The sequence below is a fragment of the Microcaecilia unicolor genome, chromosome 3 (assembly GCF_901765095.1).
Source record: "Microcaecilia unicolor chromosome 3, aMicUni1.1, whole genome shotgun sequence".
NCBI lineage: Eukaryota > Metazoa > Chordata > Amphibia > Gymnophiona > Siphonopidae > Microcaecilia > Microcaecilia unicolor.
The window spans coordinates 367917028-368036423 of record NC_044033.1 but is presented as its reverse complement, the minus strand read 5'-3'; the positions used below and the strand labels follow the sequence as shown (position 1 = coordinate 368036423).

The 119396-nt window shown below is 45.2% G+C and overlaps 1 protein-coding gene across 3 annotated transcripts; it reads right to left on the bottom strand.

The window, feature by feature from the left end:
* Positions 1-21025: 21025 nt before the first annotated feature.
* Positions 21026-86319, bottom strand: HSF2 (heat shock transcription factor 2). Of its 3 annotated transcripts, none has more exons than XM_030198565.1 (12): positions 86090-86319; positions 65674-65782; positions 62268-62395; positions 58931-59055; positions 47970-48045; positions 46766-46827; positions 46591-46675; positions 45283-45452; positions 37697-37960; positions 28080-28185; positions 24417-24501; positions 21026-22030 (listed from the first exon to the last, which is right to left on the bottom strand). In XM_030198565.1, the coding sequence occupies exons 1-12, from the start codon at positions 86180-86182 to the stop codon at positions 21726-21728; spliced, it is 1608 nt and encodes a 535-aa protein (XP_030054425.1). In that variant the 5' UTR covers positions 86183-86319; the 3' UTR covers positions 21026-21725. The 3 variants fall into 3 exon arrangements, 2 of the variants coding, with proteins under 2 accessions (XP_030054425.1, XP_030054427.1); XM_030198567.1 differs by having other exon boundaries at positions 28086-28185; XR_003941625.1 differs by having other exon boundaries at positions 21943-22030; positions 24417-24497.
* Between the last annotated feature and the right edge of the window lie 33077 nt (positions 86320-119396).

Here is a 119396-nt window from a genome sequence, read left to right as displayed (position 1 = left end):
CCTCAAAAAAACATCACTTGACCCTACCTGTCCCTCCAATTACCGCCCCATCTCCCTCCTACCCTTCCTCTCCAAAATACTTGAGCGTGCCGTTCACAGTCGCTGCCTTGATTTTCTCTCCTCTCATACCATCCTTGATCCACTTCAATCCGGTTTCCGCCCTCTTCACTCGACAGAAACAGCACTCTCTAAAGTCTGTAATGACCTATTCCTTGCCAAATCCAGAGGCCACTACTCCATCCTCATCCTCCTTGATCTATCCACCGCTTTTGACACTGTGAATCATGACTTACTTCTTGCCGCACTGTCCTCATTTGGGTTCCAGGGCTCTGTCCTCTCCTGGTTCTCCTCCTATCTCTCCCACCGCACCTTCAGAGTTCACTCTCATGGATCTTCCTCCACCCCTATCCCCCTATCTGTTGGTGTTCCCCAGGGATCGGTCCTTGGACCCCTTCTCTTCTCAATCTACACCTCTTTCCTGGGCGCCCTGATATCATCTCATGGTTTTCAGTATCATCTCTATGCTGATGATACCCAGCTATAGCCGTCCACACCAGACAACACTGCAGAGACCCAGGCAACGGTATCAGCCTGCCTATCCGACATTGCTGCCTGGATGTCCAACCGCCACCTGAAACTGAACATGTCCAGGACCGAGCTCATCGTCTTTCCACCAAAACCTATGTCTCCTCTTCCTACACTTTCTATCTCAGTTGATAACACCCTCATCCTCCCCGTCTCATCTGCCCGCAACCTTGGAGTCATCTTTGACTCCTCCCTCTCCTCTGCGCATATCCAGCAGACTGCCAAGACCTGCCGCTTCTTCCTCTTTACCATCAGCAAAATTCGCCCTTTCCTCTCTGAACACACCACCCGAACTCTCGTCCATGCTCTCATTACCTCTCGCCTTGACTACTGCAACTTACTCCTCACTGGCCTCCCACTTAGCCATCTATCCCCCCTTCAATCTGTTCAGAACTCTGCGGCACATCTCATATTCCGCCAAAACCGATTTACTCATATCACCCCTCTCCTCAGGTCACTTCACTGGCTTCCAATCAGATACCGCATTCAATTCAAGCTTCTCCTTACCTACAAATGCATTCAGTCTGCTGCCCCTCACTACCTCTCCTCCCTCATCTCCCCCTATGTTCCCGCCCGGAACCTCCGTTCACAGGACAAATCCCTCCTCTCTGTACCCTTCTCCAACACCGCCAACTCCAGGCTCTGCCCATTCTGCCTCACCCTATGCTTGGAACAACCTTCCTGAGCCCTTACGCCAAGCCCTCCCTGCCCATCTTCAAGTCTTTGCTTAAAACCCACCTCTTCAATGCTGCATTCGGCACCTAACTCTTACCATTCACTAAATCCAGACTGCCCCAATTTGACCGCCCCTATCGGACTGTCCGTTCACTTGTCTCTTAGATTGTAAGCTCCTTGAGCAGGGACCGGTCCTCTATGTTAAATTGTACAGCGCTGCGTAACCCTAATAGCGCTTTAGAAATGTTAAGTAGTAGTAGTAGTAGTAGAATTAGAAAAAGAAAAAGTGCTCAAGAGCAATAAAATAGCACAGAGCTGCCTGCTCCTTAGCAGTCTGTGGATTGTCTCTCTCTTTTTTTTTTTTTTTTTTTCAAACAGCTTACTCGTTAAAATGCTGCGGAAAGAAAAATACTTGTAGTTGTAACTTTCTATAGTGGCTGCCTCTCCCAAAGACATACACCTTTCTAAACAAAGGGTAGCCCTTCCCAGCTAAGTATGGGAGATGGGGAGGAAGGGGGGGGGAGAGGGACTTGGGACACCCCAGAGGCTGTAAAAGAAAGAACAGAAAAGAAAACCCTATCTGTCCAGCATCTAACAGAGAATTCCTAGGCACAGAATAAGAAGTAGCATTATTGTGATTATTAACCTCAGAAAGAGATAGAGAGAGAGACTAATGGGCTTACCTCCTGCCTGCTGGAGACTGAGAAAATACTGAGGCTAGGGTCACATGACCAGGGCTCTTATTGGCTCTCGAGTCACAGTTTTTTTTCTCAGTCTCCACCTGCTGGAAGGCGAGCACAACCTGTTCTATCCTCCGACAGCCTCGCACTAGTTTATAATGTGATCCTAAAATGTGTGTAATGCCTTTACTGTTATTCTCAGTCCCAAGGACAATCATTGCTGCAGTTTCCCCACTGGAAAAATACATGAGCAATGCACTGTGGGTAATGTAGTTCACAGGCAGTGCAACCACACTTGTTTGGCTGTGTAAGAACTGCTATCACTGGTTGTGAGGCTGCTCAGACCTTCTCTCTCTCCCTCTCTCTCTGCCAAGCTTGGCTCTTTTGTCTTCCTGCTCAGTCTTACTATTCTGTCCACAGAGGTCAGCCAGGTATGACCTTTCCCTCCTATCTCTAGGACTACCCCTTGCTATCCGATAGCAGGCTCTGTCCCCATTGGTCTCTATCTGCTCCTCCCTGTGTGAAGCCCCACCACTTCCTTGTCCTTTCAGCCACGAGGGGCTTCTTCCTCCATTACAGCCAGGGACATGGAGTTAACACCATCTCGCTCCAGACAGCTCTGTCCGGCTCAAACTCCCTGTAACGAACCTGGATTTTTTACCCTGTAAATATCTTCTTCCAAATGAGATATTGCACATCGCAGTCACCCAGCTTTGGACTATTTCTACCTGTTCAACTACTTTCCCCTCCCCCTGCAATACAACTACCTCTCTTCAGATCTCCACCTCCCACAGCCTCCAGATTAAGAAGTCTCTGTATCCTGAACATCTATCTGTGAGTAAATTATCTGTGATTTATTCAATAAAAGAGACTTTATAAAATAATAGAGACTTCAGGTGATTGCTGCGCCAGGGTTATGCTCCATGATATTGGGGCTTCTTATTACCAAGCCCCAAGAGTCATGACACAACCCATCAGTCCAATCCTGGTCCAGTTCGGAGGGACTAAAGGAAAGCAAATTAGCAGGTAAGATATAATTTCTCCATATCTTACTTGAGATGTGGCAACCAGAATTGAATACAATACTCAAGGTGCGGTCGCACCATGGAGAGATACAACGGCATTATAACATCCTCACACCTGTTTTTCATACCTTTCCTAATAATACCCAACATTCTATTCGCTTTCCTAGCTGCAGCAGCAGCAGCAGCAGCACACTGAGCAGAAGGTTTCAGTGTATTATCGACGACGACACCCAGATCCCTTTCTTGGTCCATAACTCCTAACGTGGAACCTTGCATGACGTAGCTATAATTCGGGTTCTTTTTTTCAAACATGCATCACCTTGAGGAGATATAGAGCTGGAAGATCGAGTGCTACTCGGTACAGTAGATTTCCTTTCAGAGGTCAGACCTTTCAAGGTAGCCATAGAAGAGGCTGAATTTTCTTCTCGGGGACATGTGTACTGCTAAGAGTTCACAGTGAAGGTTTGTCTGTCTGCTTTCTGGTGCCTTCAGTAGGAGGTTGATTAGTCATTTTACCAGAAGTGATCTCCTCCCATGATTTTCCGTATCCTCTTTATGCTTATGACTCCCAGGTCTACCTCTGAAACCAGAGATTTCAGCAGCAGTCCAGGCCCAAGTCCCAGCCTGCAAGTCTGACATTGCTGCCTGGATGTCTCACCACCATCTGAAATTGAACAGGGCCAAGACTGAGCTTCTTATCTTTCCCCCTAAAGCTACCTCTCCCCTCCCCCCCCCCCCCCCCCCCCATTATCTATTTCTGTGGATAACTCGCTCTCATCTTCCCTGTCTCGTCAGCTGTTTACATAACATTTTGGCTTATATCCCGCTTTTCAGTTTTAAGCGGGTTACAGACATCAAGAAAACCAGACAAATCTTCTGGGAAGCTATAAACCATAGACAAAGAGAAGCCAGCTAGATTACGAACTTTTTAAATAAGTAGGTTGGTATTCGTCCCAGAGTACTGACAGAACTGAAAAATGAATTGGCGGAACTATTGTTATAGTAATATGTAATTTATCTTTAAAATCGAGTGTGGTACCAGAAGATTGGAGGGTAGCCCATGTAACGCCGATATTATTAAAAGGTTCTAGAGGGAATCCGGGAAATTATACACCTGTGAGCCTGATGTTGGTGCCGGACAAAATGGTAGAGACTATTATAAAAAACAAAATTACAGAGCATATTCAAAAGCATAGATTAAAGAGACAAAGCCAACATGGATTTAGTGAAGGGAAATCTTGCCTCACCAATCTATTACATTTCTTTGAAGGGGTGAACAAACACGTGGATAAAGGCAAGCCAGTTGATATTGTGTATTTGGATTTTCAAAAGGTGTTTGACAAAGTACCTCATGAAAGACTCCAGAAGAAACTGAAGAGTCATGGGATAGGAGGTAGTGTCCTATTGTGGATTGTAGGGTTAAATGGTCAGTATTCTCAATGGAGAAGGGTAGATAGTGGGGTTCTCCAGAGGTCTGTGCTGGGACCGCTACTTTTTAACATATTTATAAATGATCTAGAGATGGGAGTAACTAGTGAGGTAATTACATATGCTGATGACACAAAGTTATTCAAATTTGTTAAATTGTGAGAGGATTGTGAAAAATTACAGGAGGACCTTATGAGACTGGGAGACAGGGTGTCTAAATGGCAGATGACGTTTAATGTGAGCAGTTGCAAAGTGATGCATGTGGGAAAGAGGAACCCGAATTATAGCTACGTAATGCAAGGTTCCATGTTAGGAGTCACCAACTAAGAAAGGGATCTAGGAGTCGTCGTTGATGATACATTGAAACCTTCTGCTCAGTGTGCTGCGATGATTAAGAAAGCAAATAGAATGTTAGGTATTATTAGGAAAGGAATGGAAAACAAAAATGAGGACGTTATAATGCCTTTGTATCGCTCCATTGTGCGATTGCACCTAAAATATTTTGTTCAATTCTGGTCGCCGCATCTCAAAAAAGATATAGTGGAATTAGAAAAGGTGCAGAGAAGGGTGACGAAAATGATAAAGGGGATGAGACGACTTCCCTATGAGGAAAGGCTGAAGCGGCTATCTCTCATCAGCTTGGAGAAAAGACGGCTGAGGGGAGATATGATAGCGGTCTATAACATAATGAGTGGAGTGGAACGGGTAGACGTGAAGCGTCTGTTTACTCTTTCCAAAAACACTAGGACTAGGGGGCATGCGATGAAGCTACAAAGTAGTACATTTAAAACGAATCTGAGAAAATTTTTCTTCACTCAACTTGTAATTAAACTCTGGAATTCGTTGCCAGAGAATGTGGTAAAGTCGGTTTGCTTAGCAGTGTTTAAAAAAGGTTTGGCCGGCTTCCTAAAGGAAAAGTCCATAGACCATTATTAAAATGGACTTGGGGAAAATCCACTGCTTAATTCTGGGATAAGCAGCATAAAATGTTTTGTACTTTTTTGGGATCTTGCCAGGTATTTGTGACCTGGATTGGCCACTGTTGGAAACAGAATGCTGGGCTTGATGGACCCTTGGTCTGTCCCAGTATGGCAATACTTTTGTACTTATGGCCTTCCTAAATGAAACACAAGATTGTGAGATGGAAAACAGTCTAGCAACATCTTTCCATAATCATGTTCCTTGAACAGCCAAAGATTTATCAAAGAATGCTAATCTTTTTTTTCCCCTTAGCTAATGGAAATGCAAAACAAATGTTGGCATCACATCTTCCTCCATGAAAAGCCACAAAACAAAAGTGAGCAAGCCTATAACTAGGAATCTAGCCTTGTAGTTCACTCCATCCGTCTATTCCACCCGCTGCCACTCAGAGTTGCAGTCATTTATCGCCCCCCTGATAAGTCCCTCCCTTCCTTCCTTACCGACTTTGATGCCTGGCTCTCCGTTTTTCTTGAACCCTCATTCTTGGTGACTTTAATATACACGCTGACGACCCATCCGACTCATACACTTCTCAGTTCCTCACTCTGACCTCCTTCAACCTCCAGCTGAGCTCCACCACCCCTACTCACCAAACTGGCCATTGTCTTGACCTCGTCCTCTCCTCTTCCTGCTCACCCTCCAATTTCTGTGCCTCAGCTCTTCCTCTCTCAGATCACCTACCTGATCACCTTCACACTTCACCACCCTCCCCCTCAGTCCCGCCCACACTAACCACTACTTTCAGGAATCTCCAGGCTGTCGACCCTCCCACCTTATCCTCTAGTATCTCTAATCTCCTCCCTTCCCTCCGAGTCTGTCGACAAGGCTGTCTCTACTTACAATGCCACTCTCTCCTCTGCTCTGGACACCCTTGCATCATCCATCTCCCATCCCACAAGGCGTACTAATCCCCAGCCCTGGCTGACCCCCTGCATCCGATACCTTCACTCCTGCACCCGATCTGCTGAATGTCTCTGGAGGAAATCTCGCATCCATACCGACTTCATTCATTACAAATTCATGCTATTCTCCTTCCAGTCCTCCCTATTCCTTGCTAAACAGGACTATTACACCCAATTGACTAATTCTCTCAGCTCCAACCCTCATCGTCTCTTCACCACCCTTAACTCCCTCCTCAAAGTGTCCTCCACTCCCACCCCCCTCACTCTCTCCTCAATCACTGGCAGACTACTTCTGCGACAAGGTGCAGAAGATCAACCTCAAATTCACTACCAAGCCACCTCCTCCTCTTCACCCTTTAACCCACTCCCTCAACCAACCAACCCAGGCCTCCTTCTCCTTTCCTGATATCACCGAAGAGGAAACCACCCACCTTCTCTCCTCCTCGAAATGCACCACCTGTTCCTCTGATCCCATCCCCACCAACTTACTAAACACCATCTCTCCTGCTGTCACCCCCCCCCCATCTGTCATATCCTCAACCTCTCTCTCCACTGCAACTGTCCATGACACCTTCAAGCATCCTGTAGTCACACCACTCCTCAAAAAACCATCACTAGACCCTACCTGCCCTTCCAACTACCGCCCCATCTCCCTCCTACCCTTCCTCTCCAAGATACTTGAACGCACCGTTCACAGCCACTGCCTTGATTTTCTCTCCTCTCATGCCATCCTCGATCCACTTCAATCTGGTTTTCGCCCTCTACACTCGACAGAAACGGCACTCACTAAAGTCTGTAATGATCTGTTCCTTGCCAAATCCAAAGGTCACTACTCCATCCTCATCCTCCTCGACCTATCCGCCGCTTTTGACACCGTCAATCATAATTTACTTCTACCTACACTATCCTCATTTGGGTTCCAGGACCCTGTCCTCTCCTGGTTCTCCTCTTATCTCTCCCACCGTACCTTCAGAGTACATTCTCATGGATCTTCCTCCACCCCCATCCCGCTCTCTGTTGGACTTCTTCAGGGATCTGTCGTTGGACCCCTTCTTTTTTCAATCTACACCTCTTCCCTGGGCTCGCTGATCTCATCTCATGGTTTCCAATATCATCTTTATGCTGATGACACCCAGCTTTATCTCTCCACACCAGACATCACTGCGGAAACCCAGGCCAAAGTATCGGCCTGCTTATCCGACAGTGCTGCCTGGATATCCAACCGCCACCTGAAACTGAAATGTCCAAGACTGAGCTCATTGTCTTTCCACCCAAACCCACTTTTTCTCTTCCTCCACTCTCTATCTCAGTCGATAACACCCTCATCCTCCCCGTCTCATCTGCCCGCAACCTCGGAGTCATCTTTGACTCCTCCCTCTCCTCTGCACATATCCAGCAGACAGCCAAGACCTGTCGCTTCTTTCTCTACAACATCAGCAAAATTCGCCCTGTCCTCTCTGAGCACACCACCCGAACTCTCATCCACACTCTCATTACCTCTCACCTTGACTACTGCAACCTAATCCTCACTGGTCTCCCACTTAACCATCTATCCCCCCTTCAGTCCGTTCAGAACTCTGCTGTGCGTCTTATCTTCCACCTGGACCGATATACTCATATCACCCCTCTCTTCAAGTCACTTCACTGGCTTCCGATCAAGTACCGCATACAGTTCAAGCTTCTCCTACTAACCTACAAATGCACTCAATCTGCAGCCCCTCATTACCTCTCTACCCTCATCTCCCCTTACGCTCCTACCCAAAACCTCCGCTCACAGGACAAATCCCTCCTATCAGTACCCTTCACCACCGCCAACTCCAGGCTCCGCCCTTTCTGCCTCGCCTCACCCTATGCCTGGAATAAACTTCTTGAGCCCATACGCCAAGCCCCCCTCCCTGCCCATCTTCAAATCCTTGCTCATAGCCCACCTCTTTAATGTCGCTTTCGGCACCTAACCATTATACCTCTATTCAGGAAATCTTGACTGCCCCAATTTCATTGACTGCATATTTTGTCCTTTAGATTGTAAGCTCCTTTGAGCAGGGACTGTCCTTCTTTGTTAAATTGTACAGCGCTGCGTAACCCTAGTAGTGCTTTAGAAATGTTAAGTAGTAGTAGTAGTTGTAGCACTTTAAAGAGAAAACAATCTAACAAAAAGAACTCGAGGTTCAGTGGGCAACCAATGAAGTTCAATGTAAAAAGAAGAGACTATCAAACCTTGGTAAAGCAAAAATCAATCTTATAGCTGTATTCTGTACTGTTTGAAGTTTTTTCAATGACCCCTTTGAATAGCTCAAATAAATCAAATTACAGTGTGATGATATCAATGAATGTACCAATCACTCATGTTAAGTTCAAAGAATTTTCGGTTAATATGAAGCTTCTTCATCGAAAAGAAGCACTTTTTTTTATTATATAATTAACGTTTAGTTCCTATGAAATAGCACTATCAAGTTGACCCCCCCCCCCCCCCAAAAAAAAAAAGAAATCTTAATAATTGAAGTAAGAAATCAGCCTCGTTAAAAGTAATCAGCTGTGGAATTCGTTCAGGTCTTGAATGAAAATGTAGAAATTTAGTTTTCTCTGTGTTGTGTCAACTTGTGATCATACATCTATTCTTCTAATAACTCTGTACAAAGTTGAACTCTCCTAACATCAGTATTAAAGATAGATTGAATGGGAATTAATATTGAGATGTCATCTGCATAAATGTAATGGAGAAAGCCATTCTTTTCAAATTTTAGAGACCACAGAAAAACATTAAACAGTACCGGAGAAAGAGGCAAACTTTGCATGACTCCACACGGATTGCTCCAAATGAAAGAGAAATCTATAAGTAACTTAACCCGATATGGCCTGCTTGTCGTGGGTGCTACATAAACTGTGGATGCAATGTGGCCCAAGAACCTCAACATCTACTGAGCCATGACCTGCTGAGAGGCTCGAACCTGATAAGCCAGTGCAACTAGATTGTCTGTTCTCGGCTCCAAGAAAAAGGCTTGAACCTTCTGCATATTGTACAAGGCTCCAATGAATTCTGATTGCTGGGCAGGGCGAAGATGGGACTTGGGGTAGTTTAAAACAAACCCTAGTTGCTTGATTACCGAAATAGTCCTCCATATGGCCTCCCAAGCACTGTCCTTCAACGTTTTCTTCACCAGCAAATCATCGAGATATGGGAACACATGGACTTTGTCTGCATAGCGATGCTGCAACTACCGCTAGACATTTGGTATACGGTGATGACATTCAACTACTTCCCTTAATAGATTATTTGAACCCAGCAGTTTTCTCTAACCTCAATGATAATTTACTTAAGGTAACAAATTGGCTCCAAGAATATCACCTAGTCCTGAAGTTCTACTCTTTACTAACCATATTTTCAAAATTACAGTTTGCCTATTTGCCTTTGTAAAACACTTATTCCACAGCACTCGGTCACTCGTATTTTAGGAGTACTTATCAATAATAAACTTAATTTCCAAACACAAGTAGGACAAGTAGTAAAGTGTGCCGTTTTAAGATTAAGGCATATTCATGCCATTCAATCTCTCCTACATCCCTCAGTTCTCACTATTCTGGTCCACTCACTCATTATATCCCAACAACTCTGTCCATCTTGTTCCAGCTTGCTCCTGTCCATCTACCCCAGCTTGTTCCTGACCACTTGTTCCAGCTGCTACCCGCCTGCCTGTTAACACATCGAGTAACCCTCCTACCGGCTCGCGAGCCTCTCAGCCATTGACTTACCAACGTGCCTGCTAGCTTCTCAGCCATTGACTTACCTACTCGCCAGTCTAAAATCCAGCTCTATCTATCCACTTAACCCTCAGTCACTCCATAGCCACCTGTTAACACCTGTTAACGACCTATCACCCCAGTCACGACATAGTCACCTGTCACACCTCAGACACTACTTATGGCCCCTGTCCACGTTCTCTTCTTTGCCCTGTCCCTTCCTAATCTTCTTTCCCCCCCACTCCCACTGTCTACCACTAGAACTCGCTGCCCTCCCGCCCTACCCACCACGGCAATACCCTATTCACCCTCATCCCCCACCATACCTCCTGTCCCCCACCTCCTTCCTAGCTTTTAACCTTCAACACTTCCTTCCTGCCATTAACCCATCCCCATTCCTCCTTAGTGCGCCTCGTCTTCGTCGCCTTCACCGCCCGACCTCCCCCACCCTCCTCCGCATTCTCCTGCTCCTCCTCCTGCTATCCGCGGGAGACATTAACCCTAATCCCGGTCCCCCTTGCTTGTCCCCGTCCTATCCATGCAAACGATTCCGAGATGTCTCCAATCTCGTCTCTATTCCCCTCCTCCCCCCCCTCTTCCCTCCCCTTCTCATGCGCCCTGTGGAATGCCCACTCAGTCTGTAACAAACTGCCCTTCACCCACGATCTCTTCATCTCTCGCTCCCTTCAACTGCTCGCCCTTACCGAAACCTGGATCTCCCCGGAAGACTCGGCCTCAGTCGCGACCCTCTGCCATGGAGGTTATCTCTTCTCCCACACTCCCCGCCCAATTGGCCGCGGTGGAGGCATTGGGCTACTACTCTCGCCCTCCAGTAGTTTCCAACCCCTCCCCCTACCGCAGTCCCACTGCTTCTCATCCTTTGAAGCCCACTCCATCCGCCTATTCTACCCGCTCCCACTCAGAGTCGCAGTCATCTACCGCCCCCCTGAAAAATCCTTCTCTTCCTTCCTCACCGACTTTGATGCGTGGCTCTCTGTCTTTCTTGAACCCTCATCTCCGTCCCTCATTCTCAGAGACTTTAACATTCACGTTGATGACCCTTCCGACTCTAACGCTTCTAAGTTCCTCACCCTAACATCCTCCTTCAACCTCCAGCTGTGCTCCACCACCCCCACTCACCGTGACGGCCATTGTCTTGACCTAGTCCTCTCCTCCTCCGGCTCACCCTCCAATTTCCACGCCTCTGCTCTCCCTCTCTCCGATCATCACCTGATCACATTCACACTTCTTCACCCCCCCCCTCCGCCCCGTCCAACTTTAACCACCACCTCCAGGAATCTCCAGGTTATTGACCCCCCCCCCCACTCTATCCTCTAGTATCTCTAATCTCCTTCCCTCCATCATGTCCTCTGAGACTGTAGACAAAGCGGTCTCTGCTTACAATGCCGCTCTCTCCTCTGCTTTGGACACCCTCGCTCCATCCACCTCCCGTCCCACTAGGCGTACTAGTTCCCAGCCTTGGCTGACCCCTTGCATCCGCTACCTTCGCTCCTGCACCTGATCCGCGGAACGCCTCTGGAGGAAATCTCGTACCCATTCAGACTTCCTTCACTACAAATTCATGCTATCCTCCTTCCATTCCTCCCTATTCCTTGCCAAACAGGTCTACTACACCCAATTGACCAATTCTCTCAGCTCCAACCCTCGTCGTCTCTTCACCACCCTTAACTCCCTCCTCAAAGTGCCCCCCGCCCCCACTCCCCCTTCACTCTCTCCTCAATCACTGGCTGACTACTTCCGCGACAAGGTACAAAAGATCAACCTTGAGTTCACTACCAAACTACCTCCTCCTCAGCCTGTAGCCCTATCCAACAACCAACCAACCATGGCCTCTTTCTCCTCCTTTCCTGAGATCACCGAGGATGAAACCTCCCGCCTTCTTTCCTCCTCAAAATGCACCACCTGTTCCTCCGATCCCATCCCCACCAACCTACTTAACACCATTTCCCATACTGTCACCCCCTCCATCTGTCGCATCATTAACCTTTCTCTCTCCACTGCAACGGTCCCTGACACCTTCAAGCATGCAGTAGTCACACCTCTCCTAAAAAAATCATCAATTGACCCTACCTGCCCCTCCAACTACCGCCCCATCTCCCTCCTACCCTTCCTCTCCAAAATACTTGAACGCGCCGTTCACAGTCGCTGCCTTGATTTTCTCTCCTCTCATGCCATCCTAGATCCACTTCAATCCGGCTTTCGTCCTCTACACTCGACAGAAACAGCACTCTCTAAAGTCTGCAACGACCTCCTCCTCGCCAAATCCAGAGGCCACTATTCCATCCTCATCCTGCTCGATCTATCCGCTGCGTTTAACACTGTCAATCATGATTTACTTCTTACCACATTGTCCTCTTTTGGGTTCCAAGGCTCTGTCCTCTCCTGGTTCTCCTCTTATCTCTCCCACTGCACCTTCAGAGTACACTCTCATGGATCTTCCTCCACTCCCATCCCACTATCTGTTGGAGTTCCCCAGGGATCTGTCCTTGGACCCCTTCTCTTCTCAATCTACACCTCATCCTTAGGCTCACTGATCTCATCTCATGGTTTTCAGTATCATCTTTATGCTGATGACACCCAGCTATACCTCTCCACACCAGACATCACCGCGGAGACCCAGGCCAAGGTATCGGCCTGCTTATCCAACATTGCTGCCTGGATGTCCAACCGCCACCTGAAGCTGAACATGTCCAAAACCGAGCTCCTCGTCTTTCCACCTGAACCCACCTCTCCTCTTCCTCCACTCTCCATCTCAGTTGACAACACCCTCATCCTCCCCGTCCCATCTGCCCGCAACCTCGGAGTCATCTTCGACTCCTCCCTCTCCTTCTCTGCACATATCCAACAGACTGCCAAGACCTGTCGCTTCTTCCTCTTCAACATCAGCAAAATTCGCCCTTTCCTATCTGAGCAAACCACACAAACTCTCGTCCATGCTCTCATTACCTCTCGCCTTGACTACTGCAACCTACTCCTCACCGGCCTCCCACGTAGCCATCTATCCCCCCTGCCGCACGTCTTATATTCCGCCAGAACCGATATACTCATATCACTCCTCTCCTCAAGTCACTTCACTGGCTTCCGATCAGATACCGCATACAATTCAAGCTTCTCCTCCTTACCTACAAATGCACCCGGTCTGCGGCTCCTCACTACCTCTCTACCCTCATCTCCCCCTATGTCCCCGCCCGTAACCTCCGCTCACAGGACAAATCTCTCCTGTCAGTTCCCTTCTCCACCACTGCCAACTCCAGGCTCCGCTCATTCTGCCTTGCCTCACCCTTTGCCTGGAACAATCTTCCTCAACCCCTACGCCAAGCTCCCTCCCTACCCATTTTCAAATCTCTGCTTAAAACTCACCTCTTCAATGCCGCGTTCGGCACCTAACCTCTTGTGAAATATAGTATTACCTACCAGACGGACTCTACACTTGTCTTTAGATTGTACACCTGTCTTTTAGATTGTAAGCTCCTTGAGCAGGGACTGTCCTTCCATGTTAAATTGTACAGCGCTGCGTAACCCTAGTAGCGCTTTAGAAATGTTAAGTAGTAACTCGACTCCTTTAATTCACTCTATAAAGGCATAAGTACATAAGCACTGCCATGCTGGGAAAAGACCAAAGAACCATCAAGCCCAGCACTCTGTCTCCGACAGCGGCCAATCCAAGCCCCAAGAACCTGGCAAAAACCCAAAATTTAATAATGATCAATGGACTTAGGCAATTTTTACAACTTGTACAGAATACTGCTATTCGGTTAATACATAATGCCTGATTTGACCATATTAAGCCACTGCTGAAGAACTATTGGCTCCCAGTCAGTCATTGAATTATATACAAACTTCTTTTTTAGTCTTTAAAACTTTGGGATCAAAGGAACCACTTATATTTATCGTCTACTACTTCCATATGCCTCTCCCGTTCTCTCTGCTCCCCAAACCACAACTTGCTTATTATTCCAATTTATAAACAACTTATTCATAAGCATATTCATGCCTCCATTTTCTCTATGGTCCCCAGTTTTGGAACCTTCTACCAATCACCTTACGACATCAAACCTCCTTACTGGCTTGCAAATCTGAACTCAAGACATTCTTATTCCAAGATGCATTTCCTTTAACTTCTTTTCTTATGGACCACCCACTTATGGAATTACTAAGAGGATCCCTTGTATTTATTTCTTCCCCTCTTACCTGAGTGCACACACTATTTCTTTTTCTTATAAATTTGCATACACTGTAAACCACCTAGATAGCACTCCCAGCTGGTGTTAATTGTAATAAACTTGAAACTTGTAAATACCCTGGGAGCTGAAGTGAGGCCAAAGGACAACACATGGTACTGGAAGTGATGTGTTCCCAGCTGAAATCGTAAAATACTTCGTCGGCTGGAAGTATTGGGATGTGTGTATATGCATCCTTAAAATCCAGAGAGCATAGCCAATCATGTTCCTGAATCATGGGAAGAAGGGTGCCCAGGGACACCATCCTGAACTTTTCTTTGACCAGGAATTTACTCAGGGCCCTTAGGTCCAGGATGGGATGCAGGCTGCCTGTCTTCCACCTGAGGAAGTAGTAACTGGAATTGAATCCCCACCCTTCTTCCCTTGGTGGAAAGGGCTCGACCACATGTGCCTTCAGAAGGGCTAGCAGTTCCTCTGAAAGTACCTAATTGTGCTGAGAGCTGAAGTAATGAGCACTCAGTGGGCAATTTGGAGGTTTCTGATACCACTTTAGTTGGAGATTAAAAGGGGCCACCTTTTGTGGAGAAACTTCAAGCTCCCCCCACCCAGAAGGTCATCTGGGATGGACACTTTGGACAGCAGCTATGCTCTGCTGGAGCCAGTCAAAAGCTCATCCCTTGCTTTGACTGGGAAGCAGCAGGGGCCTTTGGTGTACACTGCTGAAGGGATCAAACGAACTGGGGCTGAGCCTGAGCAGGCTGGTGAGAGGTGGCATACAAACTTCTGAGAGTAGTAGGCACCCCTTCTCAACTTAAAAGACCTAGATGAGGAGGCTGATGCATAAGTGGCCCAGTGGGAGAAGAGATAGTATCAGTATGTTCAGTGACCTCCTCAAACTTCTCTCCAAAAAGGTTATCACCCCAACATAGGGCATCTGCCAACCTCTCCTGAACCACCGGTATCAAGTCAGAAACATGCAGCCATGAGAGTCTGCACATTGTTATACTTTGGGCAGAGATCCGGATGCAACATCAAAAGTATCATATATGCCCCCTGGCCAAGAACTTACAACATGCCTTCTGCTGCTTGGCAAATTGGCAAAGCAACTCAGCCTGCTCCAGCATCTTGCACAATAAGTCCTGCAAGTAGACGTTTGTGAAGAGCTGGTATGACTGAATGCATGACATGAGCATAGTGGCCTGGAACATCTTCCATCCAAAAGAGTCCAAGGTTCTAGCTTCTCTGCCTGGGGGCACCAAAGCATACTCTCTAGCACTCCTGGCTTGGTTGAGAGCAGATTCCACCACCATGGAAGGATGAGGCAACAGGGTTTATCAAAACCAGGTGTGCTGTGGATGTGACACATAATATCCAACTTTTTGGGCAGTACCAGGACAGAGGTGACACCCAATTCTGGATGAGAACCTCCTACAGTACCTTGTGGAGAGGGACAGGCTCTAGGAGGAGACTCATAGTACAGGACCTTGCGCATCTTGGCACTGGGCTCGTCCTTCACCTCTAAAGGACATGGAATGGCAACTGCTATTTCCTTCACAAAAGAAGGGGGGGGGGGGGTAAAGGCTCTCTGAGGAATATTTTCACCTTTAATGTGGAGGGGAGGGTTCAGAGTGGAGGCCACAGGACTCATCCTCCAAAAAGTATCATGGATCCTCCTCTGACTCCCATGAGTACTCCTTTTCCGTGTCCATCAAAACCTCCTTATGGGAGGGCTGAGACTGTGCCTTCTTTGACTTAGAGGAACCACACCTTCGAGAAGAGCATGAAAGAGTTGGGTCCCACCTCAACTCCAGGTAAGCTTGCTCCACTGATGTCAAGAGGGAACCGGCTTGGGTGGCAGTCAACACTGGAGCTACACCGGCATTGGAGGGCACACCACAGGCTGAGGGCCAAGTGGGGCTGCAACCTGAGGCAGGGTAGGTGCAAGTACACCCAATGCTGATGCACATTGCAATAAGCCATACATCAGCTTAGGATGCAAGGCCCGGATGTACTTGAGGGCTGACAGTGGGCAAGGTTGGGGTGCCGGCTTAGAGATAGGCTGCAGAACTGCTGGGGTCGAGATGGGAGCTTGGTCCTGGCTGGAGACCGATGCAGCAGCAGCTCCTGAATGGAAGGGGGACTGGTCCTCCCAGCGCTGATGCTTCTCATATGCCGAATCCCTCAACGTCCTGGAGCTTCTGGCACCGTGTGTCACAGGCTATCGATGCTTAGACACTGCCACATCCAGCCTGTAATACCTAGAAAAGGTATAAACAGAAGACTAAGTGGCTGATCTGCCAATCTCATCCAAGGAAACTAAATGGCACACGGTGAAAGAAGTTGCCTGTACTCTGGTAGAAAGCACGCACCTGCAATGGAGATTTTCCCATAGAGAAGGAAGACAAAGAAATTGCCATCCTCCACAGCTTTTGAAGCTAGATTCCTTCTTGTGCTCAGCAGAGAGGGGAAAAAAAAAAGATGATCGGACCTCCAGGTAATGGCCACCCATCCAAACACTATAGGTCCCAGAATGTGGTCAGATAGTATTCCAGCCAAAATGCCATGAGAAAGAGAGGCTAAATCAAGAGGACATGTGAAGCCACCTTAGGCAGGAAGGACAGGTCCGTCCTAATGCAGCCATATGGCGCTGTAAAGCAGAGAAAGGGATCGCTTCAGGATGAAGTTGTAGCTCTGCCACATGCCCGGCAAAGGCTATGACTACCACAAAGACAGTCTTCAATGTGAGATCTTTCAAGGACAACAGTCCAGAGCTCAAAAGGAGGCCGCTGAAGCACATGTAGGACCAGAATAAAATTCCAAGCTGGACCAAAGGGCAGCTGAGGCAGTCAAAAATGATTCACTCCCCGGAGAAAGCATATGATGTCTGGATGAGACGCCAGAGAGGAACCCTGAAAGCAGCCCCAAAAACAGGCCAAAGCGACCACATGAACAATCAGAGAGCTCAGGGAGAAAGAATTATCAAGGCTGTCCTGCAAGAAGGCCAGAATGGCCGACACCATAGCCGAAGGTCACTGAAAGGCCCTCCATCAAGCACCAGGACTCAAAGGTCCACCAGACTCATCCATAAGCCATCGAAGTGAAACACCTCCGAGGCTGTAGCAGCATGGTGATCACCCTAACCAGGTAACCCTTCCTCATCAAGTGCGTCCTGACAATAGCCAAGCCAATAGGCCAAAAAGAGGCCTCTGCTTCAGGAGCTCACATTGAGAATAGTCTCAGAGGGTGTTGACCAGCCCATGGATAATATCCGCATACCCCGGTGGCCTCCAGAGCCACTAGGATCACTGACTCCAGATGCCATGCAATGCGCCCCACCATTAGGGAACACACAGAATGGACTAAAGCCAGTGCTAAAGAAGCGAATCGATCTCTTCTCAGCCAAACTCTTTGCCCCACTGAAGAAGCAGGGCACCTTTGTGTTGGCCCCATGGGCCATAAGATCGAGCACTGGAACTCCCCAATGCTCGGTGATCTGCACAAACACCTGCACCACGAGTTCTGATTCCCCCTGGTCCTGTTGGGGTTGACAGACAACTCTGCCTGCACACTGCACATTCAAGGACCCTGCAGTGTGTACTGCCAACGACAGGTGGTTCTCTGCCCATAGGCAGAGGTGAGATGCCTCTCTTGCCTGTTGCCATACGCCACTGCTGTCACACTTTCAGAAAGGACACGGACCAGCCAACCTCTAATAAAAAGAACAAGCTCTGAAGGGCCGACCAGTTGCTTTGTGCTATCTGCCCAAGGCACGACGCCCAGCTGGCGTCGGTGGCAACCACCACCCACGCCAGGGGCATGCCCTGCTGCACATTCTCCGGTTGCAACCACCATAGCCTGGCAAACCAAGCGCAAGGCGACCACAAGAGTCGGACAAGATAATCCTCTGAAATGACCGACTAAGCAGGGACAACTTGAAGGGGTTGCATGTGGCTCCCTGTCCAGGTAACCACACCCACCGTGGCCACCCTGCAGGCCAGAGCTTGCATGCAATCCCAAGCCCTGGGAGGAGGGGCTGGTGCCCACAGGAGGCTCCTTTAAATGTCTCAGGAGTTTGTCTGCGAGCCAGCGGGAGCAATGTACTCCCTTTCCCAAGTGTTGAAATCACCCCAAGGTACTCCAGAGAGTGCGAGGGAGACAGGTTCCACTTGGGCACATGGAGTATCTATCTGAGGGAACACATGAACACGCTCTCAGTTGCCCACAAGCTGATCTTGTAGAACATCCAAATCAGCCAGTCATCCAGGGAGGGATGAACCTGTATTCCCCTGCTTCCGGAGAATCCACTACGACCACCAAGATCCTGGAGAAAGGCCTCGGTACTGTTGCGAGGATGAAGGATATGGCCTAGAACTGAAAGTGCTGACCCAACACCACAAAGCGAAAGAAAGGCTGATGTGGAGGTCAAATGGGAATGTGTATATAGGCCTCAAGATCCAAGGAGGTCAGGAACTCTCCCGGATGGACCGCCACAATACCCTGCACGGGCTCCAGACAAATATGGCACACCTGAAGCACCCTATTCACGTACTTGAGGGCAAGTACAGGTCAAAAAAACCCTGTATCTTAGGCAAATCAGACTCGAAAGGGAGCGCTGGCACCTCAGCCACATGGCGCAGTGGGAAAAAATGGCGCCAGCAGGCGAAGATGCTGAGGAAAACCCCACTGCACCACAAAAATGGACTGTGAAGAATCACTATGCTCCCCAGTGTCAGGCTGCACAGCAGTGCAGCATGGTAACAGGAGCAACAGATGCCCAATGCTGCTCTACAGTTCCCACACCGGGAGGAGCATTTAATAGAGTCCACCAGTGCTGCCATTAACTACTCACCACTCTCAGGAGTCTGCTACTGCAGGCGATGCTGGTCTCGTGCCACAGCCAGCACTGCAAACCGGCATGAGCTTGCCACGTTAGTCTGACCCAGCTTTGGAGGTGCTCAAACGGCAGGGGTATTTTTCTTTAACAGGCAGGAGAGGAAACCGGAGCAGTAGAACATCTCAGCCCCACAGGTAAGGCAACTTAGGGCAGCTTAGGAGGAGACTGATGGGGGAAGAAGGGAAGGACCTGGCACCACCAAGACCCTAAGCCTGTGTTGCCTCAATCCCAAAAGCTCTACCAGACCTGGGAGACCAGGCCAGGAACTAATCAATCCAGAGCTACATGGTTATAACCATCCACCTGCTAGATAGAGAGACTAGGTTAAAGTGGCTACACATGGCAACATATAGCAAACTCCAGAAGTTCTCTCTATTTCCACCTGCTCGTAGAGGGACATAACCCACAAGTCTCTATGTTGATCTGTGGGACACTATAGAATTGGGTTTCTGCCAGGTACTAAATGGACCATTGGTCTGACACAGTCTGGCTGTTCAAATGACTGGTAGTAGCAGCTGCTGGATAGAGAAATACTGAACAGCTGAAGACTTATACAAGAATAGTAGAATATATACCAGGCTCTCCAAAGAGAGTGGCAAGGCCTAGTGGTTAGAGCACTAGTCTTGACATCTAGAGGTGCCCGGTTCAAATCCCACTGCTGTTCCTTGTGATCTTGGGGCAAGTCACTTAACCCTCCCCTCCATTGTGAGCCCTCCTGAAAAGGTGTGAGCAAAATCCAAATAAATATATAAATAAAGCAGAGACCTCAAATTCTTAACACCACCACAAATTTTACTGAAGACTTGACACAAACTTGTGTATCAGACTAAGTCCTGCTTCAGGAGGTCTTTTTATGCAATTTGTAGAATCAAAACATACACAATGCAATAATGTGGTCTTAAGACCTTTAGTAAATGCAAGCAGAAATAATCATGCTCTCAAAGTAAAAGGCACCTTTCCCTAGAACAATTAATTCTGCTTACGTTTTTACTGAAGGTCTTTGTGAAGACCGCTTGATTGCATTGCCAACTGGCATATTCACTACCAGATGGTTTGATTCCACAAACTACACAAAAACACCTGAGGCAGGGCTTAGGCTGAGACATAGTATTATGTTGAGCCTTCACTAAAATGTTTTATTCAGAATTTGACATCACCATTTGTCTTTGGAGATCCTGTTCCACTTGCCACTGTTGTTGTATCATTGTGTTTGTCATGGGATTCCTGTGTTCCTCCATCACAGTAGACCTTTTTCATTTCCAGCTGAAGACTATACCAGACCCCAAAGAGGAATGAAGTCAGCTTTCAGCTATCTTCCTCAGACTAGCTGCTGGCAGGGATACAACACAATTACCAGGACTGGTTTGGCACCAACAATGAGGAATCTTTTCGCAAGAGGACTATAGATGTGGCATAGCACAGAAATAACAGTAAACTTTTTTTTTTTTTTAAACCTCACAAGCAGATTTGCCATTCCTCACCCAGAAGTGCATTACTACAGTAGGCAGCTCTTAACCTTTTCAATTATGGTAGATTTCACTGAAAAGATAGCTCACACCAATTAGAAGACAGTCATACCTTTTACCAACATCAAGTTGGCAGTCTTTTCTCCCTCTTTATTCTCCTCCCCCACCCCCCTCCATCTCTGACTTTAGATTCATTTGCTCCTGTCAGGATGTTTTCCACTATAACTTCAAAAACCCTGCAGAAAAAAAGTTACTAAGACTGATGAGTAGACAGACCCCAATAGCAGTAGTGGGCAAAATTACTGCAAGGTCATCTGGGTAAAGGGTAGCTCTGACTTGCTAATGAACAGAGTCATAGAAATGTTATGTATCATGTTTGCACTTTGTACAAGAAAGTTTAACAACCTCTTTTCACAAACTACTCTTTGGAGCACCGAAAAACAAAAACAAACAAAAAAAAAACTCCATTTTATTATGGCTATGGAGCAACAGTCAACAAGAAAGTGCGACTCTTAGCCCATTGTTTTTCTTCAGCAGAAGAGTGCAAGGAGTCCAAGTATGTCATTCCACACATACACAGAGAAAACCCTGTCTCTTCTCTAACAGGAGAGGAAGATCAAAAACAGAACAGCTTAAACAATTACAGGCACTTTGTTCCCAGCTTCAAAATGTCATGTTCTTTTCAGCTTCATTTTGGTATCTACCCCACTAAACCATACATTTTAATCAAATACAAATATGCTCAAGAACAGGAACAGAAACCAAAGAAAGTCACTGTCCTAAGTATTTATAGCTACAGTACTTGAGTGCTCAACACAGCCAACTATAGTATGACAGTGTTAATTGTTGCCCATTAATGCTGAACAACCACTTTGAAGCACCTGGGATGATAGCTACAATTATTTATTTCAAGCAATCCATCATTACAAAAGACAAGAGTAGTTGGTGTAACTGGAACTGCTAAACATGGTGCTTTGTAAGTCTATTCCATCTAGTAGCAACATCTTTGGGGAGGGCATTTAGTAAAGGTGCTTTGAATTCCATAGTATCTGTACAAAAGGCAAAAATAATATAAAGACTTCAAAATAAAAGTTCATCATTTTGATGAAGAGTATACTCAGATGTATGCCACCTTTCTCATTCACCATTTTAGTTCTCCAAGAGCGGTGTGTCACCATCTAGTGTGGCCGGAGCCAGCTCACACAAGTAAAACAGTGTGGCTTCACTGGCCTCAGCTTCAGTCAGTGGCTCAAGGCGCACCAGTTTGCTTTGTGTGGGTTCAGTGTCCAGGCTGGATTCCAGAAATTCATCTAACTGAGGCTTATCCAAGGTAGATGTGGTCTCAGACGAGGAGGAGGAAGCAGCAGCAGAAGCATTTCCTCCCACCTCAACAGTGGAGCTCCCATCAAGGAAGGCCAATAGTGGGAAGGTTGTGTACTGAATGAGCTGTTTATCTATGGAGGCAAACATAAAAGGAAAAGATAGGCAGAAAAAGATATTAAAGTGGAAATTTAGAAACAGAAGTCTATATAGAGTCACTGCTGGCACTTTTACATACCCCTGCCTCTGTTTATCTAGCTACTTTAAGATCAAAAACCTTTCTGGAAGGGCCAAACCTGGAACAAGGGAGATGGAAGTTGAGATTCTCTGTCTACTGTGTCTGGAACTGTTTTAGAGATACTGCATTCACGGCTACAGCACAGACAAAATAGCTGCCATTCTGGTGGTTGCTCCTTTAAGCAGAGGATGTACCTCAGCAATAGTTCTCCCATAACTGCTAGGGTGGTGGTTGAAATTTATCTTCTAGAATATCCAGGTAAAATGTCTTTCACCATGTGTTATCCCTTAACAGTTTGAGTCTCATTAACCCAACTTACTCATGATCGTGGTGCCATTTTTCGACGGGTAGACTAAGGAAACTCCTTCCTCCCCCACTGTGTTCAAGAACCACCTCAATGAATATTTTCACCAAGAGAGGCTACACTGCTGTGAGTCACCAAGGGAGGGAGGGAGGCCTGATTGGCTGAGGCGACGGCGCACGTGCCCTCTCTGGCATGCATGCCATAGGTTCGCCATCACTGCTCTATAACATCAGCAAAATCCGTCCCTTCCTCTCTGAGTACTCTACCAGAACCCTTATCCACACTCATCACCTCTCGCCTTACCCCTTAGTTCTGTCTGTCTGTCCTATTTAGATTGTGAGCTCTTTGAGCAGGGACTGTCTTTTCATGTATGGTGTACAGTGCTGCATATGCCTTGTAGCGCTATAGAAGTGGTAAGTAGTAATAGTAGTAGTAGATTACCTGCTAATGTTTAATGATGCCTGCTGGTAACCGTGGGAGCAAGCAGTACCTAAGTTTAATAAATGGAAAAAAAAATGCTGACGAACCCCCCGCCCCGCCCCAATTCAAATACAAACTGGCCTTAGGGAAACTTGTAAATCTCAGAAATAGATTCTCCAAAACAGAACATTCCATAAAAACCTTATAGTACATGATTTTTATCTACTCATACAAAATCTGTGGTTAAGGCTCTAAGCATACCTGACCCAATCAAGCTAGATTGAAACAAAAAACAGGGAAAGCATGCAGAGGCATAGCTTCAAAAATGCTTTCCAACAGACTTGAAGATGTGTATGTAGGTGTGTGTGTGTTTTGGTTGGGGGAAATGGGGAGGTCATGGATATTTGTAGTGGGGAGTGAGTACTAGAGAGCTGAATGGGGATGAGGATTGTGAGAATCCCACAGAACTGGTTTATGGAAGAAGTTGCCATGGGATTCCCGTGACAGTGTAGTCAAAATCTTTGGTGACTGCAGACTGAAGCTTGGAAAGCCCAGCGAGACAGCTGGAGCACCAGACTGAGGCTTGGAATGCCCAGCGAGACAGCTGGAGCACCAGACTGAGGCTTGGAATGCCCAGCGAGACAGCTGGAGCACCAGACTGAGGCTTGGAATGCCCAGCGAGACAGCTGGAGCACCAGACTGAGGCTTGGAATGCCCAGCGAGACAGCTGGAGCACCAGACTGAGGCTTGGAATGCCCAGCGAGACAGCTGGAGCACCAGACTGAGGCTTGGAATGCCCAGCGAGACAGCTGGAGCACCAGACTGAGGCTTGGAATGCCCAGCGAGACAGCTGGAGCACCAGACTAAGGCTTGGAACACTCATTGGTTGAAAAGTGAATACCATTTAAAAAAAACACAGGAAGCTGTTGAGGCTGGGAGGAAACAGAGGGCTGTGAGCAAGTAAATAACAGCATCAAATCTTGTGGGTACAGGTTAGATTCCATCAGGGATGGGTGAAATTTCTGTCCTCTTGCAATTCTAGCGAGTACATCTGCGTGTGCACACACACACACACACACACACACACACACACACACACGCAGCAGTATGGGTAGTAGGAAAGACAGGCAGTTATATGTATGCATGTGTATAGGTGTATGAAGTTAGGCTGTGTATGGTCTATAGGAATGTGTGACTTTGGAAATGTTAAGTCTGAACAACTAGTGCTATTTTTCCATGATTGAGTGTTGCTGAATCAAACTGCTTGGAAAACAAAGATCACAATTCTACAGATCTAAAAGTTCCCCCAGGGAAAACGGGATTCTTACAGTAAGTCAGTTCTCTGAAAAGGCAACCCAATGTTTATGGCTTTCAAACTCATTCCTGATAGTCACTTTTACTTCTCACAAGCCAAATATGAATTTCTATCCATTTCATAGATTGTTACTGTGCCTACATATGGACAACAATCCCTTTTAATACTCTGTTGAAAAGTAAACACAAAGCACAGAATTTTTTTTTTGAGGGGGGGAGGCAGTGGGGAGACACATATACCTACCAGACTTATGGCTGGCACTCTTGATCTCTTCTGGCCCAGTATGAATTCTGCCATTCTTCATGGGATCTACCCCTCTGGCATCTTGCTGGAAAAGAAACACAAATTTCAAGGGATGCTAAATTTTTAAACTATTATTAATTGTATAGTACCCTTGCCCTCTACTCAGCTTTTTGTGCCAGAAATGGGTCTTCACTTCTGGCTTTCAATAAACTTACTACAGAAGGCAATTTCTAGGATAACTGACAATTCAAAATATTAAAAAAAAAATTGCTATTATCAAACAAAACATTTCCCATTTGCTTTTGAAAACTATGCTCATCAGATAGTGCAAAAGGGAACTTAGCTCTGAAACTAGTCCAAAATGTACTGCCACACCAATTATCAACTGCTAAATATTTGACAATTTTGGTTATCTATATTCACAATAGGACCAACAGGGGCATCTTCAATAATGCAGTACTCAAACTAAAAACCTTCCAAAATGTATTTCTTAGCACAGGAGCAGAACCACAGCAAACCTCCCTGCACTCAGTGTTCAACTATATATCCCTGGGGCCCCAAACCTCAACCAGCATTTATGTCTAAACAATTTTATTGAGAAACAAAACATATCAATATGGTAATCATCATTTTTGTGTTAACTGTACAATCCTTAACGCCATCCCAATACAAAAATACAACTCCACCCTCCCATGATCCCCCCCACTCATTTACCCCACTTTACTCCATTCCAGTTAGTGCAATCAAATTAAGCATCAGAAGGCCTGTACGCATGACCCTCCGAGCTGAAATCAAGAGATCAGATAAACCTCCCTAATCCCCCTCCCACCCAACAACAAAAACAGGACTTAACGAACAGGCGGAAAACTGGATGAAGCATGTGCTGATAGGCTATTAAGAATCAAACCTCAACCCTGCGGATGTAGGGTTTGCAAGTAAGGTTCCCAAATCAGTAAAAATTGCTTTTTACGCTTGGGCCTTTTGCATCCCTAGCATCCCAGGTCACTAACATATGTAACTGGTTTCTCCAGTGCCAGTAATTCAGAGGCTCTGAGGATTTCCAGTATTGTAGAATGCCTTTATGTGCCACTAAGCATATCCTATGAAATAGATGGTATTGCCTTTATGCAGACCTCTGTACGCCCCCAGCTTATCTAATAAAAACTGTTCCTCTGTACCCAACATGGTTGGAGCTAGCATGCAGTAGTTTGGTTAGTATCAGTGTGCAAAATGAGACAGAAGCGCTAACATTTAGTACAGGAGTGTAGTGATAACTGTTCCAGTCATGCAATGAACTGCTTGGCAAAGCAAGCAGTAAGAGAATGAAATAAAATATGCCCCATTGGAAACAGCCAAGGCTACGGCTTCTAATATGATGGATAAACCAGCCTTGAACATGTGACCTACAGGTTAAAAGACAGCCACCTTCCAGAATAAAACTATTTAATATAAATACTGCACCCGGAAAAAATGCCACCATGTTAGCACAGAGGGTGAGGGATTACCATGGATACCAAGAGAAACCTGGGAGGAATGCACTAGCCTCAGGGGTAGACAGCTTTAGAGCTGAGTTTTATAAGCTTATGGGAGAGGTGCTGGTTCCTCCTTTAACTAAAATGTTTAACAAAATTGTAGACGAGGAAGCCTTGCCCAAATCCCTGGATTTAGCTCAAATTATAGTGTTACCTAAGCCAGGAAGAGATCCAACCTGCTCGGCATCCTATCGCCCTACTGAATTTTGAAGTCAAGGTGTTGGCAAAGATAATGGTGAATCGAGTAGCTCAGGTCTTACCGGGTATTCTTCATGAGTCTCAGGTGGGATTTGTGGGGACGTTCGGTGGCAAAGAATCTGCGTACAATACTGGCCACGTTGGAATATAGGGAGCGAAGGGGGTTCCAATCTATACTTATTAGTTTTGATGCATAGAAGGCCTTTGACCGAGTAAAGTGGGATTTTTTATTTGCCACCCTAAAGGCATATGGGTTTGGGGTTCGCTTTGTCTCGGTCGTCAGGGCGCTATACTCGGCACCCTGCGCTAAAGTGGTCAATGGGAGGGAGTCTCGGCCCTTCCCAGTGCTTCGGGGGACTAGACAGGGATGCCCTTTGTCGCCTCTTCTTTTTGTGTTAACATTGGATCCCCTTATAAGGGAGATTATGGCAAATCCTGACATTAAAGGTATTCAGATTGGTCCTCACTGTTTCAAGGTGGCGGCTTTCACTGACGACTTGTTAGTCCATCTTGGTATCATTGCTTGGGAGAATAAACCTTGTACAAATGGTCCAATTTCCTCGTTGGCTGTATGTCCTTCAGAGCCTGCCCTTGCGCATGCTGCAAAAAGATTTAATTTTTTTACACAGCATGTTGAGCAGATTTTGTTGGGCGGGTAAAAAGCCCAAGATTAGACTGGTTAATATGTTGGGGTCATGGAAGCAGGGAGGGACAGGGTTGCCCGATCTAAAACTATACAATCAAGTGTGTTTAATGCGTCATTTGAGTGACTGGTTTGGGCAATTTTACACGCCGGTGACGTTAGAAAGTGCGTTCTATGAACCCTTTCATTATTATTCCCTGCTGCATTGTAGGAAGAGTCAAACACCTGACCATTTGAAGGAGAGTATTTTGTTGGGACCTCTGAGGGAAGCGTGGAAGGTGTTGGTGAGCAAATTGGGGGGCAACGTATCAATCTCAGACCAGCTATCGATTAGGGGAAATGGGGCTTTTGAGCCAGGTTTAGATGGCCCTATCTTTAGGCCTTGGGAACGAAAGGGAATAGTCCTTCTAGAACACATGCTCACAGAAGAAGGGAAGCTGCTGCCATTTGAAACTTTACAAAATTGGGTAGGCCCCACATGGGGCAATAGATTTGCATATGCACAAATCAAACATTACATGTCCAGCCTCTATGGGTCCTCCCTGGGGAACCGGTTGGGTTCCCGTATACATGAGTTTTTCTAACAGATGTGGGAAGTGGAAGTGTCAGTGTTGGGGTTGAATAAGGCTCTGATTAAAGGGTATAATATACAAGGTGTGGGGGTTCTGCCCTATTCCTATCATAACTTCAAATTGTAATGGACATCTAAGTAAAGATCTCCAATGCAGAGAATTGTATTTGCACATTCCATACTTTGATATTTTGCACAATTTTTTTGAACAGCTGGAGAAGCGCTAAGACACACTAAGAAAGAGCTGCAGGGTGGAACCTTGTGAAAACAAGAAACTTTTCTATGCTGGTCCATTACACTTCCCTGGAGAAAAACACACTGGCACAGACTGCTGGAGGAACAGAAATATAATTCAAACTATTCATTCTCAATTATTTTTAAATGTACTCTGTATTGTTTCATATATTTTTGTTTATACACACTGCTAGTGAAAAAGTGAAGATATACATTCATTATAAACAGACGCCACACACACACCCTTGCTTAAGAATTCCTGCTGCAGCCTAGCCACCTGTTAGTTTAGACAGCAAACAAGGTTTAAAGACACAAAAGGCTTTGACATGCTCTCAGATCAACTTTAAAGAAATTTAACTCTATACTCCCTAAATGCATGCACAAAAAGAAAGAAACAAAAAAAAAACCCACACATAAATCAAAAATCTCTCAATTACAAAGTGGTTACAAATAACTTGAATACAAAAATGTCTTAAAACACACACATCTACCAGCAAATCCGGATCTATGCTGAACTGCCTCCCTGACAGCATGGCGTGGAAGTCTTCCAGGCTGCAGTCAATACTATCCAGATAATCCATCAGCTCGACTCTGAAAACAGGAAGAAAGGAGGATGATTTTTTTTTTTTTTTGAATCTGCAAAATGTGTCACCGAGTCTTGCAAAAGAAACAAGAAATAGGAAAGTTTAAGTTAACCCATTTAGTTTCCTTTGGAATACTACTACAAAAGCCCAGCCTGGTGCTACCATGGGCAATATGCAATGAAGACATTACCCCTGACACAAGCCAATATCTGCCATTGCAAGTCACAGACCCAGAATTAAATTAAAATGCTCATTTGTTATTCTACTTGCAGGGATGAGCTAAGAGCTACCAAATGCATATTAGCCAGTATCAGAACTTGTAATACTGTGGGTGACAGAAATGCAAAATTGGCATATCTGCTTTTTAATACATGACAAAAGGGGAACTGAAGTCACTTCTCAAACTGGAAAATAATGGACCACTGTTAAAGAAACTTTTGAATATCTACTATAATAAAAAGCACCTCCAATGTTCTGAAGCTGACTCCGTGGCAGTGAAGTGTTTGTAGGGTTCGTGCTGCCAGTAAGGCTGTACACATCTCTTGTCCTGATGTCAGCGTGCTTCCTGGTTCGTCACAAGCAGCAGTGACCAGACGATAGCAGCACGAGGCACACCAACTTACTCCGCACACCCATGCTCAGTCCGCGCCCAACGTCGCCGGCATCAACACTGCCGGTACTGCCGCCGCTACCACCCCCCTGCAAGGTACTCGCCCCTCCCTCACAACCCCCCTCCCCCCTCAGAGACACACCCGGCACCCCCCGCCTCTCCCCCCTCCCTCCCAGCTCCAGGGTCGTCGTCCCTCCCTTCCTGTTCCAGGCCTCCTCGCTACGAATTTTAAAAGTCATCTTGACTTACCAAGTCGGGGTTACGGTGGCTGGCAGCTGCGGGAAAAGGCATGCAGGCTCGGCCCTTCTCTCTCTCAGCTCTGGTCCCGTCCTCATTTCCTGTTTCCACAAGGGCGGGACCAGAGCTAAGAGAGAGAAGGGCCGATCCTGCATGCCTTTTCCCGCAGCTGCCGGCCGCCGTAACCCCGACTTAGTAAGTCAAGATGACTTTTAAAATTCGTAGTGAGGGGGCCTGGAACTGGAAGGGAGGGACGACGATCCTGTAGCTGGGAGGGAGGGGGAACCCTGGAACTCAGAGGGAGGGAGGGAGGGGGGACGACGACCCTGGAACTCAGAGGGAGGAACGACCCTGGAACTCTGAGGGAGGGGGAGGACGACCATGGAACTCGGAGGGAGGGAGGGACGACCTTGGGACTCGGAGAGAGAAAGGGGGATGACCCTGGAACTCGGAGGGAGGGACGACCCTGGAACTCAGAGGAAGGGGGACGACCCTGGAACTCGGAGGGGGACGACGACCCTGGAACTCTGAGGGGGGGGGGGGACGACCCTGGAACTCGGAGGGGGACGACGACCCTGGAACTCGGAGGGAGGGGGGGGACGACCCTGGAACTCGGAGGGAGGGAGGGGGGATGACCCTGGAACTCAGAGGGAGGGGGGGAGACGACCCTTGAACTCGGAGGGAGGGGGACCCTGGAACTCGGAGGGAGGGAGGGGCCCCTGGCACACACACTCATTCTCACACACACACTCGCACCCAGTCTCACTCTCTCTCTGTCACACACACTCGCACTCGCACATTCACTCTCTCTCTCACACACCGTCACTCTCACACACACTCTCTCAAACACACTCCGAGGAAAACCTTGCTAGCGCCCGTTTCATTTGTGTCAGAAACGGGCCTTTTTTCCTAGTATGCTATAATTATCATGGGAAAGACCTCAGAGAAAAGGGCATAGTAAACAATGCAAAAATATTTTTTCAACCACAGATCATTCCTTCTTTTCTGTATATTTTTCATCATCGTCCTACAACAGTTAATTCATTCCTTCACCTGTAGTAAGTATTTTCTATGCTAATGAATTTTAGACAGAGAATTTCATGCTCAGTATTTCTTAAAGAATTGAATTACCCACAGGAGAGAAACACCTAAATGCTGAAAAAGAATTGTTTCTCACCTGCAACAGATACTTTTCTTAGACAGCAAGACTGATCAGGTACACAAGTGGACAACATCATCCAAAGTTAAATAGATGTCAGAGCTTGGAACTAGCTGTAAGGTGTGAGCATATGCTCAGCAAGATCTTCAGCACTTCAGTTCCATAGTGGCTTAAATCATTTATTGTTCCCTGCTCAGTTAACACTTTCCATATATACGTGAATACAAACTGAAATTTGAAGGCCAAAAACGGAGGGGGGGGGGGGGGGTCTGTTTATATTCAAGTCTCCACCTGATGATCAGCACATCTGTCCTCTCTTCCCTACCCAGTAATCTGTACTACTGTCCCCATAGTATCCATCCTACCTTCCCTTCCCCAAGGTGTTTTGTCAAAGCCAGCTCTGCCCAGCCACTCCTCCAAACTGGAAACTACCATATGTTTACTCCCTCTGTTGTAAAGCAAACAGCCCCCTCCCAGATCTCGTGAGACTGCCACAGAAACTTGAGGTAGCCATTTTCACTATGGAGACTGAACAGGCATAAGTACAAGAGGATCATTTCTGCTCCAGCTCACCACTGGACCACGAGGGCTGTAAGGTAGGCCCAGGGATAGGGCCTATGATGAGTCCAGGAAAAGGGGGGGGGGAGAGGGTCTCTTTACAATGGAGGGAGTGAGCGAGTTTCCAGTGGGGGGGGGGGGGGGCAGAGAAGCCGTGGAAAGACACCTCAGGAAAGGGAGGGAACAGCAGGGCGAGGGAAGAAAGGAAGGAAAAAGAAGATAACTAATATAAACCAGAGGCCAGAGGTTTATATTCAGGTAAACATTTCTGTTTGGGGGGGGGGGGGGGGGGGAAGAGTTCTTGGTTTATATGCGGATGGGCTTATATTAGAGTACATACGGCAATACTGTCTGCTGCTAAGGTTTAGGAAAGGACTAAGAACCAGATGCACTAAAAAAAAAATGTTAAGAGCCCTTCCCTTACCGAATCGGTAAGGGAAGGGCATGCATCAAGGAATAGGAATGCAAATGAGCTGCTTGTTGTAGCTCACTTGCATTCTCTATTCCCGACAGTAAACAGTCAGCTGGTGGAGCATGCCCAGAGCAGCCCCGGCCTCCGCATCCTCCACGCCCCCCCCTCCACCTGCCACCGGGCCCTCACAGCGCCTCTCACCTTCGTGTCAAGGCGCTGCAGCAAGCAACAGCTGATGATCGCTTCGCTTCGGACTTCCCTCCTTGGCCCGCCCTCGTCTGACATAAGTAACTTACGTAGGTAACGTACGTCAGACGAGGGCGGGTGAAGGAGGAAAGGAGGGAAGTCCGAAGCGAAGCTATCATCGGCTGTTGCTTGCTGCAGCGCCTTGACAAGGAGGTGAGAGGCGCTGTGAGGGCCCGGTGGCAGACGGAGGGGGGCGGCGGCGACGACCTCAGAGGGAGCAACGGGGGCGGGGCCATGGGACGCGGAGGATGGCGGAGGCCGGGGCTGCTGGAAGCTGTCATTTCGATGCAGGGGGAGGGGCGGGAAGCTGTCATTTCTATGCCGGGGAAAGGGGGAGCAACGGCAACCTCGGGGGGGGGGGGGGGGGCGGGGAAGGATATCCATAGGCACATTTTGAGCGGCCTCCCCCTCCCCTACAGTAATAAAAACTTCCTTTTTGGGTGTCCTTCACTCAGCTGAGAGACCCGGAAGTCTCTGAGCCAATCACAACGCATTTAGCTCAGCTAATCGCACTGTGATTGGCTCAGAGACTTCCGGGTCTCTCAGCTGAGTGAAGGACACCCAAAAAAGAGCCTGCAGCATCGGAGCCTGTTTGATTTTGTTTTTTTTTTTAATATAGTGAAGAACGTCCATAAAGGACGCTCCTGACAAGCACTTGTGCTGTTTTTCGGGTGGAGCACGCCCATAATGGTTGCCCATGACGAGCACTTGGCCATTTTTGCCGCCCCCCCCCCCCCCCCCCATTTTTTAAAAAACATTTTTATGAAGTTTTCCAATCCCGTACAGACCTCTCGTTAGATTTTCCACCGTTTTCCAGCGTTAAGGCAATCGGAAAAGGTTAGCGTATCTCATTACAATAGGGTTTCTACACAATTTGCTCATCTGCATTCCGTTTTCGTTAGCTGCTACCATCGTTGGAAAAAAGTAGTTAGTGCATGCCAGGGTTTACTACTTGCTCATTAAGGGCTCGTTAAGTTTAGGGCATCTGGCCCTAAATGTGATCTCTGGAAAAAGACTAGAGTAGCTGATGCAAAATTTTGAGAATGGACGACTTTTATGTCATGGGTCCATAAGTAGTCTATAAAAGTTACATGTTTTGCCTTCTGTAACTTATTTACATAAAAGGATGGGATTTTGACTATTGTATTACAAACTGCTTGCTCTAACAGAATTAAAACCTTATTTTTTGTTTCTGGTGACTTTAGTCACCTTTTCACACAGATAGTCACAAATTGCCAATGTACTGGCTTTCTTTTTATATAGTGGCTCTTAATTTTAGGTAGTGGTGGTTGTGTAAGGCGAGAGATTTGTCTATCGCTGTTGTCATATCTATAATTGTCAACTGCAACTGGGAATTTATTCATTTAGCGATGGCAATAATCTTATAGATTGTGCAAATGCTATGTCTAAAGGGATTGAGGTATTGACTGGAGCTAAGTCACTGAACATCGTTTTAAGATAACAACAGGGTGGAGAAACAATTGTACTAGAAATCTAATGACTGTGCATAAAACAAATGAAAAATCTAGTTAATTACCTGATAATTTTCTTTTCTTTAGACCCAAAGGATCAGTCCAGACAAATGGGTTGTGACCATCTGCCAGCAGGTGGAGATAGAGAACTCTGAGTTGTGCCTCTTAAGCTCCTGTGCTTAGCAACCAAGCCAGTATTCGATAACAAAGCAGTGAAAGTGTGACTTCCAGAGAAAAAAAAACTCCAGCCTCTAGATAGAAAAAAATATGAAATAAAGGCCAAAACTCATACCTTAGAAATAACGGAACCAGAACAATACAAACACCCGAAATTACATAGAACCCGGAAAAACCAAAACCATCACAGAAGGGTGGGCTCTGGACTGATCCTTTGGGACTAAAGGAAAGAAAATTATCAGGTAATTAACTCCCTTCCATTACATCCCATGAATCAGTCCAGACAAATATGTACAAAAGCAATCCTTAAGAGGGAAGGGACTGCGATATCACTGCAGCGAGAGCCGTGGTCCTGAAGGAAGTATCTGCTCGAACAGACGCCTCCAAATGAAAATGCTTGAAGACCACATCGCTGATCAGATCTCTGCCAATAAAATTGCTCTAGACTCTGCCAAAAAACTTGCCAAAGACCTGGAAGAATGAGCCTTGACGTGCATGGGCGCAGATCTACCTCTCAGAACGTAAGCCGAAGAAATAGCCTCCTTAAGCAATTGAGCCACTTTCACTTTGAAGGCTGGCAAACCCTTCCAGGGTCCTTTACCACCCACCTTTTAAGCTCCTACATTTATGAGTTTAGTGAAATGAGTAAAAAAAAAAAATGTACGCACTTAACCCTAGTAAATTTTTAAAGAGGCCAATATATGAGCATGATTCCTTTGAATACTGGATCCAATATTACCTATGATACAGAGATGCCAACTTTGGTGAAAAATTAGTTCTCTTCCCACTGTTTAAAACTGAATAAGCAAAACAATTTATGATGTTAGAGTGCCTGTTATCTTATTTCAACCTTTAAATTGTTGATAGATGGTAATCTATATACATTAGAAACCCAACCTAAAATCTCACTGTAGATCAAACATTGGTGTTTGACTAAAAGGCGAGCCTTCTGGACGTTGAGGAAACAAATGTATTCAAAGCTACCTAGAATTCAATTGATTTAGATAAGTGGTTCAGGCACTTACATCAATTATTAGATTACTGCAATGTTCTACGTAACTCGTAAAGAGGACCCATGCAACAAATTACAGATGCTTCAGAACATAGCAACTAGACTACTGTGCTCAGCGTTCAACTTTGATAAGACTAAATCGAGTGTGGTACCGGAAGACTGGAGGGTGGTCAATGTAACACCGATTTTTAAAAAAGGTTCCAGGGGAGATCAAGGAAATTACAGACCAATGAGTCTTACATCGGCGCCGAGCAAAATGGTACAGACTATTATAAAGAACAAAATTACAGAGCATATTCAAAAGCATGGATTAATGAGACAAAGCCAACACGGACTTAGTGAAGGGAAATCTTGCCTCACCAATTTACTACATTTCTTTGAAGGAGTGAACAAATATGGATAAAGGTGAGCAGGTTGATATTGTGTATCTGGATTTTCAGAAGGCGTTTGACAAAGTACTTCATGAAAGATTCCAGAGGAAATTGCAGAGTCATGGGATAGGAGGTAGTGTCCTATTGTGGATTAAAAACTAGTTAAAAGATTGAAAACAGAGAGTAGGTTTAAATGATCAGTTTTCTCAATGGAGAAGGGTAGTTAGTGGGGTTCCCCAGGGGTCTGTGCTGGGACCGCTTTTTAACATATTTATAAATGACCTAGAGATGGGAGTAACTACTGAGGTAATTAAATTTTGCTGACGACTCAAAATTATTCAAAGTAGTTAAACTGCGGGAGGATTGTGAAAAATTACAAGAGGACCTTACGAGACTGGGCGTCTAAATGGCAGATGACGTTTAATGTTAGCAAGTGCAAAGTGATGCATGTGGGAACGAGGAACCTGAATTATAGCTGCGTCATGCAAGGTTCCACGTTAGGAGTCACCGACCAAGAAAGGGATCTAGGTGTCGTCATTGATGATACGTTGAAACCTTCTGCTCAGTGTGCTGCTGCGGCTAAGAAAGCAAATGGAATGTTAGGTATTATTAGGAAAGGAATGGAAAACAAAAATGAGGACATTATAATGCCCTTGTAGCGCTCCATGGTGCGACCACACCTCGCATACTGTGTTCAATTCTGGTCGCCGCATCTCAAAAAAAGATATAGTGGAATTAGAAAAGGTGCAGAGAAGGATGACGAAAATGATAAAGGGGATGGGACGACTTCCTTATGAGGAAAGGCTAAAGCGGCTGGGGCACTTCAGCTTGGAGAAAAGATGGCTGAGGGGAGATATGATAGAGATCTATAAAATAATGAGTGGAGTGGAACGGGTAGACGTGAAGCATCGTTTACGCTTTCCAAAAGTACTAGGACTAGGGGGTATGCGATGAAACTACGAAGTAGCAAATTTAAAACGAATTGGAGAAAATTTTTCTTCACTCAACGTGTAATTAAACTCTAGAATTTGTTGCCAGAGAATGTGGTAAAGGCGGTTAGCTTAGCGGAGTTTAAAAAAGGTTTGTACGGCTTCCTAAAGAAAAAGTCCATAGACCATTATTAAATGGGAAAAATCCACTATTTCTGGGATAAGCAGTATAGAATGTTTTGTACTATTTTGGGATCTTGCCAGGTATGTGTGACCTGGATTGGCCACTGTTGGAAATAGGATGCTGGGCTTGATGAACCTTTGGTCTGTCCCAGTATGGCAATACTTATGTACAAGGTATGTTGGGTGTGCAACTCCCCTATGCTACTCTTTTGTCTGCTCAAAAAGAGAGCTATCTAGGTTGGGGACAATAGCATTTGAAAAACAGCCAAAACAGCCCAGTCTAAATGTTTTGTGTCCTAACACCTTATCAGCCATAGGTCAAATGAGAGGAAGATTTAGGTATATCCTCTAGCAGTCACTGTGAACTTCTCTCCAGATCTCCTTAAGTACTGTATCCTCTCCTACTGGAATGGTACTTCTTTTAGTGACAGACAGAACCAATGCTTTCACCTTTGGCTGGCTGCTTGTACTAGTCTTTTTCCTCAGGTGTCTAAATGTATACAAAACTTAAATAGTATGCACAATTCAGAGGCCCTGCCTCTGGAGAATTCCATTTGACCAAAATAAGGGCCTGAATGGCTTGATGCACTGGAAAACTCTTAAGAGTTTTCCTAGGTCCTTCCATAATGGGACCTCTAAGAACGGAGGGCTCCTGAGCTGCAAAAAAATAAATAAATATATTAACGGTTGTCAGACACTTCATAATCAGAAGCTCCTCCCTAAAAAAAAGCCTAAATATCAAGGGGCATCCCCTTCTACCTGAGATAATCTCCCCTTCTAAAGATTTTCCAAGACAAGAAGTCCTCAAAGCTCAATAAAGAGCCTGGTCAGAGGATGCTGTGGAAGCCAAGGACTCTGAATTCCATCTGGCTGCTCCAATCGGACTCACTTTGAAGCAGAACTCTCCAGAACGGTTCTGGAGGAAGGTGGTTCTTGAGTATTCCAAGCCCTTTTAGCAAATATGCCTTATGACACAATAATATAACTTCTGGGGAGAAAGGACTATTCAGCACTGAAATCTTCCCAAACTCTAGAGACTGTGCTTCCATTATAATATCAGACTTGGTTGATGCAGTCAGGAGAGTCTGAAGCACGAGATCTGTCTCAAGTGCAGGAATACAGGTAGACAAATGACAACCATTTCCAAGGTTTCTGTGATGGAACCACAGACTTGCACAAAGATCGGTTCCCCCCAGTAGCCTCTGTGAGGAGATCTCCCTGTTCTGGTTGTAAACATAGAAGAGAAGGAGCAACGAGAAGTGCACCAACTTGAGGCACTGCAGCACACTGGGAGTGGCACTTCACTCACTCAGCTCATGCTGCCATGTGAAGATGAAGGAGAGGCAGCTGAAAGAAGAGTACAGCAGAATTCTGATCCCATGCTCCCCAAGCGGGAAGACAGAAAGGTAGTCAGAAAAGAATACTCTTACTGCCATTGTGCTCTTGTCAGAAAGCAACTTCCTGTGACCAATACCATATGTATTTATTGTACATTTTTTAAAACTTCTCTGATGGCTTCAATGAATGGAGGAAATTGAGTAAAGGAGAGAGGGAGGGACCAAGACTTCTCTTGTGTATAATCCCTTTTTACAAAATATTGACACTGTATACCTTCCCCCTTTTTCTCTTTTGGTAACCAGTGAATTAATTGGTCCAGGAGCAAACCTCAGTCAAACAACCCAGGAGCTGCACAGACCATCTTCCACCTGCTGGAGATAAATACTGAACTACTGCAGCTGCTGAACAGTGCCCCTTTGAGAATTTTGGGCTGTACCCTGCATTTAAACATACTAGTTGATGGACACAGAAACCCACAAGTTCTGGATTGGTCTGGTGAGGATGCGAGATATTTTAGGATATTAACAAATTTAGAATTGTATGGCGACTAGTGATTGCCTTCCCTACCAGAATGTGTGTGTTATCTCCAGATGCTCTGTGGCATTACAAATGGATGGATTCGGGTGGGAGAAGTACATAATATATAAAAGTTGAAACTCTTGTACCTCTTCACACTTCCTGCAAATCTGGAGTGAACACGACACCAAACAAAAGATATTAAGAAGACAAATGCACGCAAAGAGATCTCAAAAGCCATTTTCCCCTTAAAAAAAGAGATGTTAAACATGCTTTTGAAAACATAAATGGTACTCACTTCCCCAAAAGATTGATGTTTTGTGAAATTGCCCCGCTTTCACTGAGAATAGAGTCCATCATCTTGACAGGGTCATCTGCAATCAGAGAAGACTGGCTATTTGGCTTGACTGCACTGGACATGAGTGGGCTTGCATCACCTGCATCATGACACTCAGGCCTGAGCAATTCTTCGTTTTTATCATCTTGTATCACAGGGACATCGTCCTCCAACACTTCATCCTCGTCATCCTCAACAATTACAATATCTGGCATATGGGGAGAGCTGAAAAACAACACAGAATATGAGTAATGAGTGGTGAGGAGGGATGGAAAAAAAACTTCTCCACTAAGGAATAACTTTGTAACAAAAAGGAAATAATTTTCAGAAAAGAGCCTTTATAAAACTGTACAACCACATATACATGTGAAAAGTAGGCACATGGAAAGACTACCTGCTTTTCTGAGATCTGCAGGTAGGCTTTCTTTGAAGCGTAGCATAAGAATGAAGGCAAAGTTGTGATACATTCACATTTGATATGCAGGCACTTGCATAGAGGACATGGGGATATTTGGACTTACCTGTTAATTTCTTTTCTTTAGGTCCTGCCAGACCAGTCCAGACGGATGGATTTTGTCCTCCTGTCTGTAAATGGAGCCAGAGAAAAAAAAACAGTTCAGAGCTGACTTCACTCCCCTTATGAGGGGGGCTGGTGCCGTCTTCAGCTCCTCAGTATACTGTATCAAAGCTAAGACCACTGAAGGCAAGTCTTGTGTTTTGGGTTTCCAATTCAGCCACAAAGCCAAACCTGGTGCAAACAAAATCAATTCATGAAGGGATGTATCTCCTGTCATGAGAAGGTAAGAAGGTAAGCCAATAGGTATCCAGTATGCATCTTGGTCACTGCCCTTATGTCATACCAGCAAAGTGTCCTGAAAAGGCCAGGTTTTAAGGCCTATCTTACATTTCCTGCAAGGAGTGACCAACAACCGAGTTTTTATTTTTTTATTCGTTGGCAGAGTTTTGATTTTGTCAGAACAAAACACTATCCTCAGAAGAGGAAGAGTGGTGGGTATAGAGATATGTTTTCCTTTAAAATTACTCAACTGCTGCCCCTAGACAAAATAGATGCTACCTTGCAAGGACTAAAGCCCTCAAACCCAGGTTCCAAATAGCAATCATGTATGCTCTGCTCTCTGAAGGAAAGCACCCCATCTGCAGAAGTAGAGAGGGAGCTTCTACGTCTGTGCCTAAGGCAGCCTCTGCCCTCTGTAAGCGTTGAGAGTATCTTTATCCGAACCTCTTGTGCAGGAAGGCTGAAGCAATTAGATCCCTCCAGGTGGAATAGTGCTCTCAAAAATTGAGCCTGCATCAAAAGCTCCAATTCCTTTTGCACCAACGTTTATCACCTGACATCAAGTATCCTTGCTATGTTGACCTATCCTCCCAACAGCCAAGGATAAGAGAACAGAATGGAACCATCTGACTGGAGAAAAAGATGAAGTACATCCCTCCTGACTGGTTCCTCCAAAAAGCAGACTAAGGCATATCAAGGCTCCCAGCAGGAACATTAGTAGGAGACTGGATGTCAATCCTAGTTCTACCAGGATATCTCCCCCCCCACCCCCAACTACCTTTTCTTTCTTTGGATGAAGAACTTGTCTTGAAGTTTCACCAGGCCAATGAGCAATGAGCAGTGGCGTTCCGACGCTGGCTGACACCCGGGGCGGATCACCGATGCGCCCCCCCCCCATAGCGAAATGATACCCTTTCCCCCCCCCCCGGGTGCACACCGCTGGGGGGGGGGGGTGCCGCGGCGCGCGCCTGTCGCCTTGTCAGCTCCGAGTTCGCGTGTGTTCACTGCTCCCTCTGCCCCGGAACAGGAAGAAACCTGTTCCAGGGCAGAGGGAGCAGTGAACACATGCGAACTCGGAGACAGGCGCGTGCCATGGCACCCCCCCCCCCCCCCAGAGGTGTGCACCCGGGGCGGACCGCCCCCACCGGCCCCCCTTGGTACGCCACTGCCAATAAGTTCCATTCGCCGAGGTGCCTCACTTGATCCCTAGCAGAGCCATAGCTATGTCTCCCAGCCCTTACACTTCAAACTCTCAAACATGGTCGGCTCAGAAAATTCATCTCACTGATAATGGTATCAGTCATCTGCTGTGCCATGTACTGAAGGGAAACTCCATCACAAACCAAATCTGACACTTATGACACCAGAGGTCTTCTTTTCTTCAGCTTTGATTCCATCAGCAAATATTGTCTTGTCTGCAACCACCTTGACTGCCTTCTCCCAAGCTAGAGGCCAGGATTACTGGAATGCTAGATGGCTGACTCTAGACCTCAGCCTAGTAGTCCCCCAGGACTACTGTGGCTACTTCATCCTGCCCTCCACGTCTATTAGGTTCATCTCTATAGTACAAAGTAACTAAGAAGGGATTCCTGATGTATCCCCTGCCAAAGACAACTGTTAAAGTCACCTGCTTAAACCTGGCCACTCGATTGGTAGAAGTTTCCTTGAAAAGAGTCTGAATAGGGAGACACACATGGGTTGAGTTCCAAAGCATAACATACAGGCTCACTGTCCTGAAGCTTTGGGGAGGACAAAAATGGACAATCTGGGCACTAAGAATGAGATCTTGAGTCCCTAACGCCCAAGGCCACATTTTTCTTAGGATGCAAGAGGGCTCCCCCTATCCTACAGAAACTAGGGAGGAGAAAATTGCTTTTCATGATGATAGTCTGTGCAGATGTTCCACACCTGCAGAACACTGACCACTGCTGAACTCTTGTGCTGACTCAGTCTTATACTATCAGACAAGTGAATTTACTAACCCCTGACCAACAGGTAACAGTAGCCACAGTTAACCCAAAGTCAGAAAGCCTGAAGCTAAGGAACACAGGATAACTAATCTGGGAATATCTGGTGTTAACCCTTGGAGAGAATGTCTCTGTGTATCCATGCGGGGAACTATATGAGAAAAGGTCTGCCATTTTGATTGGGGACCCCAAGAACAGGTAGTCTCAGAACCCTCTTTTGAGCCCCAAATCCTGTTGCTTATCAGCACCCTAACATTGCCCCCAAAGCCTACACTGAGAGTGAAGAGAAGCCCCCTGAGCAGTGTCCAACCACTCAGTGAGGGGACTTCAAACAGTTCCATGAAGTAGCATAGCCAAACACATCACCTTTCAACAATGGGGCATCCACCCCAGTCAAATCTTCTGCTTAGGACTACCTTCCTGAGAAAGGAAGAGAGCTGCCTAATTATTATTGCTCTTGACCTCTAAATTTTACTGGGAGGAGGGACTTGAGGTGAATAAGGACCTCCTATAAATACATCCACAGCTTGTCTCCGAATTTTGGTCCCTAACGTTCCAGGACGTCTTCAAAAGACAGAAGAGGATGAAACTGTGCAAAACATTTGAGATTTCAGTCTTCTACTCTGCATTAGGAGTTCCTGAGCAGCATGGCTGAAACATCGTGAGCCTATCTTGATCTAGCCCTGACCAGGCAGTATGGAAGATCCAACCAAAGGAGCTCCTAGTATCACTTACTCCATCATGCTGTTAACCTGTCCAGGAGCTGTTAGGTCTCACTTAGTGATGTTCAAGACCTCTCCTCTGCATACTGTTACCTGAAAGTAACAATGGCCTTACCCAAAGGATGCTGGATGAGACCATTGTCACCCGAAACAGGAGAACTCAATCTGAAGCCACTGTATTCAGCTGCCTGGCATGAGACACTATTAAAAAAAAAAAAAAGATTGTTTAAACAGACTCAAATATTTCTACCAAGGAGGTCCCTGAATGCTGTGCTTCTCTGTAATTATGGTTTTATATAAAGATAACCCCCAGGTGACCCAATACCTTTTTTTATTTTTTAACCAGAAGGGTACATAAAACCCTTGGTTTTAGCCACATTAAGGATATCCTCAGGAGACCTCATCTCCAGCTGTCAGCAATGTCTGGAACCACTTTGGTGGGGAGGGTGGGGGACTATAGGTGAAACAATCAAATATGAAGGATTGAAAGAACCTTTGGCACAGGAGCTATCAATGCTTGCCAGTGGTGTAAGACTATTATGGAAAGACCAGAATGGGTGGATCCTCAAACTAATAGAAATATTTATTCATGGTGGAATACCACATGCAGATTGACATTTACTTGATGAACTTCACTGTAAAAGGATAAACAGAAACTAAAAAAAGTGGATTAAAAGATTTTTAAAAAAGCACAAGGACAAATGATATAAGGTGATGAGATCCCAGCAGTAACTAAGGGGATATCACCTCTGATGTTCCATTACCTTTATTAAAAGAATAATTGAAGTAGCTGGACAGCAGGGGACATATGTGTTTTGGAGGTAGATCACTTTACTGAGCAGCTCAATGGGGAGGGAAAACACCTTGACTAGTAAATTGAATTCTGTCAGCAATACTTGGGGATGATATGTGGATATAACCAAGACTCCATCATGTCTGGCTGCCTATATGGTCAGCATTGAGACTTAACAACTAGTATTTAAGCATGGGACCATACAGTGGTAGATGCGGCTCTGGCCACCTTGTTGGGGAGACTGGATAAACTGTGTGGTCTTTATCTGCTGTTATTTTCCATGCTAATATGAAAATCTCTAAGCAGCTGACTATATCTCTGCCTCCTTTCCAACAGTAGGTGAGGACAGTAGGCAATGCAGCCACAACCCACCCAAGGATCGAGGGAGGGATCTGGCACCATGATGTTTAGCACATCTAGCCTCTGTGGACCAGTCTCTGCCAATCCTAGCCCTCTAGTATCTTTCCAAGGCAGGAGGTGAAATCAGCCCCAAAAAGACTGTTGCTTGCAGCATCCTCTAGACATAGTCTGTGCTCTATCAGGTATCTAGGCCTATAGCCTTCCCGGGAGCAGCCTAGTTATAGTTGTTGTACCATGTCATCCCCTGGTGCCAAATAAATGCTAATGAGCTGTAAGTGACAGTTCTCCAACAAGGGGAAGTCAGCTCTGAGCTGTTTTTCTCTGGCTCCATCTGCTAGGGACAAAGCTCATTAATCTAAACTGGTCTGACATGGATAAGCATGCATTTACACCTATTTTGGAGTAGGTATATACTAGACAGTGGACATGTCCATATTGTTGGGGCTGATTCTGGGAATCTATATTCTAACGTTTTGGTAGCGGTTTCAGCTGAAACTGAAAAAAAAAAAGGTGGTTTTGGTCAACCTCTAGTCAAGAGGTCCTCTAACAATGGCAGATGAAGAGGCCCATCCACCAGCAGCCTCATCAAATCACCATACTATGACTGCCTCAGCCAATCTGGAGCCACCCAAAACATAGGACCTTTGTGGAATTCTATGCTCTGAATGATCCTGCCTATGAGAGGCCAAGACAGAAACACAGAGACAACCCAGAATCATGCCAGCATCAGTGCATCGTCTCCCCCCGCTCAACAGCCTAGTCACTGGCTGAGGACGCAGGGAACTTTAGCATTGCAAGCCATCAGATCCATGATAAGATCATACTCGTCCACAATGAGAGCAAAAGCGTTCGGATCAAGGCTCCACTCTCTCGTATCCAGGACATTCACTCTGAGAAAATCTGCTTGTACACTGTCTACACCTTGCATAAATCATCCAGATGACATTCTGCCCAGGTCACTAGAAGTGATGCTTCCATTGTAAAAGACTTTGTGCCGCCTTGCTGGTTGACACAGACCACCGCTGAAGCACTGTCAGACAGGACTCAGACCACTTTCCCCGAGCAGATCTCGGAAGGACTGCAGCGTGTGCTGAATCCCTCGCCTCCAATCTGTTGATGGACCAGTGTGCCTCCTCTGTCGACCACAGGCCTTAGGATACTTGACCCATAAAATGGGCTCCTCAACCTTGGAGACTGGCATCTATTATCATCACCGTCCACTGTCGAGCATCCAGGTTCACCCCTTTCGGCAGATTTCCAACATCCAACCACTATCCAACCACTATCGCAGGCTGCCTTTGCCAAGACGCTTTGGTGGCAGGACTGTCTCCACAGACAGACTGGGGGGACCAACTGAATAGGAGAGTGTCCTGCAGCAGTCTCATATGCACCCTGGCCCACTGTACAACTTCGACTTGCTGAAGGTAGTCTTTCTGTCAGACACTGGGCCTGGAGAAGAGACAGAACCAGGTTAACTTCTGAATTCTCAGTTCCAGGAGAAATACCTTGCCCAACAGGGAGTCAAACCTCATTTCCAACTATTCCAAGGTCTGAGGGGGCTCCAGGTAACACCTGGCCTGACTACCCAGACCAATGACTACAAAAACTGAACCACTCGAGCCAAGACCCTGCTACTTTCCTGAAAGGATTTTGCCTGAATTAGCCAATCGTCGAGACAGTGGTGGCTGCAGTGCTTCGGAAAGAGGGCATCATGGTACATTCCTACCACTACCTTGGAAAAAGTGCGAGGAGCTGTTGCCACCTCAAAAGAGAGTGCACTGAACTGATAATGCCTCCCAAAAACTGCAAAGTAAAGGAACATGCAGGTAGGCCTCCCTCAGATCCAAAGAAGTAAGCCAGTCCCTGGGTCTCATTGCCACAATCACAGAGCAGAAAGTCTCCATCTGAAAGGGGGGCACCTGCAGGGCTTGATTTATTCCTTTCAAATCCAAGATGAGCCTGAAGGACCCCTCCTCTTCTTTGGAACTACAAAGTAGATGGAATAGTGACCTGTACCTGACTCGCCCATAGAACTGCTTGCAGGCTGATTAACCTTCATGGAGTTTCCCTGATGGCCTGAACTTCCCACCTTGGTTGACAGGGAGACTCCAGAAAAGCATCTAGCAAGGAGACAGGCAAACTCTAGAGCGTAACACCTTGTGAACCACCTCAAGCACCCACTAATCCAAAGTAATTTGGGTTCACCTCCGATAAAAGTTTCTTAACCTCACTCCCACTGGACCCAAACATCTTCACTGGGAGCCCTGAGCTCAAGAAAGGAGACTCTGAATCTCGGCCCCACAAAAGAAATGAGTTGACAGGAAAAAAATCTATGCCGAGAGTCAGCCCTTCTTCCTTGCCAACTGCAATGAGCCTTCCAGAAACAAGCTCTGCCTGAAAAACTTCCGGTAGACATGGCTTCCCTAGGATAAGTAGTGATTAAGGTCAAGGATTTGATTTCAAATAGCAATGAGGGAATTAAATTCACTGCATAAAGTATGACTATATGCAGAGATGGGAACCTCTTCCTACAGGACTCCCAGAAAGCAGGCACAGGAGACAGCTTACACAGGACATACACAATTCGTCTCCAGAGCCTCATAAGAACATAAGAATAGCCATACTGGGTCAGACCAATGGTCCATCTAGTACAGAATCCTGCTTCCAGCAGTGACCAATCCAGGTAACAAGTACGTGGCAAAAACCCAGTTAGTAGCATCATTCCATGTTACCAATCCCAAGGAAAGCAGTGGCTTCCTCCATGTCCTTCTCAATAACAAACTATGGACTTTTCCTCCAGGAACTTGCCCAAACCTTTTTTTAAACCCAGATATGCTAACTGCCATTACCACATCCTCCAGTAACAAGTTCCACAGTTATACCTGCATGCAAGTATCAACCTGATTTACCTGCTCAAGTCAAAGACAGCATCCTCGTGTGTGTCAGGACTGGCTGTTGGATTTGCTTCTATTTCTTCTTCCTCCTCGTCCTCCACCATATCATCTGTGACATCATAAATAATTATATCATCTGTAATCTGGCCTCTCTTCTTCAATCCCTCTGATCGCTTAACAGGGGTCTATAAAAAGAAGAAAAAAAAAAACCTTTCATAAAAACCTTATTTATAAACAAAAATTAGTATTTTTCATGTGTCTGACTTATTAGACAATGAGCTTTGAACCACTTTACAGCTCTATGTCCCATATATGGACGTCACTACAGACCTAAATCGCCTCAAGCTCTCTCATCTTCCATTTTCTATGCCTACCAGTATTAGCCTGCAAAAGTTGCCCTTGATGGACAGTTCAGAATCACGTTGCAACTCTGCTTTGCATAGGTACCCAGCAACCTACTAGATTGAGTGATCTTTGGCAAAGGGAGAGGGCATGGCAATGTAGATACTACTCCAAAGTCATGCTTGATCCACATTTTAATCTTCCAGATACTAATGTATGTTACCATGTATGTATGCAACTTAACACATTACCATTTGTAATTCTGTTACCCGGAAATGGCAACTGCCATTACAGCAAATGAGCCTGCAAATTGTTGGGAAAATGTGGGATACAAATGCTACAAATAAATAAAATAAATAAATAATCAAGTAAGCTGGCTCATGACTACATTATTTTTTTTTAATTTTTGTTACATTTGTACCCCGCGCTTTCCCGCTCATGGCAGGCTCAATGCGGCTTAACATATACAGGTACTTATTTGTACCTGGGGCAATGGAGGGTTAAGTGACTTGCCCAGAGTCACAAGGAGCTGCCTGTGCCTGAAGTGGGAATCGAACTCAGTTCCCCAGGACCAGAGTCCACCACTCTAACCACTAGGCCACTCCTCCACTACTTAACTGTATTTTGCAGAATTTTAATATGTTCAGCTACCAATGAAATTTTGCATACTATTGACCATTATACTGTCTGCATCTCGACAATTCCAAACACACAGACCAAGCATGAGGCAGCTGTCCATAGGAAACAACTTCTGATTGCTATTCCTCCAGGGGCAGCAAGTGCCAACTAAAAGAGCAAGTCTGAACCAGGTACAAAGTCTACATAGCACAGTGCTAACCATTAGGTTGGCTTTACAAGGTCATGCTAGTGTACTATTAATAACCTGGACTTATGCAAGTTATGAATAGATGGAAACAGTTGGAAACAATTAAGTTCTTTAGTTATATGATGAGAAAAAGAAAGAAAAGCACTGCAAATTACTTGGCTGCTGCTCCCTGCAGGTTCTTTGATGATCTGCTGTATCTGGTTTGATTTAGGAGATCCGTTATTATTCAGCAGCAATGGCCTACAAGAAAATTAAAGCAATTAGCAATACCATCATTATAACAAAATGTTTTAAGATTAAAAGACCACCACAACTTAGGATGCCACTTACCGTTTTCGCTTCAGATTCACTAATCTATTGTTCTGAACCAATGTAACGATGAATTGTATGATCTGTAAGAGAAAGAAAGATGCACTTCCTATTAGTCAAAACTGAAGTGTCATGTTGCAGCTCAAATGTCAAAATCTAATACAGGTTTAGAAGGGAACAGAAAAAGAAACACCTTTAGAAATTATTCACAGAAAGGGTGGTGGGGGCATCAAATAGCCACCTAGGGGAGCTAAGTAGAGACCAGAATAATAAAACTTAAAATATGCCCGGGAAGTACAGAAGACCCTTAGATGGTCCAAGACACCCATAAAACACATTCCACCAGGCAGCAGACAGGTTTGTGGGTGGAGCACGCTTTGGTACCGCCACAGATTTGTAGAGCAGCAAGCTGGTCCTATTTGCATTCCTTTGCTAGGCACTACCCCGTAGATGTTCTTAATAGTAAGGGCATGGCTTTTGAGGCTCAGATATTTGAGTCAGGGACCCACCCTTCATGCTCACTGCTTTGGTACTTCCCATCCATCCAGGCCTGTCTGGAGGGACACTAAGGAAGGAGAAATTAGACCTTACCTGCTAATTTGCTTTCCTTTAGTCTACCCAGATCAGCTTAGAAACCACCTATATTGTTATGATCTAGCCTTCTACGTTTTCAGTTGTGTTCTCTGTGGGGATTTGTTTTGGTGTACTTCCTGAGGGGGTGCTGCCTTTTGGATGGAAGTAGGTTTTTCTGTTACAAGGGGAAAAAAAACAACTTTTAAGTGATACAGAGCTCTCTTCGTGGAGACTAGACAAGGAACCAAAGTGTGTTGTACAGCTCATTTTAGCAACAGATTCTTTGACCGCTCTTGCTGTTTGAGGCAGCTGCTTCCTTTGCAGCGCAGTGTTCCTGCACTTCATATGGGGTTTTGAAGCCATAGAAAGAAGAAGTAGGGGAGATTTGTTGTTTCTTATTCTGTTTGCTATGTTCATACTGACTCTGGGAGGGACTGCACAGCTAACAAAGGCTCCATCTGAATTCTGTAGTTCTCACTATCCAACCATCCGCTGGTAGGAGTGCATAACCCATCTGTCTAAACAAGTCTGGAGAGACTAAAGGAAAGCAAATTAGCAGGTACGATCTAATTCATCCATCTTATCTGTATTACATCAGTATTAAGAGCATCCAGGTTAGGTGATATCAAAGCTCATATAATCAACTGCTTACCTTCCGAATAATCTGCTGCTGCTGGGAATGCTTGGCTTGCAGATCTCCCACCTCCCTCCAGAGAGCTTCATTCTCCCTGCTCAGCACAGAAGAAACACAACATACTTATTTCTCATGCAATTCTATGTATGTGCCTTATTCCAGAGGTTAAGCACAGCATTGCTATGTATAGCAGTAGCAGCTTAATAGTACATTACAAGAAGCATTTCCTCAAAGGTTTCAGATTTCAGTTCTATTCCTTTTACCCAACCCTTTGGGAAGTGTCAGGTGTGATCCAGGACAAACCTTGCAGAACTTCAGCTATTTAGGATTCCTAGGTTTAGAAAGCTAACACAAATAGCAACCAAACAGGCGCTGATCCATTTTATTTTTAATTAAAATAAAGGTATTTTCTGTAACTTAAACCTTCCAGTCAATCCTCGCAGTCCACTCAGAGAAATGCCCTGCCCTTTCCCGACTCATATGTAGCAGTCTTGCTCATGAAAGTATTACTAGTGTTTTTTGAACCATGATGAAGAGTGACTAGATGTGCAAAGCTTCAACTTTTCAAACCTATTAGTATCTTAAAAAACTGATATTCCTACTTTAAATTGTATTTGTGCTCATTTTTTTTGTAGCTACGGTAAAGAAGAAAGGAGAAAGGAATGAGCTCTTTAGCAGTGAAGCAGGTTGTTCATCCAATGGACAGGCATTTACACTCAGTCCCTGTAGAGTCAACTGCAGCATTATCGTTGAGTTCTATTTTGAGAGTCTCACACAGCTCAAGGGATAGAACCACCCCTGCCCCCCCCCCCCACCTGTTTCCTCCACAATTCCAGTAAGATTGAGCTCTTTCCATGAGAGTAATCAAATCCCTCTATGAGGAGGTGGTTCTACTCCTGCTCTTCCTGAAGAATCCTCTCCTAGTGGGAGGGTTATGATGGATCTTTCTGTTCCTGATTTAAAAGGCCCTGAAGGAGAAGTGACTTTGCTTGGTATTTGGAAGAAAGTGCATGGTCTAGAGGAACTCCTTAAAAAAAACCTCTCAGTTATGTGAGTTTTCACAAAATGTGATTCACAGCTTAAGAAAACTGAAGTTAAGATCACCAAGACAGAATCCAGTTTAACATCAAAGGAAGCTCAATTAACTTTGCAGTCTGTTAGTACTTCTGGGATTAAAGACTCACTGAGCCTTCATAAGTAATTAGAGTTTATGGAAAATCAGATGAAGAAGGTGAAATTAGGCCTTACCTGCTAATTTTCTTTTCTCTAGATCCTCCAGACCGTTCAAGACGCTTGGGTTATGCACTCCTACCAGCAGAGGGAGACTGAGAACACTAAAACTTCTTATACAAGTAGCCTGTGCAGACCTTCTACTAATCAGTAAAATAGTAACAAAGCAGAGGAACAAAACACCTCCACCTAAACAAAACCACTGAATCCACACTCAGATCTCCTCCCCTTAAGACGGGGGAATTCAACTGCAGATGGGCACAAACGGTACCACAAACTGCCCTTAGTAAAACTCCAGGACCCAAATCACAGGAGCTACTAGAAATATCAGCAACTGAAGTCTAAAGAAATTATCATACTGAACTGTCCGCTACACTGGGTGGGCTCTTGAACGGTCTGGAGGATCTAGAGGAAAGAAAATTAGCAGGTAAGGCCTAATTTCACCTTCCTCAGCAATCCTCCAGACCGTTCAAGATGCTTGGGACGTACCAAAGCAGTAAACACATCTAAGGGTGGGACCTACGAAGCCCAGAGGACAGGACTGCAGCTCCAAAACTGGCATCCTCCCTTGCCTGTACATCCACTCTGTAATGTTTGACAAAAGAATGCAGGGAGGACCACACCGCCGCTCTACAAATGTCCACCGGTGGAACAAAACTACTCTCTGCCCAAGAAGCCGCCATCCCCCTAGTAGAATGTGCCTTGAGCCCCACCGGCACCGTACGGCCATGCAATATGTAAGCCGAAGAGATGGCATCCTTCAACCACCGAGCTATAGATGCCTTAGAAGCAGCCGCTCCCTTCTTGGGCCCCCCATGAAGGACAAATAACCTGTCCGAAGACCTGAATTCCTCCGACCTGCGCAAGTAAACCTTTAACACTCTGCGCACATCCAATTTCACCAAACGACGCTGAGAAGCATCCTCCATCCGGTCCCCCAAGACTGGCAACGAAATCACCTGATTGACGTGAAAGGAGGATACCACCTTAGGCAAAAATGAAGGCACTGGACGCAGCGAAACCTTTTCCTTAGAAAACCACAGAAACGGAGGCCTACATGATAGCCTGAAGTTCCGAAATCCGGCGAGCCGACGATATAGCTACCAAAAAGACCACCTTCATAGTAAGGTCTTTTATCGAACAAGACTCCAAGGGCTCAAAAGGAGAACCCACCAAAGAGCCAAGAATGATACTAAGATCCCACTGAGGAACTACCGGCAGCTGAGGATGAAGCAACTTCACCCCTCTCAAAAACCGGACCACATTCGGGGAAGACGCAACCGACTTGCCCTGCACCTTACCCCAAAAACACGCCAAAGCAGCCAGCTGCACCTTCAAAGATGACAAAGAAAGGCCCTTCTCAAAACCATCCTGCAAGAAATCTAAAATGAATGTCACAGAAGCTGTCAAAGGGACACACGCCCGGTCCCCACACCAACCTTCAAATATGCACCACACACGTCGAACGTTTGCGAGACTGCAGCATCGTCTGAATCACCTGAGGGGAAAACCCCTTCCTTCTCAACCGTTCTCTCTCAAGGGCCACACCGTAAGAGAGAACCAATCCAGATCCGGCATGACAATTGGACCCTGACACAACAGCACCGAGCCCCCCAGTCGCAGAGGCTCGCCTTTTAACAAGCGCATCAGATCCCCGAACCACGACCGACGCGGCCAATTCGGAGCCACCAACAACACCGGACCCGCATGACATTCTACCCTCTGTAGGACTCGACCTATCAAGGGCCACGGGGGAAACACGTACAGCAATACCCGCTGAGGCCACGGAAGGACCAACACATCGATCCCTTCCGCTAGCGGATCCCGACGCCGACTGAAATACCGAGGAACCTGAGCATTCTGTGCCGACGCCATGAGATCCACTACTGACACTCCCCACTTTAGAACTATCTAGTCGAACACCGACCGGTACAGAGACCATTCTCCGGGGTCCAACATGTGCCTGCTTAGAAAATCCGCGTTCACGTTGTCCACCCCAGCCACGTGCGCCGCCGAAATCTGCACTAGATGTCTTTCTGCCCAACTAATGAGCAGAGCCGTCTCGATTGCCAACTGCGGAATCTTTGTACCGCCCTGCCGGTTGACATACGCTACGGCTGTCACGTTGTCGGACATGACTTTTATCGCCTTTCCGACCACACTTGAGCAAAACGCCAACAGAGCTAGCCGAATCGCCCTCGTCTCCAACCAGTTGATAGACTACTGAGCTTCCTCCGTCGACCACCGCCCCTGCGCGGACCGACCGAGACACTGAGCTCCCCAGCCCAGCAGACTGGCATCCATTACCATAATCACTACTACTACTACTACTATTTAGCATTTCTATAGCGCTACAAGGCGTACGCAGCGCTGCACAAACATAGAAGACAGTCACTGCTCAAAGAGCTTACAATCTAATAGACAAAAAATAAAGTAAGCAAATTAAATCAATTAATGTGTACAGGAAGGAGAAGAGGAGGGTAGGTGGAGGCGAGTGGTTACAAGTGGTTACGAGTCAACAGCAATGTTAAAGAGGTGGGCTTTCAGTCTAGATTTAAAGGTGGCCAAGGGTGGGGCAAGACGTAGGGGCTCAGGAAGTTTATTCCAGGCGTAGGGTGCAGCGAGACAGAAAGCATGAAATCTGGAGTTGGCAGTAGTGGAGAAGAGAACAGATAAGAAGGATTTATCCATGGAGCGGAGTGCACGGGAAGGGGTGTAGGGAAGGACGAGTGTGGAGAGATACTGGGGAGCAGCAGAGTGAGTACATTTATTAGTAGAAGAAGTTTGAACAGGATGCAAAAACGGATAGGGAGCCAGTGAAGCGACTTGAGGAGAGGGGTAGTATGAGTAGTAAAGCGACCCTGGCGGAAGACGAGACGGGCAGCAGAATTTTGAACTGATTGGAGAGGGGAGAGGTGACTAAGTGGGAGGCCAGCAAGAAGCAGATTGCAGTAGTCTAAACGAGAGGTGACAAGGGTGTGGATGAGGGTTTTGGTAGAGTGCTCGGAAAGAAAGGGACGGATTTATGGATGTTGTAAACAAAACGACAGGTCTTGGCGATCTGCTGGATATGAGCAGAGAAGGAGAGAGAAGAGTCAAAGATGACCCCAAGGTTTCGAGCTGAGGAGACAGGGAGAATGAGAGAGAGCAATCAACAGAAATAGAAAACGGGGGGAGTGGGGAGGTGGGTTTGGGGGGAAAAATGAGAAGCTCGGTTTTGGTCATGTTTAATTTCAGGTGGCGTTCAGACATCCAGACAAGCAATGTCAGACAAGCACGCTGAAACTTTGGTTTGGATGCAAGGTGAGATATCAGGGGTAGAAAGGTAGATTTGGGAGTCATCAGCATAGAGATGGTAGGAAAAGCCATGGGATGAGATTAATGAACCAAGGGAAGAAGTGTAGACAGAAAAGAGGAGGGGACAAGGTCAGAACCCTGAGGTACGCCGACAGGCAGAGGGATAGAAGTAGAAGAGATCCACCAGAGTGAACACTGAAGGTGCGGAGGGAGAGGTAGGAAGAGAACCAGGAAAGGACAGAGCTCTGGAATCCAAGTGAGGACAGGGTATCGAGGAGTATGTTGTGATCGACAGTGTCAAAAGCAGCGGAAAGATCAAGAAGAATGAAGATAGAATAGAGACCTCTGGATTTAGCCAGTAATAGGTCATTGGAGACTTTAGTAAGCGCAGTTTCGGTTGAGTGGAGAGGGCGAAAACCAGATTGTAGTGGGTCAAGAATACCATGTGAGGAGAGAAAAATCTAGGCAGCGGTGGTGAACAGCACGCTCAAGTAATTTGGAGAGAAAAGGGAGGAGGGAGATGGGTCAGTACTTAGAGGGACAAGTAGGGTTGAGTGAAGGCTTCTTAAGGAGAGGTGTGACCACAGCATGTTTAAAGGCAGTAGGGACAGTTGCAGTGTAAAGTGAGAGGTTGAGAATGTGACAGATAAAAGGAATAAGAGCAGGTGAGATGGCATTAAGAAGGTGGGTAGGAATGGGATCAGAGGAACAGGTGGTACATTTTGAGGAAGAAAGGAGAAGTGTAGTTTCCTCTATAGTAACTTCAGGAAAGGAGGAAAAGGAATGAGGAGAAGGAGAGAGGGGGAACGGACTAGTGAAGGGAGAGGTGGCAAGGTAGAGAATTCAAGGTTTATCTTTTGAACCGTGTCGTGAAAGAATTCAGCAAGGGTCTGAGGAGATAATGAAGGGGAGTTGGGGGAGGGGGCACATTGAGGAGAGAGTTCAATGTGGTGAAGAGAAGTCGAGGGTTAGAGCCAAGAGAGTTGATCAGTTAGATATAATAATCCTGTTTGGCGCGTAAAAGAGCAGATTGGAAGGAGGTCAGCATGAACTTAAAGTGTAAGAAATCAGCAAGGGCCCGAGATTTCCGCCAGAGGCGTTCGGCGGAGCGGGTACAGGAACGTAGGTAGCGGATATTAGAAGTCAGCCAAGGTTGGGGTTTTGTACGTCTTATAGGGCGGGTCATCAAAGGTGCAAGACTGTCTAAGGCAGAGGATAGAGTATTATTGTAAGAAGAAACAGCCTCGTTGACAGACGTGGATGGTGCCACAGTAGAGAGGAGGTTTGAAACATGGGAGGATAGAGATGAAGATGAAGGGTCAATATCGTGAAGATTCCTAGATAAATTAGATAAGATAGGACGGGACTGGGGAGGGAGGAGATTTAAGTGTGAAAGTTATAAGATGGTAATCAGAGAGGGGAAGATCAGAGGCAAGGAAACTAGAGGGTGAACAGTTGGAGGAGAAGATGAGATCAAGACAGTGACCATTTTGATGAGTGGGGGAGGTGGAGCATAGTTGGAGATTAAAGGAAGATGTTAAAGCGAGTAACTTGGAAATATAAGAGTTGGAAGGATCATTAGCAGGAATATTAAAGTCACCAAGGATGAGAGAGGGGGAGGAAGGATCATGGAAGAAGGCAAGCCAGGCATCAAAGTCACTGAGAAAGAATGAAAGGGACTTATTAGGGGGACGATAAATGACCGCTACTCGAAGAGGCAGAGGAGAGAAAAGGCGGATAGAGTGAACTTCAAAGGAGGAAAAACAGTGAGATTGAGGTGGAAGAAGGGGTTGAAATCTGGAGGAGGGAGAGAGAAGTAGTTCAACACCACCCCCGCGACCAGCAGGGCAAGGAGTATGTGAAAAAAGATAACCACCATGGCAGAGGGCTGCGACTGAAGCAGAGTCATCAGGGCAGAGCCAGGTTTCTGTTATGGCGAGCAGATGGAGGTGACGCGAGATAAAGAGGTCCTGGATATAGGCGAGTTTGTTACAGATAGAGCGGGCATTCCATAGGGCGCAAGAGAAGGGCAGAGAAGAGGAGGGGAGTAGAGGAATCGAGATGAGGTTAGAGAGGTCGCGGTGAGATCTGTAGAGTTGGGATAATAGTTGGTGAGGAGGGCCAGGATTGGGATTGATGTCACCGGCTGAGAGTAAGAGGAGGAGTAAAAGAGAGCGGAGGAGAGTAGGAGAGGTGTGGCCACAAAGGCGAGAGGTATTTAGGTGGAATGGGGAAGGCAAAATGGAGGGAAGAAAGAGCCGGAGATTAAAAGCCAAGAGGGAGGAAAAGGGTAGGAGAGAAGGTGAGGTGATGAAGTCGATGGATGGGCAGTGAGTTCCTGTAGCGGAGAGAGGTAGGGGGTGAGGGAAAAGATTAGGAAGGGACAGGGCTAGGAAGAGAATGTGAATAGGGGCCATAAACGACTGAGGTACTTTAGCAACTGGGAAGAAGATTAGATGTAAAGAGAAAAATGCCCCGCGCACCCAAAGTGGGTGAAAAATCACCCACTGAGGAGGTTCCAACGGATTGCCCTTTTTCAGATGGGCTGAGCACAGCCACCACTGGAGACTGCGCCGAGGAGCCCCCCTCAATGGCAACCGCAACTCCAAACTGTGTACCTGAGGAGACCACCGGGACAACAGAGTCGCCTGAAGCTGATGCATATGCGCCCCTGGCCCATGGTACTACCTCTATTGTCGCTGCCATGAGGCCCAGAACCCGAAGGTACATTCGAACCGTAGGACTCTGAACAGACATTAACAGCCGGACCTGCTGCTGAAGAGAGGCGATCCGAGAATCCGGCAGAAAAACACGACCCACTGCCATGTCAAACCGCACTCCCAAGTACTCCAGACTCTGCGATGGGATCAACTGACTTTTGACTACATTCACTACCCACCCGAGCGATTCCAGAAACGCGACCACCTGAGCCGTTGCAGCCACACTGTGAGCCCGAGACTTCGCCCAGATCAACCAGTCGTCCAGATACGGATGCACCAGAATTCCCTGCCTCCGCAAAGCCGCTGCTACCACTACCATTATCTTGGAGAAGGTGCGTGGAGCCGTTGCCAGACCAAAAGGCAGAGCACAGAACTGAAAGTGCCTCCCTAAAACAGCAAAACAAAGGAAACGCTGATGGGCCTCTCGAATCGGCACGTGCAGATACGCTTCCGTGAGATCCAGTGACGTGAGAAATTCTCCCTGACGAACAGCCACTATGACCGAGCGCAGAGTCTCCATGCGGAAGGATGGCACCTTGAGCACCCCATTGACCCTCTTGAGATCTAAAATGGGTCGAAACTGGTCCTCCTTCTTCGGCACCACAAGGTAGATGGAATAACAACCCATTCCCTGCTTGTGCCGAGGAACGGATACCACAGCACCCAACTGTATTAAGCGACCCACAGTCTCTTGAATAGCCTTTAACTTGACTCGAGAGTGACAAGGAGAGGGAAGAAACAGATCCGGCAGCGGGTGCTTGAACTCGAGTGCATAACAGTCGCGAACGATCTCCAGCACCCACTGATCTTAAGTAATTTGGGTCCACCCCTGATAAAACAGACGAAGTCGCGCCCCAACCTTCACCAGAAGCTGGACCCGCAAACCTTCATAAGGAAGACTTATTACCATTTCCGGCACCTCCAGAGGAGTCCCGACCTCTTCGACGTCCCCCTCGAAAGGACTGCGTCCGCTGGAAAAAACGGCTTTTAGAAGGAGACACAAATCTGCCTGGCCTGTACTGCCTTGCGTCCTTAAACCGACCTCTAGCCGAACCACCTCGACTAGCCGCCTTAGGCCGTAACTCCGGCAACCGTGAGACCTTGGTATCCCCAAGACCACTCATCAGTTTATCCAAGTCCTCTCCAAACAACATAGAACCTTTGAAAGGCAGAGAACACAACTTTGCTTTAGAGGCCGCATCTGCCACCCAGCCCCTAAGCCAAAGAGACCTGCGAGCCGTCACCGTCAGAGCCATATTCTTAGCCGAAGCCCTTAGCAAATCATAAAGGGTGTCTGCCAAAAACGAAGATCCCATCTCCAATTTGGCCAGGTCCTGAACCAAATCAGTCCTATCTAATGCAGGCTCATCCAAGAGCTTCTCTGTCCAACGGAAACAAGCTCTGGCTACCAAGCCCCCACACACAGAGGCTTGCAAGGTCAAAGCCGACAAATCAAAGCTGCACTTCAGAAAGGACTGTAGCTTCCTATCCTGAGGATCCTGTAAGGCTGCACCGCCATCCACCGGAATGGCCGTAGCCTTAGTAAACGCCATAACCACCGCATCCACAGTAGGTGGTTTCAGCAGGGCCAAATCTTCCGGAGGCAAGGAATACAGCCGCGCCATAGCCCTAGACACCTTACAAGCAGCCTCCGGCACAGACCATTCCTGAAAAACCATGTCCAAAATGTCTGAATTCATGGGAAAGGAACGGGAGGCTCTCCGAATCCCCTTAACCAAGGGATCTACCTGGGGTCCCTCCGCAGAGGGAGTGGCCGCCGGAGCAAACTTCAAAGTAGAGATCACCTGATCAATGAGCTCTAACAACTCCTCCTTATGAAAAATGCGAACCACTGAAGAATCTTCCCCAGGCCTTAGCCCATCCTGATCCTCAGACACATCTAAGAGATCCTCCTCTCCTGGGTCACTCCAAACATCCACCCACGGGCGCTTAACTCCCACTGAGCTAGCAGCCTCCAGGGAACAAACAGCCTGAGATGGGCAGCTCTCCAGGCATTATACAGCGACCAAACTCAGGGGGGAAGCCAGACCCCCCCCCCGACGCTGCTGAAGCCCCAACACTTCCCGCAGTCTCCGCAATGGACCCCCCTTGCTCCTGAGGCAGCAGGTCCATCATGTGATCCGCGGCTAAACTAGGCGCGCTTCCCGCCACACACGGATCCCCCGGCGCCGGTACGGAATGCGCGTCCAGAAGGGCTGCGCTTCCAGCCAAAAATGGCTCCGCCGAGGCCGACCCAGGACGCGCAGCCAAAATGGCCGCGTTTCCTGCCAAAACCGGCCCTGCCGTTGCCGGCCCGGAATGTGCGGTCAAATCGCCATCCAACACTTCCACTGACTTAGGGGAAAACACGGGGGGGCAAGAGCGCTGACAACGTAGGCTCCCCACAAAATTTACATTGGCCACCTTTCACTTCAACGACGCACTTCGCGCAAAACCAACACCTCGCCGGCTTAGACATAATGGCCGCGAACACTATAAAAACAAACAGTTGCTTTGTGCTCTGACAGACTAATAGGCAAAACCGCCTAAGGCAAGAACGCCCTTGAAGACGTTTTATCTCTGGACTGCCACAAGAACGGCCAAAATAGCCGCCTTTTAAAAACGTTTATTTTTTTAAACCTCGTTACTGCTGCCTAAACGCCTCAAGGGTACAGAACGAGGTCTGTAGCCGAGGTCAAGCAGTCCTCCAGAGGAAGAGCACAGGGGGAGTACCCGGCCACCCACGTGTGACACCCCACAGGGAATAAGAAGCCCCTTAGGACTTACACCCTGTAATAGAGATCCAAGTGTGGGTTCTCTAACATTTACAACCCAACCTTGAAACCCCAAACGGGCCTAACAGACTGAGTACACTGCACAGGCTGCACACATCTACCCTCTGCTGAGACTGAGAAAATACTGGTTAGTAGAAGGTCTGCACAGGCTACTTGTATAAGAAGTTTTAGTGTTCTCAGTCTCCCTCTGCTGGTAGGAGTGCATAACCCAAGCATCTTGAACGGTCTAGAGGATTGCTGAGGAAACAGCAGTTAGGCTTGTCCCCAAGGTATCGCATTTTGATAGATCCACTACATTACGCAAGCTACAATGGCTACCATTAAAGCCAGGATTATTATTTTTTTAATAATATGTTTTTGTCTTTCAAATATTATATGGCATGACACTGGATTACATGGAGTCCTTAATAACTATTGCCCTATGCAATAACACTGCTGGTTCTAGGGACTACCTTAGACTTCATCTTCCAGAATGCAAGATAGTACGCTACACGTCGGTTCACTCTGCAGACTTTAGATACCAAGGTGCTAACCGGAGGAACTCACTGCCAATGGCAATCAAGGGTCAGCCTGATTACTTGATATTTCGCAGAAGACTAAAAACTTTCTTTTTTGAGAGGTTTCTACCCATTGATGGAGCGTGTTAGATGTTTTATTATTTGTATCTTATTTGTGCTGCTCTGTCTTACTTGATATTTTGTTTATGGTATTGTAAACCTTGCCTGTTTTACTTATTGTAAGCCACAGTACGTTCAGGACAATGTGGGGTATAAATGTCAAAATAAATTACTTGTGTGTCTAAAGCCCTGTAGAGTTCAAAATATAAAGCTTTCTTCCTCTCTCTGCCCCAGTTTGCATCCCCCAGATCACTACAAAGTGAAGTAGTTTGGCACTTTATAAAAGCACATGCAAAGAAGTGTACACTGGCATATGGTACCTCTTTAGTGTACACAGCATGGTTTCAATAGCCTCCTGTTTAGCTTGCACATTGTTGGCACTGTTTAAAATTTCTGATAGGTCTTCTGGTCGCATTTTTGTTTCTTCAGGCCTTGCAGAAGAAACCTGGTTGTGAAATAAAAAACACATTTCTCAAAAAACAAAAGGCTGCAGGTTTTTGTTGAAGGTGACAGTTTTTAATGGTATTTTGAAGGCTTTATACAAGATATGACGATTCATATATTTACCATACATAATTGACTATAAACCGAGAATTCTGGAACAAAAAAAGGGCTGTAATTTAAATCTCAGTTTATATTAGTCTGCTGGCATTCCTCCCTCTTGGTGTTTGATATTAGTTCCTTCCCTCCCCCGTGTTGTCCCTCCTCCACCATAATGCCCCATCCTCTCGAACACAGAGCTCCCCTCCTGACACACCTGTAGGACCACCGCCCCAGGCCTACCATTTAATCTGGTGATCTACTCGAGAGCCACGGAAGGAGCTATTCTCAGGTGCTCTGCCAATAGTGGCTCCAGTCCCAAAATGGCTGACATGACCTTCAGCAGCAATTGCATGAGACTGTCGCTGGAAGTCATGGCAGCCATTTTCAATGAGGAAGATCATATAGGCAGGAGTACGCGTGTGAACAGCCTCTGCCCTGACTCTCCACTAGACCACTAGGCCCTGGGGGGTTCTGGAGGAGGGAATAACACTGGACACCATGGGGGAGGTGGGGCGTCCCGTCCTTCAAGTAGGAAGTTATGTCATAAAGGGGCAGGATGAGTAGAGTAGGCCGCAAGCTTGGCAGAAGACAGCTGAAAGGAATCACTGCTGTCATTCTGCCACAGAAATGCAAGTTTTTAAAAGGGGGGGCGGAGACAGGAGTCGAGAGATATGAGAGTGAGAAATCGAGGACACGTGGGATGGGAAGTGCTGGGCCCTCAAGTAGAGAATGACACGGGGACAAAGTATGTCCCCGACCCCGCAGGTTCTGTCCCCGCCCCGTGGGCTCTGTCCTCATCTGCAGAAGCCTTAAACACTTATGATTTTATATTTAAATCTTTTTATTATTAAAGTATAAAAAGGAACAATATGTTGTGCAACTGTTGTGTATAAATTACAAATAGAGAACAACAACAATGAGCAGCTATAATAACCCTCCTTCCCACCACCACCCTCTACCCTTCGAATCCCAACAATAGGTGATTTCTACTACACCAAGAAATCCTAATTCACACTGTTAAAATGTCCAGGGGTATAAAATACAACCTGTTCTATATGCCCTAGAGGGGAAAAATATGCCCTATGAAGCACTGTTATGGTTTTTTAAATCTGTGGATAAATAAGAAGTCATCAACAATCTCAGGATTCAATCTAGCTCTATTGTCTTCCACAGTCCTTCCTGGAATAGAAGTTGTCTTCTTAGAAGATGTGCTGGTAACAGGATGTACAGGATCCCACATGCAAATTTTGCTAGCTGTGGCCAGTATGTTTGCTTGTTTTTCCAAAAAATCAAAATATCTTTATAGGCATCACTTAAACATAAATAAGAGTCCAGTTCATTAACAGGCTTCAAAGTAGAAAATGACATGGGGACAAAGTTTGTCCCCGTCCCTGTGGGCTCTGTCCCCATCCCCATTCCTGCGGTTACTGCGGCTCCTCATCCCCGGGTCATTCTATACCCTCAAGCACTGCCCGGCTGGTCAGTCCGCCCCTACCAAAGACCTCAAAGGAAAGCTATAGGCACACTATTTCAAATGGGAATGAAAAGGTAAGGGTTAAGCATTGTGGTAAAAGAGATAAGACAATTGGCATATCTGAGCCCTTCAAACTTATAGGGATTCCAAGAATATGCATGATGATTCTTCTTTTATGATTTGAAATGCCTTCAATGTCCATGCCAATACTTAGTTGATTCCTGTGTAGTCCAGTATTGCATTATGCATCCCGTTTGCTTTTTTGGCCACCGCCACACACTGGGCAGAAGATTTTAGCTTACTGTCTACATCGACACCTAGATCTGACCCCCAAGATGGACAAAAAGGGTAACGTCAAAGAAGTACAGGCCTACACTGAGCTCTTTCCCTACACGCTGTTTGCCTTTTTCCGTTCAGTGTAGCAGTTTGGAAGCGCACAGCATCCACATCCTTTACGTGCTTCACTTTGCAGCGTGCTGAGAGACTTTTTTGGAAGACATCACCTGTCTTTTAATGAGAGTTTCGGTGATACATCTACTATTCTGTGTTGATCTTCTAGACTTCTGATGCAGGCCATATAGTTTGAAACACAATTCATGTCGGGTATTAGTGTCAGGTATTTGGACACCCTTGACAAGAGTTTTTTTTGTCTCCCCTACAGGTAGATCTATCTTACATCATCTTCTGTAAAGTCCGGAAAAAAAATTCAGTTCCTCTGCTATGGCATTGACCTCCCTGAGTGCCCCTTTTACTCCTTCATGATCAACAGTCCCACAGGAGCAGATTCCACCCTGGCTCAGCAAAACCTTCAGCCCTTTCAGAAATTCAAAACGTCCAATGGGGACCTCAGCCCAAAGTTCTGCAATAGTACATGTGAAACAGGGATGTGTCTTAACCTAGATCAAAGTTACCATCAAAACTTTTAATTTATTTAATTTTTTTAACAGTATCAGCATAGACCAGTGATTGATAATACATGCAGAAGGCACTGTCCTTGTGCTGCCTGCAATACAAAGCAGCTGAGACAGCATAGCATGGTGATATGGAAGACTCTTGCTGCTTCCTTTATAGTACCAACATCCATTCCTTGCACAAAATTCAAGATTGGATTTTAACTCTCCTCTATTCTGTTTTTTACTGGCACAGCATGTGATTTTGCTTCAATGGAGAGATGCAATAGCAGAACCTGATATATGCTACAGTGGTTCTGGAACATCATAAAGCTGGATGGTCCCATCCTTCACGCTGGAGGACTTTTCAGATTGGAGAACCAGTTTAGACTATAATGCCTAAAAGTTGGATTCTTAATTGCTGATGCTTTTTGTTTGATCTACTCACTTCCAAACAACTCAATGAGTTTCAGACCTGGATAAGAACCCACCCGGTCTGATACTGTACTGTTCATTTACAATTAAAAAGAAAAAAAGGGGGGAGGGGAGAGAATGTTATCTTAAAAAGAACAAATTTGTGGCTAGTTATATATTATTGTTTTTCAATAAAGATGACTTAAAAAAAAAAAAAAAAGACTGGATTTTACTGTTGCCAACCCAGCAGCTTCTCAGCACATTTTTGGAGAAGGAGGGCAGAGGTAATTCTTATGCTTGATACCTATTTGAAGGCACTTGCTTTCAGACACTCACCTTTCTTTTTATATTTTCCAGCAACTCATCCTGTCCCTGTTTAAAATATGGATGCTTAAACTCCACTGGCCCATCCCGTTCCTGCTTTATGATGCCGGAGTCCACATGGACCACCTTGCGGAAGCCATCTGAAAGACAAAAAAGGAATGAACAAGATGAAGAGAAATGAGAACATCATTTAAAAATTGAAATAAATGCCTGCCTCAACCTAGTAGCTCTCAGCTTACAAACAGTGGCCTTGATCATAAATCAGATGCTTTAACACTTCAAGCATACAAGAGGAATGAAGTGCCCTATATATAGGGCATATCAAACAAGATTACTTGCCTGTAATAGGTGATCTCCAAAGACAGCAGGACAAATCCTCACTTATGGGCTATGCCATCAACGGAGCCTAGTGCGGGAACCACTACTCCAGCTACTTTTGAATATTATTATTATTAACATTTGTATAGCGCTACCAGACGCACACAGCGCTGAACATCCAACACAGAGACAGTCCCTGCTCAAAACAGCTTACTACCTGCTGCTGCTGCTATGCAGGATCCCCGCTGTCCATTACAAGCATAGAATACAACTCCTCTTTGGGGGAGAAGCGTGGGTTGAGAGGATTTATGTCTGCTGTTCTCCCAGAACATGTACTACAATTAAAATAAATTCTAAACACAAAATAAATTCTGGAGAACTATCTGGCCAAATCTGTCCTATCGAGAGTCCTGTTCTAGATAGCAATATGATATGAACATATAGACAAAAGTCTTTTACAGCCCTTGAAAATCTTTTATATGGACACTGACCTCAATTGAACTATCGATGCAGTAATAGCTCTGACCTCCTAGTGTTAGCCCAGCTTGTGCATAGGCAAAGGAAATGCAGTCTGGTAACTAACTGGGAAGTGTATGGTTGCCAATGAAAAAAAGAGGAAACAAAGCCCCCACAGAAAGGCAGACTCACTTTCTATGGGCTTTATTCTGTTCCAAATAGAAGGCTCTTTCATAGTATGCTTGCACCCTTGTGGAGATGAGATGAGATACTGCAAGGCCTATTGAAAGTAGAAAGATTGTGGATGCCTGCGAAGTGCTCTATTCAAATAGTGACAAAACCCACAAGGAAAAGGTGCGATACTGGACCTCATGCGCAAAAATGGAGAAAGTCTGCCTAACATCCAGGTGTGTGCCCACCTGTGCAGCAGCATTCAATGCCGATAAACTTAGGTCTATTTCTGCCTGCAATATTCCTTCTTTCAATCCACTCTGAAGGGTTCTCAAAAGTTCCAGAGCATCAGATGATGCCGTTGCTTCTGGAACCTTTCTAATGTAGCCCTCTCCAAAGACAATGACTGACCGCACCTAGTCTCAGGCATCTGCAATCTCTTCAAGTCAGGCACAGGCTATGCCGCTCCAGCTCCACTTGCCTACACAGCTTCGGCAGTGGTGCATAGTATTGGAGTCAAAGGACCTTGTGGGCTAGAGGAGAACTTGCTGATCCTCAAAAACATCTTTCAGGCAAAGTGAGTGTGCATAGCTGCCAAAATGAAAGAGGGAACTAAAGCATCAGTGGGAGAGGTTCCTTTTAGAGACCATTTTGGCACTGAAATGGCCAGAAATCCAGGTTCAGGTTTCAGCTGAACCCCCCCCCCCCCCCCCCCCCAATACTCTCCACCTCCCTCATTCCGCCCAACCCACCAACCACCCATAGGCCCTCCCTGGGTGTACCTTAAAAAGCCATTGTGGTCTAATGGCCTCTTCAGAGCAGGAATGAACCACCCCTTCTCGTTCCTACCCGGTGCCACTGCTCAGTAAAAATGGCGATTCTCCCACCCATGCTGGTGTCAATCTCAAAATGGTTGCCAGGACCTCCCGAGGCAGCTGGAAATCCAGGAATCCATTTTAACTAAATCCAGCCAAGCACCAGAGTGGGGGCACTCCTGCACCCATTACCCATCAACAACATGGTACATCCAGAGGGGGGGGGGGGGGGGGAGGAGGTGCCTCCTCCAGTAGAGACTAACTGCTTTTTTTCAGTTTCAGCCGAAACCAAACTGCTACTGAAACTGTCTGAACACTTGCAGGTGAAACTTGTCTGGTTTTGGCCAAAGTTTGGTTGTGTGAATGTGAACCAATGAAGCCCACTAGGGATTTTTAGAGTTTGCAGTCAGCTGTCCTCTGCTAAACCCACAGATTACCACTCCCAGGAACTTCAAGCACAGGCTGACAACCAGGAGAGCCATTTTAACAAGGACTTCTCAACAAGTCTTGCACGTTTAGGTTCCAAAGTCAAACCAGATGTAGTTAAATATTTGAGACAGGAACTTTGTGAGAACTTGTAGAAAATGCTTATCTGAACTGTGCACAAGTAACGAAAACGTAACATTGAGATGTTTCCCATTTTGTATTTAGTTATAAAACTGATCAAGGACAAGCATGATATTAGAGTCTTACTAAAATACAGTAAAGGAGTCCAAACACTAGTCTACACTGCGGACATTATAACAGCCTGATGCACAACCCAGAATAAAAAGCACATTGCTGTTACCAAATGCAAGGACTATATGCTCTGAAAAATTACAATCAAAAGCAATACACTTCTCAAGTCACTGTAATATGTCCTTAATAATACATAAGTATTGCCATACTGGGACAGACCAAAGGTCCATCAAGCCCAGCACCTTGTTTCCAACAGTGGCCAATCCAGGTCACAAATACCTGGCAAGATCCCCAAAAAAGTACAAAACATTTTATATTGCTTATCCCAGAAATAGTAGACTTTCCCCATGTCCATTTAATAATGGTCTATGGACTTTTCCTTTAGGAAAAACCTTTTTTAAACTCCACTAAGCTAACCGCCTTTACCACATTCTCTGGCAACGAATTCCAGAGTTTAATTATGTGTTGAATGAAGAAATATTTTCTCTGATTCGGTTTAAATTTACTACATTGTAGCTTCATCGCATGCTCCCTGGACGAGCGCATCCGGGCCATTCTCCCAAGTCTTCTGGAAGGGCTGCCAGTCATGAGAACAATCAGCCTGCTGTCCTTGGAGAATACCTGCTACAGGTATGTATCTTCATTATATTTGTTTTATTTGTGAAAGGGTACTGATCCACTTGTCAGGTCAGGTGAGTGTTCCAGCTGTGGCAGCTGGTGTAGGCATGTGTGGGCAGACCCTCAAGAAGATGGGTGTTTGGTTCTGACCCAAAGCAGCCTGAACAACTTACACGTGTGGGAGCATATCTACATGCATGTTCCATGCCTAGAGAAAAGTCTGACAAGAGTTTCACTTAAGGTTCTAAAGCAGAGAAAATCCAGCAAATTTGTCCATTAAGAGTAACTTGTCATACGGTGCAAAAGAAAACAAGCAGACATATTTCAAGGTAGCTGGATAGAGGCAAAATTCCATGGCTTACACATATTGAGCTGTCTGACGAAGCTGGCCATATTGTTGTGCTTGAAGTATTTGGGCAGAATCTCTTTTGCAAACCTCTGTTCATCCAATACCAAGAAACTCTGGCCATTCTAGAATGAAGAAAAAATATTATGTTAAAACTTTTTGTTTCAATGTACACTAGTAATTCCCCCCCCCCCCCCCCCCAAGTAAATCAGAAGTGCTGCTTGCCTCATAAGATCGAGAGGCTTAAAAAAACATAAAGGGCATGCAGTGATAATTAGAACTAAATACAACAAAATCAGTTAAACAAAAGGGCTGAGACCAGGCTTGTCCTTGATAATGAACCATACAGAACCAACCAGTTTTATTAGATAATAAATTTTCAGGCTAACAGACCATGCGTTAAAAAAAAAAGTCATGGGTTTAAGGTAACAGACATTTGAATAAAAATGTATTTAGAACCAGGTGGCAGGAGGATAATGAGGCCTGACACACAGCCACTCTTTTTCCACTTGTGGTGTGTGCATATAGACCAGGGAGAAAGAGGGGGAAGAAAGAGAAGCAAAGGATGGTCAAGCTTTTGGAAGTGCCATGGAAAGGTGAGGCTGCCTCTGCTTTCTTATCCCTGTGCAGAATTCTGCATAAATCCTGCAATGTGCAGTAATGCAGAATTCCACCACTAGTAAATCTGCTTGATATCAAACTGTTTGTCATCACTAGTCTTCTCAAAAAATAATCGAGGTTCAAGTAGTAACAGATGCTACGTTCAATATTTGCTAGTTATTAGTGTGACCTATTTGCAAGGATTTTGTTAATCTATTGGAGTAGAAGGAATGCATTCCGATTTATTCTTTCCAACCCAGTGGAATGCTGGGGGGAAAAAGTAATACATAAGGGGTCAAGAATATGTATACCTGGAGGAAAATAACTCCAGAATTAAAAGAATGGGTCCAAACTTAATGGGGGGGGGGGGGGGGGGGGGGGGGGGGGAGTGATTAAAAAAATGGGCAGGCAATCCCCTGGTGGGCAACTGTCATAGGGAACAGTGGGAGACAGTCTGTAGATTACAAGCCTCTGTGCTGCTTCCCTCAGATTTTGTGTTCATTCTCCAATTGTGGCTTGGGCTGCTTAAGACTGATGCAGCCTGTTTGACATGTTCCCCAGGATGCAACAGGACCTCCTTGCAGTAGTACAAGGCGGAGAGAAGGCAGTGTTATGTCCCACTATTATCCAACAGCCTTGAGCCATCCATCTTGTGCAGGTGTTATGGCTGCTCTGTCCTGCAGAGTCTGGAGTGGACACAAGCACTGAAACCCAAAGAAAGCCAATTCTGAGCAGGCAAATATTTGTGCTTCAAGACCCCTGGGCAGCCTGCTCCTCAGCACAGACTAGTGATTGCGCTATCAGCAGCAGCAGCCCCATCCTCCCTCCCCACACCAGGAGCTGCACTGCAGGTAGACTAAGCCTCACTGAGCTGCATAACACCACAGCACCCAACAAGCACTAGGCCGACTCAGGAGTAAGGCAGGAAGGGCCAGTGGCAGAGGGCAAGCAGAAGCAAGCCACCAGAGGGACATCTTGTGCATTGGTTCCTCTCAGATGACAGACTGCAAATTATAGCCCCTACATGAGGGTACCCAAAACACAAGTCCCATCCGAATGAATAGAAACTGTGGGGAAGGGCCAACCTGAACACTTGTTGTGATGGGAAGAATGGAACTTCATGATCAGGTGCCTGGGGAGGGAATGAAGAGCAAATGTGAATTCATTGAACTAGCTGTTTCATGGGTTTGGGAGGGGAAGTAGAGCATGGAATGACTGTAGCAGAAAAGCAGAGTGGGTGGGAAAGTTTGAACAGAAAGAAGGTGGGCTGGAAGATAGAAGGTAAACAAGGGATAAAAATGAGAGATTAAGTTGTGGGGAAAAAATGGGGCAAGATATGAAAAGATGAAAAGGGGAAAATGGAGGCGTAAAATAAAGATGAGAAGGGTGAAGGGAGTGTGCAAAAAGGATGTGGAGAGATGGCTGATACTTCTTTACTGTACTTGTCACTATAATAGTACCCCTATACTGTATTTGTTCACACCAGAGTCTGTAACCACCTCCCCGGAACTATGTAAGCCACTTTGAGCCTACTCATAAGTGAGAAAAGGTGGGATACAAATGTAATAAATAAATACATAGATGGCAACTGGAAATCTAAGGGGCTATGACTAGATAGTCTGTTTATCACTACCCAAGAGAAATGTAGGCAAAACCAGATGAAAAGTGAAAGATTAATGCCAGATACAGGGGAGAAGCAAGAAAAATGGAAAATGGACACTAGTCTCTACAAAAGCAGTTAAAAGTGAACAAAGAAGAAAGACCAGGACTGAAGTGATTAGAAAAATATTGTACCAGTGACACAGAAAAAGGGTCTTTTATTTTTACTTTGGATTAAAATGTGCATCTCTTGAATCTACTACTACTACTTATTTCTATAGCGCTACTAGACGTACTCAGTGGTGTACACTTGAACATGAAGAGACAGTCCCTGCTCGACAGAGCTTACAGTCTAATTAGGACAAACAGGACAAACGAGATAAGGGAATATTAAAGTGAGGATGATAAAATAAGGGTTCTGAACAAGTGAACAAGGGTTAGGAGTTAAAAGAAGAATCAAAAAGGTGGGCTTTTAGCTTAGATTTGAAGATGGTCAGAGATGGAGCTTGACGTACCGGCTCACGAAGTCTATTCCAGGCATATGGTGCAGCAAGATAAAAGGAACGGAGTCTGGAGTTAGCGGTGGAGGAGAAGGGTGCAGATAAGAGAGATTTACCCAGTGAACGGAGTTCCCGGGGAGGAATGTAGGGAGAGATGAGAGTGGAAAGGTACTGAGGAGCTGCAGAGTGAATGCACTTATAAGTCAATAAGAGGAGTTTGAACTGTATGCGGAAATGGATAGGAAGCCAGTGAAGTGACTTGAAGAGAGGGCTAATATGAGCATAATGACCCTGGCGGAATATTAGTTGTGCAGCAGAATTTTGAACAGATTGAAGAGGAGAGAGATGGCTAAGTGGGAGACCTGTGAGAAGCAAGTTGCAATAGTCTAAGCGAGAGGTGATAAGAGCGTGGATGAGGGTTCTGGTAGTGTGCTCAGAAAGGAAAGGGCAAATTTTGCTGATATTATAAAGAAAGAAATGACAGGTTTTAGCAGTCTGTTGAATATGTGCAGAGAAGGAGAGGGAGGAGTCGAAGATGACCCCAAGGTTACGAGCTGATGAGACAGGAAGGATGAGAGTGTTATCCACAGAAATGGAGAATGGGGGAAAGATAAGAAGCTCAGTCTTGGTCATGTTTAGTTTCAGATGGCACTGAGTCATCCAGGCAGCAATGTCAGACAGGCAGGCTGATACTTTGGCCTGGATTTCGGCTGAGATTTCTGGTGTGGAGAGGTAAATCTGGGAGTCATCAGCGTAAAGATGATACTGAAAACCATGGGATGAGATCAGAGTACCAAGGAAGAAGTACAGATGGAGAAGAGAAGAGGTCCCAGGACAGATCCCTGAGGTACACCAACTGACAGTGGGATAGAAGTAGGAGAGGATCCACTAGAGTATACACTAAAGGTACGCTGTGAAGCACCAAAAAACCGCCCGCGATCCGAGACACTTGAACCAACGGAGTGCGGAGAACGCCTAGAAGAGCCCTAACAACAAACAAACTGGAGAGGAGCGTAGGCTGACTGAAACACAAATATGCCGAGCCCCAGTGCTACCGCCGAAACATCTACAAAATGGCGGCGGACCTGCGAAGTCCGCCAAGATCGTTCCCCCCTAAACACAAGCAGCGCGGCCGAAGGAAAGCCACATACACACTCGTAAGTAAATACTCACAGGTTTCCCATCATCTGCAATAGAAAGAAACTGTCTGGCTGACTTTCCGTTTTTTTTTTTTTTTTTTGTCTTAAGAGAGCCAGTCTCCTCCTTACTAGCACGAACGGGAGGCAGAGAAGTGGGGGGGGGGGGGGGGGGGGGGGGGAGGGACCCAAACAGGCATAATCCAGCCTAAGACCCCCAGCTCAACTAAACCTGAGGGAACAGGTTAGGAGCAAGCTCAGAGAGCAGCACAGGATATGTCCATCCATCTGCTGAGATAGAGAGAATACTGAGGCTAAGATGGAGGCACAGGTCCATATATGGCAAACCTCTGAGGTTCTCTCTATCTACGCCTGCTGGTAGAGGGACATAACCCACTCGTCTCTGGATTGATCTGTGGGACGCTATGGAACCGAAGTTTGCTGAGGAAGAGATGGGGCTGCCTGAAGAGAAGCTCCTGACTTCTTCAAAAGAAAGACATTGTGCATTAATAAAACAAAATCCGGGGAAAAAGGAACTGCAAGGGATTCCCCTGCTCCCTGTACATCACTTCCCTCCATCAGAGCCTGTGCCACAGTAGCGCGTTGCACGTCTATCAACCGCCATGTGCTGAGTGGGTAACGCGCCAACGCGCACTGCACTAACTGCCCCGAGGAAACTGCCGAAACTATCACCTGCGCTGCCGACTCACCAGAAGCCTGAGGGGAACCCCCGTCACACTGAATACCCACTGCGGGCTGACAGTGGAGGGACTCACACTCCCCCGATGCTGCTCTCTGGCCCCCACACTGGGAGAAGCTTAGCCGTCTCAGAAGGCACTGACATGCTCCACAAACGTCTGCCCCAAAATTGACTGGGCAGAACGTCTAGTTCCTCCATATGATTAAACAAAAAAAAGTCTCTTACCTTTTTTTTTTTAAGTCAGGAAAGAAAGGAAACACCCGATCAGGCCAACAGCCCCAGGCGACGGAGGAAAGGTAGGGGGAGACCGGGAGGGACCTGGCACCACCAGGTGTACACCACAAGCTGCAAACAGCCACTCAACCCCTGCCTGTGCTAAACTAGGCCCAAAGGACACCAGTAGCCAGATCAAACCAGAGCTGCAGACAGATGTCCTTCCACCTGCTAGATAGAGAGAATACTGAGGTTTGCTTGGCTGCACAGGTCCACATACAGCAAACCTCGGAGGTTCTCTCTATCTCTACCTGCTGGTAGAGAGACACAACCCACAAGTCTCTGGATTGATCTGTGGGACGCCATGGAAAAGGAAAATAAGGCACCCAGGGAGTCACCATAACTGAATTCCCCAGGTTTTCATGAGGGTCATGGAATAGAAGCTGCTCTGGTAGTGCTTAGAGGGCTGAACAAGGATCAGGAAGGGGCGAAGACCCAAGGCCGATTTAAAAAAAACAAAAAAGCAAAAATCAAACTTGCAATGTCAGGTCTGAGGAGAAAGGTTAGATCATTCTTCTGTGGTCAGCATTAGTGATGATTTCATGCCTGTCTTAAGTACCTGCAACATTTTTCTGGCTTTATTGAAGGAAATTGGTTCAAAAGACAGATAAGGAGCCATGAGGACGACTGTGTGCTGGAACAAACAGTGAAGTGCTGGACTGCAGACATAATACAATAATATTTCTGTTCAGAACATTGATGTTTAGGCAAAAAATAGAATCCAAGCACACGCACATAATGTACGTCCAAACTCCGAGCACACCTACAATTTTCCCAATTTATATTTGCTATACTGCCAAAACTGAACACAGACCTAAGCAGTACACAGGCTAAGAGAAAAAGTTGGAAAAGAACTACAATGTGGCGATAAGAAAGCACAAGCATCAACTAGTAGCAAGTAACACTGATTTTAGGGGAGGGTGAGAAAGGTCAACACATAAGGTAGGGGTTAGAAAGAAAGAAGGGCGGGCTAAAGGAAAATGATGAAAGGATACAGTGGGTACTAATCACTAAAGGCCTGCCAAAAGAGCAAAATCTTAATAGCTGTTTTAAACCAGGAAAGGGATAGTTCAGTTCTATTATCAGCAGGAAGACTATTCCATAGCACTGGGGCGAGAAAGTAGAAAGCACTCTTCCTAGCTTTCTCATGTGTTTGCCAGTCAAGGACCAGGCAAAATTAAACGATGGTCTTTGAGAGAGCACAAAGTATGAGCCACAGAATATGGAAGTGAGAGAAGTAAAGATAAGGTAGAAGCCCAATGTGAAAGGCCTTGAAAGCAAGCAGAACTTTAAACTGAACCCGTGAAATGACTGATAACCAGTGATGTTCCTTAAGAAGGGAAGAGGCATGGTTGTACATACTGGCATGGCAAAGGACACTAATGGCTGTAGTCTGGAGAGATTGTAGTTTCTTGGTAACTGCCCAGTGTGGTACCAGCGTAGATATTACAATAGTCAAGTTTTAATGTTATAAGCAACCGAGTGTCATGAGTGAAATATTTGTGAACAGAATAGAGCTAAGAGTAAAGAAGCAGAATTTAACTAAGGAGGATACCTGCATAAAGAACGATAGTTGAGAGTCTATGAGGATACCCAAATAGCAGAAAGAAGAAACCGGAGTAATGTGCAGTAAAGCTTTCTAGCACATACATCATGTGTAACAGTGCTGAAACAATTATGTGCAAAATATAGCTGATGCTAGTGTAAACCCATGTGTGCATATTTCTGGCATATTCTCCCAAATTTTGTGTGCACAACTTAGTTGCGCTGCATCGGGTTCATTAGGGTGCAAAATCTTTACTAATGCATTAGGAAAACTCTGCACTCAGTTTTAGCACATAGTTCTAAGGTTACATCATCAGCTTCTTAGCAGTTTACCATTCCTACCACCACCAAATCCAAGAACTACAACCACCCTATCTACCAAAATCATCAGCACTGCAGATACTTTTTGTTTATTAACATTTTGATATACCACCCTTTGTTTTCTAGACCAGTGGTTCACAACCCCGGAGGCACAGCTAACCAGGCAAGTTTTCCGGAGTACTGAAATGAATATGCATGAAAACAACAACTGATCTCCAATCCACATTTATCTCAGTCAGTGTGTCGGGGCTGAATAGGAAGATTACTTCAGAAGCCCAGTAAGAGCAGGACTCTTGCCTGCCCACACTAGCTTTGGGACCGTTCCTCAATTTTTTTCCATAGTGGGGCAGAGTTGTCAGCTATTCCTATGCTGTTCCTTTGGCTTCCAGAGTTCCTCCCAGGTACATAGCTGGTTCTATCCCCGTAAAAATCAGGGTGCCAGAGGCCTTATGTGGAACTGTGTGATCTGTTTTTTTTGGTTTTTTTTTTTTTTTTTACAGTATATTGAGTTATTTTTCTCTTCAATCTTAATTGGAGTGGAGGAGTGGCCTAGTGGTTAGGGTGGTGGACTTTAGTCCTGGGGAACTGAGGAACTGAGTTCGATTCCCACTTCAGGCACAGGCAGCTCCTTGTGACTCTGGGCAAGTCACTTAACCCTCCATTGCCCCATGTAAGCCACATTGAGCCTGCCATGAGTGGGAAAGCGTGGGGTACAAATGTAACAAAAAAAAAATTGTGAAATTCTTCTGATTTTATTGTAAACCACTCTGATCTGTTGGATATGAACTATAACAAATGTAATAAACAATAAAAGTAAATAAAATGCGAAAGAAGTGTAAGCCCTTTGGTGTCCTGTAGGCCACTGAGAACCTAAAAGATGAGTTATTTGATATTTTTATACCACAATATGGAGAAGTGTCTATGAGTAATGGGGAATCTGCTTTGGAGTGATTTTGGTTGTGGAATGGGAGGGGGTAGGAAGGTGGAACAGGATTTTAAGCAGCGTATTGAGGTACCAACATATGAGAAAGGGCAGAGCCTGGATTTCAGTTTTTTTTTAGACAGGAAGGTGATGCAACATCAAGTGATCAACACCTGAAAAGTAACCAGTTAAGTGCTCCAATCATTGTTTTACTTGGAGTTTTGAAGACACTGCAGTAGTGAAGCGTTACGTACCAATATTTACCTTGTTTTCATTGTAACGAAGTTCAGTTTAATTGAGTTTCAATGTACAACTGTTCACCTTAATTTGGATTTGTCATCTGCCTAGGACAGGTTAAGCGGACTATAAATGCCAAAATTAAATTTAAATTATGTTTTTATACAAGATCTTACTGAGATCTGACTACCGCTTGGCTGTTGGCATACCCAAATCTTCTGCCAATTGTGCCAAGAGGCATCAGCTGAAGATAAATGGGTGCATTAAGAAAATGATAGAGGTGTGCAGTGGAGTCTGTTGCAACTACGGAAAAGGTGATAATTAGATTTATAAAAAGGCAACTTGGTCTACTGAAGAGCTCAGAAGTTGGAAAGGAAGTAGAGGCATACTCTAAAATACAAAAGCAGCTAAGTAGGGGGTGGCGGTGGGGGGGGGGGGGTGCTGAGAACTTATTAACAATTGAGAGATGCGTCAATTCTTTGTTTGTAAACTACAAGGAGCTTTAAATAAACCTCATGAGTTCTTCGGTTGGGTGAGAAAGTTGAAAGAAAAGCCACAACTACCCTTGGATTCTGGAATGGATCCAGGACAAGATTTGCAGGTGTCAGATCTAGTAGATTTTTTACATAAAGTTAGAGATATTTATGACTTGCTGAATAGAAGTTCTAGATCCTTGTGTGGTTCAGGATTTATTGACGAGAGATTCCTTTGGAGAGGGAGGGTGAAAGGGAGTTATTTGGAGCCAGGAACATGACTGGAAGGTTTTGCTCAGCTTTCTGTGCAGGTTTTTGTGTATCTTGTGCATTTGAGCTCTATGGATACATTTACCTATTGTTACATCTTGGTTCAAGACCTCTTATCAAGCCACACTAGTGGCTACCGATGCGGTAATGCCAGCACTTTGAATGGGCTCTGTCAGCTTTGCTGAGTAGCTTGATAAAAGAGGCCCTAAGAAAGTAACTAAATTTGAACTAGCTTTATTAGAAATAATGAACACTTCCCTGGAACATTCCCTAGCTCTTGACACAATACATTCAATAACTGAACTTGTCAGTTGGTATCATATTCAGAGTCGGTGGGTGAGTTTCTACACCGGTCACGAAGTGGAAAACACTCTCGTAGCACTTGTTACAATATGTAGAGGGGTTAACCAGGATTAGAAATGGGTGAAAAGTTTCTTCAGATCTTCCGGATGCATTTGATACTGTGAATTATGAAATTCTTCTGCATTAGCTACAGGCATTTGGGTGCTAGGAGTGTTCCTTTGCTGCGATTTAGGCCCTTTTTTGTTTGGAAGAGTAGAAGTTTGGGTTCCTGGTCCCATGGCCATCTTCTCCTTTCTATCCTCCCAGGGTCCAGCATGTCACTTCTGGACACAGAACTGGGAGATGAAATACTTGGGGGGGGGGGGGTATAGGGAGGGAAACTATAGGCTCACATAGATTACGTTCTTGACTTTTGACTTTTAAATTGGACATATAGATATTATTCAGTTTTGTATGTGGTTCATTAAGGATAGAACAGAAGTGGTGGACAGGGTAAATCAGAGGTTCTAATGCAGTGATTCCCAAAGTGGGCAATACCACCCCCCTAGGGAATGCTGGACTAGTCTAGAGGGGTGCAGAAAGACAAGGTGGTAGTACGAGCCGTCATTTGAGTGTTGAAAGCATTACTGTGAGAAATGTCTCATTTCTGTATTTTTAGCTGGTTAGCTTAAGTACACTATTTTATTTTAAAAAATTTTGAAAAATGTGAATTGCTTTTGTGTTACATACAAATTTCAAGTCCATCATTTAACGACTTTGAATTAAATTTGCTGATGACACAAAGTTATTCAAAGTCATTAAATCGTGGAAGGAGACTGGGAGACTGGACACCTAAATGGTAGATGACGTTTAATGTAAGTGCAAAGTGATGCATGTGGGAAAGACGAACCTGAATTATAGCTACGTCATGCAAAGCTCCACGATAGGAGTCACGGACCAAGAAAGGGATCTAGGTGTCTTCGTTGATGATACATTGAAACCTTCTGCTCAGTGTGCTACAGTGGCTAAGAAAGCAAATAGAATCTTAGGCATTAGGAAAGGAATGGAAAACAAAAATAAGGACGCTATAATGCCTTTGTATCGCTCCTAAAATATTGTGTTCAATTCTGGTTGCCGTACCTCAAAAAAGATATAGTGGAATTAGAAAAGGTGCAGAGAAGGGCGATGAAAATGATAAAGGGGATGGGACGACTTCCCTATTAGGAAAGGCTAAAGCAGCTAGGGCTCTTCAGCTTGGAGAAAAGGCGGCTGAGGGGAGATATGATAGAGGTATATAAAATAATGAGTGGAGTGGAACGGGTAGATGTGAAGCGTCTGTTTACACTTTCCAAAAACACTAGGACTAGGGGGCATGCGATGAAGCTACAAAGTAGTAAATTTAAAACGAATTGGAGAAAATGTTTCTTCACTCAACGTGTAATTAAACTCTGGTATTCGTTGTCAGAGAATGTGGTAAAGGCGGTTAGCTTAGCGGAGTTTTAAAAAGGTTTGGATGGCTTCCTAAGGAAAAAGGCCATAAATGGACTTGGGGAGAATCCACTATTTCTGGGATTAGCAGTTTAGAATGTTCTGTACTTTTTTGGGATCTTGCCAGGTATTTGTGACCTGGATTGGCCACTGTTGGAAACAGGATGCTGGGCATGATGGACCTTTGGTCTTTCCCAGTATGGCAATACTTACGTACTACTAAATATTATTTGTTATTAAATAAAACTTTTAACAACATTTTGAATAATTTGTTTTGAGTAACGGACTCAATGGGTGATGGGGGTGCTAGAATAAATTTATGGAACCACGGGTGGGGGGGTGGGGCGGTGGCAGCAGGCTGAAAAAGTTTGGGAATCACTGCACTAATGGGTTGAGCATTCACTGTGCTGGAATGAAACAAAAGCTCAATCAAGATTAAAAGAGTTATTATGGCTGTACAGACCATCAGTTTCAGGTTGTGGTCTGTGTTTTCCGTTGGAAGGCCAGTTGGTATTGCCTGTGGATAAAATTAAGGTATTGGGGAAAACTTTGGATGCCTCCTTTGCCTTAACCATATTGTACTGGTGTGAAAGCAATGTCCGTATTATCTGTGGAACATCCATTATTTGCACTCCTATTTTGAACAGGCTAAATTATTAAATGCTCGTGTTATTTCACATTTGCAATCTGTTGTACATAGGGTTTCCTCAATACCAGTTGAGGAAATTGCAACTGCTCTAAAATATGGCCTCCAGAGTAGTCAGTGGTATTCGGTCACAAGGACAAATTATATCGGTGACGAAAAGATCTCCACTGGTTGCCAATACAACAGCGGATAAAAGGAAAAAAGTTATGTCTTCCCTGATAATTTTCTTTTCTTTAGTCCTATCAGACCAGTCCTGATCAATGGGTTATGTCCCTCGATCAGTGGATGGAGACAGTGGAAGAAAACAGCTCTTTTGACTTGCACCTTAAGGGTTATTATGCAGCACAGAATGTTCAGTATTTCGAATAGTCAGGCAATGGTGCTCAAAATCTGCCTGATGGCCAATACAGAAACTTCGAGACCAAGTAATTTAATCAGGTAATAACATTACCAGCTAGTGAGGCATATACACTGTACTGACATGAGGGACACAGATTAGGAAAAATGTACAAGTAGAATCCAAGATATCTGAAAAACATAGCTTGTAAGCAAGACCAAGGAGAGATTCTGGACTGATCTGGTAGGACTAGAGGAAAGAAAGTTATCAGATAAGGTAGCAAAGCAATGTCCCCATCATAGGGCAGGACCAAAAGATCTAAACACTCAAAAAAGAGAAAGAACCTTGCAAATAAACGTATTAATCTCCCTAGTCTAATAAACTGACAAATATAAATGAATTGGAATAGCCTTAGGAATTCCTTTCTAGCAGTACCTAGTAGACAGAACCAAGAGCAATTAGAAGGGCTCTGGAAAGACAAGGTATGGAAGAGGAGAGAGGATATTCCCATGATAAGAAGGAATAATAGAAAACAGCATTGAAAGATGATGGAAGAGATGTGCAGACCAAGAAAAAAAACTCTCTTTGAAAGAGCCTTGAAGGCAATGGCCCAAGACTAAGAAATATCTATGACGGGAATATTGCAACGACAATGGATGTCCTGGAGGAAAATATCCAGAGAAGGAATATAAAAGAAAACTCAGGGGCTGAAAAACCATTGTTTCCCTATCTACATCTATGACAACCAAGGAAAATTAAGAAGCATCCTTCGCAGAGAGTAAAAAGGGAGACCAATGAAAATAACTATTGATTGACCTTGTGTCAAAGAGTACTCTATTCAGACATGAAAACCCAAATGTCACTGTAAGAGCAAGAAGAGGGCTTAAGGGCCCTGAGACATGAGAAAGGACAACCCATGATGGGAGACTACTAATCTGAGAAAAGAAGCCATAATATTAGAGACTCCTGCAGTTGTATAACAGTGGTGGTTAATACCAGTGCTATCAAGTTAGCTGCGCAAAACAGCTAGGCTGTAGAATCAAACAAAGTAGCTGGCTTGTATAACCTGCACCTATGAGCGACCGGCGAAACTGCACATACCTAGTCAGCCACCAAAACCAGTGAAGACAGTCTACTGATACAGCCATGCACCTCAAGTAAACGCCATCAAGAAATGTTATACGTATATCTGCAGTAGTTAGAGCTATAGGCGTGGCTGCCAAAACTGGAGAAATCCAGGACATCGCTAGAGCAGGAGTTAGGAGGTGGTTGTGCAGCAGTAAACATACAGGCGTCTGCAGTACCTGGTGCCATACAGGCGGCAAAGTGATAGAGGTAACTGTGGTAACTGGCAACATACAGGTGGCCACTGCCACTGAAGTCAAATGTTTGCATGCTGCAACTGAAGCCTTATCTGCCAATGCTGCATGCAATATAGCATGCACTTGCCATAGCCGACACATGTGTGGATGCTGACTGATGCCCTACTTAAGGTTATCACAGCCAATGATATGCAGTCAGTCGATGATGACTGGGATGCCACAATGTCCATCCAATGTACCACAGACAGCTGGAACATCCAATACTCCTGCCAGAATTCTACGCAACTGTGGAGCACAGAATTCAACATTTCCCTGCAGGGCCACCGTAAAGGACAGACCCCCGCCGCTCAGCTGACCCCCCAACCGCTCAACTCTCCACCCAGCCTACTTGTGCATTCCCTGGTGGTCTAGTGGCCTCTGCCGATCTCTTGCTGGTGCCAAGCTATTTCAAGAAAAATGGCCACCGAGACGTCAAGTGGTGATCAGACTACCGCTTGAAATCTCAGTGGTCATTTCGAAAAAGCATGGCACCAGGAAGAGAATGGAGGCAGCGGGGCAGGAACGAATAGGGTTCTTTCCTTCCCCCAAAGAGGTACTCCCACTGCAGCTCCTACTCCTCCCACCTCAGGTGAGTGCAGGGGTATCTGGAGGGAAGGAGCGGCTGTAAAAAAAAAATGGGGGAGAGACACGGGTTGCTGTTAAAAACAAAACAAAAAAAACCCAAAAGGATGATGTGGATGGAAGGACTATAAAAAAGGGATGATGAAGATGGGAGGGGGCTGCAAAAAGAAGGGGGATGCTGTGGGAGGGAGGGGGGCTGCACAAAAAATGAAAATTTTGTGTGCAGAATTTGCAAACTCTGTACACATTTTTAATTTTTTTTGCACAGAATTCTAAGAGTAATTTGATGCCACATAGGCAAGTTTGAAACTGTGCCATACATGCAGCTTCCATAACTGGGCCATACAGTTGCTGGAACTGCGTTATACAGGCAGCTGCAGCCATACCTGCTGCTGAACATACATGGTGACAGGGCAGCTGTGCTACACAGCTGTGCTACTAGAACAGTGCTATATAACTGACTTGGAACACTAGGACATGAAAGCGACTGGCGGCGCATGGGCAGCAAGCACTGCTCGTGACCTACATGAAAATCCCCCAACGAAGCCAAGGTGAAATCGGGTGCCTGTTAGGATCTATTCGTTCAGATAAGTGTCACTGCAGCATGTTTGGAGTGAGCTGCTGAAAGTTTTAAGAATTAAATGATGATTTAAGACAATGTAAAGCATCTGTCTTAAAGATATATGAAAAAGTTAAAAAATATGATTATAGAAAAAAACATTTTGAAAAATTATGGTGGTGGAGGTTTTTTTTTTTACCAATGATTATAATAGTTGTTGAAAGTTAATTATCCTGGCCTGTCATTGACAGATAAGGTAGGAATACTTTGCAATGTCTGAGGTCTTTTTCTCCTATCACAAAGCTAAGTGGAGTTCGACTAGTGATTACTATTGTGTATTAGTGTGTAAACAATTCCAGCCATCTTTTTGGAATAAGTCTTCCTTCGCCACTGCCGTTCCCACTTCTGATCTCCAGGGACTCCCTAATATCATCATGGCCACTGGAACTCATACCTCTGGGAAGAGGGTTGTGCACTCCTGTCCTTGCCTCTGAGACAGGAGTAGCCTTCTGGAGGTCTCCTGGAGCGTGGACCCTCGAAAAATCTCCCACCCCCCCCCCAAAAGCAGAACTCCAGGCAAGAAAAACTCTGGCTGCCAAATAAGTATTAGACTTAATAGATGTTTATTCAAATAGTAAAAAAAGCCAATAAGTAATTATTGAAATATTAAAAAATCAAATCCCAATAGAGTATAGTATGTAGCAAATAAAAAACAGTTTTCCCTGGGAGGGTATCAATATGTCCACCTGCTAGTGTAGACACACTGAGGCTCCCCACCCGCAGTTCTGTTTCCTCTTATATACCTTTTCTTCCTTTCTTATCTTAATTACCCTTCCTACCTAATGAATATGCATCTTTCCAGAACATTCTATTTCCTTCTATGGTGAATCCTGTTCCAGCACCTTCTACCATCTTCTAACTCCTCTCATTGGTTCCCTCATTGCATGGACAGTTTAAGGCCTGTCATGTTCATAAGCATAGTTTTTATTAGATAATAGTTGACCTATGTCCCAGTTATGCATAGTCACCATGATAGTGCCCACACCCTCTTGCTGAAGCTACAATTTCACCCAAACCCACTAACTTCTTCTTCTGATTGTTTATCTGGATAATGCAGGTGTCCTTAGTCATAGGAGTCTCTGGCTCTTGGTTGTTGTCAAGCAACATATCACAAGTTAGCATAGGCCAAATGTCAAACCACAAATTTCTACAGCCTTAGAAGAAGGGTAGTTATCAGAAAAAACACATTTACACATTTATAGCTGTCTTGCAATTTCAGGTCTGCTCCCAGAAGAAATGCAAGATGGCCATACTAAAACAAGAAGCTAGAAATATTGGGGGGGGGGGGGGGGGGGGGGGGGGAAGAGAGGGAGATTTGCACCTTGCCATGGCCTCTGTGATATACAGTTCTCATTCCTGTATATGATGCTGAGGCCTCTGAAGTTGTATTGCTGCTACTTAGCAAGAGAATGACGATACCCAAGCTGAACAGATACATGCAATACATTACTGACAGCAGAAAAAAAGAACAGCAGTGTGGACGATTTAAGAACTAGAGGAAAACAGAAAAACACTAAAGTGAAATCAAACAGTCTGGACACTGAAGAACATACCAGAAGAGATACACACAACTTCAGACCTTTAAGACTGCACAAAGTCTTGTTTTCTAGGTAACAAAACAATGCAAATTAACCAGGTGCTCAGCCTAAGTGGAGGAATGGCCTAGTGGTTAGGGTGGTGGACTTTGGTCCTGTGGAACTGAGGAACTGAGTTCAATTCCCACTTCAGGCACAGGCAGCTCCTTGTGACTTGCACTTAACCCTCCATTGCCCCAGGTACAAATAAGTACCTGTATATAATATGTAAGCTGCATTGAGCCTGCCATGAGTGGGAAAGCGCAGGGTACAAATGTAACAAAAAAATAAATGAATGCAAATATATCTAAAAATTCTTTACAGGCCCTAGGAAATAAACATTCTATGCTGCTTCAGCTACCCAAGTATCCAGGGACATAATACTGGATACAATTTAAACAGCTTAGTGGTTGCTACTATCTGTTTCTATGCTTGAAATGCAAGACTGTGCATTATCAGTTTCAAACACACAAAATTGCCTTCACTCTGGACAGCCTGAATTAAAAAATAATAATAATTTTAAAAAAACGGAACTTGAAGAGTATCTTTAAATTTATTGAGAAATGCTGCATACTGCCTTCAAATCCATTTAGAAAGGAAGCTTTGGACAGCCTACTACATTAAATTTCCATATTTTGGAAACGCTGAAGTTATGCTGACAGTCACCAGTACTGCCTTTGTAGCGTCTGTCTCTCCTCCCCCCAAAAAAAGGCAGACGGCTTGCCAGATCACTTGCAAAACCTTTACCTCCCTCCTTAACAACTACTACTTAACATTTCTAAAGCGCTACTAGGGTTACGCAGCGCTGTACAATCAAACATATAAATTGCGAGTGACCGTACTCACCCGCAAATGCGCAGTAGAGACTTTCCCTCTCTGTCCTTCCCCCGCGTCAATACGTGATGACGGGGGCGGGACAGAGAGGGAAACTGCGCGAAGGGGAGGGAGGGAGGAAACCGCCGAGGTCGCTACTGCTCCCCCCCCCAACCAGAGTCACCGCCGCCGTCCCCCCTCCCTCCATCTGGCCCGGGCCCTCTCTTCACAATTCAACTTACAGTGCCGAAAACGCAGCAGGCAGATCAGCTGAGCTGCCGTCGGCCTTCCTTCCCTGCCTCTGTCCCGCCCTCGCCGACGTTACATCACACGAGGGCGGAACACAGGCAGAGAATGAAGGCCAACGGCAGCTCAGCTGATCTGCCTGCTGCGGTTTCGGCGCTGTAAGTTGAATTGTGAAGAGAGGGCCCGGGCCGGCGACTCCGGGGGAGGGGGAACGGTAGCGGCAACCTCGGGGGGAGGGGCGGCGGCGATCTGGCGAGGAGGGTAGCTGGAAATCTCGCCCGTTTTAACGGGCATAACGGCTAGTTTAACATAAAAGGACAGGCCCTGCTCAAAGAGCTTACAATCTAAAGGACGAGTAGTCAATCCTGAACACTTATTCGTATTTAGCTCACCACTCAAGAGTTACATTGTAGTACTAAGCATTTCTCTATCTCCTTACAATTTAAGTTTGTACCTGAGGTATTTTGAGGCAATGGAGGAGTAAAGGCCTTGCCTAATATCACAGGGGGCAGTAGTCTGAACCAGGTTTCCCTACGCTAACCGCTCCATTAGATTAGTGACCGTTTGCTGCACCAGTCTGCACGAGTCTTGGAACTTTTAATGCCTTTCTCCCATGTTTCCCCGGCTGTTTTTCATAGCATTTACCGAAGGACACACCTCATGAACCTGAAAACTGCATTTAAGTCTACCACTGCTACAACAAATTCCTTCAAGATACTGGATGATTTTCTCCACCCTACCAACATTAAGCAAAAACCACTGATGCGCAACTTGGGAACCTGCGACGACTTCTTCTCACCCCCGGGACACGGGCCAGCAATCCTCCCAAGAGCACACAGCACGTCTACCCAAATGCGATTCATTCTCAGTCCAGGTACGTTTAAGAAATTCTTATGTAACACTAATACAATGTTTAAAAAAATAAAATCCCTCTCCCCTTATCAACGTTCCTTCACACAACCCTCTGGGAGGCAGATGCACTAAACTTTAATGAGCCTTTAACGACCCTCCAACGAGGAAATTTTGATCCGTTGCATGCATCAAAGGGCTTTTACCGACAAAGCTGGCAGCTAATGAAAACGGAATGCAGATGAGCAATTTGTGTACAAACTCCATTGAACCGAGATGCACTAACCTTTTCCGATTGCCTTTACGCAGGAAAAAGGCAGGAAATCTAACGAGAGGTCTGTACCTCTCGTTAGGACAGTGCGTGCCAGGAAAAATCATAAAGTGAAAAAAACAAACAAACTGTGAGCCAATCCCAGCGCATTAGCAGAGCTAAAAGCGCTGTGATTGGTCAAAAGGACGTTGCATTACATATGTCCAAAAAAGTATGGAAGCTGTGTTTTTTAAAATAAATCTTGAAGAAAAACGTGTCATAACCACGTCAATGTAGTGCGTGCGTATCGACGTGCTACCCCCCTTGCCCCCCCCCCCCCCGAGGTCGCCGCTGCTCCCCGCTTCTGCTCGTATAAAATAAGCTTCCCACCCCTACTAAAGCCATATCGAAAAACAAAAAACAGTTTATGTAGGTGGTGACTCCTGGAGCTGAGGCATTTGGCCCCCTCCCTCAACAAAAGCTGTGAAAAAGCATCATTCCCTTCTAGGACTTCTTACTATCTCAAAGCAGGGAAAAATCTTATTGCTAGCTCTTAACTGATTAGTTTGCATCTAGTAACACTATAGAAGTGACAGCAGCAGTAGTAGAAGCTTTAAAAGTTTAGCAGCCAAGGTCCCCCTCCCTTCCTGTGTCTCTCTGTACTCCTTCTCCCATAGCTCCGCCTCCCGGCATCCTCCGCCCCTGTGTCCCGCCCCCCTGAGGTCATCGCTGCCGCTCCCCCCTCCACCGGACCCCCCCTCCGCATTACCGGGCCCATGCAGCGCTTCTCACCTCTGTATGAAGGCGCTGCACGGGCAAGAAGACCGTCTGATCAGCTGAGTCTTCAGGACGTCTCTTTCCTTCGTCTTCCCTGAGCTGGCCCCGCCCCCGTATGACGTAAGCAGACGGGGGCGGGCCCAGCTCAGGGAAGACGGAGAGAGACGTCCTGAAGACTCAGCTAATCAGACGGTCTTCTTGCCCGTGCAGCGCCTTCATACAGAGGTGAGAGGCGCTGCACGGCCCGGTAATGCGGAGGGGGGGGAGCGGCAGCGACGACCTCAGGGGGGCGGGACACGGGGGCGGAGGATGCCGGGAGGCGGAGCTATGGGAGAAGGAGTACAGAGAGACACAGGCAGGGAGGGGGACCTTGGCAGCTAAACTTTTTAGTTATGTTTTAATTTTTTATTTTATACGAACGGGGGGGGGGGGGGGGGGGGGGGGGGCAAGGCCATCCATACAGGGCGCTCCTGACGAGCACCTTTGCCCCCTCCTGATCCTTTTTTTGATTTTTGTTTTCTATATGCAGGGGGAAGCAGGGAGCCATGTGTTTCAGTTTTTTTTTTTTTTTGGTGGTGTTTTGACGTTTGTGGCATGCGCAGAGCAGCCAGCAAAACGCTTGGCTGCTCTGTGCATGCTTTAGGGGCCGATTATGGACGGGGATTACGATTCTTTGATACATTGTACTTTTCAATACCACACCAAGCATGTGCGACTTGTGTTTTTGGTGCATTCTTCGTTTTTAAAAAATCATTAGGGACTTTAACGTTTTAGATTTTTTAACGTTTGGTTGATGCATCTGCCTCTGGGTGACAAACGTCCCGGGCCAGCAATCCTGCTAAGAGAGCACAGCAAGTCTACTCAAATGCGATTCATTCCCAGTCCAGATACGTTTAAGAAATTAGGTAACACATAAATCGTTAAAGCTCAAAGTTTTAAAACGTGGGTTCTGCTGCACCGTATACCTGGATCAGTGGCGTACCGGGGGGGGGGGGGGGGGCGGTCCGCCCCGGGTGCAAGCCGCTGGGGGGGTGCCACGGCGCGCGCCTGTCGGCTGCGAGTTCGAATCGCTACGCTAAATTCTCCCATTCGCTGCAGCTCTCTCCCTCTGCCCCGGAACAGGTTACTTCCTGTTCCGGGGCAGAGGGAGGGAGCTGCAGCGAACAAGAGAATTTAGCGTAGTGATTCGAACTCGCAGCCGACAGGCGCGCGCCGTGACACCCCCCTAGCGGCGTGCACCCGGGGGAGGGGCGCATCGGCGATCCGCCACGGGTGTCATCGAGACTAGGAACGCCACTGCCTGGAATAGACTTCCTGAGCCGGTACGTCAAGCTCCATCTCTGGCCGTCTTCAAATCTAAGCTAAAAACCCACCTTTTTGATGCTGCTTTTAACTCCTAACCCTTGTTCAGAACCCTTATTTTATCATCCTCACTTTAATATTCCCTTATCTCGTTTGTCTTTATTTATTGCATTTGTATCCCACATTCCCCCACCTATTTGCAGGCTCAATGTGGCTTACACAGATGTGTTGACATAATCATAACAAGATATCAGATACAATTCGTAATGTGTTTAGAAGGAATGGATCCAAAGAAGCTTATTCCTGTTTGTCTGTCCTAATTAGATTGTAAGCTCTGTCGAGCAGGGCCTGTCTCTTCATGTTCAAGCGTACAGCGCTGCGTAAGTCTAGTAGCGCTATAGAAATGATAAGTAGTAGTAGTAGCTTAGCTTAAGTTGCACAGACACGGGAGTGCGGGTTTGTGGTCAGCTATAGCACAGTCCAGCAGCTTGACAGGCGGAGCTCGCCTGCAGCACGCCGATCCCACGGGGAGCAAAAGACCCGGGGACAAGCTGCCCTGCCCACATACAAACAGAAGTTATTCAAAACTCCTGGGAGGGGGTGGGGTAGCCTGAAGGCTGGGGAAAAATCCGCCGCCACTGCCTTTGATTCGCCTGCCAGCCAGCGGTAGAAGGCTCAGACAGCGGCGCACGCAGAAGGCCCGGGCCTAGGCTCCACGGCCAGCACCAACCTGGCTCCAAGTGATGAACTCGTTGGCGTCCGCACCCTCCACCAGCGTCCACAGCTTGCTCAGGAAAGCCGGCACGTTCGAGTTCTGCTTCATTGTTCCGCAAAACTCGGCCGCGAGCCCCGCCAGGCTTTACAGAAGAGCCAGCAACAATAGTAGCGAGACGGAGCAGAGTAGAGCGCGAGCCCGGCGAACAATCATCCAGTAAGGAACGGCTGCTGCCGCTACGCCCCGCCCCACCCCCGACCCGCGACAAGCTAACGTCAGGACGGGAACGTAAACGGCCGGCAACGCGGCGGAGGGAAGACGTGCACACGTAGGATTAGAGCAGGAAGGAACGCGACGGGCTGACATCTTGTGGGCTGGAGGTGAAATGTTGCCAGGTATTCATTGAAAAAGAAACTCCAAACAAGAGGTATCCGGTTAAATAAACAAAATTAAATAGCCATTAAAAAAAAAAAATACTGTAAATCTTAATCATATGTTATATGTAGAAACATCCCTCACAGATGGCAATTAACAATTATTATACGGGAAACTCACAACAGTATGGTCTCTTCTCACCCGCTGTGATAATAATAGTAATTTTGTGATCACTCCGACAGTGATGTTTCAAATGGTCTTTCATCAATGTGGTTTTTCTCTCTTGTAAATAATAATTTTCAAAATACTTGGTAACCTCAGCGGTACCACTTGCCTCTGCCTTCACCCTTTAGCAAGATAATAGACACACACCTCCTCATCGGTACACCCGATTTGACACCTTAATTTAATTTAAATTTTACTTTAAAGTACTTAAACCATTGTTGTACTCACTAACTCACCTTAATTATTGTCAGACTGGGGACATGACGTCCCACATGCATGTTCGCCTCCACAGGCTTCTCAAGGACTGTCCCCTTTAGCCGTCTTTTGAGCTGGTGTTAAAGACGGCTAAAGAGGACAGTCTTTGAGACAGCCTGTGGATGCGAAACATGCATGTCAGATATCACATCCCCAGTCTGACAATAATTAAGATAAGCAGTGGCGTAGGAAGGTGGGGCGGTCCGCCCCGAGTGCACGCCGCTGGGGGTGTCGGCGCCTCGCTGGTTCCTTGCTCTCTGTGCCCCAGAACAGGGCAGAGAGAGCAAGGAACCAGCGAGGCGCCGACCCCCCCCCCCCCCCAGCGGCGTGCACTCGGCGGATTGGCCCTCCCGCCCGCTCCTCACCGCCTTCCAGGTATGTTCTTGCGGGGGGGGGGGGGGTTGCGCAGCGGCGACCCACCCCGGGTGTCAGCTGTCCTCACGACGCCAATGAAGATAAGTACAACAATGGTTTAAGTACTTTAAAGTAACCTTTGCAGCTGATCCTTTTAGTTTCTTTTTAACCATTTTCCTCATTTTATTATAGTCATCCTTTCGAAAATTAAATGCAGCTACAGTAGATTTCCTTTGCGGGTTCATCCGAGATAGTAGCTCGAACTTGATCATGTTATGATCACTGTTTCCCTGGGGACCTAATACCACCACCTCTTGCACTATGCCCTGCATGCCACCAAGAACCAGATCCAAAATGACTTCCCCTCTTCTCAGTTCCTGGACCAGCTGCTCCAAGAAGTAGTCATTGATTGCATCTAGAAATTTTATCTCACTGGCACTCCCTGATGTAGCTTTTATCCAGTCAATATTGGGGTAATTGAAATCGCCTAGTATTATAGCGTTGCCAAATTTGCCAGCTTTCCTAATCTCTATAGACATTTCTTCATCTGTCTGTTCATGCTGTCCCGGCGGACGTTAGTACAGCCCTACAAGAATACTCCTTCCCTTCACACATGGAATTTCTGTCCATAATGATTCCACGCTGCTATCTGTGTCATGTGAAATGTTTATTTTATTTGACTCAATTCCCTCTTTAACATATAGCGCACCCCCCTCCAATTTGATCCTCTCTATCATTGTGATACAATTTGTACCCTAACACAGTGTCCCATTGATTGTCCTCTTTCCACCAAGTCTCTGAGATACCTATTTTATCTATCTCATCATTTATTGCTATATATTCTCCCATCTTATTCTTTAGGCTTCTAGCATTTGTATACAGGCACTTAAAATTGTGTTTTTTCCTTTGATGTACAATCTGCTTAGTAGTTAAGGGGGATAATGTGCATCCTTTATCCTGCTCTCTCATTAAGCACACCTGGCTTACTTTCAGTATTGTTGAAACCTGTCTACTGGGATTTCCTAAATGTCCTGTTTCAATAGTATTCTTCAAGGATACTCCACATTGAACCATGCGCTCCTGGGCGACTGTCGGCTTTCCTCCCCCATTCTAGTTTAAAAGCTGCTCTATCTCTTTTTCAAAAGTTAGTGCCAGCAGCCTGGTTCCATTCTTTCGAAACAGTCTCCCCCTTTCCCAGAATGTTGCCCAGTTCCTAACAAATCTAAATCCCTCATTCCTGTACCATTGTCTCAACCATACATTGAGACTTCGGAGCTCTGCCTGCCTTTTGGGTCCTGCACGTGGAACGGGGAGCATCTCTGAAATGCGACCCTGGAGGATCTGGACTTCAGTTTTCTACCTAAGAGCCTAAATTTGGCTTCCAGAACCTCCCTTCCACATTTTCCTATTTCATTGGTATCCACATAAACCAAGACAGCCGGGTCCTTCCCAGCAGTATCTAAGATCCTGTCTAGGTGATGCGTGAGGTCCACCACCTTCGTACCAGGCAGGCAAGTCACCAGGCGATCCTCACGTCCACCAGCCACCCAGCTATCTATATGCCTAATGATCGAATCACCAACTACAACAGCTATCCTAACCCTTCCCTGCTGGGCAGAAGTTCTTGGAGACATATCCTTGATGTGAGAGGATAGTACATCCTCTGGTAGGCAGGTCCTGGCTACAGGAGTACTTCCTACTTCACCAGGGTGATGCACTCCTTCTGGGAGACCTCCCTCCTCCAAGGCAGCACTGGGGCTGCCAGTCTGGAGGTGGGACTTCCCTACAACATCCCTGTCTCCCTCAGCTCCACCAAGTCTGCTACTCTAGCCTCAAGAGAACAGACCCATTCTCTGAGAGCTAGGAGCTCTTTGCATCAGGCACACATATATAACTGCTCACCAACTGGGAGATAATCATACATGTGATACTCAATGCAAAAGACTGGATAGCACCCCTCTCGAGCCTCTGGAGAGGCTGCATATTCATGATGCAGCTAGCTAATGCAAAGTGTGTCAGAAATTTCAGAGAGTTTCTGAAGGGACTGTTCTTCCACAGCCTGCACACACACAGCTTCAGTCCAGTGCTCTTCTTGTGCATCTGATTCAGGAGTTGCCCAATCCTCCGGCTGCAGGACGCCGTCACTTTGCTTTGTTTCCTTATAGGTCCTGTTGGTAAAGGAGACAACCATTAAATGTCCTGGTTTTAATTAAGCTCTGCTATTGTTTAAAGTCCTTTAAATAAGCACAGTTTATATATATCCAGAAGCCACTCTGCTATTGGGATCTGTGAGTATACCTTTTTTGCAAACACAATAAAAAGATCCCTTGCCTCACTTCCTTCAGGGAGTTTAATAGGGACCTTGACATGTTTGATCAGGACAGATTTGTTCAACTTTCAGTACATTAAACCACCCCTTGAGCTTTTTGGCAGAATAAGCACAGTAGCTCAGATATGTACTTTTAAAATATTCTTGTGTGGGTACTGGGGAAATTGCTTTTAACAGCAGGAAAAATTAAACAAGGTGCTGAAGTTGTGGAAAGAATCACAAACAGCAACTAGACTCTGCAACATTGCTGGAAGGGAAATAGTATATCCATCAGTTCGATGTAAGCACAGAAGAACAAAATCTTCACAAGTTCAAACACACAAGTAAAACACAGCGAAGATGACTCAAAGAAAAGGCCTTCAGATGATATGTAAACAGTTCAGTTTATTGATGAGTCCAACTCAATGAAATAACTCAAAGGGACTCAACACAGCCGTGTTTCGGCCTACTGGCCTGCCTTAGGAGTCCTTATACTTTTTTGTAATAATCTTTAATCTTGCACGGCAATCAGTATCTTACAGTTTATTTCCAGAATGGAGCTTCGTTTATAGAGCAAAGCTCAAGAAGCTGCATGGTAAAGAAGCAGCAACATTTTCTTTCTTTCTTTCTTTCTTTCTTTCTTTCTTTCTTTCTTTCTTTCTTTCTTTCTTTCTTTCTTTCTTTTAGTGATCTCTCCATAGTTTGTATGATTATTTCTTATACAGAACTGAGAATGTTATTTCCTGCTTAGCTATCTCATAAAGGATATTTCTTCTGTTCTTCGCCTGATTCTTTTCCTTTCCTGAGTAACATAGAAAAAGACTTGCACGGTCCATCTAGTCTGCCCAACAAGATAAACTCATATGTGCTACTTCTTGTGTATACCTTACTTTGATTTGTATCTGCCATTTTCAGGACACAGACCGTAGAAGTCTTGCCCAGAACTAGCCCCACCACCCAAGCACCAGCCCCGCCTCCCAATCTCGGCTAAGCTTTTGAGCTTATACAGTTTGTACCTGAGGCTCAAGATCACCTGGAGCAGCAGTTGAATTTGAACCAGCCTTTCCTGATTGTTAGCCTAGTGCTATAAACCACTAGGCTATTGCTACCCATACTGTCCGGATAAAAGGCAACAAATTGAATTAAGTGGATGAAGAAATGGAATTGCAAGACTGAAAGATGCCGAGATCTGCTATGTGAGAATGATGAGATAAAAATAGATGTACTAAATAAATACTTCTGAATTCAGAGAGGGAAAATCCTGGACAAGGACCACCATCGTCTGCCAAAGGTATATATGTGAATGGAGTACATACTCCACCTTTCATAGAAGAAAGTGATTCTGAACTAGAAAACAAAATTGAAAGTGGACAAAGTCATGGGGCAGGATAGAATACACCCCAGAATACTTAGGTAACTCAGAATTCCGGGAGGGACACCTTAAGGATTTAATAAAGCATTCCTCTCTGAACACACCACCCGAACTCTCGTCCACGCTCTCATTACCTCTCGCCTTGACTACTGCAACTTACTCCTCACCGGCCTCCCACTTAGCCATCTAGACCCCCTTCAATCCGTTCAGAACTCTGCTGCATGTCTTATATTCCGCCAGAACCGATATACTCATATCACCCCTCTCCTCAGGTCACTTCACTGGCTTCCAATCAGATACCGCATTCAATTCAAGCTTCTCCTTGTTACCTACAAATGCACTCACTCTGCTGCTCCTCACTACCTCTCTACCCTCATCTCCCCTTACGTTACCGCCCGAAACCTCCGTTCACAGGACAAATCCCTCCTCTCAGTACCCTTCTCCACCACCGCCAACTCCAGGCTCCGCTCATTCTGCCTCGCCTCACCCTATGCTTGGAACAACCTTCCTGAGCCCTTACGCCAAGCTCCCTCCATGCCCATCTTCAAGTCTTTGCTTAAAGCCCACCTCTTCAATGCTGCGTTCGGCACCTAACTCTTACCGTCAGGAAATCCAGACTGGCCCAATTTGACTGCCCCTATCAGACTGACTGTTCACTTGCCTTTTAGATTGTAAGCTCTTTGAACAGGGACTGTCCCTCTATGTTAAATTGTACAGCGCTGCATAACCCTAGTAGCGCTTTAGAAATGTGTAGTAGTAGTAGTAGAGATAGGAGAGGTCCTGCAAGATTGGAAACAAGCGAATGTGGTCCCACTTCACAAAAGTAGGAGCAGGGAAGAAGTTAGAAACTATAGGCCAGTAAGCCTCACTTTGACAGTTGTAAAATTAATGGAGTCCCTGCTAAAGGAAAGGATAGTGAACTTCCTAGAATCTAACAGGTTGAAAGATCTGAGGCAACATGGTTTTACCAAACAAAATCTTGCCAAACAAATCTGATTGATTTCTTTGACTCAGTGAGCCAAGAACTGGATAAAGGACATGTGCTAGGTATAATCTACTTGGGCTTCAGCAAAGCCTTTGATATAGTTTCTCACAGGAGGCTTCTGAATAAACTGAGCAGGCTGAAGTTAGGACCCAAAGTGATGAACTGGATTGGAAGCTGGTGGACTGACATATAACAGAGGACGGTAAAGAGGAAAGGAAGGTAATTATTAGGGTGCCTCAGGAATTGGTACTGGGACTGAGTCTGTTTGATATATTTGTGAGCGATATTACTGAAGGCTTAGAAGAAAAGGTTTGTCTTTTTGCAGTTGACACGAAAATTCCCAACAGGGTGGGTGCCATAGAAGGAGTAGAAAACATGAAAATAGATCTACAAAATTTAGAAGAATGGCCTGAAGTCTAACGCAAAGAAGTGCAGAGATGCACTTGAGGTGTAGAAATTTAAAGGAGATATGAGATAGGGGTCAGAAGAATAATAAGCACAGTTCAGGAAAGAGACCCTGGGATGACTGTGTCCAAGGATCTAAAATCAGCAAAAAAATGCGACAAGGTGGTGGTGATAGCCAGAAGCATTCTAGGCTACAAATAGAGCGGTATAATCAACTAAATAAAATTGTGTCTTACCTGATTATTTTCTTTCCTTGAATCATTGCAGATGAATCCAGAGAGAAGTGGGTTATGACTTTCTACTAGCAGGTAGAGACAGAGGACAAGTACTGAACTCATATACGACAGTAAGCAGCCTGTTCAGACAGTATTTCAGATGACAAAGCAGAATAGAGAATGCCAATGGGAACCTTCTCCCTCCTCACAGAAAGAGAACACAACCAAAGAACACAAATCAATGCAAACTTGCAGTAGCAATCCTAAACAGAGAACAAGCTTAGAAAGAATAAGAATGAAATGTTCACTGAGGGCCTCTTGATTCATCTGCTATGATTCAAGGAAAGAAAATTATTGGGTAAGACATAATTTCTCCTTCCTTATCAAGCATATGAATCCAGGGACAAGTGGAATGTAGCAAAGCAATCTTCATTAGGGTGGGTGACAGAAGCTGTGAGCCAGAGTGAAGCACTGACATTGCAAAGGCCGCCTCTGATCTGGTGGCACTATCAAGATAATAATGTTTGGAAAAAGTGTGCAGCTAGGTCCACATGATGGACCTACAAATTGTATCCAGCAAAAAGGCACAAGACTCTGCCCAAGAAATAGAAAGAGCCATCGTTCAGTGAGCTCGCAGGGCAGTCCAAGGCTGCTTACCTGGAATAATACAGGCAGCCTCACAATGGTTGCTTTAGATGCCACTGCACTTTCTTTGAGCCTCCAAACAGCACAAAGATGGTCTGACTAACACAATTTGTTAGTTCTTCCAGATATTGCTTTAGATCTCCATGGACACCTAGAAGGTGTAGGGAGTCAGAATCCACTGCATAGTCCCTCTCTCGAATGAGGGGAGGAATAAAGACTGATTAATATGAAAGTCTGTTTCTCTGTATCTAGCTCTGTGACCTCTCCAGTCTGCTTCATTTCCTGTTGTTGTTGTTGTTGTTCTTCTTCTTCCTGTTAGCCCTCCAGGGAAAGGGAAATACCCAGTGTACCTGAATGTAACTCACCTTGAGCTACTACTGAAAAAAGTGTGAGCAAAATCCAAATAAATACATTTCTGGGAATCTGGAGTTTAATTACAAGTTTTTGCTTCAGGTTAGGTAGCTGGCAAAAGGTTAGAATGAGGGGTTGGGGTTGGGTTGTAGTAAATAGGGGTTGAAGATCTTTTGTAATTTTCTTATTTCAGGATTATGCATTACCTCAATGCGTACACTTTCTATGGTTCTTCTCTCCTTGTATTAAAGTAGGTTTTCCCCAGGTGTTTTGAGTGAAGATGTAATTTTCTTGGAGATGATTTTGGGGTGGTAGCTCTTTTTTTTTTTTAAGGACTCTATTGCAATGTTAAGATGTTTTATTGTGGGTCAGGGCATATGTGGTAATATCTTGTAGCTTGGCTGTTTATAGGGCATTTGAACTGTATATTATTAGTGTCTCATCATCTCTGTCTATCCCCCACCCCCTTTCACTGAGCTGTACTATATAAGTTCAGTGTAACTGCTTTGCTTCTCCACTGACCTGATGATGGCAGGATAACTTTTGAAAGCTTGTCAAGGATGCATTAAGTTAGTCCAAGACCTTTATTAGATTAGTAGTAAGTTTCCTAGATATAATAAGTTCACAAAGTCAATATAGGACACTAGCAGGCTCATTTTCAAAGCACTTAGCCTCCCAAAGTTCCATAGAAACCTATGGAACCTAGCCTCCCAAAGTGCTTTGAAAATATGCCTCTAGGTGGTGCAATGGTTACACTGATATCTAGAAATTGCTTCAAGTGCCCTGCAGAAACATTTCATGTATGCGAGAATCTCTCTTTGATATTCCGATAACACTACCTTTTCACTCCCTCAGTCTGTTTCATAGACCTGGCCACTAAACAAATGGCACAGCCAAAGCGAGAAATAGACAACCATTTTGTGTTGTCAAGATGTCATTCTCATTGTAAGACTTTTTGTTTTCTGCATTTAAAATCAGAGGTAGCTGAAAATAAACTTTGGGATGATTGCCATCGGACACAGGGAGGGAAAGCGATTCTGTTCAGCTCCTTAGCATAACTTGCAGCTCAATGTGTACACATATATGTATCTGACTTGGTTTGAGGTGTTCCTGAGGGTTAAGTTGAAGTGGGGTTTTGGACTTAAGTGCATACTAGATTGGGGGACAAAACAAACCATTTATGCATCTGTTTGCAGTCTCTTGCAATAAACTGTCATAGGCAAGCAGCAGCTTCCCCCATGGATTTGACCAAAGCTTTTTTAAACCCAGATATGCTGACTGCTTCTACCACTAGCACAGACTTGTGTATACACGCATTTGGTGTGCTTTCCATGTTTCTGCTCATTTTTTGTGCTTAGCCTGTTTGTGTACTATTCTGCATACTGCATTGGGGGAGCAAAACTTTTATTTTGCACATGCATTATGCAGCTCTGCACTATGTGTTAGTGCACGGCTCTAACACAAGATTACCATGTCGGCCCCAGAGTAAGTAGAGCCCTCCTCCTTCAGATAGCCAAAAGAAAAGGAACCCTCACAGTCTTTTCTTAAAGAGTCTGCTAGATCACGTCAGCTTTTAAGGATTCGTACCACTCCTTTTCATTTAGCACCTTTCCATAATATTCAAATAGGTTCTGTAAATGCCAGATCTGTAATGAATAAACCAGCATCTATTATGGACTGGATCACATCAGATAATCTCGACCTACTCTTTCTTAATGAAACGTGGATCCATATTCAGAATGACCCCATACTCCTTGACCTTTGTCCTCCAGGTTACAAAATCCTTCAGTGGACTAGGAAAGAAAAGAAAGGTGGAGGCCTAGCTTTAATTTATCATTCCTCTTTCATCATTGATATTATTGCTGAATCCATAACACTTCAACTGGAAATTGCCGCAGTCAGAATTCAAAGTAAGTTACTAGTCGATCAGCTAAATTGTGCCTTGCTCTATAGACCGCCCGGTAACTGGAGTGATTGTCAGACTCACTTTATGGACTTTATTTCGAACATTTGTGTCTCCAACTCAAGCATTCTAATCCTTGGCGACATAAATCTGCATCTAGAAGATGATAGGGCCCCCAGCACTCGAGATTGCATAGATTTCCTTTACACTTGGGATCTCATACTGCCACAACTGTACCCTACCCATTTCAAGGGGCATATGCTGGACCTCTTCTCTCTCAAACTAGCCCCTAATTCCAGCATATTATTATCTGCATTTAGGTCATCTGAAATCCCGTGGTCGGACCATCACAAATTAAACATTTCATTCAATTGGCAGCTGAAGGGTCTGTGTCATGCACCAGCACTAAGAACCTTCAGCACTAGGCGAAAAATCGATCCACTAGAATTCTGGGAAAAGATATATGACAATGGTTGGAAGGCATGTCCGGAATCCACTCAATACCTTTCTGTCTGGGATGATAGATGCAGTAGCGTATTAGACATTATTGCTCCCCTTTGTACGAGAACATCACATAGACATACTGTTTTTCACTGGTTCAATGATGAACTGAAAAAACTCAAGACGCTTATGAGAAAATTGGAACGTGCATGGAAAAAATCTAAGGATGTGAAGTTGCTTTCTACATGGAAACAAACACAAAGAAAGTACAAATATTCAATAAGATGGTCTATAAGATCTTATTATAAATCTAAAATAGGGCCAGATTACAAAAATCTGCAGAAGTTATTTCATCTTGTAAATTCATTACTGGATACTTCTCAAATCGCGGCAAATAATTCAGGCGCACCTCCTGTAGATGATATGGCCAACTACTTCAGGGATAAAATAATAAATTTACGTAAAACACTTCCTTTATGTACCACTGATTTGGAGAAATTCCTCAATGATTTGTATCCATACAGAGAAGTAGTTCCAGCTGATCGCTACTGGTCCAAATTCGCACCAATCTCTTTTGAAACAGTAAACACTGCACTTCGGAAAGTCTCCACTAAACACTGCAAGTTGGATGCCTGTCCCAATTATCTACTTAAGTCTGCACCAACATGCTTCATAGAAGACCTTACCTCTTACCTAAATTACATGCTAGAACAGGGTCTCTTCCCGGAGGAGCATGGCAGCATTTTACTCACCCCAGTACCTAAGGACCTAAAGAAAAAAGCAAGTAAAATCGGTAACAAGTCTTTCTTCACTATAGACAGCACATTGTGGAGTGCCACAGGATTCCCCACGATCACCGATTCTCTTCAACATAATGATGTCCCCTCTGGCAAACTTCTTAGCCGGAGAGGGCTTCCTTTCATTCATTTATACTGAAGACGTTACGATTCTTATCCCCTTCAGACATGACCTATCTGATATCTGCAGTCACACTGATCGTTGCTTGAACATCATGGACTCTTGGGCCTGATCGTTGCTTGAACATCATGGACTCTTGGGCCAACACATTTCAGCTGAAATTGAGCACTGAGAAAACTCATTGTCTTAGCGTCTCATCTCCATTTACTACATATAAGCCTGCAACCCTAATCACCCCAGCTTATTCTGTATCTCAGATAGTCTAAAAATCTTAGGTGTTATTATCGATAGACATCTTACCCTAGAATATCAAGTTACAGCCATTGTAAAGAAGATGTTTTATTCCATGTGGAAGCTTAAGCGTATAAGACCCTACTTCCCGAGGGAAGTATTCCGCATCTTGATTGACTGCACTTTTTGTCCTTTAGATTGTAAGCTCCTTTGACCAGGGACTGTCCTTCTTTGTTAATTGTACAGCGCTGTACAACCCTGGTAGCTCTTTAGAAATGTTAAATAGTAAATAGTAGTAACTTGACACAATCATTGGCACTGAGCCACTTGGACTACTGCAATGGATTATATGCGGGTTGTAAGGTCCTGTTATGACTTGGGGAAGTGAGCCCTTATGCCCCGACTGAGCACGGCATAGATGGAATGAAACCGCACTCGGTCAGGCAGCCAGACAACCCCTAGCTTCACCTGGGCAGCGACTGCCATTCCCCGGGAGTTAAGCCCCCACGTGCAGGTGGCCACCAGGACTTCCGGAACCGGCGGGGTTGAACAGCCACTGACCAGACAGGCGGGAGAGCAAGCACAGTCCAGGACCTAGAGAAACAGCAACACAATGGATAATCAGAATTCAGTCCAGGGTCCAGGCAGGCAGCAAACAAAGAGAAGTCAGGATTCAGGCAATGATCAAATTCGCTAAGACACCAGGTTTCGCCTAGGGCCGAAGTTTGGCACGGGCCGAAGATTTGCCTGGGGCCGAAGTTTGGCACGTGCCGAAATTTCACTGGGGCCGAAGTTTGGCACTGGCTGAAGTTTCGCCTGGGCCGAAGTTTGGAACGGGCCGAAGATTCGCCTAGGGCTGAAGTTTGGCACGAGACATAGTTTCGCTGGGGCCGAAGTTTGGCACGGGCCGAAGTTTAGCATGGACCGAATTTTTGCTGGGGCTGAACTTTTGCATGGGCCAAAGTTTTGCACTCGCCGAAGTTTCACTGGGGCCGAAGTTTGGCATGGGCCGAAGTTTTGCATGGGCCGCAGTTTTGCATGGGCCGCAGTTTAGCATGGGCCGCAGTTTTGCACTGGCCGAAGTTTTGCACTGGCCGAAGTTTTGCACTGGCCGAAGTTTTGCACGGGCCGCAGTTTTGCACGGGCTGAAGTTTTGCACTGGCTGAAGTTTTGCACGGGCCGAAGTTTCGCTAGGGCCGAAGTTTTGCATGGGCCGAAGTTTTGCACGGACCGAACGTTTGCTGGGGCCAAAGTTTGGCACAGGCCGAAGTTTTGCACGAGCCAAAGTTTTGCACTGGCCAATGTTTGGCCGGGCCGAAGTTTTGCATGGGGCTGAAGGTTTGCACGGGCCAAAGTTTCGCTGGGGCCGAAGTTTTGCATGGGCCGAAGTTTCGCTGGGGCCGAAGTTTGGCACGGGCTAAAGTTTGGCAGGAGCCGAAGTTTAGCAGGGGCCGAAGTTTGGCCTGGGGCCGAAGTTTGGCACAGGGTGAAGTTTCACTGGGGCCAAAGTTTCGCTGTGGCCGAAGTTTGGCATGATCCGAAGTTTGGCACGGGTCGAAGTTTCGCCTGGGGCTGATGTTTTGCTGGGGCCGAAGTTTGGCACGGGCCTAAGTTTTGCATGGGCTGAAGTTTCGCTAGGGCCGAAGTTTTGTATGGGCCAAAGTTTGGCACGGGCCGAAGTTTTGCATGGGCTGAAGTTTTGCACTGGCTGAAGTTTCGCTAGGGCCAAAGTTTTGTATGGGCCAAAGTTTGGCACGGGCCGAAGTTTTGCATGGGTTGAAGTTTTGCATGGGCCGAAGTTTGGCACGGCCCGAAGTTTTGCAAAACTTCGGCCCTAGCGAAATTTCGGCCCATGCAAAACTTCGTCCCGACCAAACTTCGGCCCGTGCAAAACTTCGGCCCCAGCAAAACTTCGGCCCGTTCCAAACTTCAGCCTCAGGCAAAACTTTGACCCAACCAAAGTTTGGCCCTTGCCAAACTTCGGCCCATGCCAAACTTCGACCCCAGGTGAAACTTCGGGCCGGTACATACTTCCTCCTGTGCAAAACTTCGGCTTGTGCCAAACTTCGGCCCCAGCGAAACTTTGGCCTGTGCAAAACTTCGGCCCCAGCGAAACTTCGGCCCGTGCCAAACTTCAGCCCCAGCAAAAGTTTGGTGCGTGCCAAACTTCGGCCCCAGGTTTCGGTGATGAATAGGAGGTCAAGATTGTCTGTAGTGATCCAGTCTGTTATAATCTCTGTTTTATTTACTACTGATCTGGCGTTTACGTACCCCATTTGGATTGAATGGTAAGGTTCGGTTTGTGACATATATGTGCTAATTTTTAATAGTTGCCTGTTTTCTTGGTATCTGGTTTTGTTGTGTCCTTTTTTCCCTTTCTCTTGGTTATTTCCGTATGTATTTGTTTTTCCTTTTAGTTGGTTGTTGTTCTTTTGGTCTGGTGAGCTGTGAATGGGTTGTCTGTAGGGTTTTTGTGCTGTGGGTAGATTGTTGTTTATGTTGGGAGTAGTCCATGCGTGGTAGATTAGGGGGAGGAAGTAAATTAACATGAGCAATTTGTTGGTGTTCATTTTGGCTATGGTTCGTGGTGCTTGGTTGTGTCTGAGGTTGTTAGTGAGTGGAATTTTGCATGAACATCAAGCAGTATCAGCATTAGGCAGTGTCAACATCAGCAGTGTGAACATTAAGCAGTGAGTAGATGTAGTTTCAAGCAGTATCCGCATTAAGCAATCTTAACATTAAGCAGTATCAACATCAAGCAGTATCAGCATCGATCATTATGAACATTAAGTAGTGAATGAATGTGGTATGCGTGGACAATTCAACAATACGGTAGTTTCTCTTATAGTTTGGTGTATTAATTGATGTAGTTTTCTAACATTTAGAAGGTTTCTATAAGATCAGAGGATTTACATGTCTCAGGTGAACGTAAACATTACAATATTGTGTGAGAGCGTATTTAAAGAGAGCAAATACTTGCAGGTTTCAGCTGAACATGGATTTCAGTGGTGAATCGTATACAGACTGCAATATTGATAGTGTGAGCATTGTCTGCATTGCAATGAGGTCCAATATTTAGTTGTCTATGTTATTCTTGTAGAGTTGTAGAGAATCAGTTTTGGAACAACGCTGCGGTCCCCTAGTCTCCTCTTTCCTTGCAAATTTGAAGGAGGTTTAATAGACTGGGGAGAAAGTGAGCCTATCTAGTCCACAGTGAGCAAGGAAGCCAATTTGCTTAATCTTTGTTTCCCCAACCCTGCGCAGCCATCATCCAGAATGCTCAAAACAAAGCATGCAAACCTATGAGCAGCTACAAGGAGGTTTAATAGACAGGAGTGGAAGTGAGCCTGTCTAGTCTATTGTAAGCGAGGAAGCCAATTTGGTTAGTCTCTGTTTCTACTACCCCTAAGCAGCCATCATCCTGTACACTCAAAACAAAGCATGTAAATCTATGAGCTGCTGCAAGGAGGTTTAGTAGACTGGAGTGGAAGTGAGCCTATTTGGCCCTACATCCATCTTTAGCACTGATCTTTCAACTTTCTTCAATTTTTCTGCCTCCTTCCAAATCTATCTAGATTTCCACCTCTTCACTTCTCTTCAATCAATGTATAGCATTCCCCCTTTTCTCTTCTCTTCCTTTCCATCCATGGGCAGCATGTCCCTCTCTTCCCTTCTATCCATAGGCAATATACCTCCCTCTTCCTTCCCTTCCATCCATGTGTAGCATGTCCTCTTTCCCTCTCCATGGGCTGAAGTTGGGCCGGGACGAAGTTTGGCCTGGGGCCGAAGTTTGGCACGGGCCGAAGTTTCACATGGGCCAAAGTTTGGCACGGGCTGAAGTTTGGCCTGGGGCCGCAGTTTGGCATGGGCCAAAGTTTCGCCTGGGGCCAAAATTTCGCTGGGGCCGAAGTTTGGTACGGGTTGAAGTTTCACTGGGGCCGAAGTTTGGCACGGGCTGAAGTTTCACCTGGGGCTGAAGTTTGGCACGGGCCAAAGTTTCGCTGGTGAGAAGCATTTTCCCCACCAGCTGAGATATTTTTTTGATGTGGGGGTGGGGGAGAGAACATTTTGTGCCCACCCACTTCTTGCCTAGGCCCACCCAAAATCTGCTGTCTGGCTACGCCCCTGGTCTAAAAGCCATATAAAGCGTGTTTATTTCGCTTCTCTACTCCCTTTTTCAAATACAGGAATGCAAATATTTAGGTTTGTATGATTTATTAAATATCTTTTTGCTGGAGATTTTTTAAAAGTCCAGACAGGAGGAAATCAAGCATAATTGGGGCCCTTGTACTAAGCTGCATAAGCATCTACATGCGCCTAAGATGCGCCAAAATGGAGTTATGGCCCAGCTACTGCGTGGGTGTTGTGATAATTTCATTTTTGGCACGCATCCGATACACGTGCCTGAAATTTTCGATGTGCATATTGGGCGCGTGCCAAGTGGTATTTGATGTGCGTAGTTCATTACCACCTGGTTACTGTGTGAGACTTTAACACTAGGTCAATGGCTGGCGGTAAGGTCTCAGACCCAAAATAGATGCGCTGCAATTTTCATGTTGCCGCAAATCCATTTTCGGCAAAAATTTAAAAAAGGCATTTTTTACACGTGCGCTGAAAAATGATTATGCGCACGCCCAAAACACGTGCCTACACTACCGTAACCATTTTTCAGCGGGCCTTTGTAAGAGGGCCCCTAAGGGTTGTTGAGGTTTTTTTTCAGGGACAGCTAACCTGGTTCATAAAGTTTCATGTGAGTTGGGACAGCCAGGTCAAACTGATGAAAGAGTCTTTGTGACTTCTCCAGCTCTCTACGCTTTTACATTTAAAAAAATGAAAAGTTTGTCTTCTGAAGTAATTAATTTGAAAGTGTTTCACTGTTAATTTGTCTGAGAGCATACATAAAGTTATCTGGATATCTTTAACAGAACGTTACTCACTTACTTTCTCAATGTGGCGCTTACATTTTCAGGGCGTAAAACTGATACATGATTTTTCCCCTCTGTGCTTCAGAAAGCAAAAATCGTAATCTTAACTCACGGTTTTCCCTAGTTAGTCTTTAGTACTAATTTGTGGTTAGTGGTAACATTGCACAAAAAGTCATTTGCTATTGAAATACTATGTTATCATTTATGTAATACATGTAAATTCATGTGTTTGTTCCTATGAAACAAAGACAGTTCTATAAAATGAGGTTTCTTATAATTTTGAATAAGACAGACCTGCAAATTTCAATTCTGGTTTTGCTCTGATTGTAATTTCCTAAAATGAGCAGCAATTACTGCATTTCAACATGAAGGACTTGATTCACTCGTTCTTCATGGCCTTTGGAGATCAACTAGCAGGAGCTGTTGGCGTTTTGCTGAATAGCAGCTTTCATAAAAGGAGGTATTCAGAAATTCCTGGTTTTTATTCAGTACAGATGTTTTCTGTAGATATGCAGTAGGAAAAGACTTCAAATTATCCAGAATGCTGCAGTTAGGTTACTTCACAATTCAAAGAAATCAGATCATGTCTTTTCTCCATTATACACTGAGCTCTGGCTTCCTATATCTTATAGGATTAAATTCATTGTTTTATTACATGCACACAAAGCCTTACACTTTGGGGTTCTGGAGTACTTACCAAACCTGCTAATACCTTTGTGTTCTCTGCTTTCAATATGCTTGCTTAATTATTCTTCCTCCTCCGTCACATACCAGATTTGAGATGACCTGCACACTTCCTTCTTTTGTCAAACCCAGGCAAAAAAAAAAAAAAAAAAGAAAGAGGCTGGATATCACAGACATAGAACAGTGAGACTTTATGCCATTCAACCATAGGGCTTTTTTATGGGCTACTGCAGAATGCATTAAGGGCCCCTTTTACCAAGCTGCAGCAAAAGAGGGTCTGAGCTGGCATCGGCGTGTGCTTTTTGATGCACGCTGAGGCCCCCTTTCACCACAGCAGGTAAAAGGTAGGTCTTTGTTGAGGAAATGGCCATGTGGCAAGTGAAGCACTTGCCACACGGCCATTTCGGGGGGAGAGCCCTTACAGGCACCCATTGAGGTGGTGGTAAGGGCTCCTGTGCTAATGGCAGTAACCAGGCAGCGCATGGCACTGCCCGATTACTGCTGGGTACACATTTTTGTAGCGCCGGATATGACGGCAGCTGCGGTAGCCCGGTAGCTTTTTAGCGAGAAGTAAGCTCACGTTGGGTTTACCGCTGCTTTGTAAAAGGGGCCTTAAAGCATTTGTAATATTTTTCAATGGCGTAGCTATGGGTGGGCCTGGGTGGGCACAGGCCCACCCATTCCTGCCTCAGGCCCGTCCTGTGTGGCCTTCAAAATAGTTCAGCAGTGGCTGCCTCACTCCCCTCTCTCCCTCTCCTTCACCCCCAGATCTGGCATTTGCCTCCCGCCTGCAGCACCACAACACACTCCTTTCCTGTTCTACCTCAGCACCTTCCTCAGCAGCTTCCCTTTGACACACCCTGTCCTCACTGACATCACTTCCTGTTTCCTCCCTGGCAGGACGTGGCAGAGGGAAGCCTGCGGAGCTGACCAGGCAGCGGATGTACATAGCTGCTGTCGAAAGTCCTGAGGTATGGGGGTAGTTTCAGAGAGGGAGGAGATGCTGGGCATCAGGGAGGGAGGGATTCTAGATCTGGAGGCAGAGGAGGGGGAGAAAGATGCAGGACAAAGGAGGAGGGATTTTGGAAGGCCCACCCATCCAAATTTTGGGCCCACCCAAAATGAAAGGTCTGGCTATGCCCCTGGTATTTTTGCCAGTTTGTGTACAGTAACTTACATATCAGAAGCATAGCTAGGTGGGGTGGAAGGGGAGCGGCCGCTGCCTCAAATGGATTTTGAATAAAATGGCGCCTATGTGGATCGGCCCTTAAGCTTTACACTGACGCCTGTTTACAAGAGGACTGTTCCCCTGACATCAAAACTTGGCTGGGCTTCTGCCGCACAGCTTCTGCCGCACATTACCTATCTTTAAAAATATTTTTAGAAGGGGGCATGTCATGGATGGAGAGTGGGTGTTCCTGTGTTATCCAGCTAGTGAGTTTGGATTAGTGCATACTAGCTGAATAATGCTGGGTTAACACAGGAGCACCTAGAACCTCCTAAATAGGGGACGGTAAGTGCTCCCATGTTATTTTTTTGTAGGTACCACATGCTAATTGGAACATAAATGGATAACCTGCAAAAAAAAAGAAAGAGAAAGCCCTACAAAAATGCCATGTTACATCTGGGCTTAGCACGGATGAAAGTCCTGCATTAGAATGTGCTAGGCCCTGATTTTACACCACCTTAGTAAAAGGGCCCCTATGTTTAATGCAAAATAAATGAGTATAAAAATAAATACAATTAAAATGAAAACACCATTCTTCTATAATATATTGTTCTAGATAGATCGATTTTCTCATAGTACTCATCTTATGTTAGCTATGACTTTGCATGAGCATTAAACAAATATCAATCACAGGTGATCAACATATATAGTGTGATTGTACTGCCAATTTATATAGAATAATATATTATTGAAGAGTGATATTTGGGTCATTTCAAGTATAAGAGTTTTTGTCCCAACGCAGGCATGAGCCAAAACATGGCTGTGCTCGATGTTAGTGGATTTAATTTTTATTTGTATTTTATTATACTTATTTATTCCACATTAAACATAGTTTTTGATGAAAAGTCTCACTGTTCTCTTGTTTTGTTCTTTTATCAAGTATCAGACATATAGAACTTGATGCTCTTTTACCTAAGAGGGGAACCTCGCTAATAAAATTCAAAAGATGTCTAGCCATGTATTATCTGGCTTAGGGTGGTGGGTAGCAGTCACCACTAAGATTACTTTTCATTCCTACTCTTGTTGTTGGGTTTTTTTTCACCATTTTGTATTTCATTTTATTACCTTTTTATTCTTCATTTCATTGTGAACTGCTTTGATGTATATTATTGAAAAATATACCTAAACTAAATGAAACTAAACTAGAACAAGAAAATATTCATCTGCCTGAAAACGAAAATTTGAGAGACTAGGAGTGGGGCAGGGGTAGGGGGGCAGGGAGATATTCCCACAAACATCCCATCATCCAAATACATACTTGTAGACTTAGGTCCCTGTTTACTAAGCCGCATTATAGGCTCGTTAACATTTTTAACGTGCGTTAACTATGTACGTGCCTACAATATCCCTATAGGTGCCTACATGGTTAGCGCACGCGCTAATTGTAGACGCGTTAAAAATGCTAACGTGCCTTACTTAACAGGGCCTTAAAGGAGCAGTTTACTATTTGAAGAAGTGGCTTGAAAGCCTGGGAACCAGCACTCCAATTTTTGTTTCTCCTACTGGCATGTCTTGTGTCCATGGGTAAGTGATTTTATGATGCATGGCCTACTATTACTGTTGATGGGGTCCATTCACAATGCATACAACTCACGTTAACTCATGTTAGCAAATCAGGCTTTTAAACTGTAATCTCTGTACATGAATTGTAATGTATGTGGTATCCAGCTGGACAGGTCATATACTTGTTGATCAGGAGCCTAAGGCCCTCAGGATCAAAAGCCCCGCGCTGTTCTAAACAGCGCTCTAAAACTAGCGCTGGAACAGCGCAGGGCTTTACTGCATTGATGATCAGAGATAATGCATGCAAATTTAAGCAGCACAATTATCTCCAATCATGGGGTAGAAGTGCGGGAGAATGGTACCTGAGCATGCGCTCAGCACAATTCTCCCGCACTTGTTTGACAGGTCTGGGCTGTCAAAAGACCAAACCTGTCAAACACAGGGCCTGGAGGTCCATGGGACCACCAGGCCCTGACTACCCCTGCCCCGAGCAAGGCAAAACGGGGGCTGGAGGTCCGGCGGACCTCCGGTCCCCCCGACGATCTCACCCCCCCCCCCCCCCCATGTTCAGGGAGGGCTGGAGATCCCAAACCCCCAGAAAATGTCCGCTGGCCAAACCCTCTCCCACCCTCCCACCCAGCGAGCGATGGGGGTGGGAGCTGGAGGTTTACCCCAACTCCCCCCCCCCCACGTTGTTGTACCAATCCCTGGTGGTCCAGCATGAGTAGGAGTAGTGACAACCCCCCTCCCTTCCCCCCTACCCTCTCTCACCCTCCCTCCCAGTGAGCGAAGCCACCCCAACTCCCCCCCCCCCCCCCCCCAGCGTATACCAATCCCTGGTGGTCCAGCGTGAGTCGAAGTAGTGACAACCCCCCTCCCGGCCCCCCCTACCTTTAGTTGGAGGAGGGACGCAGCCTGCCTCCCTCCTCTTCCAGTGGACGACACCGCAAAATGGTGGCGCCCAGCCCTGCCCATTGCATCCTGGGATGCACTGGGCGGGGCTACAGACCATGTAAGGGACCCTTACATGGTTTGTAGCCCTGCCCAGCGTATCCCAGGATGCAAAGGGCAGTGGACTTCAGAAATTTCTCCCAGGAACATAGCTCCCTTACCTTGTGTGCTGAGCCCCCCAAAACCCACTACCCACAAATGTACACCACTACCATAGCCCTTACGGGTGAAGGGGGGCACCTAGATGTGGGTACAGTGGGTTTGTGATGGGTTTTGGAGGGCTCACTGTTTATAAACGTAACAGGACGGGGGGATGGGCCTGGGTCCGCCTGCCTGAACTGCACTGCACCCACTAAAACTTTCGAAAATGAGCCTGCAAATGTTCCTCCTTCAGTTGTACAGGAAGCCACGGTTATAGATATCAGAGTGATAAGGTGAGCCTTTCATAGATACAGGTAGGATACAGTTACACATTTCTTGGCCTTCCATCAAAAAACATTTAGGATTTTTTTTTGTTTTCCTCGAGCATTTTCATTTCATCAAAAGGTGAAAAAATGATTTATGAGGTGTAATCTTAAAATAAAACATTACCTATAGCTTTCAAAATATGAAAGTAACTCTAATTTAATGGTCTGTCATAAAAAATTCCCAAGGTAAGACTTTTGAGGGGAAAATTTGATAAATCGTGCATTGTTATCATCATGTAAAGCTTCCTTCCTGCCTGTCAGAAAGGCTATTATTCAATACCACTAATGGAATTGTTGAAAAAGCATCACATTCAACCAGTTGTTTGGATTTCAGGCCTTAGAATATGCTTCACAGTGCACAAGATATCTCTTAGGATTTGAAGGCAAACACAGCACAATGTAGGGATGGAATTCTGGAACATTTCACATCTGTTTTGAGTAGTCTGCCAAAGGAAATAATTAATGCTGTCAATGAATATTCTGAGATAACCTTACAGGCTGTGACAGAGACAAGTTTCATAAAATCGACTGTAACAAGTTCTGATCATTGAACACATCTTTCTAGAAATAGAAAAAAAAGAATGCTTTAATCCAAATAATGGCTATAAATACAATTTTTGTCCTATACTAGTCTCCCAGCTTCATTTCTGTTTTGTTTTTCTTTTTCCTGTTTTCCCATATACGTATATGATATTTAATCTTAAAGGACACAGTGCTAAAAACCACATGGTATGAACAAAGGAGTGGAAAGGACTGGTGTGTTATGAAGCAGGATTGGAGGTGTATCATTATTTATGTATTTATTTATGACATTTGTATCCCACAATTATCCCAAACAAGTTCAAATTCAATGTGGCTCACATTAAAAGTAGAACATTTGATAACAAATCCAAGTTACATTAGTTATAAAGATAGAAATGCATGTGAATACAATATGCATGTCTGTATATGTGGAAAATACACCACCACAACTGCAAAGTGTGAAACTAAAAGATCTCACTTCAATAATTTACAAACATGGTCAAAAAAGAGGAAAAAACCTCAGACATCTCAAACTTCCCAAAATAAATAGCATTACAAAGACACTAGGAGGCATATTTTCAAAGCACTTTGGGAGGCTAAGTTCCATAGGTTTCTATGGAACTTTGGGAGGCTAAGTGCTTTGAAAATATGCCTCCATGCTTTCTTTCATCGATCATAAACCTTATTTGACCCTTTATTTCAAAATCTTGACTTTTTTTATATTGCTTTATTTTTTTTCCATATATTAAAAAATCATCAATTGACTTCATCAGCACATGAAGACAGAATAAGAATAAAGATCACTTATCCTGAAATTCAGTGGGGTCACAGTGAGGGGCATAATAGAAAGGGATGCCCAAGTTTTGCTGAGGACGTCCTCGCAAAACGTCCCGATGAAGGGGTGGGGAAACCCGTATTATTGAAACAAGATGGATGTCCATCTTTCATTTCGATAATATGGTCAGGGATGCCCAAATCTTGAAATTTAGGTCGTCCTTAGAGATGGTCGTCCCTAGACTTGGTTGTTTCTGATTTCCGGCGATAATGGAAACCAGAGAGCCATCTCAGATTGGCTGACGTCTCTGCAGCCGCTCCTCCTCTCCCCTCTGATGTCGCTGCGCTCCTCCGGGGTCTTGCTCCAGGGGCAGTGACGCAGAGGGGAGAGGCGGAGTGGCTGCAGAGATGTCAGCCAATCTGAGATGGCTGTCTACGGAGGTGCATTTTAGTTTTTAAAACTTTGTATTGTTTTCTTCTTTTGATACCAGCTGCTGCTGCTCAACAGGAGAAGCAGCAGCGCCGGACACCGTTAGTATTGGCGGCTGCGGGTGGTGAGGGGGGTTGATGTGGGGGGGATAGGGGCTTGTTGATGCACTGGGGGGGAGGGGGATGGGTGATGCGCCGAGGGGGGGGGGGTAGGAGGTTGGTAAAGCACCGTTGGGGAGGGGCTAGGTTGATGCGCCGGGGGGGCACTTAGAGGTGTTTCGTAGGCAGGGGGAGGAGTAGGGAAACACGCGGAGCGTGTTTCCCTACTCCTCCCCCTGCTTGGCTCACGGATTGGCAGGGGAGGGGCTTGGGTGATGCGCCATACAGGAGCAGTGAGCACGAATGCTTCAAGGTTTTTGTCCACGCTGCCAGCCTCAGAACGTTGGAGGTGCGTTTTATTATATAGGATTATGCCCATGTAAAAAAATGTATATAGGCAGAACGGGAAGAGTTGATAATTACCCATTACCTCTCTACTCTCATCTCTCCCTACATTCCTCCCCGTGAACTCCGCTCACTGGACAAATCTCTCTTGTCGTCCCCCTTCTCCTCCACTGCTAACTCCAGACTTCGTTCTTTTTCCCTCGCGGCACCTTATGCCTGGAATAGACTTCCTGAGCCTGTACGTCTAGCTCCATCTCTACCTGTTTTCAAATCTATGCTGAAGACCCACCTTTTCACCACTGCTTTTGGCTCCTAGCCACTACTCAATTCCCCCCCCCCCCCTTGTTCCTTCTCACCCAGTACTTCCCCCGCCCTTAATTGTCTTATCTGTCTGTATTTTTAGATTGTAAGCTCTATTGAGCAGGGACTGTCTCTTTGTGTCAGGTGTTCAGCGCTGCGTGCATCTGGTAGCGCTATACAAATGCTAATATTAATAATAATAATAATAATTTTTCAGCAGAAGATGTGGAGGGGCAGCAGTGGCCAAAGCAAAGAGTAGCAGGCGTGGGTCTGCAGTGCTAGGACACTCGCTGTCGGCTCTGCTGATCCCCTACCCTGGAACAGGAAGTTGACCTCAGAGAGGGGCAGGGGATTGGCAGAGCCGACTGTGCATGTCTGAGCACTGTGGTCCCGCACTTTTTACTCATTGGGAAAAGCAGCAGCAGTAGGAGGAGGAATACTGGATGGAAAAGAGGGGGCAAGGGGAGAGAGATGGTGGATGGGGAGAGAGCAGGCAAGGGGAGAAATGCTAGATGGGGAGAGAGAGTGCATAGGGAGAGATGCTGGATTGGGAGAGACGGGAAAAGGGGAGAAATGCTGGATGGAAGTGGGGAGGAGAAAGTAGGCAAATGCTGGATGGAAGTGGGGAGGACAGAGGGGCAAGCTGTAGGTAGACAGTCAAAAGAGGGAAGTTGGATAGTAAGAAAGAACTAAATGTGGTCAAAGGCAGAAAATAAAATCAAAGAAAGCTGAAATGAAAAGGAGAGAGAAATGACAAACAGGAAATCCTGGTAATAGAGTTAAGAGAAGATAAGGAACATAGAAACCAAAGACTGGGACCAACACAAAAAAGTACGTGGCCAGACAACAAAGATAGAAAAAAGAATTTTATTTGTAGTTTAAGATAAAGTAGTGTGGTAGTTGTGTACATTTTTTATTTTCTTTGTAGTTGTTAATTTGTACTGTAGTGAATGGAATATGTCAGGTTTTGAAATTTATGTCTGCTATCTTTTTAGCAGTACAAGGGGAAAATATTTTTGTTTTTCTGGTTTTATCCTGTTTTGGTGGGGGGGGGGGGGTGCAGTTGATTTTCTTATCTACATATTTTAATAGTTTATGGTCACTCATAGGGGTTCATTTGTTGGACCTTGGAACTTGTGTACTATTTTCAATGATTCCTTTTTATATGCTCCATGGCTACTGTATGGGTGGAGCCATTGATATTGACCATGCCCTTAGGTTGGCCCTGTATGAGTACTGGTACCTTTTTTCTTACAACCCCCCCTCCCAAAAAAAAACAACACTGTATAAATGCAATTTATCCTGTGATAAACTCAGGTTGATATAAGCTGATCTTAGGAAAATAATAATTGTTTTCAATAATACCAAGCAAAGGGGCCAGATAAAGATTAGAAAGCATTTATTATTTATTTATTTAACACATTTATAATCTGCCTATCCAAATACCTAGGTGGAGTACAATATAACACTCATAAAATAACATATAAGACACTAAAAAAACCATGCAAACATCTAATGCCCCCCCCCCCAAAAAAAAAATCATGAAAACCCTCATGTCAGGCAAACGCTTTACAAAACAACCAAGTTTCCAACTTCTTTTAAAACTGGGACGCAGAAGAAAGCTGACGCATGGCCAAAGGAAGAGAATTCCACAAACAAAGGCCAGCAACAACAAAACGTGGTTTCAAATTTCCTCCTAACGCACTTGAAGAAACGAAGGAACAGTCAGCAAATTCAAATCTTGAGATAGCAAAGTCCTTGTAGGACAATATGTCTGCAAGCACTGCACCAAAACCAATGGAGCAGCAGCACCCTGATGTGCCTGGAATACCAATAGCAGGAGCTTAAACTCAATGTGCTGCACTATAGGTAATCAATGCAACATCTTCAACTGAGGCATTGTACCTCTTGACTCAAACCCATAAGAAACAATGCTGCAGAGTTCTATGCCACCTGCAAAGCTTGCAACAAAAGGATTGAGCCCTGAAGAACTTCACAGTCTACCAATATTGCTTCCTTACACAATATTTGAAATCCTTTAAACAATCTGTTAGCCGTCCAGGTCTATTGTATCAAACACAGCAGACATAGGTAGGAGTAGCTAGCCTAGAGGTTAGTGTAGCTGACCTTGATCCTGGGGAATTGGGTTCAATTCCCACTGCAAATCCTTGTGACTCTGGGCAAGTTACTTAACCATCTGTTGCCCCAAGTACAAATTACCTGCATATACTATGTAAACCACTTTGAATGTAGTTGCAAAAACCACAGAAAGGCCATATATTTATTTATTATTACATTTGTACCCCGCGCTTTCCCACTCAAAGCAGGTTCAATGCGGCTTACATAGTAATAGGGATTACAAAGTATTGATAGAGAAAATATAAGTTAAGTATAACAGAATAATAGAAGAGATAGGTAGGTAGAGATGGGCAAGGGTGAAGGGAGTAGGAGAGGTATGAGCATTGGAGGAGGGGTAGAGGAGGCAGGAGGGGGATGGGACACGGGATAAGCAAAGGGAAGTTTGGTGGGAGATGTAGTCTAGGTCATTGTCATTGTTTCCTGGATATGTGTTGGGTAGATGGGTACATAGGATTAGTTTGGGTCATTTGGGTAGGCTTGTTTGAACAGATGGGTTTTTAGTGATTTCGGGAAGGGTAGATAGTTACTGATTGATCGGATAGGTCTGGGGAGTGCATTCCAGAGTTGGCTGCCTAAGAAGGAGAAGTTGGATCCATAGTAGGTTTTAAGTCATATTCCCTTTCCCCTTTTACTAAGCTGCAATAAAAAGTGACCTTAGCACATCCTTATGCAGGTGATTCCTGCTCGCTAAGGCCATTTTTACCGCAGGGGGTAAAATGATGAATTTTTCCATTTCCTGCATAAATGGCCACATGCTAATTTTCCCATTAGCGCATGGATTAGCACAAGAGCGGTAAGGGTTCACGTGCTAATCGGTTAGTTCATAGCAACATAGCTGCACTAACCAGTTAGCGCAGAATACGCTTACTCTCTGCCCCAGGCTCACCCCCAGCACTAAAAAATAAAATCTGTTTTTTTAGCTTGTGGGAAGCTTGTACTGATGCCACAGTTACCGTGCCCCGTGGTAAGGCATTTTAAGCTGTGGAAAGTACGCGTTAGTGTTTACCGCAGCTTAGTAAAAGGACCCTATAGTGAATACTATTAATAATATCAATTATAAATTCACACCTCTGTCTGCTTCTTTGCAGATAATATCAAACTAATTAATACAGTTTCAGTCCCACGGCCTGCTTGGAAATCTGATTGAAAAGAATGCAAGATTTTCCCCTTGTCCAAATACATCTGTAATTGTGCATGACATGCTTTTTCAATCAAATTACTACTACTACTACTACTACTACTATTTAGCATTTCTATAGCGCTACAAGGCGTACGCAGCGCTGCACAAACATAGAAGAAAGACAGTCCCTGCTCAAAGAGCTTACAATCTAATAGCCAAAAAATAAATAAAGTAAGCAAATCAAATCAATTGATGTGAACGGGAAGGAAGAGAGGAGGGTAGGTGGAGGCGAGTGGTTACAAGTGGTTACAAGTCAAAAGCAATGTTAAAGAGGTGGGCTTTCAGTCTAGATTTAAAGGTGGCCAAGGATGGGGCAAGACGGGCGTAGGGTGCAGCGAGACAGAAGGCGCGAAGTCTGGAGTTGGCAGTAGTGGAGAAGGGAACAGATAAGAAGGATTTATCCATGGAGCGGAGTGCACGGGAAGGGGTGTAGGGAAGGACGAGTGTGGCGAGATACTGGGGAGCAGCAGAGTGAGTACATTTATAGGTTAGTAGAAGAAGTTTGAACAGGATGTGAAAACGGATAGGGAGCCAGTGAAGGGTCTTGAGGAGAGGGGTAGTATGAGTAAAGCGACTGTGGCGGAAGACGAGACGGGCAGCAGAGTTTTGAACCGACTGGAGAGGGGAGAGGTGACTAAGTGGGAGGCCAGCAAGAAGAAGATTGCAGTAGTCTAAACGAGAGGTGACAAGGGTGTGGATGAGGGTTTTGGTAGAGTGCTCGGAAAGAAAGGAGCAGATTTTACGGATGTTGTAAAGAAAGAAATGACAGGTCTTGGCAATCTGCTGGATATGAGCAGAGAAGGAGAGAGAAGAGTCAAAGATGACCCCAAGGTTTCGAGCTGAGGAGACAGGGAGAATGAGAGAGCCATCAACAGAAATAGAAAACGGGGGGAGCGGGGAGGTGGGTTTGGGGGGGGGGGGGGGAAATGAGAAGCTCGGTTTTGGTCATATTTAATTTCAGGTGGCGTTGAGACATCCAGACAGCAATGTCAGACAAGCACGCTGAAACTTTGGTTTGGATGCAAGGTGAGATATCAGGGGTAGAAAGGTAGATTTGGGAGTCATCAGCATAGAGATGGTAGGAAAAGCCATGGGATGAGATTAATGAACCAAAGGAAGAAGTGTAGATAGAAAAGAGGAGGGGACCAAGAACAGAACCCTGAGGTACGCCGACAGGCAGAGGGATAGAAGTAGAAGAGGATCCACCAGAGTGAACACTAAAGGTGCGGAGGGAGAGGTAGGAAGAGAACCAGGAAGGGACAGAGCCCTGGAATCCAAGTGAGGACAGGGTATCGAGAAGTATGCTGTGATTGACAGTGTCAAAAGCAGCGGAAAGATCAAGAAGAATGAGGATGGAATATTGACCTCTGGATTTAGCCAGTAATAGGTCATTGGAGACCCTTTTACTAAGTTGCATTAGATGCTAATATGAGCCTAACACAGCAAAAATGACATAATGCAGGACGCGCTAAAGTGTTCTGCATTAGTTCTGCCATTTGCACATACTAACCGTACATTAATTATTATTATTATTTTGGGGTAGGGGCGCCAGGGCAGAGATTGTGCGTAGATGCGTTAATCAGCTAGCATGTGCAAATTACCACTGCGCTAACTGGTTAACAGATCCATAATGTGGAAGCTCTTAACACCCCCTAAACAGGGCGGTTCTAACTTATCCACATCTTATTTATTCCCCTTCAGCAGTGGATATATCACTGCTTTAAAAAAAAAAATTATTTATGTGCTTCCAAATATACAATTTAAGAAATTCAAAAATAAGAGAAAACACAACATATCTAATACCAAATAATAATCTTTTACAATAGAAAATCAAAGAAAAAGGATTAATATATTTTATTTAAGATTTTGCTCACACCTTTTTCAGTAGTAGCTCAAGGTGAATTACATTCATGTACACTGGATATTTCTCTGTCCCAAGAGGGCTCACAATCTAAGTTTGTACCTGAGGCAATGGAGGGTTAAGTGACTTGCCCAAGATCACAAGGCGCAGCAGTGGGATTTGAACTGTGCTCTAACCACTAGGCCACCTCTCCATATATTGTTATTAATCCTCAACTGAAGGGGGAAAAGCCTCAACTGAAGGGGGAAAAGGTAGAATATACGGGATATCAACAAATAGGAAAAATTAGTCCAAAAGGAAAAAAGAGATGGGGTTGAGGTTAGTTTCAGGCTACATTTCAAGGCGTAGAGTGGGGCATAGTCACCGAGGTGCACTGGAAGTTCCTGGGGACCTTTAGCCACAAAGGTCAAAAGCTGAGCAGGATCAAAAAATACATATTGAGCTCCCTGTAGAGTAAGAACACATTTACCTGGATGTCGGAGAACAAAAGTGGCCCCAATTTAAAGCAACCGTGGTCTGAACAATAAGAACCGCTCCCTCTTCTTTTGGGTTACCCGAGAGACATCAGGAAACGTACAAATCTTATAGTTCATAAACAAAACAGTCCTAAATTTAAAGAAGAATTTTATGAGCCATTCTGTATCAGAGTCCAGAGCCAGTTGTACCAAAAGTGAAACAGAAACCATAACTTCTGTATATAATCTTTCAAGAAAATTTGTTAAGTACTACTACTACTACTACTATTTAGCATTTCTATAGCGCTACAAGGCATACGCAGCGCTGCACAAACATAGAAGAAAGACAGTCCCTGCTCAAAGAGCTTCAATCTAATATTTGTTAAGTCTAAACTATCCATAGATACAGTGCGTTTTTTCTAGCAAAAAAGGTGCCGATACTCAAATGCAAGGCCACTGTTCAGGGGTGGGTTGATCACTGAGAGGGACTCATCCCACAATAGCCAGGCCCCCTGCAACCAGTCACAGAATTTATGACAAGGCAGAATTGGTGTGTAGAGCATAAGCTCTTTCATTAAAACTTGGAGTCCAAGGGTCAATTTTAGCAGACAATGGAAAAGGTGCCAGTACTCAGTACCCCCAAGTACCCCCTCAAAAAAAGCACTGCATAGATATAACAGCTAACTGTGGTGAAGAGAAATCTTTTTCTTTGCAATTGGAAGGTAATATAATTTAGAAACAGGAGGAATGGAGGCTTATGGAACCTTTAAAACCTCAAGGAGGTGGTATTTCTTAAACAAATCATAAGCTGAAATAGAAGAACCTTTTTGGAAAATTGATCAGACACATTCTGACACCTGACCACATTTCCACCTCGCTTCTTACCATAAGTTTCTAAAATTTGCAACTTCTTATCAAAAATTTCTGATTTTCTTTTTTTTTTTTTTTTTAAGTCAGATACTTTTAATTTCAAGGTGGATGAATCTGTTACCAAAGATTCTACATTCAAAGAGCTTTTGTATTTCGGTGTCCAGATTAACTTGAAGAGCTGATGCAGTATGTGATTAACAGCATGACACAAATCAGTATGATGAACAAAAGAAAAGTTATATTTGCATAATTTATTTGATTCCCTTGTTTTATTTTTATTTATTTCTTTTCCTTCTTAGGCAATGTTGGTGTTCTAACAACTAAGTCATAGTGGTATGCAGCCAGAAAAGTTTTGTTTTGTGTCGTTTCTAATGTCATTTATGGGAATGTTCATTTTATTTATTTATTTATTTGTTGCATTTGTATCCCACATTTTCCCACCTATTTGCAGGCTCAATGTGGCTTACATAATACCGGAATGGCAATTGCTGTTTCCGGTGTGAACAAATACATGTGCTGTAGTGGTAGGAAGAAGTTTATATGGCAATTATTATTATTATTAGCATTTGTATAGCGCTACCAGACGCACACAGCGCTGAACACCGGATACAAAGAGACAGTCCCTGCTCAAAAGAGCTTACAATCTAAGTAATACAGACAAAGAATTGTCCTGATGGGAAGAGTATTGTTGTGAGCGTACGTGCTTTGGTTTTCATGTGTAGCCAAGGTTGTCGGTCTTTTAGGTTGGTTTGGGATGGTATGCCTTTTTGAATAGGGTGGATTTTAGCATGTTCCGGAAGTTTAGGTGGTTGTATATTGTTTTCACTGCCTTTGGTAGTGCGTTGCACAGTTGTGTGATTATGTAGGAAAAGCTGGATGCATAAGTAGATTTGTATTTAAGACCTTTGCAGCTTGGGTAGTGTAGGTAGAGGTGTGATCGTGTTGAAATGGAGGCGTTTTTGGTTGGTAGGTCAATTAAGTCTATCATGTATACTGGCACTTTGCCATAGAGAATGTTATGAACCATGGTGCAGATTTTAAAGGCAATGTGTTCTTTGATTGGGAGCCAGTGTAGTTTTTCTCGGAGGGGTTTTGCACTTTCAAATCGTGTTTTTCCAAATATGAGTCTGGGGTTTTATGAGCAGTTTTTTGTTATGGGCGCAATGTGGTCAATAGTGCACACTCTTTCAAATATAGAGCCCTGTTTACTAAGGTGTATTAGCATTTTTAACACACTTACAATTAGCACGCATGCTAACCGTATATGTGCCTATAAGCATATTATAGGCGCGTACACTTTTAATGTGCGTACATGGTTAACGCGTGTTAAAAATGCTAACGTGCCTAAAACGCAGCTTAATAAATAGGACCCATAGCACGCTCTCTTTTGAAGCAGTGCGTGCTTTTTGCAAAGAGGGTGAACGCTTTTGGAAGGAAACATTTCCCAGCAGTGGGCACGTATATGCACTATTCATGCATGCATGATGGAAGCATGCATACTGTTTCGAAAGTGCGCACTATTGACGGCAAATGAACTGTGTTTTTTCCTGCTCTTTTTCATTTGCCAATGACATAAACTGACATGAGTAATATTGTTTACATTTTCCATATTTCAAACCAGGGGTGAGCAACCATGGTTCTCGAGTGCCACATATATATAGTGGAATTAGACAAGGTACAGAGAAGGGTGACGAAAATGATAAAGGGGATGGGTTGACTTCCCTATGAGGAAAGGCTAAAGCATCTAGGGCTCTTCAGCTTGGAGAAGAGACGGCTGAGGGGAGATATGTTAGAGGTCTATAAAATAATGAGTAGAGTGGAATGGGTAGACGTGAATCATTTGTTTACTCTTTCCAAAAATACTAGGACTAGGGGGCATGCGATGAAGCTACAAAGTAGTACATTTAATACAAATCGGAGAAAATTCTTCTTCACTCAATGTGTAATTAAACTCTGGAATTCGTTGCCAGAGAATGTAATAAAGGCAGTTAGATTAGTGGGGTTTAAAAAGGGCCTGGACGGCTTCCTAAAGGAAAAGTCCATAGTCCATTATTAAATTGACTTGGGAAAATCCACTGCTTATTTCTGGCATAAGCATCATAAAATGTATTGAGCTTTTCTGGGATTCTGCCAGGTACTTGTGACCTGGATTGGCCACTGTTAGAAACAGGATACTGGGCTTGATGGACCAGTGTGGCAATACTTATATGGTTGGGTTTTCAAGACTGAAATGGAATGGAAGCAACACATGAAAATCAACCTCATGCATATTCATTGTGGAAATCTTGAAAACCCATCTGGGCTGTGGTCCTCAAGGACTATGCCTGCCCACCCTTGTTTCAAACCAACTAGGCCATTCTCACCTTTAGAAATCTAAATAAAGCAGATCACTGTTGTACTGACCCTCATCAGAGCTCATGCAAGCTCATACACCATTATGTTGAGAGGTGTGGTAGCCGTGTTAGTCCACTCTTAAAGGTTATCAATAGAAATCAAACAAAATAAAACATGGAAAAGAAAATAAGATAATAACTTTTTTATTGGACATAACTTAATACATTTCTTGATTAGCTTCCGAAGGTTGCCCTTCTTCGTCAGATCAGAAATAAGCAAATGTGGTAGCAAATAGTATATATAATGCTTTCATGTTTCTCTTATATATACTATTTGCTACCACATTTGCTTATTTCTGATCTGACGAAGAAGGGCAACCTTCGGAAGCTAATCAAGAAATGTATTAAGTTATGTCCAATAAAAAAGGTATCATCTTATTTTCTTTTCCATGTTTTATTTTGTTTGATTTCTATTGATAACCATTATGTTGAAAAGTGTGAAGGAAAACTCTACATATGTAGAATGGATTCACTAGAAGAATTTTTGAAAGCAAGTGTTGCATCCATTATGGTCAAAATAGAACCTCCCATACATCATTTATTCTAAAAAGTGTGAACAGATAAAAAAAAAAAAACCTGAATGCAAAGGCAGAAAGAGATCAGGGAATGAAGCTTACAAAAGAAGGCAATAGAATCGAGAAAACAGGCAAGTTGTTGATATTTTGTGCTACTGAAATTGCTAATGCCAGTTTGAAGTAATATGGGCAGGAAATACTGTAGCCCAGTGGTTCCCAAACCTGTCCTGTGGGCTCCCCAGTCAGTCAGGTTTTCAGGATATCCACAATGAATACTCATGAGAGAAATTTACATACGGTGCAGGCAGTGTATGCAAATTTCCTCTCATGAATAATCATTATGGATAACCTGGAAACCTGACAGGCTGTGGAGCCCCCAGGATAGGTTTGGGATCCACTGTTGTAACCTGAAGTTTTTCAGAAAGTGGAAGAAATATCCCACAATCGAACAGTGATGTAAATAAATAAATACTGATGTTTTGTCTGTAGATGGCAGTAGACTTCCACTACCTCAGCAGTATAGTTTTAGAGAACTTGCTAAAGGAAGGCCGAAGGTGAATAGTGCTACACTATTAGTCTCTCATTCCCTTGCTAAGCAGGTAGAAGTCATTTAGGTGTTTCTTACTGCTTGCACAAGTAAGTTTATTTCTAATAGTTGACATTTCCAGGAGCAGCTAAAAAGTTCCACCAAACTCTTGA

Coding starts and splice junctions, on each gene's coding strand:
- HSF2 (XM_030198565.1), bottom strand. CDS start 86,182: ATGAAGCAGAACTCGAACGTGCCGGCTTTCCTGAGCAAGCTGTGGACG. Junction 46,828..47,969: donor AGCAGCAGATTATTCGGAAG/GTAAGCAGTTGA, acceptor TTTCTCTTACAG/ATCATACAATTCATCGTTAC. Junction 24,502..28,079: donor ATCCGGATTTGCTGGTAGAT/GTGTGTGTTTTA, acceptor TTTCTTTTCCAG/CAAGATGCCAGAGGGGTAGA.